Source organism: Amia ocellicauda, chromosome 5 (assembly GCF_036373705.1).
Source record: "Amia ocellicauda isolate fAmiCal2 chromosome 5, fAmiCal2.hap1, whole genome shotgun sequence".
Taxonomy (NCBI): domain Eukaryota; kingdom Metazoa; phylum Chordata; class Actinopteri; order Amiiformes; family Amiidae; genus Amia; species Amia ocellicauda.
Window position 1 is genome coordinate 1,586,430 of NC_089854.1, and position 143,799 is coordinate 1,730,228.

At 40.9% G+C, this 143,799-nt stretch overlaps 8 protein-coding genes and 2 long non-coding RNA genes across 15 annotated transcripts; 7 read left to right on the forward strand and 3 right to left on the reverse strand.

The window, feature by feature from the left end:
- Nucleotides 1-1,833: 1,833 nt before the first annotated feature.
- LOC136749149 (pepsin A) lies at nt 1,834-5,349 on the forward strand. Its single transcript, XM_066703138.1, has 9 exons — nt 1,834-1,968; nt 2,434-2,587; nt 2,694-2,811; nt 3,062-3,180; nt 3,374-3,573; nt 3,719-3,838; nt 4,035-4,179; nt 4,492-4,590; nt 4,916-5,349. The coding sequence occupies exons 1-9, from the start codon at nt 1,838-1,840 to the stop codon at nt 5,048-5,050; spliced, it is 1,221 nt and encodes a 406-aa protein (XP_066559235.1). The 5' UTR covers nt 1,834-1,837; the 3' UTR covers nt 5,051-5,349.
- A 6,336-nt stretch (nt 5,350-11,685) lies between these two features.
- Nucleotides 11,686-15,740, forward strand: LOC136749150 (pepsin A-like). Its single transcript, XM_066703139.1, has 9 exons — nt 11,686-11,796; nt 12,416-12,569; nt 12,900-13,017; nt 13,277-13,395; nt 13,627-13,823; nt 14,152-14,268; nt 14,389-14,512; nt 14,796-14,894; nt 15,294-15,740. The coding sequence occupies exons 1-9, from the start codon at nt 11,741-11,743 to the stop codon at nt 15,426-15,428; spliced, it is 1,119 nt and encodes a 372-aa protein (XP_066559236.1). The 5' UTR covers nt 11,686-11,740; the 3' UTR covers nt 15,429-15,740.
- An 8,108-nt stretch (nt 15,741-23,848) lies between these two features.
- On the reverse strand, nt 23,849-25,596 carry LOC136750521 (uncharacterized). Its single transcript, XR_010816876.1, has 3 exons — nt 25,023-25,596; nt 24,591-24,668; nt 23,849-24,194 (listed from the first exon to the last, which is right to left on the reverse strand). It is a non-coding gene; the product is annotated as an uncharacterized LOC136750521 (long non-coding RNA).
- Nucleotides 25,597-27,559: 1,963 nt separating this feature from the next.
- Nucleotides 27,560-36,940, forward strand: LOC136749153 (pepsin A-like). Of its 3 annotated transcripts, none has more exons than XM_066703145.1 (10): nt 27,560-27,821; nt 31,328-31,491; nt 31,953-32,106; nt 32,213-32,330; nt 32,581-32,699; nt 32,837-33,036; nt 33,590-33,709; nt 33,906-34,041; nt 34,354-34,452; nt 34,777-36,940. In XM_066703145.1, exons 2-10 carry the CDS (start codon nt 31,361-31,363, stop codon nt 34,909-34,911), a joined length of 1,212 nt encoding a protein of 403 aa, XP_066559242.1. In that variant the 5' UTR covers nt 27,560-27,821; nt 31,328-31,360; the 3' UTR covers nt 34,912-36,940. The 3 variants fall into 3 exon arrangements, with proteins under 3 accessions (XP_066559242.1, XP_066559241.1, XP_066559243.1); XM_066703144.1 differs by having other exon boundaries at nt 27,561-27,756; XM_066703146.1 differs by lacking the exon at nt 34,354-34,452 and having other exon boundaries at nt 27,561-27,756.
- A 1,989-nt stretch (nt 36,941-38,929) lies between these two features.
- LOC136750496 (pepsin A-like) lies at nt 38,930-40,704 on the forward strand. The gene is made up of 5 exons (XM_066705653.1): nt 38,930-39,000; nt 39,166-39,323; nt 39,584-39,702; nt 39,934-40,130; nt 40,605-40,704. Exons 1-5 carry the CDS (start codon nt 38,930-38,932, stop codon nt 40,702-40,704), a joined length of 645 nt encoding a protein of 214 aa, XP_066561750.1.
- An 8,221-nt stretch (nt 40,705-48,925) lies between these two features.
- Nucleotides 48,926-56,679, forward strand: LOC136749151 (pepsin A-like). 4 transcript variants are annotated; one of them, XM_066703141.1, is made up of 10 exons: nt 48,926-49,183; nt 52,814-52,977; nt 53,451-53,604; nt 53,711-53,828; nt 54,079-54,197; nt 54,335-54,534; nt 55,079-55,198; nt 55,395-55,530; nt 55,843-55,941; nt 56,266-56,679. In XM_066703141.1, the coding sequence occupies exons 2-10, from the start codon at nt 52,847-52,849 to the stop codon at nt 56,398-56,400; spliced, it is 1,212 nt and encodes a 403-aa protein (XP_066559238.1). In that variant the 5' UTR covers nt 48,926-49,183; nt 52,814-52,846; the 3' UTR covers nt 56,401-56,679. The 4 variants fall into 4 exon arrangements, with proteins under 4 accessions (XP_066559238.1, XP_066559239.1, XP_066559240.1 ...); XM_066703140.1 differs by having other exon boundaries at nt 48,927-49,118; XM_066703142.1 differs by lacking the exon at nt 55,843-55,941 and having other exon boundaries at nt 48,926-49,118.
- Nucleotides 56,680-59,217: 2,538 nt separating this feature from the next.
- On the forward strand, nt 59,218-63,300 carry LOC136749154 (pepsin A-like). Its single transcript, XM_066703148.1, has 9 exons — nt 59,218-59,325; nt 59,945-60,098; nt 60,429-60,546; nt 60,808-60,926; nt 61,158-61,354; nt 61,702-61,818; nt 61,939-62,062; nt 62,346-62,444; nt 62,844-63,300. Exons 1-9 carry the CDS (start codon nt 59,270-59,272, stop codon nt 62,976-62,978), a joined length of 1,119 nt encoding a protein of 372 aa, XP_066559245.1. The 5' UTR covers nt 59,218-59,269; the 3' UTR covers nt 62,979-63,300.
- Nucleotides 63,301-79,341: 16,041 nt separating this feature from the next.
- LOC136750497 (uncharacterized) lies at nt 79,342-91,256 on the forward strand. The gene is made up of 18 exons (XM_066705654.1): nt 79,342-79,442; nt 80,098-80,251; nt 80,382-80,499; nt 80,897-81,015; nt 81,293-81,489; nt 81,786-81,902; nt 82,214-82,337; nt 82,457-82,555; nt 83,222-83,344; nt 86,547-86,623; nt 87,092-87,242; nt 87,682-87,799; nt 88,673-88,791; nt 89,076-89,275; nt 89,571-89,687; nt 89,816-89,942; nt 90,268-90,360; nt 90,925-91,256. Exons 1-18 carry the CDS (start codon nt 79,387-79,389, stop codon nt 91,066-91,068), a joined length of 2,253 nt encoding a protein of 750 aa, XP_066561751.1. The 5' UTR covers nt 79,342-79,386; the 3' UTR covers nt 91,069-91,256.
- A 6,578-nt stretch (nt 91,257-97,834) lies between these two features.
- Nucleotides 97,835-101,672, reverse strand: LOC136749155 (uncharacterized). The gene is made up of 6 exons (XM_066703149.1): nt 101,519-101,672; nt 101,112-101,423; nt 99,779-99,902; nt 99,396-99,523; nt 98,632-98,678; nt 97,835-98,304 (listed from the first exon to the last, which is right to left on the reverse strand). The coding sequence occupies exons 1-6, from the start codon at nt 101,553-101,555 to the stop codon at nt 98,110-98,112; spliced, it is 843 nt and encodes a 280-aa protein (XP_066559246.1). The 5' UTR covers nt 101,556-101,672; the 3' UTR covers nt 97,835-98,109.
- Nucleotides 101,673-112,085: 10,413 nt separating this feature from the next.
- Nucleotides 112,086-123,720, reverse strand: LOC136749156 (uncharacterized). The gene is made up of 3 exons (XR_010816715.1): nt 123,632-123,720; nt 112,885-113,016; nt 112,086-112,222 (listed from the first exon to the last, which is right to left on the reverse strand). It is a non-coding gene; the product is annotated as an uncharacterized LOC136749156 (long non-coding RNA).
- Nucleotides 123,721-143,799: the final 20,079 nt, after the last annotated feature.

The following is a 143,799-nucleotide window of genomic DNA, read 5'->3' on the forward strand; positions in this document are numbered from 1 at the left end:
AGGTGTCATATAATTACAATTAATTAAAAAATAATGTATTATGTACTAGGTGGAGTGAGAACTGATCTTATTTTATAACCCCCAACACACAACAATACCTATGAAGTTACATATTTAGTTAATTCAAGAAAACTGGACTTAATATCTGGGTTTAATGGGGGGGGGAATGAGTGGAGCAGCTCCATGACCTCAGCTCCGGCTCCAGCAATGCCAGCTCCAGCTCCGGCTCCAGAGCACAACTAACAAAAACTGTCTAGCACCGCTCCGGCTCCGGGTCCTGGAGCTGGCTTCGGGCTCTGGAGCCGGTGCATGGCCAACCCTAGTTTGGGTCCACTTGTCCCCTTAGAGGGAAGGGTCACTGCAAATCATGACAAAGTTATTCTGAGTGATCGCCTTTATCCTATGGTAAAATATTTCTATCAGGGCGTGAGGGGTCACTGATATCAACCCAATTGAACACCTATGGGTGATTTTGGACCGATGTGTTATACAGCGCACTCCACCACCATCATCAAAACCCCAAATGAGGGAATATATTTTGGAAGAATGGTGTTCATCCCTCCAGTAGAGTCCAGAGACTCGGAGAATCTGTGCCAAGAGCATTGAAGTTGTTCTGGCGGATAGTGGTGCCAACACCTCACTGAGAAACGTTATGTTGGTTTTTCCTTTAATTTGTCACCTGTCTGTATATATATATATGCATTGCCTAACAGCTCCCGGGACCCGAACCCGGCCTATGTGGAGTTTGCATGTTCTCCCCCTGTCTGTGTGTGCTTCAGACTCCTCCCACATTCCAAATACATGATGCTTAGGGTGGTTACTCTGAATTGCCCTGTTGCCAGCATGGCAATTTATCAGCAGTGTTCCTAGAAATCCCAGTGGCAAAGTCTCTGGCTCTGTTTTGTAACTAGATGTTGAGGTGCAGAAGCTGCCAGGCTGTCACTGAAGGGCAAATGAACAGCGCACATGCTGTGGGGAAAGGGCTGATTCCAAAGCCCAAGCCCGAGCTTGTGTGAATGCTGCAACAGCGTGGAAAATTCTTTAAGGAGATCAGTCATCTAGTCTGCGAAGGGTATTTCCAGTAAAGAATACATCAATAAATAAATACATAAATAAATAAAACTTCAGAACATCTAATCTCTTTCTACACTGACTGCAGCTCATTTAACATTCATTTGACTTTGACAACTGCCACACGACGCTGAAGATTGAACGCTCACACGTGGTACTGGACTGTAGTTGTGACCCCTATCATCTGACTTCTGAAATTCACTTCGTCCTTGAGATTGTTACCCTTATAATTCGATACTTCAGACAGACAAACAGAAGGACAGCAGCCCAGACAACACCCATCTTGTACATACATATTGTAAATGCCAATAGCACATGGCATTCGTTTAGAAAAAAGATGTATCAGTGACTGTTCTGTAGAAAAATACAGAAATCTTCAATTTCTTGTTTTGCATGCAGACAAATAGAGGTAGTTTATTTCTAGAATCCAGTTCCAGATTGATGGATAACTTAGTTTGGGGTTCGCCATGCAGCCACTGCCTGAAGGTTTTGCACTGTGTATGTTTTCAAAAGCAGGTTAATAATTACCTGACTGAAGATTGAACACTCTGTGTGTCAAGCTTCTCTGCACTTATTTTTCCTCTATGTTTGACTGCGTGCCACAGGGATACCCTCTGACAGGAGATTTCCATATCAAAGCTTGTTGGCACTGTTGTATCGAGTTGGCATTTGCAAAAACAAGCGAATACTTTCAGGTGTCGCAAGATTTATCTTAATCCCTTCTGTGTTTCAGTTGACGTCTCTTTATCGGAGTGATAGAGGTTAGATGGAGCGATGGATTTCCCTCCATGTGCTATATAAAGCACAGCCCTGGACTGGCACATCACACGGGACGGACAAGATGAAGTGCGCTGTGGTTCTCTTGGCATTGGTCGCTCTTTCCGAGTGCCTGCATAAGTAAGTACTGGACCATACAGACACAGAGCGTATTCTTGCTTAAGCAGGACAAGTGGGGAAATGGATGCACTTTAGAAACAAAACAAATTATGTTGGGACCTCTGTCGGGTATTTATTTTATGCCATTTAAAAAAAAAAACGAATCACGGTCAGATTAAGTTGTGCCTTGGATAGGTAGTAAACTGTTTTTTATCTTGTTTGATTTTCTTAGTGTCTTCCTTGCCAATGCAGAAATAACAGGAATCTGCCTGATGAAGATTGGCACCAGTCTACAGTTTAGAGTATAGAATAAGTAACTTCTGTAAGAGGTCAAACAGATGGCTTTGTAGGTCATTGACATGTTGACTTATGATGAGTTTTAAAAAAGGCATCTGGAAATTCGTTGGTAGCCAGTGCAGGGACCTGAGTACTGAGGTAATGTGCACAGATAAAAATGCTCATCCCCACCTCCCTCTTCTCTCACAGGATTCCCCTAATGAAGGGGAAATCTGTTAGGGAGATTCTGCAGGAGAAGGGAATGCTGGAGGAATTCCTGAAGAACAACCCCTACAACCCCAGTGGCAAGTTTAATCCCAACTTCGCCACCCAGACCAACGAGCCCCTCGTCAACTACATGGATGTAAGATCCTCTCTCATTGGCTTTGAGCGCTGAAAGGCTGCAGGAAGCCTAAACCTTATGCCATCTTATTCACATAACATTTCTTAAACTTCTCTTCATCACACAGGTGTCCTACTATGGAATCATCTCCATCGGAACCCCCCCGCAGTCGTTCAAGGTGGTCTTTGACACAGGGTCTGCCAACCTGTGGGTGCCCTCCGTCTACTGCAAGAGCTATGCCTGCTGTAAGTTATTCATCATATGTTTTTACTGCCATCTTCTTTCACCATAAGCATCCTCAGAAGTATATTTTATTATCTCTATCGATATTTATTTAACAGTATTATTATGGAGTAAAGTTCATGAACTAAATTGTAAAGATGATATGGGATACCAACTGAGGAGAGAAGTAACAGGTTTCTCCAGATTTGATCATTATTAGAATCCAGAGTTCTGATCACAGACTGATGTGAAGGTTTTGGTGTTTCTTTCCAGCCAATCACAATAAATTCAACCCCAGTCTGTCTTCCACCTTTCGCTCCACCTCTCGCACCGTGTCCATCCAGTATGGCACTGGCAGCATGACTGGCATTCTGGGATATGACACTGTCACTGTGAGTGAAAAGGCTCTGGTTCAATATATAAAGTTAGAAAAGAAAAAAAACATTCCAAGCAAAATATTGCATACATATTTCAATTAATAAAAGCAATACATTTATTCATGTTCTAACAAAAAAGAAAATTATCTTCTCTGTTTTTTTGTTTGAAAGATTCTATGTGAGATGCAATGGTGTCTTTCCTCCCAAGGTGGCAGGTATCATTGACACCAATCAGATCTTCGGTCTGAGCGAGACAGAGCCCGGTCTCTTCCTGTACTACTCTGAGTCTGATGGGATCCTGGGCCTCTCCTACCCCAGCATCTCTGCATCCGGTGCCACCCCTGTCTTTGACAACATGATGGCCGAAGACCTGGTGTCTCAGGATGTCTTCTCCTTCTACCTCAGCCGGTACATCAGCCGGAGACATCTTACATCTCATGCTCTGTACAGCTCTCCCTTCACACAAGAACATCTGAGGCAATATGTGTGTGAAATCCAACTGTGGCATATTTTAAATCCAGCTGTGACTTGTTTTCTGTTCTTCATCCTCCAGCCCAAGTAGCCACACTGGCAGTGTCTTGACCTTCGGTGGGTTTGATTCATCTTACTTCACTGGCGAGATCTACTGGGTACCAGTCACATCGCAGACCTACTGGGAAGTCACCATGTGGTCGTAAGTTAGCATTTTAAAAGTTCCCTTCTCTTCATACCTTCCGTTTGCTTGGAATAAGCTGCTGCTATTCACATCATGGTTCAGAACAAACGAAAGAAGTATGCATTCACGTCCCCAGAGTTGGTCTTAGTGAGGCAGGCCGCTTGTGTTCGCACTGTAATTACTAAGCACTGAATTATTCTCGCTTACACGACAGGGTCTCCATTAATGGCCAAGTGGTGGCGTGTGCAAGCGGTTGCCGGGCAATTGTGGACACTGGCACTTCCCTGGTTGTTGGACCCAGCACCGAAATCACACACATTAACAATCTGCTGGGAGGCACTCAGGGCAACTACGGACAGGTGATAAAAAACTCTCCTACACATATTTTTTTTTTTGTGGCCAAAACTATTTTGATTGAAATAGAGTCCACAAATGTAAGGTAAATGCACCATTTGATATTATACATGAGTAAACCCATTATCAGTGGATTGAATATTACAATACAGGAAGTGTACATTTAATTCCCTCCTATATGTTTTTAATGGCTTGTACTGACTATGATCATTATTTATCTTAGAAAAGTGGCTGTTCAGACAATGATGGGTGAGATTAAATATGAAATGTCTGCGTGATCCACAATCTCTTCAATGTTTTGTGTCCGATTGTTTCAGATTGATGTGAACTGCAATAGTCTTGGGAGCATGCCTGATGTTACCTTCACACTCAATGGATACAACTTTGCTCTCCCTCCATCTGCCTATGTATTCCAGGTATGGAAACATTTAAAAATCTGACTTACAAAACACCAATTTTGCAACTGATTTAAATAAAGTAACCTCCATGCTTCACCAAATGCATGAATATGGCAATACCCATCGGCCGATTAATTCATATGCAACTGAGTCCAACTAAGAGGGAAGAGACTCATTCATAGTCATTGGACAGGGTTGCACATAAATTATTTTGTATTTGATTTTATGCTGAAATTATGCTTATATTCTTAATCAGCAGTTGGGGGTGGGTGGAAGGGTGGTGGTGGACTGATGAAGCTGGCTGGACACCCTCTCAATCCTGTGTGCTTTGTTTCCTCTACAGAGGAGCTCTGGCTGCAACACTGGCTTCGGTATGGGCAACGACCAGCTGTGGATCCTGGGTGATGTCTTCCTCAGGGAGTGGTACTCCATCTACGACAGGACAAACAACAGAGTGGGTCTGGCCAAGGCTATTTAAAGTGCCCTTCTTCTGGGGTCAGAGATCAGCTGTCCCAGAATCCCAATCACTTTCTCATCCTTCATGAAAACACTTGGGTTCCCACATAATTCCCCTGTAAATAAATTTGTGCTGTGCGGAGAAATTTATCTGTATGTATCAGAACCAGAGCAAGAGAGAGAGAGAGAGAGAGAGAGGCAGGCAGTGAGGGTGTGTTGTGGTTCCAAACTAGTGCTGTGAAAACCCTGCTGGCCAAAAAGTATTCATTTTGGATCCCTTTTGCATAGACTGTTTGAAATAAACTGTTAAGCATTCAAAAATGTGTTTGTGTTTCTCTGACTCTTATGGATGTGATTTTGATTCCAACTCAAAATGAAAAAAATTAAATAAAATTCAAGCCTACCAGTTGGAAAAACTGAAATTAATAATACAAATATTTTTGTAATATAATCATAATATTTCAGCCATAGGTGCCACAATTTGCATCCATTAGATACAAAACAAATCATTTTCTTTATTTTGTACATTTTGCCAATAGGAATTGCATTTTCAAAGACTTCTCCCACTTTATGGTGGACTTTATTCAAATGATAATGCAATTGTGAAAAGAGAAAAATGGCTCCCCTTGTTGAAAATACATGTCTTAGCTCTTACTCCATTTTACGGGAAAACATGTAAATGCAAATGTCAAACGCTATTGCAAATACATGATCATGCTCTACCGACCTCTTACCTTCGACCTCTGAACTTTTACACACAAACCCACATGCTCACACAGGTCTGTGTTCGCTGCTCTCTGTTCTGTTCAAGTGCAAACCCGGAAATCATGCAGCTCGTGGAATTATGATTGTTTTGAATGTTATGCATTTAATGAAAAAAACATTAAAAATGAATACATATGATGACACTATTGACTGTAAACATTTACAGGGAAGTACACTATATAGAGATACAAGTGTAGGTCCTGTAGGCTAATTTCCAAAGTGATTTGTCACAAAAGCTGACATTATTGTCTTCTGTATTAGTATATATACACTCACCTAAAGGATTATTAGGAACACCATACTAATACTGTGTTTGACGCCCTTTCGCCTTCAGAACTGCCTTAATTCTACGTGGCATTGATTCAACAAGGTGCTGAAAGCATTCTTTAGAAATGTTGGCCCATATTGATAGGATAGCATCTTGCAGTTGATGGAGATTTGTGGGATGCACATCTAGGGCACGAAGCTCCCGTTCCACCACATCCCAAAGATGCTCTATTGGGTTGAGATCTGGTGACTGTGGGGGCCAGTTTAGTACAGTGAACTCATTGTCATGTTCAAGAAACCAATTTGAAATGATTCGACCTTTGTGACATGGTGCATTATCCTGCTGGAAGTAGCCATCAGAGGATGGGTACATGGTGGTCATAAAGGGATGGACATGGTCAGAAACAATGCTCAGGTAGGCCTTGGCATTTAAACGATGCCCAATTGGCACTAAGGGGCCTAAAGTGTGCCAAGAAAACATCCCCCACACCATTACACCACCACCACCAGCCTGCACAGTGGTAACAAGGCATGATGGATCCATGTTCTCATTCTGTTTACGCCAAATTCTGACTCTACCATCTGAATGTCTCAACAGAAATCGAGACTCATCAGACCAGGCAACATTTTTCCAGTCTTCAACTGTCCAATTTTGGTGAGCTTGTGCAAATTGTAGCCTCTTTTTCCTATTTGTAGTGGAGATGAGTGGTACCCGGTGGGGTCTTCTGCTGTTGTAGCCCATCCGCCTCAAGGTTGTACGTGTTGTGGCTTCACAAATGCTTTGCTGCATACCTCGGTTGTAACAAGTGGTTATTTTCAGTCAAAGTTGCTCTTCTATCAGCTTGAATCAGTCGGCCCATTGTCCTCTGACCTCTAGCATCAACAAGGGATTTTCGCCCACAGGACTGCCGCATACTGGATGTTGTAAGATATTATTTGTTAGAATATATTTTTCTATGGGAAATTCTATACCATCTGGTTTGGTAGAGGAAACAGACCTCCTCCCTTTTATCTAAGTTCCCTGGTAGCCCCTGGTAGCCCTGGTAACCCTATCTTTATGACCAGAGACCAAAAAGGGACCTGTCCTCTGATTGGCTCCTAGCCAAATTCGAAATGACCCCCACTTCTAAATTACTTTAGCATAAGGCACCCAAGTCATGGTGGTGGCAAAATGCTATTGGTTGGAAGGAAACCTTATAAAAGGGAAAACAAAGAGAATTTGAGTTCTCTTAACTTCTTCATCCTGCAACGAGACACAAGACAGAGCTGGAGAGGAGAGACAGAGAGAGACACACTGCTTCCTGCCTGACCAGACTGGCCTATAAGCTGTACTGTGAGGAGAAAGAAGAAAATGGGTATTATCTGTTTCTTACTGTAATCCAGCAGAAGCTTAATATTACTTATTTTCAGTAATATAATTGAATGATATTAGTTTCCTATTTTTGTCAAAATAAATGATTATTGCACATCTGTGACTTGACCGCATCTTCCCTCTAAAAAGAATCTTAAAAGAGAAACCAATTGACCTATGAGTTTTCAGTTCAACTATTTATTTAGATTGACTGGAAAACCAAGCATTTCCAAATTCTCTTACAATGTTTTTCCCTTTTCACACCATTCTTTGTAAACCCTAGAAATGGTTGTGCGTGAAAATCCCAGTAACTGAGCAGATTGTGAAATACTCAGACCGGCCCGTCTGGCACCAACAACCATGCCACGCTCAAAATTGCTTAAATCACCTTTCTTTCCCATTCAGACATTCAGTTTGGAGCTCAGGAGATTGTCTTGACCAGGACCACACCCCTAAATGCATTGAAGCAACTGCCATGTGATTGGTTGGTTAGATAATTGCATTAATGAGACATTGAACAGGTGTTCCTAATAATCCTTTAGGTGAGTGTATATATATATATATATATATATATATATATATATATATATATATATATACAGAACACAATAATGTCAGCTTTTGTGACAAATCACTTTTGACATTCACCTCATATACACTTCCGAGTTCTGTCACCAGATGTCTCCCTTGCCCTTCAGAAGCCATGTCCAGATCTCCGCTCCTTATCATTCACTGTCTTAATTGATTAATAATCTCCACTTGTTCCTTATTGCCCTAGTTTACCCACCACAGTATATATAGTCCTTCGTTCCATTCCCTCCTTGTGAAGTATTGTCTGCCATTTAGCTGCATTACCAAGTCTTAGTCTTTGATGTATCCTGCCTACTCTTGTTTTGACCTAAGCCTGCCTCTTGTTACCTAGAATCTCCTTTCAAGGATCCTGTGTCTGCACCTGAATCCCCGTCCCAGCTGTAATCCTCAGTAAACCACAGATACACAGAGAGCTTAACTCTCATTAATTGCACCTGTATTTACTGAGTTTTAATGAGGATATAAAGTGAAGTTTCTTAGCAAATTGCCATGCATATGGTGTGCCATTCAGTCATCACCCCTGATTCCCCTGTTTACACTTCCCACCTCTCTCCTGTTTCCTGCACTAATCAATCCTTGTATATATACTCCTTTGTTCTGTTCACAGGATGCGAAGTCTTGTTTGACCTCACCGCAGCATTACTGAGCAGACTTTCCTACTGTACTCTATTTTCCTGTGTTTCAACCTTCTCTTTGTCCTACATCTCCAGATCTTCCTAGTTTGACTGTTTTGCCTGATTGATAGACCTTCCTTCTTTGACCCCGACTACACATTTTGCCTAGCCCTCTTTGCTCTGCCCGCTAAACTCCTGTTCCACAGTCTATTTCCAGACTTTCACTCTGCGACCGCAATTGGATCCTACCCCCATCTGCCATCTCCCATCTCCCGGTACCTGTCCTGATACAGCAAATAGAGCATTCCCTTACTATTCTTGATTTTGGTCATTCAATTCAAGTGACAACAGCAAGGACATCCTCTGTTTACTATAAATAAAACCATCAACCAACTCTATGAATACTTACAGAAACGAAATGAAGAGAGAGGCTTGTGTTGTTGGGGCGAGTTGGAGGAGGGAGGGGGTGAAACCGATCTTGCTGGCCGTGAGTCTTTCCCTCAGTAGAAAATGAGTAGAAAATGAGAATGATATAATGTTGTTGGTTTTTCTTTGTTAAAGTGTTTTTTTTTTGGATGTGGAATAGTTAGTAAGGTAGTAAATTAAACGTCTTCGCTGTATCAAATTTTCATAAATCGATTGTTCGGATAAGGAAAGTTTACCCCCATTCATATTTTGTTGTGTCCGTACCTTCATGCATTTAAATTAGGATTTTTTCCACTTATCTACACACCATACTCCACACTGTTAAGGGAAAAACATATTTTGAAAACATAAATATTAAAAGAACAAAACTGAAATAGCATAATTTTATAAGTTTCCACACCCCTGAGTTAATACTTGGTGGAAGGCCATTTAGCAGCAATTACAGCTGTAATGTTGGGATAGGTCTCTACCAACTTTGTATAGATAGATTTGGTAATATTTGACAATCCTTTAACAGTTGCAGCTTTCTTGCAGAGGATAGCAAGTTTTCCTAAAGGACTTTTCTATATTGTGCTCCATTCATTTCCACATCTATGCTGACAAGCGGCCCAGTCTGTCCTGATGAAAAACATTCCCATAACATGTTACTTCCACCACCATGCTTTGCGACGTTTGTTACACAATTTCACATAAACCAATTTAATGAACCTTTTTTATTTATTTTCAAGACTCTAATGATCAAACTAATATGTTAATATGTTCAGGAGGTTGAATGTCATCAAAACCTGCAAATAAAATATATACATTGAAATGTACTGATTGCATAAGTATTCAGCCCCCTAAGACTTGGACTTGGAAGAAGCACATTTGGCAGCGATTTCTGCTGTGAGTCTTTTTGGACAGGTTTCTACTAGCTTTGCACAGTGGATGGTGCATTTCCTGCCCATTCTTCCTCACAAAATATCTCCAGTTCTGACAAGTTTTGTTGGCGATCCATGGTGGACTACTTATACATTTTCTATTGGATTCCACTTTAGACTTTGAATGGGCCACTCAAGCATATTCATTTTCTTCATTTTAATCCACTCCAGTGTGCCTTTTGCTTTGGCCTTGCACTAATTGTTATTGCCCTGCTGGAATGTGAATTTCGAAGTATTGATTGATTGATTGATTGATTGAGTTTCCTCTAGGATTCACCTTTTTTTCAACAATCTATTTCCCCTCAGTCCTGACAAGCTTGTTAGTCCCTGCTGATGAGAAGCATAACCTGATGCTGCCACCACCATGCCGTTGGGATGATGTTGAATGGGTGACGTGCCGGGTTGGGCTTGTGCCAGATGCAATGCTTTGAATTTAGACCAAGAGTTAACATTTCTTACCATAAAACCTTCCACCATATGTCTGTAGCGTAATTTATATATATTTTTTGTCAGCCCCATATGTAATGTAAGATGGGTCTTTTTCAGTAATGGCCGCTTTCTTGGCACACAAGCCAGCTTCTTGTAGGGACTGGGATATTGTTCATGTATGATCACTGAGTCCCATCTCAGACAGAACTTTGACAAAGAGAGCTGATTTTTTAGTAATTTTTCTGTTTTTGTCAGGTAAGCCCCAGGAGGGCTCTGTTTCTGGCGCACCTGATTGGAAATATGATTGACTGAACGACTGGTTCATGTTATCATATTAAATCTACATTACCTGCCATTACATATGTTTGACAAAGATAACCCAATAACCCGGAATACTGAACTGATCTTGATTTGAAAGTCATTACCTGAAATAAAGATTAATGTTGGATAGCTATTATATGTTTCACTATCAGTGGTTTAATTGAAGAGAAAAAACAAAACTGAATGTATGAATGTGTAATGGAAAAATGAAAAATAAGCCTTTCTTTTACACATTTTCTCTATTCTTTTAGAACAGTTCCACTTTTCAAACAGTACATTTAGTTCTTTATATGAAATTGTACATTTAGATTTATAATCTGTTCAATAATCAGGTCAATTTGTTGTTCATTTTTGGAAAACATTTAAAATAGCCAGTAAAACATTATACAGTGTATATGAAATTCACAAACTGTGAAACTGAGTTTATTTGAAATAATTTTGTGTTAGGGCATCTGCTATTTTATAATAATAATAATAATAATAATAATAATAATAATAATAATAACAATAATAATAATAATAATAATAATAATAATGTCACAGTAATCACAGTGTTCTTGTGTAAAATATTATAAAAAAAACATTTACAAAAGGAATATTGCAGGATATCAGCTGCTGTTAGTAGCTGAATTGAATGTCTTGTTAATGGATGTAAAATACTACTTTAGTCATTTAGACATGTTTAGTAAAAATCGCAGCACTTTAGCGCTCAGACCCTTCCCTTATCGTGCTCATCTTAATGTCTTTGGGGACGTTACTAAATGTTACGTAGCACTGGGGCTCAGGTGAGAAGCACTGTTTGTCCGCAACATTATTTTTGTGCGCTTTTCACATTGACGGCCTGTGGAAGGGCACCCATCTCAATCTGTTGCTTATCGCCTTCTTGTCTGAAGGCTTGTTGGGTTTTCTTATCACCATGATAAAGGACTGAGGAGCCCCATTGTGGTCCACCTGTATAAAGGGGCCCTCCTCCCCACAGCCAGGTATTCTCATCTTCCGTCCAGACGACTGTGAGCAACAGAGCAGCGATGAAGTGGGTTATTGTCCTGTGTGCCATGGTGGCTCTCTCCGAGTGCCTTCACAAGTAAGTTCTTGAGTTGTATACATTTGTATTTTTTTAAGATTACTTTCAACTGTGCATTATGCATCAGATCATTGTGCTTTATAACTCTTCAGGTGCAACATTTTAATTCTCTGAGTCTTGTGCAGTGAGGACTGGTGTTGGCAAATCTTTATAAAAACATGCCTCTTCGGTTCTTGATTTGCAGTGTGGGGGATTTTATGTTTAAAGGATTGAACAATGCCACAGGCAAGCACACATTCCACCGGCAAATTGTCAACCCAGTTGGCTGCCATCATGAACTTCACCAAAGTAGAGGCACTTTAGCTTAATTTCATCTTCTCCAGAGTAACTAATGTCTAGGAGCTTATGTTAAGTAGGTTAGATGGTTGTGCTCATGTATAACTAATAAAATCTCACCTTGTGTGAATGGAACTGTGTAAATGAGGCAGCTTCTTGCCAGCATGGGGCCATAAATGAATGGTTCACCTGGCTGATCTCTGCTTCCAACCCTACCTGTCCCCCCCTGCCTGTGACAGGCCGTGCACAGGGTAGCCCTTCTGTGTACACGTTGTCTGGGCTCAAAGACTCGGAACAGAGATTCTCGTTGCTGTGTCTAATTGTTGAGTTCTCTGGCTCTTAGGATTCCCCTGATAAGGGGCAAGACTGCCAGGGAGAATCTAGAGGAGCAGGGCCTGTGGGAGGAGTACAGTAAGAAATACCCCTACAACCCCACCATCAAGTTTGATCCCATGATTGCCGCTGTGACCAATGAGCCCATGACCAATGATGCTGACGTAAGAAAGACTTTCCCCCCTTGGCGATTTTCTTACAATGCATTGAAAGTATCCATTGACAATTCAGAATCAATTTGTGAATCTAAAACTGTTTCTTGTGATAAAGTGTTTTCAATATATATAGTGTTGTAATTTGCCTTAAACATATATATTTTAAGAAGTAATGGTGATTCTATTTGACAAGCAAATGTCTAATGGCTGTTTGGCCATTTTGTTTGTATCTGTACGTAATCAAAGGACCATGAAGTGGAATTTGGTACAAATTGGTAGAGTTGACCACATTGATACAGACTACTCACACATTTCCCCGGATGGTACTTCTCAACACAGCTGGCATACTTTGGAGTCATCTCCATCGGAACCCCCCCACAGTCCTTCAAGGTCGTCTTCGACACTGGCTCCTCCAACCTGTGGGTGCCCTCCGTCTACTGTAACAGTGCTGCCTGCGGTGAGTGCACATTCCCCCAGCACTTGCATGGACTGGAGGATATCTCCCATTGGTGTCTTTTGGCTGTGTGAAAAGCAGAGGCATTTATCGATGCCAAAAGACACTTCTGTGACTGAAGAATGCAGAGTTCTTTTTAGTATTTTTTTAATGATTTATCACTGCAGGTTTCTATTTCTCAGTGCAGCAGAAAGCTCATTGAGTCCAGCCCAGCGGGTCAGCTGTCACTGAGTCTTTGACAGTTAAATACTTTTGTTTCTAGGCAACCACCAGAGATTCAACCCTAGCCAGTCCTCCACCTACCGTTCCACTTCCCAGACCCTCTCCATCCAGTACGGCACTGGCAGCATGACTGGCATTCTGGCATACGACACCGTCACTGTGAGTCAGTGTGTGAACTGATGTTTTTCCTCACAGCACTCAGTGAGTTCAATGGCAATTTCAAGACTTTATAAACAGTTGGCACAATGACACAGAGGGGGCGTGATTATGTGTGAGACAAAGGTTTCTGTGTTGTTGACCCTACTGTACCTACAGACACCGCTCTTCTATCTCCTTTGTCATAAAGACCTAACTTTGGTGGCTATTGACTCAAACTCTTTCCTCCACAAGGTTGCTGGCATCGTGGACACCAACCAGATTTTTGGTCTGAGTGAGAGTGAGGCCAATTTCATGTATTACATGGAGGCTGACGGCATCCTGGGTCTGGCCTTCCCCTCCATCGCTTCCTCTGGGGCTACTCCTGTCTTCGACAACATGATGAACCAGGGCCTGGTCTCCCAGGACCTCTTCTCCATCTACCTGAGCGGGTCAGTTAAAATCCTACCACAAGGCACACTGGTGATTGCCGAAGGTCTCCCGATCAGCTTGCTCCAGTAGAAAAGAGTTATTGTCAAAGGGACATTTCAGTGCTTATTTTGCAATGTTGTAATGTCATTCACATGCAGAAGGTACCAAAGCCAGACTGGGTCCTATAATGTGCCAGTACTTGAATCAGTTCCAGTGATGCAAGAGGAACCACCAACCAGGACAGCTGTTGTCATCCAATAATCTAGAATAAGGGAGTAGAATCTGTAAATCTTGTGGAGTTAGAATACAGATCGCTGAGGATTTGATTCTCTCTCTCTCTCTCTCTAGTAATGGCCAGGCCGGCAGCGTCCTGACCCTCGGCGGTATCGACCCCTCTTACTACAGCGGCCAGATCAACTGGATCCCCCTGTCCTCCGAGACCTACTGGCAGATTTCCATGGACAAGTAAGTGCAGCCCCTGCCTGGGTGGAACACTCTGAGAACTCTCAGATTGAAGCTGCCTACAGGGTTTGATGCAATTCCTCAACTCTGTGTCTCTCTGTGTCTGTTTGCTCTGTTTCCCAGGGTCACCATCAATGGGAACCTTGTGGCCTGCTCTGGCGGCTGCCAGGCTATCGTGGACAGCGGTACCTCTCTGGTTGTTGGGCCAAATAGTGACATCAGCAACATCAATGCTTGGGTGGGAGGAGTGAGTACACAAGTTCATTCACCATAAAAACACACACAGGACATTTAAAGACATTCAAATGTAGCTGGTATTGTTACCTGGAGATGTAAGTCCACCCAAGTTTATCCGCCCTAAAAACAAACAAAAACAACACGATATTTGTATTCCTTAAGATGGGGTCTGCATTTCAAAACTTTCCAGTTAACAATGCGGTAACAGGTTCAGTTGCAGTTATGCTCAGCATTTCAAAGCTGATCTCAGTGCTGATGCTCATTTCAATGCTGCTGTGTCTTTCTTCTCCCAGGCCCAGGTGAACTGCAACAATATTGGAAACATGCCCAGTGTGGTTTTCACCATCAACGGGATTGACTTCCCCCTGCCCTCCTCTGCCTACGTATTCCAGGTGAGTGGTTCATGGGGTCTGAACATAATATCAAGTTATAAAATGGGGCCTTGTTTGTTCCAAAAGTTTGTTAAAGCAGAACAATCCAGGCACAGGACACAGAGTTTGTGCTTGTGCACATAAACGTGTTGATTCCTCCAAAAAGACAAATTAAACAAACAAAAACAAAGCAAAAGATGCCACCTTACGCATGTCTCCAGTGCTTGATTAAGGAGGCAGATTAAAGGTTAACAGCCAAAGTGGTTTATGTTAGAAAGACCAGGAGCAGGGGCAACATTTAGGGGGAGGTATGAAGGATGGGCACCAAATAACGTAGAAATATATTTACATCAATGTGACTGGGAAGCTGTTCCCTTTCAACAGTGTTTCACAAAGTTTTCTTCCTTTCTGGCCCTTCAGAGAAGCAGCGGCTGCTCCACTGGCTTCGGCAATGGCGGCAGTCAGCTCTGGATCCTGGGAGATGTCTTCATCAGGGAGTACTACTCCGTCTTTGACAGGAGCAACAACATGGTGGGACTGGCCCAGGCCGTCTGAGCCGGCCCTCTCTCTCTCTCTGAATTCCACCGGCGCAGCACGGCTGCTTCACAGCACCCCCACCAACGACCACCAGGTCTCTGGGCTTGTTCTCTCTTTTGAGGACATGTTGGTACTGTGGTGGACTGTGTTGAGGAGCATCCTGCCATAATGGGATACAGAAGAAGAGAAAACAGCAACAACCTGTCATTGTTAATGTGTATATGATGTAAAAAACTAAAAAAAGTAAAAGAAAATGTACTAAAAATATATATCATGTGTGTGATCATGTGACTGCAAATAATAAACTTATTCAAGAGCATAACAAAGCAAGTTTGTCTTTTTCATTGCCCCTTGTGTGTGACCTGTATTCATTTCTATGCATGAGGCAGAATCCAGTTCTGTCTTCTGCTGTGATGAAAACACCCAAGACACTCACGAGCCATTTCCAAAATAAATGTAATCTTTTCAAACTTTCTCCTTCATTAACTAGTGAACTATTGTGTTTATAGTTTTTATTAGTGATGGCATGAATAGGGCTTTGGGGGATTGAAACAACTGAAACGATTCAAAACGTTCAAAACATCACACCACAGTGACATCTGGTGGCCAGATGGTGCACAATAAAACTCCACGTGAAAATGTCTACCCTGATCAGAGTGCTATTGTCACGGTTCCCACGTACTCACCCTCTCTCACCGCTAGAGGCCACCATCACCCTGTCTTTCCCTGTCACTTCTGCCAGCTCCTGTCAATCACTCCATTAACATTCTTCTCACCGTTGTGCACGCTTGTTACATACCTCTGTTTCCATTGGCCCTGCACCTGCCTTCCCAGTTCTTAATCCCCTTCTTAAACCCCTCACTGCCCTCAATTGGGGCAAAGTCTTGTCAGCTCTGCCTGTTCCTCTGAGCCCTGTTCCTCTGAGCCCTGTTCCTCTGAGCCCTGTTCCTCTGAGCCCTGTTCCTCTGAGCCCTGTTCCTCTGAGCCCTGTTCCTCTGAGCCCTGTTCCTCTGAGCCCTGTTCCTCTGAGCCCTGTTCCTCTGAGCCCGACCACGTCTCTGTCTAGCCTCCATTGCCCTGATCTGCCAGTACCCGACCCACGCCTGTCCGACCATCCTGCGATCCAGCACTGCATTTGGGTCCCCTGTTCCCATGCCCCCGAGGGTAATCGTGACAGCTGTCTTTCTGGGACCTCATAATTCATGAACCACTCTCTCAGTAAAATGTTTGCTCTTGTGTCAGCTTTCTGATCTATGGTGTGATATGCGTGTGTGAATTCAGTGAACACATCTCTGACCTGTTATTTTCAAGACCATCTGACGCTGGCTCTGACATTAAGTAGATGTTCTCTGCATCTTGAAGTCCCTTCTCTTTTCTACTCGCTAGCTTAAAACAGGGTCGAGAAACGTATTATTGCGGTGTCTGGTTTCCCCATTATTTATGATACAGAGATATAATAAGTTGATGGATGGAAGAATGTTTCAGAGATCGTTGGAATCACGGGTGAGTGATACATGCAGAACTTAAAATGAAGTAAATTGCTATTTGACAAATCATTGACTTGGCATCGTGTTGATATGTAATACATTTTTAGTAGTGGAGTCAAATAATAAATACACAATAATTATTACACAAATAATACATATGTATTAATAATTGCAGAGACTGATGTTTCCCCTATATTTTCAGGTAGTAGTGGAAACTATAACCATGAACAGTACATCCCTACTTGAAATTAATGAGTGAAGCTGCTAAACCATTTTATTATGTGATAGCATTTTAGTTTCCAAGAGATTTCTCCGTAAATGCAGAACAGCAGCTAACACCTGTTCGCAGTCCATTGTGGAATAGGTAACACTTGTTTGACAAGATCCCACTATTAATAGACAAACAATTCCCTCCTAAATGTTTATTTTTTGTGGGAATGTACCCCATTTGAGCGTTTAGGTTTACCACCATTCTTAACACAGTTTTCTACATCTTCAGACATGCCTACCCAAAACATCTCTGTCTGAGCAGGTTGACAATACACTGAATTCCTTGATCACTTGAATTTTCTAAAATCTCTTCAGGTAGGATCATTGCTCTGGAACCAACAGCTCTGGTATAGCCGGGAAGAGTATGTGTGTTCCCTTTTATTTACTTTTATCAAAATCAGAAATGGACAGCTGAGCAACCCATCTCCGTTCTATTGCACCTAGTTTAGCTGTCTTTAAGTGACAGAAGGGATTTTGTCAATTAGGACTACTACAGTTCTACTACGGCCCATTTTAGAGTGAGTAACTCTAGCTTCATGCTACTGTAGTTGCCGTTTTACAAGTCTCCTACTAGCGTAAGCTATTACTCTCTTATTGTCACCCTGCTGTTGATACAAATCTGCACCTAACCCAGTCTGGATGGCACTATAAATGGGCGAGTGAAGTCTGTAAAACCCAATATAGGAGCAGAGGTGAGTTTTTCCTTCAGATGCTCAAAAGCGTCTTGACACTCACTAGTACACTAAACATTTGATTCATTATGGCAGGCTGCTTCTTACTTAAACAATGGTTCAACATGTCATGTAGTGGTCCAGCTATTTTATAAAAGCCCTCAAAGAACTTTCTGAAATAGCTACAGAAACCTAGGAATGACCTAAGTTCTTTGACACTGCCTGGAACCTTCCACTCTCTGACAGCAGAAACCTTGCTAGGGGGAGAGGTAGCTGGGGACAGGTGTGAGATAATTCATTAAGACATAATGGGCAATAATTCAGTAATGGGTCGAAAGCAAAGATCCTGAGAAGGATTGGAGATAGAACCTGGTGTACAGGCGACCTCTGTTGGTGAATAGAGGAACAGTCACAGTGTCAGTCTGACACACTTATAGTAGACTGCATTACATTACAGACCCTATGAAGGAGAAGCGTTTCCGGTCTCCGTGCCATTATCTATCCTTTCAAATTCAAATGCAAATTCAAAACAAGCTTTATTGGCATGAGATGTTTACACACAGGTATTGCCAAAGAAATTGGGTACATTGAAATTAAATACAATCCTCTCGTATTCAGAATGCGATATGCATTTATAATGGCAGCTGCACAAGTGGAAGGCGATCACAGACTTTTTAAAGTTTAAATAAATGATTAAATATGTACTGGGGAATGTGCACTTTAGCGGGTGTGTTGTATTGGGGATTTATAAATGTATGTCCACAAAATAAGCTCTGTACTAGTAACTGTACACATTGAATGTACACATATTCAGAGACTTTATTGAAGCTGAAAATGATGGTGTTAGGGAATGTGTATTAAGACTATCTACCTGATATTTGATTTTTCATTTTAAAGTATTCACCTGTGTGAATAAAATTATAAATGTTTTGTGATGGTATACTTACTGAACCGGGAGGCGGTTTCTCAGGAGCAGGTCTTTGTTTTAACTAAGTGACCTGTCACTACTGTATTCTGTTTAACAATGTAAGGGAATACAATGTAAGTTAATAAAATACTGCCTGCCATGTTCATGGGGTTCTTGCTATTTAAACTTATTTATATACAGTGAATGTTTTTATACTATCAATATTGTATTTATTTTGGACATTGAAAATATGTATATTGATAGAAGCCTTGTTTTGATTAATGGTTCAGTCAGGAGGAGGTTCTATTGAGGATAGGCTATATAAGACCTCAGTAGGAAACCTCTGGGAGAGAGAGAGATTGTGAGAGATTCCTCCTGCATGTTTTTTGCACAGTTATACCTTGTTTTGAAGGGTTGTTCTTTGTTTTTTGTTTTTGTTGTTGAAATAAAATGTATATACATTTGCTAAAAAACTGTTGTGTGTCTGCCTGCCTGACTACAGCAATGAAGATCACCCCCACAGACCCCCCATTGGCATCCGTAAGTATTCATATAGACCAAAGGGTGTAGTAAACGCTATCTTTGGTTTGTCTGTCTCATAAGAACATAAGAACATAAGAAAGTTTACAAACAAGAGGAGGCCATTCAACCCATCGTGCTCGTTTGGTGTCCATTAATATGTGATAAGTGATGCAAGGATCCTATCCAGTCTATTTTTAAATGTTCCCAAACTTTCAGCTTCTACCACATCGCTGGGGAGTTTGTTCAGATTGTGACGCCTCTCTGTGTGAAGAAGTGTCTCCTGTTTTCTGTCTTGAATGCCATGAAGCCCAATTTCCATTTGTGTCCCCGGGTGCGTGTGTCCCTGCTGATCTGGAAAAGCTCCTCTGGTTTGATGTGGTCGATGCCTTTCATGATTTTGAAGACTTGAATCAAGTCCCCACATAGTCTCCTCTGTTCCAGGGTGAAAAGGTTCAGGTCCTCAGTCTCTCAGTAGGACGTTCCCTTCAGACCTGGAATAAGTCTGGTTGCTCTCCTCTGAACTGCCTCTAGAGCAGCGATATCTTTCTTGAAGTGTGGAGCCCAGAACTGTCCACAGTATCCAGATGAGCTCTAACTAGTGCATTGTACAGTCTGAACATCACTGCCCTTGTTCTCAATTCTACACTTTTGACAATATACCCTAGCATTGTGTTTGCCTTTTTTATTGCTTCCCCACACTGTTTGGATGGAGAAAGTGAGGAGTCCACATAGACTCCTAGGTCTTTCTCATGCGTTACTTCATCTAGATCTGTACCTCCCATAGTGTAATTATAGTGGACAACTGAATATTATCTAATTCCCTCTGAATAGCCTGTGCTGCCGAGATTGTATCTGCTGAGCCACCAATATTAGTATCATCTGCAAATTTGACAAGTTTGCTAACTATCCCAGGGTTAAGATCAGTCCGCCCAGCTGGTGGTGGCAAGGGCAGAGTGCCACCCTGCTAACGTCTCCTACAGGTTAGAGGGAGGGGTTGATGGCACTACTGCTCCTCGAGGCCCTGCACCACAAACTGACACTGTTTGACCAACAGCATTTTATTTTTCTGGCCTCATAAACATTCAAACATGATCTGAAGTGGTTGTGAACAAATGCCATGCAATTAAAATACCTTTGAGATTTATTTTATATGTATATAATGCACACACACACTTTTAAATGGATAGAACAAAAGCTGTGCCGCATGTGACTGAATGCATGGCTTCCTATATGGACTCTGGTTGACTGACCGTTTTAAAAGGAAAAGAAATGGGTGGAAGAAAAGAAAGGAGAATCGAATCTTCTTGTTTTGTGTCTGGAGGCTTTCATTCTTTCCCACAACTATTGAACGTGTCCCTCGGCAGAGCAGGCTAGAGGCCAGGCAGGGGCTCAGCGGAGACGGCCCTGTGCGTGTGCATGTGTGTGTGTGTGTGCGTGTGTGATTGTATGCGTGGGTGTGATTGTATGCGTTCGTGTGTGTGTGTGTGTGTGTGTGATTGTGTGCGTGTGTGTGTGCGTGTGTGATTGTATGCGTGTGTGTGTGTGATTGTGTGCGTGTGTGTGTGCGTGTGTGATTGTATGCGTGTGTGTGTGTGATTGTGTGCGTGTGTGGGTGTGTTAAGATCATATATTGACTCGGTTCCACTGGCTTAAGCGTCCGTGTCGTGCCAGACGCGTCTGAGGTCCCAGAGCTTTTTTTGCAAAACCAGCCGCTGAGATCCGTCACCCTGATGAGCAGCAGCGACTGCGGGTTTGGTTTGTGTTTCGTTTTAAACAGAGACAGAGATCAACAGTACGAGCGACACAGCCTGACGTGGACAGGACTTTGTGTCTGTTTTATTCTTTGTGCTTTACATGATTGTAAACAGCGTAATAAATACACGTTTCTGTTCAGACATATTAGGAAGAGCTGAACGTGTAGAGACAACATTATATTCAGACAAGCATGTTCACATAAGAATACGTTTCCATGTGCAACAATAATACTAAATAGCAAATATGTATTGCTATTATTATCGTTATCATTTGTGCTAGTATATACACTCACCTAAAGGATTATTAGGAACACCATACTAATACTGTGTTTGACCCCCTTTCGCCTTCAGAACTGCCTTAATTCTACGTGGCATTGATTCAACAAGGTGCTGAAAGCATTCTTTAGAAATGTTGGCCCATATTGATAGGATAGCATCTTGCAGTTGATGGAGATTTGTGGGATGCACATCCAGGGCACGAAGCTCCCGTTCCACCACATCCCAAAGATGCTCTATTGGGTTGAGATCTGGTGACTGTGGGGGCCAGTTTAGTACAGTGAACTCATTGTCATGTTCAAGAAACCAATTTGAAATGATTCGACCTTTGTGACATGGTGCATTATCCTGCTGGAAGTAGCCATCAGAGGATGGGTACATGGTGGTCATAAAGGGATGGACATGGTCAGAAACAACGATGCCCAATTGGCACTAAGGGGCCTAAAGTGTGCCAAGAAAACATCCCCCACACCATTACACCACCACCACCAGCCTGCACAGTGGTAACAAGGCATGATGGATCCATGTTCTCATTCTGTTTACGCCAAATTCTGACTCTACCATCTGAATGTCTCAACAGAAATCGAGACTCATCAGACCAGGCAACATTTTTCCAGTCTTCAACTGTCCAATTTTGGTGAGCTTGTGCAAATTGTAGCCTCTTTTTCCTATTCGTAGTGGAGATGAGTGGTACCCGGTGGGGTCTTCTGCTGTTGTAGCCCATCCGCCTCAAGGTTGTACGTGTTGTGGCTTCACAAATGCTTTGCTGCATACCTCAGTTGTAACGAGTGGTTATTTCAGTCAAAGTTGCTCTTCTATCAGCTTGAATCAGTCGGCCCATTCTCCTCTGACCTCTAGCATCAACAAAGCATTTTCGCCCACAGGACTGCCGCATACTGGATGTTTTTCCATTTTCACACCATTCTTTGTAAACCCTAGAAATGGTTGTGCGTGAAAATCCCAGTAACTGAGCAGATTGTGAAATACTCAGACCGGCCCGTCTGGCACCAACAACCATGCCACGCTCAAAATTGCTTAAATCACCTTTCTTTCCCATTCAGACATTCAGTTTGGAGTTCAGGAGATTGTCTTGACCAGGACCACACCCCTAAATGCATTGAAGCAACTGCCATGTGATTGGTTGGTTAGATAATTGCATTAATGAGAAATTGAACAGGTGTTCCTAATAATCTTTTAGGTGAGTGTATGTATTTTAAACGGCACAGCGTGACTCCCTTAATTTATTACTCTTACTACAGATTTGTAACTGCAAACAATACTATTTGCCGTATTATTTATAATTTACTTTGCAGACGTCCTTAACCAGGGCAAGTTACAGTTGAAACAAAATACACACGTTTCACCATTAATCATCCAGATACAATATATCAGTTATAATTGAAGTAAAGTGCGCGTCTCAGTCAGGGCATTTATGGGCGCATTTATTAAACCAGTCCTTATGTTTTAGAGGAAACCCAGATCTGCTGTATTAATGTATTCATTAATTTATCTTGTAAATGGACACGTTAACTGAATCGTGTTCCTTCACACTGACTGTGTCTGGATTGTCCTGCACACATTCACACACACAGCTGTCATACAATATTAATACATTATTATCCTTCAGTTTATTTTAACTAGTCAGCACTGCACCGGTCCTGTGAATCACAGTGTTTAATGCACTGATATTAACTGTAAGCAGTCATTGTTTCTGTACGTGGATTTCACTCCACGCTGCTAATAAAACTGTCATTTCTTCGTGATCGCATTTGAGATTATATCTTCGGACACAATGCATCTGATCTCTTCCCTGTGTCTCAAGTCAAACACACCTCCAATTCTGAAAGCGAATCATGTCCTCAGTGGGGACGGACGCTTAGCCAGTGGAAACGGGGCATAAGACTCTTGCAAATGCCAAATGGAATATGGTGGTGCGCTGGTTAGCAATTTAAATTGCTTAAAGGGAATCTTACACAGCACCCTCCAGGCAGGAAATTCATCAACAGGGACACTAAGGTGAGCCCTCCACTTAGTGTCCACCAGGTCTTTCAGCTTATTAAAATGTCTGGTTTTCACACAGATCTCATACAATGCCTTTTACTCAATTGTGTGGAAGGCCACCTCAGTGACCTTCCTAAGTGACAGCAGCTTTCCAGCTGGCTCCTCTTCCAACTCATCCACTATTACTGAAGGGGAGACCAGCACAGGAACAGGGGTTACTGCTCTGGAGCCACGCGCTCCGCCAGAAACCTGCTCAGAAACTGGGAGAGTGCCGGACAGAGGGATGCCTGGAGATCTATCAGCACCTTCTCCAGGAAACGCTCTGATCCAATATTCAGTGTAGGAATTTAAACCCTGCTAGCTTTCCAACTAAAAAGATTAAAATTAATTAAATGCCCCAGTTATTATTATTATTATTATTATTATTATTATTATTATTTAAATTTCTTGGCAGATGCCCTTATCCAGGGCGACTTACAACATACAGTAAGTGCAATACAAAGTGCAAGAATACAGGTAAGTACAAGGCATCAAACATTACAAATTCAAATTTACATTAAACAGAGCAATTCAAAGTTTAATACATTTACAACTTCCAATTTCACAGGTAAGTACAGTAAGTGAGGTCATACATCTTGGAAAGTAAAAGCTAAGTGCTGTCAAGATGTAGGGTCACAGTCAAGGGCTACGGGAAAGGGAGCAACGGGGAAATCAATAACGCAAGAAACATAATAAAATGTGCTATCTAATGGGGATTAAAAGGACTAATATTATAAGTACTGTCTGAAAAGATGTGTCTTGAGTAAGCGCTGGAAGGAGGTCAAGGACTCTGCTGTTTTGACTTCAGTGGGAAGGTCATTCCACCACTTAGGGGCCAGGTATGAGAAGGAGCGGCTCTGGAGGAGGGAGAGTGGAGAGGAGGCAGAGTTAGTCTTCTGGCACTGGAGGAGCGCAGTGGTCTGGAGGGGATGTATGGGGAGCTCCATGACAGAATGGGGATGGGGTTCCCCGTGGTTTCTCTCTATTAAAATCCATAGTACAATTAAAATCTCCCCCCACCACGAGGAAATTGTCAGTACTGCAACCCATGAGTACCTGACTGAGTGTTTTAAAAAATAAAATCCTCTCCTCCCCAACATTTGGTGCATAAATATTAATAACATCAATAAAAATACCAGCGTGATTTATTTGTACTTATAAAAGTCGACCTTGAGTAATCTCCCCAATAGATAAAATCTCCGCCCCAAATCCTGGAGAAAATAAAACAGCAACCCCAGAATTAAAATTATTACCGTGACTTAAACTGCAGTTTTCTTTTCACTCCACTCAGACTGCCAGTGAGACTGATTACTGCTGTCTGAGTGTGTCTCCTGCAAGAAAATCACGTTTGAATGCTTACTGTTTAAAAAATCTAATAATTGTGCTCTTTTATTACAATCCCTGCACCCGTTGACGTTAAAAGAACCTAAAATAATTTTCTCCATTGATAAAAATAGATTATTCAAAAATAACAAACACGTTAAAAAACTAAAGTTCTTTATAAAAATAGCCATTACATTTTTTAGATGCGGCTAACATTTTCCAAACTGAGCTGACATTTTTTAAGTCTGAACCTTTTTTCTGTTCAAACTCAATTATAGTCGATTTCCTTAAAATGAAATCTGCAGAACACAAAAACGGTTTCTGGTCTGGGAAGAAGGATTTAATGTCTACCCGCCTCTTACCTTTTGTTTTTTCAAGAAAGTCGCTGATCTCTGTTAGTGAATACAGTTTCTCCTTTGTCTGGCCATGATGTCAGAGAGCTGGGAGGTGTCGGAGAGCCCATTCTCCCATCCATCCTCTTCCGATCCTGCCGATCCTGCCAATCCGCCCTCCTCCGCGCCTGGAGAATCTCCATCAGCCGCTGGCAGCTCTGCTACCGACCCAGCAGGCTGAGGAGTCTCATCACTGGGGGGGGATCTCAACAGGGCCTGCCTGACCCCCGAGGCTACCACCCCCAACATCGCTCCCTTCCTGCACCGAGTCCTCAGACAAGAGATCCGCGGGTTGAGGCCCACCTGTCTCTTGCCCTTCAGACCCGGTGCTCGACTCTACCACAGCGGAAGGTTTAGACCCTACACCGCTGTCGTGAGAGACCATGATGGGCCCCCACACAGACTCGGGTCGGCAGCAGCAGAAGTTATATTTTTCAGTTTTCTTTTCTTAATGACTGCAGTGTACACCCCCTCCTTGGGTGAGTTGGCCAGCGCTGCAGCTGTCATCATTATGACTACTTGTCCCTGCTCCAGTTTGTAGCTTGGGGCAGGTCTGTTTAAAGTGCCCCTGTTCTCCGCGAGAAAAACATTTAAAAACCTCTGTGCTAGCAAAAACAATATAATCCCTGGCCTCTATATTAAAACGCCAAGCTACATTTAAACTTTTTTCCGGGTTTTCAATTAGTACACAAACTTGTCTCCTAAAAGACATAATGTGTTTAATTTCTGGATCTTTACATCCAAGGGGAATCACTGTAATCGGCGACATTATTTTACCGTATCTGGAAAGTTCTCTTTCAATTATTGAATTAATAATAAACGGGGGAATATTTGACAATATTACCTTGGTAAGAGGTGTAGATAACGGTGTTACAGTTACCAAAGAATCATTCAACATAAATCCCTCTTCCACAATTGCGTTGACCAGATTTTCTTGGTTAAGGAAAACGACTATAGCTTTGTTCATCCGTGAGGCGGTTTTGATTTTTTCAAACCCAGCCACCCGCCCCACGGCAAGCAGCACATCATCAACAGAATCATTAATTTCGGAAAAATTTAAAACCGTGGCGCCTAGTAAGCCCCCCCAACCCACAAGTGGGAGCCCATCTTCAGGCACACACTGGCTAAAATGTTAAAAAAGAATAGAAAAAAATACTTTTTAAAAACGTTAAAAAGATATATAATAAATAAATAAATGGCGATTAAATGCACCACTACCGCTCTCACACAGCTCACAAACCCTGCCGCAGCAGAGCCCTCCCACAATCCTCAGAGAGAGAGAGAGCAATACAGGACAGGGAAGAGCAAGACGGAGAAGAACTTGTCTTTAATAAAAACATTCAGCAGATTTGCTTGATTAAGCGTTAAGAAATGTATTTACTAAGTCAAGCAATCCTCCACCTCCACCGTCTCATTCCCCAGCTCAGAGATGCACACCTTCCTGCCCAACTTCCCCCTAAGGCTCCATCAATGGCCTGTTATGATCAAAGATATCCTGGGGCTTAACTGGAAGTGACACGTGTGGAAAGGTGCAGGGCCCATTATCCCCATTGTCTGAATGGTCAGCAAAGAATAAGTTCCTGTTGAGCAAGAGGAATGTCCAGGTTAGTGTCATTTGCATTTAGAAACGCTCTCTCACACCTGGCTGGTGTGATCAGAGTTGAGGGAAGGGAACTCTGGTGCGATCAGAGTTTTCGAGGCCCGGAAATTCCAACGTGTCTGCATACCACAGAGTGAGAAAGGCACAGAAAAAGAGAGAGAGAGAAAGGGAGAAGGAAGGCAGGAAGAGACCTGGGAAAGAAATAGAGGACAGGGAGAAAGAAATAGAAGAATAAGAGTGTGTATGTGCATGAGTAGGGAGGATATTTACAAATATGCAGAAAGACACTATCCCATTTGAGAACCTAAATAGTGCTGTCTCCCTCCATCTTGATCCTACTGTTCAAAAATGATTACAGGGAACAGAGAGAGATAGAGAGAGAGAGAGAGAGAGAGAGAGAGAGAGAGAGAAAACACTGAACGCCAAAGTTCAGAAGAAAGCACCATAAAACAGAATGAAATAAGTATGAAAGTGGAAACACAGCGCTGTGGGGCAGGCGAAAAAAGTAACTTCCTAAACTTTGCATCAGTGTAAAAACATACAAGACAATTATTTTGCCAAGGGAGGGGAGTGCGTTAGGAACAATTCATCCATGTGACTGTGTACTTGAATATATATAAATAAGAAAAAAATAAAGAAAAGCAATTTTTTTGTCCATTAAAATAACATCAGACTGATCAGAAATACAGTGTAGACATTGTTAATGTTGTAAATGACTACAAAAGGGGAGAGTGGAAGGAAATTCCTCTCCTCTCAGTGTGATTTAAGCGTTTGCTCCCTAATCCAGGTATTGACCTATGAACTGTTACCTATAATGATATATCTTCTGCTTTGCTAACTTTTAAGATAACATGGTAATGACTTGTTAATTATAACCAGATCTTTGACTTGTGTGTGTATAAAAGCCTTTGACTTTTAGCATGGAGTCAGAGCAACTCTGGAATCTCCTTGATTCACTGGTCCTCTCCACGCTGCGTGTAATAAAGGCATTGCAACGAATGCTCCAACCTCATTGAAGGCTGACTTTCTTCCACATTACCTGGCATCACTGGACAAGATCGCGAACCCTGACGGAGAGGACTGCAGCGCCAGCAAAATAATAAGGTGAGGGAGCCTTTTAAATTCCCTGCTGCGGCGCTTGTCTACTCACCTGGCCCTCTGACGATCAGGTGATATTTTAAATAAATGTTGTTGCTTGCCTTATATAAAGTACTTGAGGCAGGAATTGTTTTCCTGTTTTGTTTCCCCAAGCATGACTGTTATGCTGAAACATGAATATTATGGTAAAATAAAGTAATTAAGTTATATACAAGTTATATAAATGCAAACATATTGAAAAAATGTTCGTTATTATTCCTATATAGGATTTATTATTATTTTTGTATATTTTATTATTTTCCTTCCCCCTGTCGTTTCTCTGTTGTTATTATATATAATTTTATATATTTATTATAATTTTTTATGAGGGCTTGCATGCCTCGGTTGTTGTGTACAAAATGATACATAGATAATGGGTGGGAACAGCTCCAGTAAAACGGGTACACAGGTAAGGTAGATGTATGATAATTATGGAGATGAAGCGGTGGTGGATGTACACAAGTGGCTTAGTGGACAGCAGGTGACAGAAAGTTAAGGTTTCCAGAAGTCAGAACTTTTGATTCAGACAGACTGAAGCACCTAAAAAAAGTATTGCAAAATAGGGATACAAAGCCAGGAAAAGTCAATTGGAAAGTGTATATGATGTGGAATGATGAATGTAAATTAAGAAACGAGAAACCAAAACTAGCTATCTTAAAACATTCAGAAAAAAAGCGGAATGCCCCAAAAGATAATTAAATAAATAAATAACAGTCTTCAGTATTAGTGAAAGCCCTCAAGATAGTGAAGGAAAATGAATAAATAAGTAATGATAAATAAGGGTAGTTTGAGACACTGCATGTCAATGAAACCTACCAACCAAAACTGGTATCTGAATTTACTTTGGATATAAATTAGTATGTGTCTCTTTGTATGTTTGTAAGTTTACAGTTTGTGCAAAGTAAATGTCTGTATTTTGTGTGTATTTTTCATTTATTGCATAGTCCAGAATACAACTAAGAGAGTTATAAATAACAAATAGTTACAGAATGATAGCTAAAAATGCTACAGTTCACTATGTTGTAATAACAGACTTACAAGAAAGTAAGCATTTAACTGTATACAGAATGCTATTAAAATACATAAATAAAGCTATTTAAATAGGTCTGACAAATAGAGAAATTAAAGTAACGTTGGAAATTGAATTAGAGCAAAATAGAGAAATAGGAATCCGAGGAAACCACAATCGTTCAGTGAAGGTTTCCTAAATATGGATAAATAGATAACCAGGTGCTCCAGGAAATTAAAAATGTGGTCATTTAGTAGCTATAAGTTCCACAATGAAGAGTTATGAAATCCCCAGAAATAACACACAATCCCTAAATACACTGTGTAGGTAAGAAATGAACTATTGATCAGTTCAGTCTGGCTTTGGGAACAGTTCTTCTGAACCTGTACCGGTGTAGATTGGTCTTCAATAGGAGGAAGCTGACACAATAAAGACAAATGAGCCGCACAGGCGGACAGTCTTAGTGCCCACGCAGGCTAATTATTGAAATCATTGACTGAATACATTTCTTGAAAATTTGTTTTCCTGAAGTACCTGGAAATCATTATTGAGATCAATGAAAAGGCTTATTTTCCCATGATTAAATAAATTAATTCATTAGCTAAAATAGTGGAGTGACATATGCATACATATAAATAATACATATTGATAAAAACCTGAATATATTTCACCTGCCAGACAAGCGGCCTGAGAGGACAGAGAAAGAGAAGGAAGAGACTGTGACTATGTGTAAGGGTTCAAAACTACAAATAGAAGAAGAGTGTCATAAATGGTAATATACACTGGTTGCATTAATAATGTTATTAACATTGATGTTGATATAGATGAATAAGGCACATACTAAATGAAAACTGCATAAAAAAAACTATTCCAAATTATTTTGAGAATTGTTCCTAATGATATTGTGAAAATAATTGCAAATGTATGGTTATGTGAGCTTGTTTACAACAAACTTAAATACAAATAATTGATTAATACCTGCCATCATTAACCTAATAATTATTAACTATATTGGCTAAGGAACTGTTATAATGACTCCTATAATATTAAAAAGATCTCAGATATTTGTAAATTAGATGTGAAAAAGGACAGAGATGAGCACTTTGCTTTGAAAGTTTGACAAGCTCCACACAAAAACTGAGTATTTACATTGATTAAGTAAAATTGATTGAGTAAGCGCAGGAAATATGATGCTGCTGACGACAACTGAGTACTATATCGAAATCATTTGTGCTCGTGATGAATCATACCAGGTGGCACAGTGGCACAGTGGTTAGTGCTGCTGCCTCAGAGCTCTAGGGTCCTGGGGGTGCCTGTGTACGTGTGGGTTTTTTCCGGGCACTCTGGTTTCCTCCCAAAGGACATGCAGGTTAGGTTAATTGGTCTATCTACATTGCCCAGTGATGCACTGGTGTCCTGTGCTGGGTGTATTCCTGCCTTGTGCCCTATCCATGCTGGGATTGGAGACCTTGCACACTGTGCAGATGTCAGTGACTGTATGATTCATCACATATAGTAAAATACCATCTTCTGTACTTGTTTTTCAACCAATCTGCCTAACAAGTTTAACAGACTCATGGGCCAATTATTCTTACCTCAATACTGTTCCTCTCAACCAATCATAATGGAACACCTCTGTACCATGAGCTCCATACGGGATGAGGCCTTACCTCAATAGTTAAGGTTTGCAGATCCAGAGTCTAATGGAGACTCTGTACATATGAATGATTGTCCTTCACAGGACACAAATGGGGAGAGTGGAAGGAAATTCCTCTCTCAGAAGACCAGAAGGTAGTTTGACCTGTTTATGATGTGAATCTTGGAGACGATGCCAAACAGTGTGATTTAAGTGTTTGCTCCCTAATCCAGGTATTGACCTATGAACTGTTACCTATAATGATATATCTTCTGCTTTGCTAGCTTTTAAGATAACATAGTAATGACTTGTTAATTATAACCAGATCTTTGACTTGTGTGTGTATAAAAGCCTTTGACTTTTAGCATGGAGTCAGAGCAACTCTGGAATCTCCTTGATTCACTGGTCCTCTCCACGCTGCGTGGAGCCCAGACAACACCCATCTTGAACATACAAATTGTAAATGCCAATAGCACATGGCATTCGTTTAGAAAGAAAATGTATCAGTGACTGTACTGTAGAAAAATACAGAAATCATCAATTTCTTGTTTTGCATGCAGACAAATAGAGGTAGTTTATTTCTAGAATCCAGTTCCAGATTGATGGATAACTTAGTTTGGGGTTCGCCATGCAGCCACTGCCTGAAGTTTTGCGCTGTGTATTATTTCTAAAGCAGCTTCATAATTATCTGATTGAAGATTGAGCACCATGTGTGTCAAGTTTCTCGGCACTTATTTTTCCTCTATGTTTGTCTGCGTGCCACAGGGATACCCTCTGACAGGAGATTTCCATATCAAAGCTTGAAGGCACTGTTGTATCGAGATGGCATTTGCAAAAACAAGCGAGTACTTTCAGGTGTCGCAAGATTTATCTAAATACCTTCTGTATTTCAGTTGATGTCTCTTTATCGGAGTGATAGAGGATAGATGGAGCGATGGATTTCCCTCCATGTGCTATATAAAGCACAGTCCTGGACTGGCACATCACACGGGACGGACAAGATGAAATGCGCTGTGGTTGTCTTGGCATTGGTCGCTCTTTCCGAGTGCCTGCATAAGTAAGTACTGGACCATACAGACACAGAGCGTATTCTTGCTTAAGCAGGACAAGTGGGGAAATGGATGCACTTTAGAAACAAAACAAAACATGTTCGGACCTCTGTCAGGTATTTATTTTATACCATTAAAAAAAAACGAATCAGGGTCAGATTAAGTTGTGCCTTGGATATGTAGTAAACTGTTTTTTATCTTGTTTGATTTTCTTAGTGTCTTCCTTGCCATGCAGAAATAACAGGAATCTGCCTGATGAAGATTGGCACCAGTCTACAGTTTAGAGTATAGAATAATTAACTTCTGTAAGAGGTCAAACAGATGGCTTTGTAGGTCATTGACATGTTGACTTATGATGAGTTTTAAAAAAGGCATCTGGAAATTCGTTGGTAGCCAGTGCAGGGACCTGAGTACTGAGGTAATGTGCACAGATAAAAATGTTAATCCCCACCTCCCTCTTCTCTCGCAGGATTCCCCTGATGAAGGGGAAATCTGTTAGGGAGATTCTGCAGGAGAAGGGAATGCTGGAGGAATTCCTGATGAACAACCCCTACAACCCCAGTGGCAAGTTTAATCCCAACTTCGCCACCCAGACCAACGAGCCCCTCATCAACTACATGGATGTAAGATCCTCTCTCATTGGCTTTGAGCGCTGAAAGGCTGCAGGAAGCCTAAACCTTATGCCATCTTATTCACATAACATTTCTTAAACTTCTCTTCATCACACAGGTGTCCTACTATGGAATCATCTCCATCGGAACCCCCCCGCAGTCGTTCAAGGTGGTCTTTGACACAGGGTCTGCCAACCTGTGGGTGCCCTCCGTCTACTGCAAGAGCTATGCCTGCTGTAAGTTATTCATCATATGTTTTTACTGCCATCTTCTTTCACCATAAGCATCCTCAGAAGTATATTTTATTACCTCTATCAATATTTATTTAACAGTATTATTATGGAGTAAAGTTCATGAACTAAATTGTAAAGATGATATGGGATACCAACTGAGGAGAGAAGTAACAGGTTTCTCCAGATTTGATCATTATTAGAATCCAGAGTTCTGATCACAGACTGATGTGAAGGTTTTGGTGTTTCTTTCCAGCCAATCACAATAAATTCACACCCAGTCTGTCTTCCACCTTTCGCTCCACCTCTCGCACCGTGTCCATCCAGTATGGCAGTGGAAGCATGACTGGCATTCTGGGATACGACAACGTCACTGTGAGTGAAAAGGCTCTGGTTCAATATATAAAGTTAGAAAAGAAAAATAAACTTTCCAAATGAACAAGGAATGCATCTTCTCTGGATTTTTGTTTGAAAGCTTCTATGTGAGATGCAATGGTGTTTTTCCTCCCAAGGTGGCAGGTAACATTGGCACCAATCAGATCTTTGGTCTGAGCAAGACAGAGCCCGGTCTCTTCCTGTACTACTCTAAGTTCGATGGGATCCTGGGCCTGTCCTATCCCAGCATCTCTGCATCCGGTGCCACCCCTGTCTTTGACAACATGATGGCCCAAGACCTGGTGTCTCAGGACGTCTTCTCCTTCTACCTCAGCCGGTACATCAGCCGAAGTCATCTTACATCGACCACATCAAACCAGACGAGCTTTTCCAGATCAGCAGGGACACACACACCAGGGGACACAAATGGAAATTTGGCTTCAAGGCATTCAAGACAGAAAACAGGAGACACTTCTTTACACAGAGAGTAGTCACAATCTAAACAAACTCTCCAGCATTGTGGTAGAAGCTGAAAGTTTTGGAACATTTAAAAATAAATTGGATAGGATCCTTGGATCACTTAGAAATTAATGGACACCAAACGAGCATGATGGGTCAAATGGCCTCCTCTCGTTTGTAAACTTTCTTATGTTCTTATGTTCTTACATCTCTTGCTCTGCACAGCTCTTACTGGGTGGTTCCATTTTTCTCCCTTTCGGTGAAATTTAAATGCAGTTGCACACCTATCAAGGAAAAGGCACAGAGCTGGTGGAAAATGATTCCCTTCATTCTGAAGCACACAAGAACATCTGAGGCAATATGTCTGTGAAATCCAACTGTGGCATATTTTAAATACAACTGTGACCTGTTTTCTGTTCTTCATCCTTCAGCTCAAATAGCCACACTGGTAGTGTCTTGACCTTCGGTGGGTTTGATTCATCTTACTTCACTGGCGAGATCTACTGGGTACCAATTGCATCACAGACCTACTGGGAAGTCACCATGTGGTCGTAAGTTAGCATTTTAAAATTTCTCTTCTCTTCATACCTTCCGTTTGGTTGGAATAAGCTGCTGCTATTCACATCATGGTTCAGAACAAACGAAAGAAGTATGCATTCACGTCCCCAGTGTTGGTCTTAGTGAGGCAGGCCACTTGTGTTCGCACTGTAATTACTAAGCACGGAATTATTCTCGCTTACACGACAGGGTCTCCATCAATGGCCAGGTGGTGGCGTGTGCAAGCGGTTGCCGGGCAATTGTGGATACTGGCACTTCCCTGGTTGTTGGACCCAGCACCGAAATCACACACATTCACAATCTGCTGGGAGGCACTCAGGGCAAGGTGATAAAAAGCTCTCCAGAACATATTATGTTTTTAGCGGCCAACACTTTTTGGATTGAAATAGAGTCCACAAATGTAAGGTAAATGCACCATTTGATGTTATACATGAGTAAACCCATTATCAGTGGATTGAATATTACAATACAGGATGTGTACATTTAATTCCCTCCTATATGTTTTTCATGGCTTGTACTGACTATGATCATTATTTATCTTAGAAAAGTGGCTGTTCAGACAATGATGGGTGAGATTAAATATGAAATGTCTGCGTGATCCACAATCTCTTCAATGTTTTGTGTCCGATTGATTCAGAGTAATGTGAACTGCAATAGTCTTGGGAGCATGCCTGATGTTACCTTCACACTCAATGGATACAACTTTGCTCTCCCTCCATCTGCCTATGTATTCCAGGTACAGAAACATTTAAAAATCTGACTTACAAAACACCAATTTTGCAACTGATTTAAATAAAGTAACCTCCATGCTTCACCAAATGCATGAATATGGCAATACCCATCGGCCGATTAATTCATATGCAACAGAGTCCAATTAAGAGAGAAGAGACTCATTCATAGTCATTGGACAGGGTTGCACAGAAATGATTTTTTATTTGATTTGATGCTGAAATTATGCTTATATTCTTAATCAGCATTGGGGGTGGGTGGAAGGGTGATGGTGGACTGATGAAGCTGGCTGGACACCCTCTCAATCCTGTGTGCTTTGTTTCCTCTACAGAGGAGCTCTGGCTGCAACATTGGCTTCGGTATGGGCAACGACCAGCTGTGGATCCTGGGTGATGTCTTCCTCAGGGAGTGGTACTCCATCTACGACAGGACAAACAACAGAGTGGGTCTGGCCAAGGCTATTTAAAGTGCCCTTCTTCTGGGGTCAGAGAACAGCTGTTCCAGAATCACTTTCAATCACTTTCTCATCCTTCATGAAAACACTTGGATTCCCACAAAATTCCCCTGTAAATAATAATTTTCTTTGTACATTTTGCCAATAGCAATTGCATTTTCAAAGACTTCTCCCACTTTATGGTGGACTTTATTCAAATGATAATGCAATTGTCTCTTTGAAAATATGTCTTAGCTCTTACGCCATTTACGGGACGACATGTAAATGCAAATGTCAAACGCTATTGCAAATACATGATTATGCTCTACTGACCTCTAACCTTTGACCTCTGAACTTTTGTGCACCAACCCACACGCTCACACAGGACTTGAAGCGCTGCCATTGGTCAGCGGTCTCTGTTCCCTGCTCTCTGTTCTGTTCAAGTGCAATCCCGGAAATCAGGTGGCTTGTGGAATTATGATTATTTTGAATGTGATGCATTTAATGAAAAAAAATATAAAAAATTAATACATATGATGACACTATTGACTGTAAACACTTTACAGGGAAGTACACTGGAGATGCACTGTATAGAGCTACAAGTGTAGGTCCTGTAGGCTAATTGTATTTCCCGAACAAGACGTACTTGTTAATACAGAACGCAATAATGTCAGCTTTTGTGACAAATCACTTTTGACATTCATCTCATGAACACTTCCGAGTTCTGTCACCAGATGTCTCCCTTGCCCTTCAGAAGCCATGTCCAGATCTCCGCTCCTTATCATTCATTGATTAATTATCTCCACTTGTTCCTTAGCCCTTTATAGCCCTTTGTTGCATTCCCTCCTTGTGATGTATTGTCTGCCATTTAGCTGCATTACCAAGCCTTAGTCATTGTTGTATCTTGTCTACTCTTGTTTTGACCTAAGCCTGCCTCTTGTTACCTAGAGTCTCCTTTCAAGGATCCTGTGTCTGCACCTGAATCCCCATCCCAGCTGTAATCCCCAGTACACCACAGATACACAGAGAGCTTAACTCTCATTAATTGCACCTGTATTTACTAAGTTTTAATGAGAATATAAAGAGAAGTTTCTTAGCAAATTGCACATGGTGTGCCATTCAGTCATCACCCCTGATTCCCCTGTTTACCCTTCCCACCTCTCTCCTGTTTCCTGTACTCATCAATCCTTGTATATATACTCCTTTGTTCTGTTCACAGGATGCAAAGTCTTGTTTGACCTCACCGCAGCATTACTGAGCAGACTTTCCTACTGTACTCTGTTTTCCTGTGTTTCAACCTTCTCTTTGTCCTACATCTCCAGATCTTCCTAGTTTGCCTGGTTTGCCCGATCGATAGACCTTCCTTCTTTGACCCCGACTATACCTTTTGCCTAGTCCTCTTTGTTCTGCCTGCTAAACTCCTGTTCCACAGTCTGTTTCCAGACTTTCACTCTGCGACTGCAATTGGATTGAATTCTGACCAAGAGAGCTGAGTTTTAAGTAATTTTTCTGTTTTTATCAGGTAAGCCCCAGGAGGGCTCTGTTTCTGGTGCACCTGATTGGAAATATGACTGACTGAATGACTGGTTCATGTTATCATCTTAAATCTAGATTCCCTGCCATTACATATGTTTGACAAAGATAACCCAATAACCCGGAATACTGAACTGATCTTGATTTGAAAGTCATTACCTGAAATAAAGATTAATGTTGGGTAGCTATTATATGTTTCACTATCAGTGCACTGAAGTGATTGAAATGAACATGATTGAAAACTGAAGTGATTTAAGTTTGATAAAATAAATGGGTTGTAATCACTCAAAAAATTAAAAAAGTTAATTCGCCTCAAATTTTCTTTGATGTGTACTGATTTGCCACTTTAAGTTTACAGTGCTCAATCACTTCAATTAATTTTTCTGTCTGACATCACGCACGTGCGTATGTGCTCCATCTCCACCAAGCCCGCGAATTCTGCCATTTTTGCTCTGCTTGCCTCAGAAAAGTATGCAGAGAAAGGTTTGCAGGTACAAATTAGTTACAGAGCATCCGGAAAGTATTCACAGCGCTTCACTTTTTTCACATTTTGTTATATTACAGCCTTATTCCAAAATTGATTAAATTCATTATTTTCCTCAAAATTCCATAAACAATACCCCATAATGACAACGTGAAAGAAGTTTGTTTGAAATCTTTGCAAATGTATTAAAAGTAAAACACAAAAAAAGCACATGTACATAAGTATTCACAGCCTTTGCCATGACACTCAAAATTGAGCTCAGGTGCATCCTGTTTCCACTGATCATCTTTGAGATGTTTCTACAAATTGATTGGAGTCCACCTGTGGTAAATTCAGTTTATTGGACATGATTTGGAAAGGCACACACCTGTCTATATAAGGTCCCACAGTTAACAGTGCATGTCAGAGCACAAACCAAGCCATGAAGTCCAAGGCATTGTCTGTAGACCGCCAAGACAGGACTGTATCGAGGCGCAGATCTGGGGAAGGGTACAGAAACATTTCTGCAGCATTGAAGGTCCCAATGAGCACAGTGGCCTACATCATCAGTAAATGGAAGAAGTTTGGAACCACCAGGACTCTTCCATGAGCTGGCCGCCTGGCCAAACTGAGCGATCGGGGGAGAAGGGCCTTAGTCAGGGAGGTGACCAAGAACCCGATGGTCACTCTGACAAAGCTCAAGCGTGTCTCTGTGGAGAGAGGAGAACCTTTCAGAAGAACAACCATCTCTGCAGCACTCCACCAATCAGGCCTGTATGGTAGAGTGGCCAGACGGAAGCAACTCCTCAGTAAAAGGCACATGACAGCCCGCCTGGAGTTTACCAAAAGGCACCTGAAGACTCTCAAACCAGGAGAAACTGCCCAAAAATAGGTGCGCCAAGCTTGTAGCATCATACTCCAAAAGACTTGAGGCTGTAATTGGTGCCAAAGGTGCTTCAACAAAGTATTGAGCAAACGCTGTGAATACTGATGTACATGTGCTTTTCTTGTTTTTTAAAATTTTTAATAAATTTGCAAAGATTTCAAACAGACTTCTTTCACGTTGTCATTATGGGGTATTGTTTGTAGAATAATTAATTTAATCCATTTTGGAATAAGGCTGTAACATAACAAAATGTGGAAAAAGTGAAGCGCTGTGAATACTTTCCGGATGCACTGTATATTTACAAGTTGTTGCAAAAAAGTCGGCATATCTCTCTGAAATTCGCCGTGGGATTGCTCCGTGAAAGAAATTTGAGGTGGAACGCACTGTGGCATGCTGATATTTTCTGAACCTTATCGGCTAACGTTGACTGCACTGATCGCCGTTATATGGATTTTTTCTTTAGGCTCGCTAATCTGGTGACTTCTGTTTATTTTGCAAAATATTTTACTATTGTTATGTAATTTTCTGCATCAAATATATTTAGTGTTTTAGCAGTTAATGTATGTCATGCATTTGAAAATTGAATGTGATTTGTGCCAATTTGGTCTGCTCTCTAAATGAATAGTTGTATTTAGCCTAGATTTGTTTGAGCTCAAAGTTAGTCTCGTTGCGTCAGTTGTGCATAGACCTACATTCTAAAAGTTTTCTGGTAGCTTAACTAGAAATTGTATTACCTCAAAATAGCGGGTTTGACTCACTAAATTGGCATGATGCACGTTTGGGAATGAGGGGATAGTTTGCATAGCGGTTTGACAATTTCATGCAATAACTTTGTTCCATGTGTTAATGTTAATGTTTTATGATTACTTAATAAAAGAGTAACTTAAATTGTGTTGACCTGTTTATTATTTCAAAATGTGTATAGCAATTTTGAGTTGGTTACTTAATGCATTAGTGGCAACTTATCAACCCAGTTGGCTGCCATCATGAACTTCACCAAACTAGAGGCACTTTTGCTTAATTTCATCATCTCCAGAGTAACTAATGTCTAGGGGTTTATGTTAAGTAGGTTAGATGGTTGTGCTCATGTATAACTAATAAAATCTAAACTTGTGTGAATGGAACTGTGTAAATGAGGCAGCTTCTTGCCAGCATGGGGCCATAAATGAATGGTTCACCTGGCTGATCTCTGCTTCCAACCCTACCTGTCCCCCCCTGCCTGTGACAGGCCGTGCACAGGGTAGCCCTTCTGTGTACACGTTGTCTGGGCTCAAAGACTCGGAACAGAGATTCTCGTTGCTGTGTCTAATTGTTGAGTTCTCTGGCTCTTAGGATTCCCCTGATAATCAAAGGACCATGAAGTGGAATTTGGTATAAATTGGTAGAGTTGACCACATTGATACAGACTACTCACACATTTCCCCGGATGGTACTTCTCAACACAGCTGGCATACTTTGGAGTCATCTCCATCGGAACCCCCCCACAGTCCTTCAAGGTCTTCTTCGACACTGGCTCCTCCAACCTGTGGGTGCCCTCCGTCTACTGTAACAGTGCTGCCTGCGGTGAGTGCACATTCCCCCCAGCACTTGCATGGACTGGAGGATATCTCCCATTGGTGTCTTTTGGCTGTGTGAAAAGCAGAGGCATTTATCGATGCCAAAAGACACTTCTGTGACTGAAGAATGCAGAGTTCTTTTTAGTATTTTTTTAATGATCTTTCACTGCAGGTTTCTATTTCTCAGTGCAGCAGAAAGCTCATTGAGTCCAGCGCAGCGGGTCAGCTGTCACTGAGTCTTTGACAGTTAAATACTTTTGTTTCTAGGCAACCACCAGAGATTCAACCCTAGCCAGTCCTCCACCTACCGTTCCACTTCCCAGACCCTCTCCATCCAGTACGGCACTGGCAGCATGACTGGCATTCTGGCATACGACACCGTCACTGTGAGTCAGTGTGTGAACTGATGTTTTTCCTCACAGCACTCAGTGATTCCAATGGCAATTTCAAGACTTTATAAACAGTTGGCACAATGACACAGAGGGGGCGTGATCATGTGTGAGACAAAAGTTTCTGTGTTGTTGACCCTACTGTACCTACAGATACTGCTCTTCTATCTCCTTCTTCATAAAGACCTAACTTTGGTGGCTATTGACTCAAACTCTTTCCTCCACAAGGTTGCCGGCATTGTGGACACCAACCAGATTTTCTGTCTGAGTGAGAGTGAGGCTAGTTTCATGTACTACATGGAGGCTGATGGCATCCTGGGTCTGGCCTTCCCCTCCATCGCTTCCTCTGGGGCTACCCCCGTCTTCGACAACATGATGAACCAGGGCCTGGTCTCTCAAGACCTCTTCTCCATCTACCTGAGCGGGTCAGTTAAAATCCTACCACAAGGCACACTGCTGATTGCCGAAGGTCTCCCGATCAGCTTGCTGATGTGGACTCTACTCCAGTAGAAAATAGTTATTCTCAAAGGGACATTAGACTTCAGCTGTACACGGGCAGTGTGTGTACTTTGTGATGTGCAGTTACAGTACACCAGTAACCATGCTGGCCTTGAAATGTGAAGATGGTTTGGATAGCTGGACTACTCTACAAGGTAAATGGAGACAGTGTTTATTTTGCAATGCTGTAATGTCATTCACGTGCAGAAGGTACCAAAGCCAGACCGGGTCCTATAATGTGCCAGTACTTGAATCAGTTCCAGTGACGCAAAAGGAACCACCAACCAGGACAGCTGTTGTCATCCAATAATCTAGAATAAGGGAGTAGAATCTGTAAATCTTGTGGAGTTAGAATACAGATCGCTGAGGATTTGATTCTCTCTCTCTCTCTCTCTCTCTAGTAATGGCCAGGCCGGCAGCGTCCTGACCCTCGGCGATATCGACCCCTCTTACTACAGCGGCCAGATCAACTGGATCCCCCTGTTCTCCGAGTCCTACTGACAGATTTCCATGGACAAGTAAGTGCAGCCCCTGCCTGGGTGGAACACTCTTAGCGCTTTTCCACCGACAAAGAGCCGGTGCTGGAGCCGGAGCCGCTGCTCGGCCTGGGATCCAGCTGATGTTTTTGTAAACCGGCCCGCTTTTCCACCAGTTTTGGAACCGAACGCTGACGTCACTGGATGTGGGCATTCCCAAACGCGGAGTAGAAGAGAAACACAGCAATAATAATCAGCACCGAGGCGACTGTGGCTATAAACCCTATTTAACATCACAATCAAACTCATTCAGCGTCTACACAGCACAGATACACTGTAAAAAACAACACAACAAAATGCGAGATCACACATGTAGCAGAAACGAAAATACAACTATACGAATATGCTAAGATAACTCAGCCTTTTATTTGTATTTATTTGTATTGATGCATTAAGGGATTTACAACGATTTGCTATTTCAGACACTTTTACTGTACTGAAAAAAATACAAGTTAGAGTTAACATGCATTCGTCACCGCGCACACAGTTCACATTTTCATTCATTTTGTGGCGTATTTTTAATTTTATTCTTATTTAAAAAACAATGACTATAGGCTAGCCTATTGATTATGGATGCGGCTGTATTGGGGTATTTGTGGCACAGTCGTGGCAGATCAATAAACTGTCGGATGATCTCAGGTGATGTTAATGGTTTGATGGGAAATTGTGCTTATTGATGTCTGTGATGATGGTCCCAAATCAGTGTTGCATTGTCCCTGTTGTCAGACATGCAGCGATGCGCTTATGTGTTGAAAGTCGCCCTGGATAAGAGCGTCTGCTAACAGATACACAATAATAATAATAATAATAATAATAATAATAATAATAATAATAATAATAATAATAATAATAATAATAATAAAAATAATCATGTGAGCACAAAGCGCATCACTGTAACAGATCTTACTGTGTATTTGATCTTCTCTTACTGTACAATATGTATGGTTTGTGTAATTTGCCCTGTGCTAAGAAAATTAATTTATTCATAAATTATTAATCATGCGCAAACCAACCCGGGACACATGACTCGTAGCGGCGCTGGATTCGGCGTCACACCGGACCAGATAATGACCAGTTCATTAACAAACAACATTTCTGTTCAATCTGTATCGCATTAACTCTCATCATCATAATATCATTGTAATACGTATTTCCTGTCACGGAAGCTGCGCTCAGTCGTCTCTCATTGCTGCCATTTGACAACAGCTAACTAGTTATTGACCTGGTGAGACATATTGTTACTGTAGTGTCTCTCTGACAGACCACTGTTCGCTGCTGATTTCGCTCATTTTTAATCAAAACTCTCCTCATTGCTCGCGTCTCTGCTGGCATTTTAAACATGGCGGCTGTGCTCTGGAAAATCACTTTTTGTGTTAAAGCACAGAACAAATAAACAATTGGAGATAAAAAATAAATAATCGAATTGTTCTGTTTAACAAAATTGAACCCCTTAAGCTGACAAACCCGTCCGGTACACTTAAAAGGGCACCAAATCTGTGAGCTTCTCTTTAATCGCATGTGTACTCTTCACTGTTGTGTTGTTTGCCAAGTGTTTGGTATTGCATGAAAGCTGGGACTCTAAACTTTCTGACAATGTGAAGCATTCTCTGATGTGAAAACTTTGGCACTACATCTACCAGATGCACCTGACTGATTGAGCTTCCCTGTTTGGCTGGGTTCCTGCATTTAAATAGGAAGCCAACAGTCATTTTTGTTTGGGAAGGCAGTGGGAAAGCCTGGGTGGAGTGAGGAGAGAAAGACAGAAATTGACTGATAACAAACTTTGGACTTGAACTTTGGGTTGGATTCTTGGATTATGTATATTGGCTCGTTTGCTGTTTTGTTGTTTCTTTAATTAGGTACATGTTTGGAGGTTAAACAATGAACTAATTAACTATTGTGTTTATAGTTTTTATTAGTGATGGCATGAATTGGGCTTTTGAGGGATTGAAACAACTGAAACAATTCAAAACGTTCAAAACATCACAACACAGTGACATCTGGTGGCCAGATGGTGCACCGCAAAACCACATGTGAAAATTTCTACCCTGATCAGAGTGCTATCTTTCTGGGACCTCATACTTCATGAACCACTCTCTCAGTAAAACCTTTGCTCTTGTGTCAGCTTTCTGATCTATGGTGTGATATGCCTGTGTGAATTTAGTGAACACATCTCTGACCTGTCATTTTCACAAACATCCAAGGCCGGCCCTGACCAATTTGGTGCCCTAGGCAAGATTTTAACTGGTGCCCCTAGCATCGCAGCCAATTCCACCACCGATCATTGTGAGACTCACACAGAAACTGCATAGCTTCATGTCTTTGAGATTTTCTTTATTTTAGAAACAAAAAGTAGGCTACTGATGCTAATTTATCATGTTTCGCGTTCAGTGTCACTACTCGCCCATAAGCGTTGACAGATTTCGTTGACAGTATACAGCCCAATCACAACATAAATCCCGCCAACTCCACTAAAAACCCACCCACAATCAAGTATTGATAGAAAACAATATCTATATAGCACAATGAAAACAGTACAACAAACGACTAAAGATAACATGGAAAATATTGCAACTCACAGACCATGGCACATTAAAATATATTTATTAAATTAATACCAGTTAACTAATTTGCAATGTAATTGAACTTGTCTGTTTATTTGGGTTAATGCACTAATTGCCTTTAGGCTAGCCTGTCAATCTCTTTATGGAGGAGAAATAGTAAACGCAATTCAGTTATGGTATAAAATGTAAATAATAACTAATACAATGTAGATAATAAAAACATCCTTACCTTTATGATGAATCAACAGTCACGGAGTATAGTTATTTAATGTACTATAATAATATACACACACCTAAAGGATTATTAGGAACACCTGTTCAATTTCTCATTAATGCAATTATCTAACCAACCAATCACATGGCAGTTGCTTCAATGCATTTAGGGGTGTGGTCCTGGTCAAGACAATCTCCTGAACTCCAAACTGAATGTCTGAATGGGAAAGAAAGGTGATTTAAGCAATTTTGAGCGTGGCATGGTTGTTGGTGCCAGACGGGCCGGTCTGAGTATTTCACAATCTGCTCAGTTACTGGGATTTTCACGCACAACCATTTCTAGGGTTTACAAAGAATGGTGTGAAAAGGGAAAAACATCCAGTATGCGGCAGTCCTGTGGGCGAAAATGCCTTGTTGATGCTAGAGGTCAGAGGAGAATGGGCCGACTGATTCAAGCTGATAGAAGAGCAACTTTGACTGAAATAACCACTCGTTACAACCGAGGTATGCAGCAAAGCATTTGTGAAGCCACAACACGTACAACCTTGAGGCGGATGGGCTACAACAGCAGAAGACCCCACCGGGTACCACTCATCTCCACTACAAATAGGAAAAAGAGGCTACAATTTGCACAAGCTCACCAAAATTGGACAGTTGAAGACTGGAAAAATGTTGCCTGGTCTGATGAGTCTCGATTTCTGTTGAGACATTCAGATGGTAGAGTCAGAATTTGGCGTAAACAGAATGAGAACATGGATCCATCATGCCTTGTTACCACTGTGCAGGCTGGTGGTGGTGGTGTAATGGTGTGGGGGATGTTTTCTTGGCACACTTTAGGCCCCTTAGTGCCAATTGGGCATCGTTTAAATGCCACGGCCTACCTGAGCATTGTTTCTGACCATGTCCATCCCTTTATGACCACCATGTACCCATCCTCTGATGGCTACTTCCAGCAGGATAATGCACCATGTCACAAAGGTCGAATCATTTCAAATTGGTTTCTTGAACATGACAATGAGTTCACTGTACTAAACTGGCCCCCACAGTCACCAGATCTCAACCCAATAGAGCATCTTTGGGATGTGGTGGAATGGGAGCTTCGTGACCTGGATGTGCATCCCACAAATATCCATCAACTGCAAGATGCTATCCTATCAATATGGGCCAACATTTCTAAAGAATGCTTTCAGCACCTTGTTGAATCAATGCCACGTAGAATTAAGGCAGTTCTGAAGGCGAAAGGGGTTCAAACACAGTATTAGTATGATGTTCCTAATAATCCTTTAGGTGAGTGTAGTTCATATCATAAATAATATTGTATTATACCCACTGCACTAATCTGTATTTGCACTGGAACACCATGTAATTGCTCTGGTAAAACAAGTGTAACCATGTCATGCCAAGAAAGCTCTTTTCAAATTTAGAATTTGAATTTGATGAGTGGAACTATGAAATATAATTCCCAAACCAGCTTGCAATACAGGATACAGTTATACAAATATGTTCTTAAAATTCGTTCCTTGGGTATCTGGTGGGGTTTCTTACTGTGAAATTAATATTAAATTATTATTATTAATATTATTATTACATCCCTTTTTCACACCCAGCAGTTGTGTGTGGATTGTAAGTGTTATAACAACATAAATGGTGTGGTTTGTTTATTCTTAAATATGTTATGAAGTCTGAAGCTGACTTTCAACCACCCATCCCTCACAATCAGGTAAGTCTAACTATGGGGGGGTGGGGGGGGGATGAGCCAGGCTGGGGTGACGCTGTGGGAAACACAGAAAATATGGCCTAATAAGCTATGTAGTTATGCTGTTGTGGGGACTTTCGCATTTTTGTAATATTTGCAAATTAATAGTATTAAAATATTATTAGTAAAAAATAGTAAAAGTAAAAACAAAACAAAAAAAACTTCACTAATTCGGGCCCCTATGGATGGACAGCGCATTTGACTATTCCTCCTATGCCACGGCCACCCTGCGACCGTCTGACACTGGCTCTAACTACCGTTACCGCCTCAAGCGGCCTGGTGGCTAACCCTACATGCACACTGCCCGCTCGCTAACGCTACAAAGCGGCATGCTCCCATTCATTTCCAATGAGAGCCAGCCAATCCCTGCGACAGTGGGCGGAGCTACGCTCTGAGATAAAATCTCCAAATGGTCAACTTTATTTCTAAATTCCAGCGAGCGGGCAGTGATGGAGTTCGGCAACTACCAAAGGCAGGATAGATGTTCTCTGCATCTTGAAGTCCCTTCTCTTTTCTACTCGCTATCTTAAAACATGGACGAGAAACGTATTATTGCGGTGTCCGGTTTCCCCATTATTTATGATACAGAGATATCATTCTAAAAGTTGATGCATTTAAGAATGTTTCAGAGATCGTTGGGATCATGGGTGAGTGATACATGCAGAACGTAAAACGAAGTAAATTGCTATTTGAACATTGACAAATCATTGACTTGGCATCGTGTTGATATGTAATACATTTTTAGTAGTGGAGTCAAATAATAAATACACAATAATTATTACACAAATAATACATATTTATTAATAATTGCAGAGACTGATGTTTCCCCTATATTTTCAGGTAGTAGTGGAAACTATAACCATGAACAGTACATCCCTACTTGAAATTAATGAGTGGAGCTGCTAAACCATTTTATTATGTGATAGCATTTTAGTTTCCAAGAGATTTCTCCGTAAATGCAGAACAGCAGCTAACACCTGTTTGCAGTCCATTGTAGAATAGGTAACACTTGTTTGACAAGATCCCACTATTAATAGACAAACAATTCTCTCCTAAATGTTTATTTTTTGGGGGAATGTACCCCATTTGAGCGTTTAGGTTTGCTACCATTTTAGTGTTGACATAAAATGAAACGCTCAACTTCCTGGTTGTCGCTGGCATAAATTAGGAAGACACGCCCTGCCCCGAGTGGACAGTGTGACGCAAGGGAGGGCTCAGTGACAGTTCGCCAGAAATTGAGTGATTTGTGAGTTGAGTGAGCGGGCAGTGTGCACGTACCATTAGAATGCTTTAACAGGAGCATGGATCTTGGGCATTTTGGTAAGTATGCATCTCAGGCACTTCTTAACACAGTTTTCTACAGCTTTAGAAATGCCTACCCAAAACCCGAGCAGGTTGACAATACACTGAATTCCTTTGATCCCTTGACCTCTCATGCATGCAGGTACAAGCAACTGCCAGCTCTGACCATGATGCAGATCATCTACAACACAGTAAAGTAACCCTTCTCTCTGTTGTACGTAGCCCCACTGTTTCAGAAGGTGCTTGACTGGTTTAGACAAAGCTAGTCTTTCTCTGTGACTTGGCTTATCTCTGTTCCAAATTTTCTAAAATCTCTTCAGGTAGGATCCTTGCTCTGAAACCAACTGCTCTGGTATAGCCAGGAAGAGTATGTGTGTTCCCTTTTTTTTACTTTTATCAAAATCAGAAATGGACAGCTGAGCAACCCATCTCCATTCTATTGCACCTAGTTTAGCTGTCTGGGGCCGTCTAACACTGTATCAAAGGATATCCGTGAAGCAAGGTAGGTGAACGAGCAAGAGGTCAAGCAAACAATACTAGAGAAGATTATCCAAAAGGCTAGGTCGAGGTAGGGAAAGCAGTGGTCAATAACTAGGAATCTAAACTGGAAACAAAAGGCTCAGAGATGTTCCAATGAAGGCAAGACAAAACTTCACAAAGAATGTTACAAACAGAGGTGTCTAAATACTAAAGGAAGGGGAGAGGTAATTGGACAGGTGTGAGATAATAATATAATAACATAATGGGCAATAATTCAGTAATGAGTCGAAAGCAAAGATCCTGAGAAGGATTGGAGATAGAACCTGGTGTACAGGCGACCTCTGTTGGTGAATAGAGGAACAGTCACAGTGTCAGTCTGACACACTTATAGTAGACTGCATTACATTACAGACCCTATGAAGGAGAAGCGTTTCCGGTCTCCGTGCCATTATCTATCCTTTCAAATTCAAATGCAAATTCAAAACAAGCTTTATTGGCATGAGATGTTTACACACAGGTATTGCCAAAGAAATTGGGTACATTGAAATTAAATACAATCCTCTCGTATTCAGAATGCGATATGCATTTATAATGGCAGCTGCACAAGTGGAAGGCGATCACAGACTTTTTAAAGTTTAAATAAATGATTAAATATGTACTGGGGAATGTGCACTTTAGCGGGTGTGTTGTATTGGGGATTTATAAATGTATGTCCACAAAATAAGCTCTGTACTAGTAACTGTACACATTGAATGTACACATATTCAGAGACTTTATTGAAGCTGAAAATGATGGTGTTGGGGAATGTGTATTAAGACTATCTACCTCATATTTGATATTTCATTTTAAAGTATTCACCTGTGTGAATAAAATTATAAATGTTTTGTGATGGTATACTTACTGAACCGGGAGGCGGTTTCTCAGGAGCAGGTCTTTGTTTTAACTAAGTGACCTGTCACTACTGTATTCTGTTTAACAATGTAAGGGAATACAATGTAAGTTAATAAAAGACTGCCTGCCATGTTCATGGGGTTCTCGCTATTTAAACTTATTTATATACAGTGAATGTTTTTATACTATCAATATTGTATTTATTTTGGACATTGAAAATATGTATATTGATAGAAGCCTTGTTTTGATTAATGGTTCAGTCAGGAGGAGTGAGAGAGGCACAGAAAAAGAGGGAGAGAGAAGGGGAGAAGGAAGGCAGGGGGAGACCTGGCAATGAAATAGAGGGCAGGGAGAAAGAGATAGAAGAATAAAGGTAAAAAAAACAAATTGTCCATATACTGGAGACCAGTATCAGATATCAGCTACTGTATGATGCATTACATATAGTAAAATACCTTCTTCTGTACTTGGTTTTCAACCAATCTGCCTAACAAGTTTAACAGACTCATGGGCCAATTATTCTTACCTCAATACTGTTCCTCTCAACCAATCATAATGGAACATCTCTATACCATGAGCTCCATATGGGATGAGGCCATACCTCAATAGTTAAGGTTTGCAGCTCCAGGGTCTAATGGAGACTCTGTACATATGAATGATTGTCCTTCACAGGACACAATGGGGGAGAGTGGAAGGAAATTCCTCTCTCACAAGGCTTACTACGTGTACTACGTGTAAGAAAGATAAGGTCAACCAAGGGTCAGGCCAGAAGGTAGTTTGACCTGTTTATATTTATGATGTGCATCTTGGAGATGATGTCAAACAGTGTGATTTAAGCGTTTGCTCCCTAATCCAGGTATTGACCTATGAACTGTTACCTATAATGATATATCTTCTGCTTTGCTAACTTTTAAGATAACATGGTAATGACTTGTTAATTATAACCAGATCTTTGACTTGTGTGTGTATAAAAGCCTTTGACTTTTAGCATGGAGTCAGAGCAACTCTGGAATCTCCTTGATTCACTGGTCCTCTCCACGCTGCGTGTAATAAAGGCATTGCAACGAATGCTCCAACCTCATTGAAGGCTGACTTTCTTCCACATTACCTGGCATCACTGGACAAGATCGCGAACCCTGACGGAGAGGACTGCAGCGCCAGCAAAATAATAAGGTGAGGGAGCCTTTTAAATTCCCTGCTGCGGCGCTTGTCTACTCACCTGGCCCTCTGACGATCAGGTGATATTTTAAATAAATGTTGTTGCTTGCCTTATATAAAGTACTTGAGGCAGGAATTGTTTTCCTGTTTTGTTTCCCCAAGCATGACTGTTATGCTGAAACATGAATAGTATGGTAAAATAAAGTAATTAAGTTATATACAAGTTATATAAATGCAAACATATTGAAAAAATGTTCGTTATTATTCCTATATAGGATTTATTATTATTTTTGTATATTTTATTATTTTCCTTCCCCCTGTCGTTTCTCTGTTGTTATTATATATAATTTTATATATTTATTATAATTTTTTATGAGGGCTTGCATGCCTCGGTTGTTGTGTACAAAATGATACATAGATAATGGGTGGGAACAGCTCCAGTAAAACGGGTACACAGGTAAGGTAGATGTATGATAATTATGGAGATGAAGCGGTGGTGGATGTACACAAGTGGCTTAGTGGACAGCAGGTGACAGAAAGTTAAGGTTTCCAGAAGTCAGAACTTTTGATTCAGACAGACTGAAGCACCTAAAAAAAGTATTGCAAAATAGGGATACAAAGCCAGGAAAAGTCAATTGGAAAGTGTATATGATGTGGAATGATGAATGTAAATTAAGAAACGAGAAACCAAAACTAGCTATCTTAAAACATTCAGAAAAAAAGCGGAATGCCCCAAAAGATAATTAAATAAATAAATAACAGTCTTCAGTATTAGTGAAAGCCCTCAAGATAGTGAAGGAAAATGAATAAATAAGTAATGATAAATAAGGGTAGTTTGAGACACTGCATGTCAATGAAACCTACCAACCAAAACTGGTATCTGAATTTACTTTGGATATAAATTAGTATGTGTCTCTTTGTATGTTTGTAAGTTTACAGTTTGTGCAAAGTAAATGTCTGTATTTTGTGTGTATTTTTCATTTATTGCATAGTCCAGAATACAACTAAGAGAGTTATAAATAACAAATAGTTACAGAATTATAGCTAAAAATGCTACAGTTCACTATGTTGTAATAACAGACTTACAAGAAAGTAAGCATTTAACTGTATACAGAATGCTATTAAAATACATAAATAAAGCTATTTAAATAGGTCTGACAAATAGAGAAATTAAAGTAACGTTGGAAATTGAATTAGAGCAAAATAGAGAAATAGGAATCCGAGGAAACCACAATCGTTCAGTGAAGGTTTCCTAAATATGGATAAATAGATAACCAGGTGCTCCAGGAAATTAAAAATGTGGTCATTTAGTAGCTATAAGTTCCACAATGAAGAGTTTTGAAATCCCCAGAAATAACACACAATCCCTAAATACACTGTGTAGGTAAGAAATGAACTATTGATCAGTTCAGTCTGGCTTTGGGAACAGTTCTTCTGAACCTGTACCGGTGTAGATTGGTCTTCAATAGGAGGAAGCTGACACAATAAAGACAAATGAGCCGCACAGGCGGACAGTCTTAGTGCCCACGCAGGCTAATTATTGAAATCATTGACTGAATACATTTCTTGAAAATTTGTTTTCCTGAAGTACCTGGAAATCATTATTGAGATCAATGAAAAGGCTTATTTTCCCATGATTAAATTAATTAATTAATTAGCTAAAATAGTGGAGTGACATATGTATCAATATAAATAATACATACTGAGTACTATACCGAAATAATTTGTGCTCGTGATAAATCATGCCAGGTGGCACAGTGGCGCAGTGGTTAGTGATGCTGCCTCAGAGCTCTAGGGTCCTGGGTGTGAGTCCCAGCTGGGGGTGCCTGTGTAGAGTTTGCACATTGTTCCCGTGTATGTGTGGGTTTTCTCTGGGCACTCTGGTTTCCTCCCACCATCAAAATGCATGCATGTTAAGTGGTCTATCTACATTGCCCAGTGATGGACTGGTGTCCTGCCCTGTACCCTATCCCTGCTGGGATTGGCTCTGGTTTCTCTGCAACCCTTGCCAGGATAAGTGGTTTTGAAGATGGATGGATAAATCATACTTAAGAATATTACAAAAAATGTCAGGAGACCTTGCACACTGTGCAGATATCAGCTACTGTATGATTCATTACATATAGTAAAATACCTTTTTCTGTACTTTGTTTTCAACCAGTGTGCCTAACAAGTTTAATAGATTCATAGGCCAATTATTCTTACCTCAATACTGTTCCTCTCAACCAATCATAATGGAACACCTCTGTACATATGAATGATTGTCCTTTGCAATACAAAATGGTGGAGTGTGGAAGTGAATTCCTCTGTCTCTGTGTATACATAAGAAAGATAAGGTCAAGCCAAGGGTCAGGCCAGAAGGTAGTGTGGCCTGTTTATATTTATGATGTGTGAAGAGTTGCAGAAAATAGCAAGAGACTCGGTGTGTGGTAGAAGGTTGATTCTTTATTCCGGCAGCTGCAGGGGAGCTCCTCCAACAATTCTAAGTTACATTTGGTATTTTATGGGTTGTGTTCAAGGCAGAGAAGACAGTTCTTTCCTTGATTGGTGTAAACAAGCTTACTAAGCAAATTGTAACTAATTAACAAGAGACATTTAAATTACTTACTACATAGACTTTATGAATGAATAACCTCTTGGTCAAGGATGCCAACACAGCAAGTTTTGTTAAACAACAAGATGTAGTGAAACAACAGAATACAGAGCCTTAGAGATAAGATATCTATATTTGAAATGAGAGAAAGAATCTATACTGTTTGAGGGAGGCTGTGTCAGCTTTTAACCAGGTCCAAAGAGTAACAGAGAAACAAAGTCAGCTTTAAAACGCTAGGAATGTGAAATGTATCTAGAAATATTAAATTTAGTTATAGAAATATAATATTTACATCTTCAATGTGCATCTTGGAGATGATGCCAAACAGTGTGATTTAAGCGTTTGCTCCCTAATCCAGGTATTGACCTATGAACTGTTACCTATAATTATATATCTTCTGCTTGGCTAGCTTTTAAGATAACATAGTAATGACTTGTTATTATAACCAGATCTTTGACTTGTGTGTGTATAAAAGCCTTTGACTTTTAGCATGGAGTCAGAGCAACTCTGGAATCTCCTTGATTCACTGGTCCTCTCCAAGGCTGACTTTCTTCCACACCCCTATGATCTGACTTCTGAAATGCACTTTGTCCTTGAGATTGTTACCCTTATAATTCGATACTTCAGACAGACAAACAGAAGGACAGTAGCCCAGACAACACCCATCTTGTACATACATATTGTAAATGCCAATAGCACATGGCATTCGTTTAGAAAAAAGATGTATCAATGACTGTTCTGTAGAAAAATACAGAAATCATCAATTTCTTGTTTTGCATGCAGACAAATAGAGGTAGTTTATTTCTAGAATCCAGTTCCAGATTGATGGATAACTTAGTTTGGGGTTCGCCATGCAGCCACTGCCTGAAGGTTTTGCACTGTGTATTTTTTCTAAAGCAGCTTCATAATTATCTGATTGAAGATTGAGCACCGTGTGTGTCAAGCTTCTCTGCACTTATTTTTCCTCTATGTTTGTCTGCGTGCTACAGGGATACCCTCTGACAGGAGATTTCCATATCAAAGCTTGAAGGCACTGTTGTATCGAGTTGGCATTTGCAAAAACAAGCAAATACTTTCAGGTGTCGCAAGATTTATCTTAATCCCTTCTGTGTTTCAGTTGACGTCTCTTTATCGGAGTGATAGAGGATAGATGGAGCGATGGATTTCCCTCCATGTGCTATATAAAGCACAGTCCTGGACTGGCACATCACACGGGACGGACAAGATGAAATGCGCTGTGGTTGTCTTGGCATTGGTCGCTCTTTCCGAGTGCCTGCATAAGTAAGTACTGGACCATACAGACACAGAGCGTATTCTTGCTTAAGCAGGACAAGTGGGGAACTGGATGCACTTTAGAAACAAAACAAAACATGTTCGGACCTCTGTCAGGTATTTATTTTATACCATAAAAAAAGGATTTAAAAAAGGTAAATCAGGGTCAGATTAAGTTGTGCCTTGGATAAGTAGAAAACAGTTTTTTATCTTGTTTGATTTTCTTAGTGTCTTCCTTGCCAAAGCAGAAATAACAGGAATCTGCCTGATGAAGATTGGCACCAGTCTACAGTTTAGAGTATAGAATAAATAACTTATGTAAGAGGTCAAACAGATGGCTTTGTAGGTCATTGACATGTTGACTTATGATGAGTTTTAAAAAAGGCATCTGGAAATTCGTTGGTAGCCAGTGCAGGGACCTGAGTACTGAGGTAATGTGCACAGATAAAAATGTTAATCCCCACCTCCCTCTTCTCTCGCAGGATTCCCCTGATGAAGGGGAAATCTGTTAGGGAGATTCTGCAGGAGAAGGGAATGCTGGAGGAATTCCTGAAGAACAACCCCTACAACCCCAGTGGCAAGTTTAATCCCAACTTCGCCACCCAGACCAACGAGCCCCTCGTCAACTACATGGATGTAAGATCCTCTCTCATTGGCTTTGAGCGCTGAAAGGCTGCAGGAAGCCTAAACCTTATGCCATCTTATTCACATAACATTTCTTAAACTTCTCTTCATCACACAGGTGTCCTACTATGGAATCATCTCCATCGGAACCCCCCCGCAGTCGTTCACGGTGGTCTTTGACACAGGGTCCGCCAACCTGTGGGTGCCCTCCGTCTACTGCAAGAGCTATGCCTGCTGTAAGTTATTCATCATATGTTTTTACTGCCATCTTCTTTCACCATAAGCATCCTCAGAAGTATATTTTATTATCTCTATCGATATTTATTTAACAGTATTATTATGGAGTAAATTTCATGAACTAAATTGTAAAGATGATATGGGATACCAACTGAGGAGAGAAGTAACAGGTTTCTCCAGATTTGATCATTATTAGAATCCAGAGTTCTGATCACAGACTGATGTGAAGGTTTTGGTGTTTCTTTCCAGCCAATCACAATAAATTCACCCCCAGTCTGTCTTCCACCTTTCGCTCCACCTCTCGCACCGTGTCCATCCAGTATGGCAGTGGCAGCATGACTGGCATTCTGGGATACGACAACGTCACTGTGAGTGAAAAGGCTCTGGTTCAATATATAAAGTTAGAAAAGAAAAAGAAACTTTCCAAATGAACAAGGAATGCATCTTCTCTGGATTTTTGTTTGAAAGCTTCTATGTGAGATGCAATGGTGTTTTTCCTCCCAAGGTGGCAGGTAACATTGGCACCAATCAGATCTTTGGTCTGAGCAAGACAGAGCCCGGTCTCTTCCTGTACTACTCTAAGTTCGATGGGATCCTGGGCCTGTCCTATCCCAGCATCTCTGCATCCGGTGCCACCCCTGTCTTTGACAACATGATGGCCCAAGACCTGGTGTCTCAGGACGTCTTCTCCTTCTACCTCAGCCGGTACATCAGCCGAAGTCATCTTACATCGACCACATCAAACCAGACGAGCTTTTCCAGATCAGCAGGGACACACACACCAGGGGACACAAATGGAAATTGGGCTTCAAGGCATTCAAAACGGAAAACAGGAGACGTTTCTTTACACAGAGAGTAGTCACAATCTGAACAAACTCTCCAGCATTGTGGTAGAAGCTGAAAGTTTTGGAACATTTAAAAATAGACTGGATAGGATCCTTGGATCACTTAGAAATTAATGGACACCAAACGAGCACGATGGGTCAAATGGCCTCCTCTCGTTTGTAAACTTTCTTATGTTCTTATGTTCTTACATCTCTTGCTCTGCACAGCTCTTACTGGGTGGTTCCATTTTTCTCCCTTTCGGTGAAATTTAAATGCAGTTGCACACCTATCAAGGAAAAGGCACAGAGCTGGTGGAAAATGATTCCCTTCATTCTGAAGCACACAAGAACATCTGAGGCAATATGTCTGTGAAATCCAACTGTGGCATATTTTAAATACAGCTGTGACCTGTTTCATCCTTCAGCTCAAATAGCCACACTGGTAGTGTCTTGACCTTCGGTGGGTTTGATTCATCTTACTTCAATGGCGAGATCTACTGGGTACCAGTTGCATCACAGACCTACTGGGAAGTCACCATGTGGTCGTAAGTTAGCATTTTAAAATTTCTCTTCTCTTCATACCTTCCGTTTGCTTGGAATAAGCTGCTGCTATTCACATCATGGTTCAGAACAAACGAAAGAAGTATGCATTCACGTCCCCAGTGTTGGTCTTAGTGAGGCAGGCCGCTTGTGTTCGCACTGTAATTACTAAGCACTGAATTATTCTCGCTTACACGACAGGGTCTCCATTAATGGCCAGGTGGTAGCGTGTGCAAGCGGTTGCCGGGCAATTGTGGACACTGGCACTTCCCTGGTTGTTGGACCCAGCACCGAAATCACACACATTCACAATCTGCTGGGAGGCACTCAGGGCAAGGTGATAAAAAGCTCTCCAGAACATATTATGTTTTTAGTGGCCAACACTTTTTGGATTGAAATAGAGTCCACAAATGTAAGGTAAATACACCATTTGATATTATACATGAAAAAACCCATTATCAGTGGATTGAATATTACAATACAGGATGTGTACATTTAATTCCCTCCTATATGTTTTTCATGGCTTGTACTGACTATGATCATTATTTATCTTAGAAAAGTGGCTGTTCAGACAATGATGGGTGAGATTAAATATGAAATGTCTGCGTGATCCACAATCTCTTCAATGTTTTGTGTCCGATTGATTCAGAGTAATGTGAACTGCAATAGTCTTGGGAGCATGCCTGATGTTACCTTCACACTCAATGGATACAAATTTGCTCTCCCTCCATCTGCCTATGTATTCCAGGTATGGAAACATTTAAAAATCTGACTTACAAAACACCAATTTTGCAACTGATTTAAATAAAGTAACCTCCATGCTTCACCAAATGCACGAATATGGCAATACCCATCGGCCAATTAATTCAAATGCAACTGAGTCCAACTAAGAGGGAGAGGCTTATTCATAGTCATTGGACAGGGTTGCACAGAAATTATTTTGTATTTGATATTATGCTGAAATTATGCTTATATTCTTAATCAGCAGTTGGGGGTGGGTGGAAGGGTGGTGGTGGACTGATGAAGCTGGCTGGACACCCTCTCAATCCTGTGTGCTTTGTTTCCTCTACAGAGGAGCTCTGGCTGCAACACTGGCTTCGGTATGGGCAACGACCAGCTGTGGATCCTGGGTGATGTCTTCCTCAGGGAGTGGTACTCCATCTACGACAGGACAAACAACAGAGTGGGTCTGGCCAAGGCTATTTAAAGTGCCCTTCTTCTGGGGTCAGAGAACAGCTGTCCCAGAATCCCAATCATTTTCTCATCCTTCATGAAAACACTTGGGTTCCCATAAAAATCCCCTGTAAAATAAATGTGCGCTGTGTGCAGAAATGTATCTGTATGTATCAGAACCAGAGCCAGAGAGAGAGAGAGAGGCAGTGAGGGTGTGTTGTGGTTCCAAACTAGTGCTGTGAAAACCCTGCTGGCCATTAAGTATTCATTTTGGATCCCTTTTGCATGAAATAAACTATTAAGCATTCAAAAATGTGTTTGTGTTTCTCTGACTCTTATGGATGTGATTTTGATTCCAACTCAAAATGAAAAAAATAAAATAAAATTTGGAAAAACTGAAATTAATAATACAAATATTTTTGTAAAATATCATAATATTTCAGCCATAGGTGCCACAATTTGCATCCATTACATACAAAACAAATCATTTTCATTGTACACTTTGCCAATAGGAATTGCATGTCTTAGCTCTTACGCCATTTACGGGAACAAATGTAAATGCAAATGTCAAACGCTATTGCAAATACATGATCATGCTCTACCGACCTCTAACCTTCAACCTCTGAACTTTTATGCACCAACCCACATGCTCACACAGCGCTGCCATTGGTCGGGTGTTCGCTGCTCTCTGTTATGTTCAAGTGCAATCCAGGAAATCAGGCGGCTAGTGGAATTATGATTATTTTGAATGTGATGCATTTAATGAAAAAAATATAAAAAAATGAATACATATGATGACACTATTGACTGTAAACATTTACAGGGAAGTACACTGGAGATGCATTGCATAGAGCTACAAGTGTAGGTCCTGTAGGCTAATTTCATATCCCAAACAAGACCTACTTGTTAATACAGAATGCAATAATGTCAGCTTTTGTGACAAATCACTTTTGACATTCATCTCATGAACACTTCCGAGTTCTGTCACCAGATGTCTCCCTTGCCCTTCAGAAGCCATGTCCAGATCTCCTCTCCTTATCATTCACTGTCTTAATTGATTAATTATCTCCACTTGTTCCTTATTGCCCTAGTTTACCCACCACAGTATATATAGCCCTTCGTTCCATTCCCTCCTTGTGAAGTATTGTCTGCCATTTAGCTGCATTACCAAGCTTTAGTCATTGATGTATCCTGCCTACTCTTGTTTTGACCTAAGCCTGCCTCTTGTTACCTAGAGTCTCCTCTCAAGGATCCTGTGTCTGCACCTGAATCCCCGTCCCAGCTGTAATCCCCAGTACACCACAGATACACAGAGAGCTTAACTCTCATTAATTGCACCTGTATTTACTGAGTTTTAATAAGGATATAAAGTGAAGTTTCTTAGCAAATTGCCATGCATATGGTGTGCCATTCAATCATCACCCCTGATTCACCTGTTTACCCTTCCCACCTCTCTCCTGTTTCCTGCACTCATCAATCCTTATATATACTCCTTTGTTCTGTTCACAGGATGCGAAGTCTTGTTTGACCTCACCGCAGCACTTCTGAGCAGTCTTTCCTACTGTACTCCGTTTTCCTGTGTTTCAACCTTCTCTTTGTCCTACATCTCCAGATCTTCCTAGTTTGCCTGGTTTGCCCGATCGATAGACCTTCCTTCTTTGACCCCGACTATACCTTTTGCCTAGCCCTCTTTGTTCTGCCTGCTAAACTCCTGTTCCACAGTCTGTTTCCAGACTTTCACTCTGCGACTGCAATTGGATTGGATTCTGACCAAGAGAGCTGAGTTTTTAGTAATTTTTCTGTTTTTGTCAGGTAAGCCCCAGGAGGGCTCTGTTTCTGGCGCACCTGATTGGAAATATGATTGACTGAACGACTGGTTCATGTTATCATCTTAAATCTACATTCCCTGCCATTACATATGTTTGACAAAGATAACCCAATAATCCGGAATACTGAACTGATCTTGATTTGAAAGTCATTACCTGAAATAAAGATTAATGTTGGGTAGCTATTATATGTTTCACTATCAGTGGTTTAATTGAAGAGAAAAAACAAAACTGAATGTATGAATGTGTAATGGAAAAATGAAAAATAAGCCTTTATTTTACACATTTTTCTATATTCTTTTAGAACAGTTCCACTTTTCAAACAGTACATTTAGTTCTTCATATGAAATTGCATATTTAGATTGATTAATCTGCTAGGTCAATTTGTTGTTCATTTTTGGAAAACATGTAAAACATTTTTCATTCAAAATAGCCAGTAAAACATTATATAGTGTATATGAAATTCACAAACTGTGAAACATAGTTTATTTGAAATAATTTTGTGTTAGGGCATCTGCAATTTTATAATAATAATAATAATAATAATAATAATAATAATAATAATAATAATAATAATAATAATAATGTCATAGTAATCACAGTGTTCTTGTGTGAAATATTATAAAAAAACATTTACAAAAGGAATATTACAGGATATCAGCTACTGTTAGTAGCTGAATTGAATGTCTTGTTAATGGATGTAAAATACTACTTTAGTCATTTAGACATGTTTAGTAAAAATCGCAGCACTTTAGCGCTCAGACCCTTCCCTTATCGTGCTCATCTTAATGTCTTTGGGGACGTTACTAAATGTTACGTAGCACTGGGGCTCAGGTGAGAAGCACTGTTTGTCCGCAACATTATTTTTGTGCGCTTTTCACATTGACGGCCTGTGGAAGGGCACCCATCTCAATCTGTTGCTTATCGCCTTCTTGTCTGAAGGCTTGTTGGGTTTTCTTATCACCATGATAAAGGACTGAGGAGCCCCATTGTGGTCCACCTGTATAAAGGGGCCCTCCTCCCCACAGCCAGGTATTCTCATCTTCCGTCCAGACGACTGTGAGCAACAGAGCAGCGATGAAGTGGGTTATTGTCCTGTGTGCCATGGTGGCTCTCTCCGAGTGCCTTCACAAGTAAGTTCTTGAGTTGTATACATTTGTATTTTTTTAAGATTACTTTCAACTGTGCATTATGCATCAGACCATTGGGCTTTATAACTCTTCAGGTGCAACATTTTAATTCTCTGAGTCTTGTGCAGTGAGGACTGGTGTTGGCAAATCTTTATAAAAACATGCCTCTTCGGTTCTTGATTTGCAGTGTGGGGGATTTTATGTTTAAAGGATTGAACAATGCCACAGGCAAGCACACATTCCACCGGCAAATTGTCAACCCAGTTGGCTGCCATCATGAACTTCACCAAAGTAGAGGCACTTTAGCTTAATTTCATCTTCTCCAGAGTAACTAATGTCTAGGAGCTTATGTTAAGTAGGTTAGATGGTTGTGCTCATGTATAAATAATAAAATCTCACCTTGTGTGAATGGAACTGTGTAAATGAGGCAGCTTCTTGCCAGCATGGGGCCATAAATGAATGGTTCACCTGGCTGATCTCTGCTTCCAACCCTACCTGTCCCCCCCTGCCTGTGACAGGCCGTGCACAGGGTAGCCCTTCTGTGTACACGTTGTCTGGGCTCAAAGACTCGGAACAGAGATTCTCGTTGCTGTGTCTAATTGTTGAGTTCTCTGGCTCTTAGGATTCCTCTGATAAGGGGCAAGACTGCCAGGGAGAATCTGGAGGAGCAGGGCCTGTGGGAGGAGTACAGTAAGAAATACCCCTACAACCCCACCATCAAGTTCGATCCCATGATTGCCGCTGTGACCAATGAGCCCATGACCAATGATGCTGACGTAAGAAAGACTTTCCCCCCTTGGCGATTTTCTTACAATGCATTGAAAGTATCCATTGACAATTCAGAATCAATTTGTGAATCTAAAACTGTTTCTTGTGATAAAGTGTTTTCAATATATATAGTGTTGTAATTTGCCTTAAACATATATATTTTAAGAAGTAATGGTGATTCTATTTGACAAGCAAATGTCTAATGGCTGTTTGGCCATTTTGTTTGTATCTGTACGTAATCAAAGGACCATGAAGTGAAATTTGGTACAAATTGGTAGAGTTGACCACACTGATACAGACTAATCACACATTTCCCCGGATGGTTCTTCTCAACACAGCTGGCATACTTTGGAGTCATCTCCATCGGAACCCCCCCACAGTCCTTCAAGGTCGTCTTCGACACTGGCTCCTCCAACCTGTGGGTGCCCTCCATCTACTGTAACAGTGCTGCCTGTGGTGAGTGCACATTCCCCCCAGCACTTGCATGGACTGGAGGATATCTCCCATTGGTGTCTTTTGGCTGTGTGAAAAGCAGAGGCATTTATCGATGCCAAAAGACACTTCTGTGACTGAAGAATGCAGAGTTCTTTTTTAGTATTTTTTTAATGATTTTTCACTGCAGGTTTCTATTTCTCAGTGCAGCAGAAAGCTCATTGAGTCCAGCCCAGCGGGTCAGCTGTCACTGAGTCTTTGACAGTTAAATACTTTTGTTTCTAGGCAACCACCAGAGATTCAACCCTAGCCAGTCCTCCACCTACCGTTCCACTTCCCAGACCCTCTCCATCCAGTACGGCACTGGCAGCATGACTGGCATTCTGGCATACGACACCGTCACTGTGAGTCAGTGTGTGAACTGATGTTTTTCCTCACAGCACTCAGTGATTTCAATGGCAATTTCAAGACTTTATAAACAGTTGGCACAATGACACAGAGGGGGCGTGATCATGTGTGAGACAAAGGTTTCTGTGTTGTTGACCCTACTGTACCTACAGACACTGCTCTTCTATCTCCTTTGTTATAAAGACCTAACTTTGGTGGCTATTGACTCAAACTCTTTCCTCCACAAGGTTGCTGGCATCGTGGACACCAACCAGATTTTTGGTCTGAGTGAGAGTGAGGCCAATTTCATGTATTACATGGAGGCTGACGGCATCCTGGGTCTGGCCTTCCCCTCCATCGCTTCCTCTGGGGCTACCCCTGTCTTCGACAACATGATGAACCAGGGCCTGGTCTCCCAGGACCTCTTCTCCATCTACCTGAGCGGGTCAGTTAAAATCCTACCATAGGGCACACTGGTGATTGCCGAAGGTCTCCCGATCAGCTTGCTGATGTGGACTCCAGTAGAAACAGTTATTGTCAAAGGGACATTTCAGTGCTTATTTTGCAATACTGTAATGTCATTCACGTGCAGAAGGTACCAAAGCCAGACCGGGTCCTATAATGTGCCAGTACTTGAATCAGTTCCAGTGATGCAAGAGGAACTACCAACCAGGACAGCTGTTGTCATCCAATAATCTAGAATAAGGGAGTAGAATCTGTAAATCTTGTGGAGTTAGAATACAGATTGCTGAGGATTTGATTCTCTCTCTCTCTCTCTCTCTCTCTCTCTAGTAATGGCCAGGCCGGCAGCGTCCTGACCCTCGGCGGTATCGACCCCTCTTACTACAGCGGCCAGATCAACTGGATCCCCCTGTCCTCCGAGACCTACTGGCAGATTTCCATGGACAAGTAAGTGCAGCCCCTGCCTGGGTGGAACACTCTGAGAACTCTCAGATTGAAGCTGCCTACAGGGTTTGATGCAATTCCTCAACTCTGTGTCTCTCTGTGTCTGTTTGCTCTGTTTCCCAGGGTCACCATCAATGGGAACCTTGTGGCCTGCTCTGGCGGCTGCCAGGCTATCGTGGACAGCGGTACCTCTCTGGTTGTTGGGCCAAATAGTGACATCAGCAACATCAACGCTTGGGTGGGAGGAGTGAGTACACAAGTTCATTCACCATAAAAACACACACAGGACATTTAAAGACATTCAAATGTAGCTGGTATTGTTACCTGGAGGTGTAAGTCCACCCGAGTTTATCCGCCCTAAAAACAAACAAAAACAACACGATATTTGTATTCCTTAAGATGGGGTCTGCATTTCAAAACTTTCCAGTTAACAATGCGGTAACAGGTTCAGTTGCAGTTATGCTCAGCATTTCAAAGCTGATCTCAGTGCTGATGCTCATTTCAATGCTGCTGTGTCTTTCTTCTCCCAGGCCCAGGTGAACTGCAACAATATTGGAAACATGCCCAGTGTGGTTTTCACCATCAACGGGATTGACTTCCCCCTGCCCTCCTCTGCCTACGTATTCCAGGTGAGTGGTTCATGGGGTCTGAACATAATATCAAGTTATAAAATGGGGCCTTGTTTGTTCCAAAAGTTTGTTAAAGCAGCACAATCCAGGCACAGGACACAGAGTTTGTGCTTGTGCACATAAACGTGTTGATTCCTCCAAAAAGACAAATTAAACAAACAAAAACAAAGCAAAAGATGCCACCTTACGCATGTCTCCAGTGCTGGATTAAGGAGGCAGATTAAAGGTTAACAGCCAAAGTGGTTTATGTTAGAAAGACCAGGAGCAGGGGCAACATTTAGGGGGAGGTATGAAGGATGGGCACCAAATAACAAAGAAATACATTTACATCAATGTGACTGAGAAGCTGTTCCCTTTCAACAGTGTTTCACAAAGTTTTCTTCCTTTCTGGCCCTTCAGAGAAGCAGCGGCTGCTCCACTGGCTTCGGCAATGGCGGCAGTCAGCTCTGGATCCTGGGAGATGTCTTCATCAGGGAGTACTACTCCGTCTTTGACAGGAGCAACAACATGGTGGGACTGGCCCAGGCCGTCTGAGCCGGCCCTCTCTCTCTCTCTGAATTCCCCCGGCGCAGCACGGCCGCTTCACAGCACCCCCACCAACGACCACCAGGTCTCTGGGCTTGTTCTCTCCTTTGAGGACATGTTGGCGCCGTGGTGGACTGTGTTGAGGAGCATCCTGCCATAATGGGATACAGAAGAAGAGAAAACAGCAACAACCTGTCACTGTGTTTATATGTATATGATGTAAAAAAAGAAAAAAAAGAAAAATGTACTAAAAATATAAATCATATATGTGATCATGTGACTGCAAATAATAAACTTATTCAAGAGCATAATAAAGCAAGTTTTTAATTGCCCCTTGTGTCTGACCTGTTTTCATTTCTATGCATGAGGCAGAATCCACTTCTGTCTTCCGCTGTGATGAAAATACCCAAGACACTCACGACCCATTTCCAAAATAAATGTAATCTTTTCAAACCTTCTCCTTCAGCACACACTTTAAGAATGAACCACATAGAATAGCAACCAATCCCAAGCACAACAGTATGCACCAATGATATACACCAGCACTGCAAGACACAGCGAGTCAAGACACATCTCACATATTAGGATATGAAACCAGTAGGAAATCTAGTCCAAAAACCACCAGGATAAAATCTGGAAATGTGTGATTCTGTCAAAAGATACAAGGAGTCCAGGACAAATAGGCCAGTGATAGGAAGTTGCAATAATCATCATAATAATTATAATAATAATGTACAATCTGAATATACTTTGTCTGCATGATATATTTTGGAATAAGCATTATTTGTATGGCTGTATGCAGGTGAATATCAGTGATAGTTTATATTCCAAGTAGTCATAGCATAATTTAGGTTAGGAGTCATTTAGGTAAGGAATATTAATCTGCAAGTATCCTGTTGTTCATGATAGTATGTTAGTTATTATATCTATATGTATTATTGCATTTGAAATTATAGTGGAAATAGCCCACAAGACTAATTAAGCAGTTTTTACATCATAATGCCTTTAATATGGAAATACAAGCTCAATAAAGAAAAGGCAGATAAAACGTCTTACAAAATACTGTAGCACAGTGCTGGGGAGGGCACGGAAAAGCCATCCTGGCCGGCACTACATCTACCAGAAGCCCCGGGAGATTACTCGCATGACTTTTTTGGTTGGGAAGGCAGTAGGAAAACCTTTGTGGAGTAAGGAGAGAAAGACCGAAATTGACTGGTAACAAACTTTGGACTTGAACTTTGGGTTGGATTCTTTGATTACGTATATTGGCTTGCTTGCTGCTTTGTTGTGTTTCTTAAATTAGGTACATGTTTGGAGAGGGACCAATTTTAAGTGTGTAGGTAGGTTAAAAAAATTGCTAATTAAATATTTTGTTTATAGTTTTTATTAGTGATGACATGAATGGGGCTTATGAGGGATTGAAACAACTAAAACATTTAATTTGAAAATTCATCACATCACATCACAGTACACATCTGCTGGCCAGATGGTCAACACAACATGTGAAAATATCTACCCTGATCAGAGAGAAAGGTTATAAACACATTGACTACAATACCGGTTAGTAAGACGAAGATGAGTCTCTCATTAGTATTGTTAGTCGGACATTAAATAACTACGCAGGTTAGTATTTATGTCAGGTAACTTCTCGTTATATATATATCAGTTTCATTTACGTTTAGGTGCCGAGAAAGATCCTATCATTACTTGTTACCACAATTTCCCTTAACTGATTATTATTCAATGATTAAGGATAGGCAGGGCCACCAATAATCTAATGTCTATTAACTTGTGTCAATTTCAGACTAAACAGTTAAACAGGAATAAGAAGCTATTTCTCGGCGTTGACAGATTTTATTTCTAAAATTATCAACAAAACAGTTTAATGCAACACATTTATATTTAAGAAAACTAAATGATATTACACATTCTAGAGTTATGAATCACAGATTAACATTTCTAATTGATTTCTCAAATGTCATGAATCATGAACTCCAAACTGTTAAACTTATCTGAACTTCGTCGCAGAGAGGCCTCTCTGGCTTCGGGCTCAGATCACAGCACACGGCACGAGGTCCGTGTGGTTTGGAACAAAGGCAGTCCGGTTCGGCTTTGTCCAAGAACTTCCACTCAGTCGATGCACCTGGAAGTTGGGGTTTCGCGAATGTAGAGTCTTTTCCAAACAGATTTTCAACTGGTTTGAAGGCTCCAAGGTTGTGCACAAAATCTTCTTTGCAAGCAGGGTTTCCACCGTAGTTACTTGAAGTCAAAGTCTTTGAGGAAAGCAGGGCCCTGTTTGGTTCCAAGGGTCAAGTATCTTAAGACTCAAATAGCTATTTAAATGACTGACACTTTTGTATTCAGTCGACTTAGTCAATTGTCCAGCTGTAAAACTCCACTGATCAGGTGGGCACAGGCGGGCAGCGCAGTCTGTAAAGTTCTTTATTTGATAAAGTCCTTTAAAAGAATTCTTCGTACGACTCAATCTCCTTCTCCCAGTTTAACTCTTCTGTTGCTGGCAAAGACTTAGTTGGTTTCTGGTTCCGGTTCGGGCAACAGAGCTACAGGTTGAGCTATGGCAGCGAGTTACTGGTTCAGGTGAGAGAGAGAGAGAAGGAGAGGCCGTGCGCTGTCCTTTATATGCCTGTCAGATCAATAGGTGATTGGTTCTTGAGTTTTTGAGATTGGATTTCGGTTTCAGCCCCCAGTGTCCTATTGGAGGGGGGCTTGATTTATGACTGATGTCAATCCATGCCATCTTTTGGAAATGCCGGTTGGCCCGGGTTCGTAGCTCTGTCGGGATTTCGGCTCTCGTCCATTTCAAAGAGTTTTTATTACCTACAGGCCCCTTTCTCCAGACATCTCACAGCAGGATTCCAAACTATTTGGCCTATTCTCGGTGCCATTCTCCCATGACTGTCACTTTGATGTAAACCAGTCCCACGCTTTAAGGAAATCTGATAACTTTGGTGGGGAGAGGTCTTCTTTAGATTAGTGCTTCAGCTCAGAGCTAAAATGCTCTTATCAAAATACACCCAACATAATGCTACACTACCCAAAAACATCTCTGTCTGAGCAAGTTGAAGGTACGCTCTATTCTTGATGCCCCATACTATCCTGTACGTGCCCCAACACTTGATCTCTCATGCATGCAGGTACAAGCAACTGCCAGCTCTGACCATGATGCAGATCGTCTACAACACGGTAAAGTAACCCTTCTCTCTGTTGTACGTAGCCCCACTGTTTCAGAAGGCGCTTGACTGGTTTAGACAAAGCTAGTCTTTCTCTGTGACTCTCTCTGTTCCAAATTTTCTAAAATCTCTTCAGGTAGGATCATTGCTCTGGAACCAACTGCTCTGGTATAGCCAGGAAGAGTATGTGTGTTCCCCTTTTTTACTTTTATCAAAGTCAGAAACGGACAGCTGAGCAACCCACCTCTGTTCTATTGCACCTAGTTTAGTTGTCTTTAAGTGACAGAAGGGATTGTTGGTCTGGGGCACACACTGTGATGTCTTTTACTTAGCCAGATGCAATGTATTTTTAAATTGTAACTATAGTAATGGCAGCAGCTCTCGATGCGACAGATGCCATAGAAACTCTTCACAAGAAGGAATATGGGTGTTTACCTTGGGAAGATGATTCAATTTCAGCAGTTATTAATGTACGGTCGGAAAGTCCTACAAAGGATCAATTGCCAGAACTATTAAAATGTTTTAAACAGAGGCTTGTTTTTATGTGATCAATATTTTAATTATATTTGTTAACCCTCATTATCGCTAACTACTGTATATGTAACTACTAGCATAACGGTAATCTAAGTATAGCTGCATTCCCTGCTAACACACAATGTTGTGGCAATGTTGTGTGTTAGCTGGGTTACCGACTGCAGAAATAAATCACCACCTTGAAAACTTAGTGATTAATACAACTGATCCTTAATTACAAGAGTCAGGACAAGGTATTTTTTAAAGGAATCCCATACAAAATAAAACATTTTGGCTCTGTATGCCACCACAATAGATTTGAAAGGAAACAATCAAGATGTGCTTTAAGTGTAGACTTGCATCTTTAATTTGAGGGTAGTTACATCCAAATTGGGTGAAGCAATGTCCAATGCGTTTTGGCTGAATCAGAGCAGATAATATAGCCTTAAACACTTCAGAATTCATCCTGCTGCTTTTGTCAGCAGTCACATCATCACTAAATGTGCAGCCATACATGACCATGCCATAACACTACCTCCACCATGCTTCACAGATGAGGTGGTATGCTTTGGATCATGAGCAGTTCCTTCCCTTCTCCATACTCTTCTCTTCCCATCATTCTGGTACAAGTTGATCTTTGTCTCATCTGTCCATAGTATGTTGTTCCAGAACTGTACAGGGTTCTTTAGATGTTTTTTGACAAACTCTAATCTGGTCTTCCTGTTTCCTGTTTACATCTTGTGGTAAACCCTCTGTGAAGTCTTCTCTTTATTGTTGACTTTGAAACAGATATATATGCCTCCCTCCTGGAGGCTGTTCTTGATCTGGCCAACTTGTGAAGGGGTTTTTTCTTCACCAGGGAAATAATTATTCTTTTGTTGTTGTTTTCTGTGGTTGTCCGGGCCTTTTGGTGTTCCTGAGCTCACAGTGTGATCTGATGATAAGAATGTACCAAATAGTTGATTTGGCTACACCTAATGTTTTTGCTCTCTCTCTGATTGGTTTGTTTTGATTTCTAAGGCAAGGATATAGTGTGCTGGAGACAGTCTCTTATAATGGACTCTGCAGGTTGTCTTGCAGCAGGAACCACCGGAACAGGAACCACTAGCAGGAAAAGGTCAACTCTTCCTCAGAGGTACAGCTGTTGTCACTCGATGCCACCAATCGCCTGCACCCAGGCATTGGTCACTGGAACTGTCTCACACTGACAAACAGCTGCTCACTTTAATCACCTCTCATCAACAGGATGACCACAGGACTGGATTCACTGCTCACGTATCTTCACCACTTCCATATTATCTAATCTATAACTTACATAGCCAATTGGAAACTTTTCAGCCCTACCCCACGTACCAAAAGTGTGTAGCCTGTGGAATAATGCACCACACAAGAAACACAAACTTCTTTGGGGTTCTTTATTTTTTTTAGATGTTGCTTTGAAAGGATGTGCAACTGGCCTTTCTCAACTGTCATAAAATGGATGCACCATACAGCATACAAATACAGAATACAAAATAGTACAAAATAGTAATACCAAATAATATGGAATAATATGAGATATTACATAATGTTACCAAATAATACAAGATAAAAGGAACAATGAGATAATACCAAATAATATGAGATAATACAGCAGTGGGCTTACAGCTTGCTAACCAGGAGGAGACATCAACGAGTTGCTTCCACTCAAGGCATCTTTTTTTTTCAATCAAAGCAAATGTGAAATGGCCTATTAGTAATTAACTTCCTGTTAAACTAGCTTCATATATCTAGGAGAAACATGTGCATCATTGCGCAAAGAACAGAATGCCTGTGGCTTTGTTGTTTTTTAAATATTCAACAAAAACAATGATCTGATGCCATTATATTGTGTTGGGTCTGTTACATTTAATCTGATGTTGTTTCATTTGAAATGTATACATTTGACACAGATTGGGGATCAGAGATAGGATTTTGTACCATTAATTTTGGTTAATTTTGGGTCAAAATGTTCTGATCCCAGATCATCCGTTTGCACTTAATTTCTTCTATGCCGAAACATGGCAAATCACTTGAAATGTTTCAAAACGGTATGACGTACTGAAGCCTCAGTCAGCCTATTCACGTGACTTCAGACTTCAGACTTCAGAGCAATGTGTTGAAACGCTATGCTTCAAATGATTCGAAATAGAATCAGTATTTTGTGTCTGACATCACTAGTTTGTATGTCCTTTTGTTATGAGCACCTCCATTCACCATATCCCTGCCTGTGTGTTGCTGCTTCCTAGACCCCGCCTATACATCGAACTCCAGCATCGTGTCCAACCCCACTCGATGCCACAATATCCAAAAGATGTCATACGTGAACAAAAATGGATCTAGGACACTGTCTGTAACAGGGCACTGGAGGACATGGTCTATAACGGGGGGGTGGAAGACATGTTACTGTAACGGGGGGGTGGAGGACACAGTCTGTAATCAGGGGGGGTGGGGGACATGGTCTGTATCGGGTAATGGGGGACACATTACTGTAACGGGGGGGCCGGAGGATACATGTTACCATAATGGGGGTGCTGGGGGACATGGTCTGTAATGGGGGGGTGGGGGACATCTTACTGTAATGGGTTCTGGTTTAGTCAACAGGTGTGTTTGTGTCCAATGCCATGCTGGCACAGGAACACCCTGATCAAAGACTACACCACTCTGACTTTCACCCTGAGTCAGAACTCCAATCTACACCCTCCCCCGCACAGGATGTTTGGATCTCGGCACACCAGCAGGACACCAGGTATAAATGCAACAAGGTTTTATTACAAACAATAAAAGACATTTATGGGCAACACATTCTTATGAAAGCGAATGCAATAATGAATAAATAACTACACTAAAACCTATTTAAAAATAACTTTATTAAGACTATCTAGAAAAACTAATATCCCCAACTAAAACTATAAGTATTTTCCTTATAGCGTCCAGAAGGAGCATCACTGGAAAGTCTGCAAAACAGACACACATCACAAATAAATCACATTCAGCTCTAAAAGATCACTGGCAGGAGGTTTGATCAGTTTGGTCCCGTCTCTAATCTATCATGATCACAAATAACGCTACAAGTCACTCTTGCTTCCCTTGGTTGGTGCTGCTATACCTCTACTTCTCCTCATGGAAAGTGCTGTGTTTGACTAGTTCAATTCTTCCTCCTTACTCAAGTGCTGTGTGTGGCGGGGGGCTGGAGCTCTCCGCCTACGTCTGCCAGCTGGTACACTCTCTCTCGGTCTGTCTGCCGGCTGGTGAGCTCTCCTGCTCTCCTCTCCTGCCCAGGGAGAGCCACCTGCCACCTGCCACCTGCAACCTGCCACCTGTCGCTGTCCCTGTCCCTGTCCCTGTATCTGTCACTCCAATCTTGTCTCCCTTTCAGCTGGGGGACCCTGTTTTTATCTCCCCATGTGGGTCGGTGCGCAGCTGAAGAGAGTCAGTCATAAGTGTGCAGGTGGTCCAAAGGGCTGACAGGATTAGCTCGTTGTGAGTGAACAAAACTTGTGAAAGTCATAAAGTAATAAAATAAAGCAATTAAGTAATTAGTGAAGAACTCAATAGTAAAATGTGATTAAGGTATTTAAACAAGTTACATAAAGTGCAAAAAGAAATACATTTAGAATAAATCAGTGAATAAATTAGAAACAAATCAAAAACAAGATAAGTATAATAAATGAGCTGTCACCGTATGTGACATTTATTCAGCACGTTTACACTGTGGATAACAACCAAATGAATAAAGCATCAAGGAGAAGAACTAGGAGGAGTTCTAAAGACATACAAAACAAACTAACAGAAGAAAGCAAATGAACAAACAGGCATGGGGGATGTCCCTCTGATGCTCCAAGGCAGACACTGATAGCTGTGCCTTGATAGGGCAGACCTGTCACACAGTCGTCATCCTAAGAGTGAGAGCTTGGTGTCTTGCGCCTATATCTTTACATCTAGATGCAGGTTCTGGTGAATGTGTGTCTCAGATTCTAGAAATTTTCCTCTAGTCCACTGGCTCAACGGTATAAAAGTAATATGAGTAGGTCCTTTAGCAGAAGCATCATCGGCCAATGCTTCATTTCCAATAGGATGCCAGTTTTCTATCTCACCTGAAAGATGGGACATAAGGAGGTGTGGTTACAACACAGCCAACCAATGGCAGAGCGAGGACCTGAACAGGGTCCCTCAAGGACAACAACGTAACTTCCACATCTGTCCTCCGCAGACATTCCTGCACTGCACAATGACCATACACCCACACAGTGCTCCGATGTTCAAAGAAGTAAAGAGCCGCAGAGATTGATAACAGTTCATTAAGCTGCTGGCAAACAGAGCCCTGGAGATAAAGTGAGCTGGTGTTTCCCCCATTAAAAACACTGATCTACAGCAGAACAAACATTGAGTCCTACAGAAGCTCGGATAACATATAAATGGGACCTAATAATAATATTATTTTTCTGGTAGTGGAGAGGCCCAAGGTGGCAGCTCCAAGGAAGTTTGCAATGGCATGGTGTTGATGAGAGGGCCCTTGTGCTGCCACAGTGACACCTGCTGTGTCTCTGAAACCCAGTGGCATATGTTTCTTTATTTATTGACAGTGAAGGAATAGTACAAAACTTAATTACTGTGTGTGTTTACATACATTTATAAAAAATCAACCAGTCTAACACCCCTTTCCACAGTAATGGATGTGTGTATTACACTGTGGATCAAAGATTATTGAAGTGAGATCAAATGCTCTCTATGTTTATGTTATTTGTTGTAATTATTTAACATCCGATTTTCCTTGATTTCTTGAGTACTGATAAAAAGGCATACTTTTCTGTAAGATTGTAACATGGCTGAAATTACAACATGCTAGGAGGAGAATCAATCTGTAGTGTGTACCTGTGAATACCGTGCTCTTAAAAATCGATCATGAATATCTAAGTAAAATCGTTTTTACCGACTTACGGGCATCCTAATTCTAATAATAAGAACATAAGAACATAAGAACATAAGAAAGTTTACAAATTTCATTTGCCAGGTTTCAGCCCATAACTGAATATTATCTAAGTCCCTCTGAATAGCCTGTGCTGCTGAGATTGTATCTGCTGAGCCACCTATTTTAGTATCATCGGCAAATTTGACAAGTTTGCTAACTATCCCAGAGTCCAGTTCATTGATATATATTAGAAAAATCAAAGGCCCTAGTACTGATCCCTGTGGAACTCCACTAACAACCTCACTCCAGTTAGAAGCGACTCCTCTAATCGACACCCTCTGTTTCCTAGACATCAACCAGTTCATAATCCATCTACTTACATTACCCTGAATGCCTACAGCTTCCAATTTGAGGATCAGTCTTTGGTGTGGAACCTTATCAAAAGCTTTTTGGAAATCTAAGTATATCATATCATATGCTTTCACATGATCTACAGCTGCAGTTGCATGTTCAAAAAATTCTAATACATTCGTAAGACATGATCTGCCTCGTCTAAACCCATGTTGACTATCTCCAAGAATATGTTTTTCATTAAGATGCTCCTCTATTTTCTGTCTAATCATTCCAACATTCCAACATTTCACAGGTGATGCAGGTGAGACTGATTGGTCTGTAATTTCCTGGCTCAGTTTTGTCCCCTTTCTTGTGGATTGGTGTGACATTTGCTGTCTTCCAGTCAGTTGGCACATCCTTTGTTCTAAGTGTCGTTTGGAATAAATAAATAATAAATAATAAATAATTTCCCTCATTTCTTTAAGTACTGTTGGAAATATCCCATCTGGCCCAGGTGATTTGTTTGTTTTTAATTCTGCTAGTCCCTTTAGTACCTCCTCCTCATTTATCCTGATCTCTCTTACGGTTTGACTGGACTGATTGTCAACCTGTGGCATGTCATCTGTTTTTTCTTTTGTAAAAACCTCTGTGAAATACTCATTTAGAACATTTGCCACATCTTGTTAGTTTTCCAAGATACCTGTATTTTTGCCCTTTATGTGTTTCACCTCCTCCTTTATTGACCGCTTGCTGTTGTAATATTGAAAAAAGCTCTTTGCATTGGTTTTAGCTCCAAGAGCTATGTTTCTTTCTATTTCCCTCTTTGCTTTCTTGATCCCTTTCTTAAGATCTCCTTGCAGCTCAACATATTCTATGTATTTTGTTTCGTCACCATCCCTTTTGTATGCACTATACAACATTTTCTTTCTCTTGATATTTTTTTGCATACCTCTATTAAACCATTTTGGACAGTGTTTTTTGGTCCTCAATTTGCTAAGTTTTGGTACAAATTGCTCCTGAGCCTCAAGTAGTATATTCTTAAAATATACCCATCCATTTTCAACTGACTCTGTATCCAATGTGCGCCAGTCTACCTCTTCTAAGTGCCATCTCATACCTTCAAGGTTTGTTTTTCTAAAATTGTAGACCATTGTTTTAGACTTGGACCTTGGAATGCCTCAAAGCTAACCGTATTGTGATCACAATTTGCCATTGGTTCTCTAACTACTGACTCTATCTTGGTCATTTGAAAAGATCAAGTCAATACATGCGCTCTCTCTGGTTGGTTCCCTGACAAATTGAGTTAGAAAGCAGTCTTTTACCATCTCAATCATTTCTATTTCTGCTTCTGTAGTCCCCACTGGGCTTTCCCAGTCTAAGTTTGGGAAATTGAAATCCCCCATTATAACAGCCACATCCTGCTACATGCAGTCCTGATTACACTGTACAATGCAGCATCTTTCTGAATATCTGAGTTTGGTGGCCTGTAACACACTCCTACCGCTAATCCTCCAGATCTCTTGTTCAAAAGTTTCACCCACAAAGATTCTGTTCCGTTACTGGGATCTAATTTGAGTTCTTCTGCCTCAATGTCATTTTTCACATATAATGCTACCCCACCCCCTCTTCGATTTTGCCTGTCTCTCCTAAACTGTGTGTATCCTTCCAACTTGTATTCATCCCCATCTTTTTCTGTAAGCCATGTTTCTGTCACTCCTACAACATCATAGTCACACGCCAGCACTGTGGCTTCCAAGTCTAACATCTTGTTCCTTATACTCCTGGCATTGAGGTACAAACATTTCAGGACTTTCCTACTAGCAGTTTCCCTTGGTTTTCTTTCCTTAGTGGAACATCTCCCATTGTCAGAGCTCCCTGCCCCCCTGGTTCCTAGTTTAAGGATAATAAGGATAATAATCATTGCAAAACATCCTTTAAACATGGCGCATACCGGTGAAAATGCACAAGGACAGCTATGAGGATGATGTTGATTGTTTCATTTTGTTTTGTTTGACTTCTGTGTTGCCTAGGAGTTACAGTGTGTGCGGAGGTATCTGTGTATCTCTCATTCGCTCCTGTAATAAGGTGCTCCGTGAATCCCCCAAAAAACAAAATAACACTAAACTTCAGTATTGAAATACATACAAAATAAACACAAATTGATTATGCATACATTACTACAGCCTTTGCAGAACAAGTGCAACTGAGAGAGAGAGCCCTTCACAGTTCAACATTTGCACACAGCAAGACAAAAGCAAAATAAAATAATGATCTCCTGTAATACAATTATTGATTAGTATCAACAAAGTAAAAACTACCTTCTCGGTTTTGATGGTGTGCTCTGCTATTGCATATAAACCCCGTGCTTTTTTCAGTAAACCACACAGATGAAAACTTGTTACACGTATTTATTTAGATCTAGCAACTAGATTTATTTAGTTCTGTTGGGGATTAAAGAGGGGGTGGGGTTATTTGCATGATTCGTGTGTGTATTTGGATGAACAAAAATGCAAATTCTGTATTCTTGTATTAAAAGTAATAAAATATATAATTGCAATTATTTTGTTTCATATAAAACTCTGATTTTAAAGTGGAGTGCTAGATAGCTGTATGGTGTAATTGTGTCTCCTATTTTTTACTTAGTCAGCATGGACCAAAATTTGCTGTTGTCCAGTGCAGTGAGGGAGATGAAGGGAGGTACAGTGAGGTCAAAACAGATGCCATACGGCAATGCAATGACCGCAAACTGGGTGACCAGGGTAATCCTCTGCGTGATTATCCTGCCATCATTAGGCGCATTACACTGCCATATCTGATCCGGATCAAATGCATCGGTAGCATTTGATCCTGGCAGTGTAAACGCTCGACCCGCTCAAGTTCCGGCATGCACTGCGACGGCATATGTTTTAGAGATGTGGTAGACGAACAGTGGAGTAGATAAGTGATCCCCTTCCCTACTTCCCGTATTATATATAAAATATTGTTAAAATGAACATAAAATGGCTTGTTACTTTATGTTAGCATAAAATGTATAATTTAATTTTAATTTAAAATGTTTCAGCTGCTAAAAATAACTTGTGTTAGCAAAACATATTAGTATATTTATATAAAATGCTTAATGGTTAAGAAAAATACACAAGTGTATTGGTTTTACATGTTAGAATAATTCGCAACATATATAAAGGACATGTTATAAAGGACTAATTTAATAAATGTGTAGCGTAAGGTACACTTGTAAATTTCAATTAAAGAAGTGAATTTATAGTATCACCTTATCACGAATCCTGGAATCTTGTAGAACTCAATTTCTGTAATAATTGGACGCAGACACTCAGAGTGCACTGCCAGTACTCGGGTGCTTGTGTCTTTACCATCAGAAGTGCTATTGTACTTGCTTTCCCAAGCTTTTTGTGCCATTTTACGAATTTCGGCCATGTTCATATGCATAGCGTCTGCATGTAATATGATCATTTCCTTAATCGCTGGAAACAAATTAGCAACAAACAAACCCTTAAAGCTCACTTCTTCCTCGGCCCCGGGTCGATCTTGACCCGCAAAATAGGTTTTCCTAAGTTTCTCATAATAATCGCGGGGGGACTCGTATTTACCCTGTTAGATCTGGTGTGCGGCAGTCACTGCTGCCACCGGGTCAATGAACCTGGAATAGTCCCTAATTAATGCTCTGCACAATCGCGGAAAACTATCGCAGACCATGGACCCTTGCCTCTCCATCCAAGAATGGACTTGGCGAGAGGTGGTTTTGCGGATTAGGAGAACCTTTTCCTTCTCCGTAGCATCAGGATAGAAACGCAAAGCATACTTAATGTCCTTAATATACGCTTCCACATTTCCTTCCTTGTCTGCTGGGTTAAAAACCTCACAATCTTTAGCCAGCTCTCTCAGCTGTCACATGTCAACCTTTCGGCCCGGACTCTCGGGGGAGGAATTTCGCCGGTGCGACGGGCTTCTTGCCCTGGGTGGGGACTGACTACGGGCAGGGGACAGATCACGGCGAGGCAACCCAGGGCTTAGATATGGAGACGGTGTACGACTCCGTATCCTGGCCTGTTCTGGCTGTTCCCTTTTTCTGTCTGGCGTCGGCTTTGCAGCCCACCGAGATGCAGTTTTTAGGGCCTCTATTTGTTGCCTGAGATACACATTTTCAACGTCACGTGATCTGAGTTCTCCCCTAAGCTGCTGATTTACTCTCTTTGTTTCTTCACTGTCCCTTTTAAAATGTCTGACCTCGCCTTCGAGTATCTCCATTTTTAAAGTACCCTTATATTTCTCCATGACGGTTTTGTGAAGACGCGCTTCCAAAACATCACGGTCCTTGACAGCTATCCTCTCATTTTCTGCTGCTTTATCTCTGTCATTTTGCAGATCTTTTACTTGACTCAGAATTGTTTCAAATTCTTCTTGGCATTCTCTTAATTCATTTCTTAATTGCCCCCTTTGTTCAATTAAATCCTCTCTTTCAGCATCCAACATAATTACTTGATTTCCACAAGCCTCTAGTCTTCCTTCGAGTTCTAAATCCATTCCATGCAGTTCGGCTCTTTCGTCTCAATCCCTGATACTTTCACAATCAATGCTTCACATGGGGACATTTGGGTCGTCATTATTTTTGGTTATTCAGTAACAACCCAACCAAACAGTAAGAGATTAATCACTTAATGACTCTAATGCCAAAACTTAGAATATCAACAATTTACCACAAGTAACTAAACAGACTTAACCTTTTGTGACTTTGGAAACCATACACATACCACGTGGGCAATTCTAGAGCGTCCTCTAGAGTACAAATAGTGTATCGCGCCTACAAAAGTTTTCTTGTTTCAAAACTTTGGAATCTGGATTTCTGGACCAAGCTATCCAATAACTATTACAGAAACTAGTTCTTTTCAGTCTAAGATTCCTCACACGGGGCACCAATTATGTAGCGTAAGGTACACTTATAAATTTCAATTAAAGAAGTGAATTTATAGTATCACCTTATCACGAATCCTGGAATCTTGTAGAACTCAATTTCTGTAATAATTGGACGCAGACACCAATTCCAAAGATATAAATTGTCAAATTTATTCAAAACAAAGACTAAATGTAGCACTACACTAATTATACAAAAGGGAAAAACTAATTAAAATTCAACAAATTCAACAAATCAAAGACAAATCACTTCCGTGACCAAATCAAAGACCATGGGATCGCATATGATAACACAAATCGTTAAACAAAAAAGGTTATAAACACATTGACTACAATAACGGTTAGTAAGACAAAGGTGAGTCTCTCGTTAGTATTATTAGTCAGACATTAAATAACTACGCAGGTTAGTGTTTATGTCAGGTAACTTCTCGTTATATATATGTATCAGTTTCATTCATGTTTAGGTGCCGAGAAAGATCCTATCATTACTTGTTACCACAATTTCCCTTAACTGATTATTATTCAATGATTAAGGATAGGCAGGGCCACCAATAATCTAATGTCTATTAACTTGTGTCAATTTCAGACTAAACAGTTAAACAGGAATGAGAAGCTATTTCTCGGCGTTGACAGATTTTATTTCTAAAATTATCAACAAAACAGTTTAATGCAACACACATTTATATTTAAGAAAACTAAATGATATTACACATTCTAGAGTTATGAATCACAGATTAACATTTCTAATTGATTTCTCAAATGTCATGAATCATGAACTCCAAACTGTTAAACTTATCTGAACTTCGTCGCAGAGAGGCCTCTCTGGCTTCGAGCTCAGATAACAGCACACGGCACGAGGTCCGTGTGGTTTGGAACAAAGGCAGTCCGGTTCGGCTTTGTCCAAGAACTTCCACTCAGTCGATGCACCTGGAAGTTGGGGTTTCGCGAAAGTAGAGTCGTTTCCAAACAGATTTTCAACTGGTTTGAAGGCTCCAAGGTTGTGCACAAAATCTTCTTTGCAAGCAGGGTTTCCACCGTAGTTACTTGAAGTCAAAGTCTTTGAGGAAAGCAGGGCCCTGTTTGGTTCCAAGGGTCAAGTATCTTAAGACTCAAATAGCTATTTAAATGACTGACACTTTCGTATTCAGTCGACTTAGTCAATTGTCCAGCTGTAAAACTCCACTGATCAGGTGGGCACAGGCGGGCAGCGCAGTCTGTAAAGTTCTTTATTTAATAAAGTCCTTTAAAAGAATTCTTCGTACGGCTCAATCTCCTTCTCCCAGTTTAAGTCTGCTGTTGCCGGCAAAGACTTGGTTGGTTTCTGGTTCCGGTTCTGGCAACAGAGCTACAGGTTGAGCTGTGGCAGCGAGTTACTGGTTCAGGTGAGAGAGAGAGAGAGAGAAAGACTGTCCGCTGTTCCTTATAGTCTTTCAGATCAATAGGTGATTGGTTCCTGAGTTCTTGAGATTGGATTTCGGTTTCAGCCCCCAGTGTCCTATTGGAGGGGGGCTTGATTTATGACTGATGTCAATCCATGCCATCTTTTGGAAATGCCGGTTGGCCTGGGTTCGTAGCTCTATGTCGGGATTTCGGCTCTCGTCCACTTCAAAGAGTTTTTATCACCTACAGGCCCCTTTCTCCAGACATTTCACAGCAGGACTCTAAACCATTCGGCCCATTCTCGGTGCCATCCTCTCCAAAACTGTCACTTTGATGCAAACCAGTTCCAAGCTGATGAGCTAAGGAAATCTCATAACTTTGGCGGGGGAGAGGTCTTCTTTAGATCAGTGCTTCAGCTCAGAGCCCAAATGCTCTTATCCAAATACACCCAACATAACGCTACAAATGCATATAATGAAGTTTGGAAATGCATGCTAGTGTGTATGTGAGGACCTTTGTGGTGGCTGAAAGTTGATCCTGATCAGTAAACTCAACACCACTCATCATGACAACATCACAACAGTTGGCCAGATCAAGAACACCCTCCAGGAGGTAGGCGTATCTGTGTCAAAGTCAACAATCAAGGGAAGACTTCACCAGAGTAAATACAGAGGGTTTACCACAAGATGTAAACCATTGGTAAACCCCAAAAACAGGAAGACCAGATTAGAGTTTGACAAAAATCTTGATCATTTCCTTTCAAATCCATTGTGGTGGTGTACAGAGCCAAAATGATGACAATTGTGTCACTGTCCAAATATTTATGGACCTAACTGTATATATTTGGAACAATAGCACTAAGAGGCTTCAACAGTCCTAACTGGATCTGAAAAACTTACATAACCTAAGCTTCAGGGTCCCCTGGGCTTGTCAGTGACCTCTATACACTTTCACATTGAGACTATTGGGAAGGACACACATTGTTATTATTCCATTACTTATCATGTTGAAGTGGGTTTTCTTATCACTGTGATAAAGGACTGAGGGGCCCCATTGTGGTCCACCTGTATAAAGGGGCCCTCCTCCCCATAGCCAGACACTCTCATCTTCCGTCCAGACGATTGTGAAGAGCAGCGCAGCAATGAAGTGGGCAATTGTCCTGTGTGCCGTGGTGGCTCTCTCTGAGTGCCTTCACAAGTAAGTTTTTTCTGTTTCAGTTTGTGCTTTTTTATTTCATTAATAGCAAAAATGTAGCCGCAACTGAGTACAGTTCTGTAGTTTTCTATTAGCGGGTGGGTCAAAGTTTTGATTTAATCTGGCCCTTAGTCCTGTGCAGTGGAAGCTCTCCATTCCATGTTTATGATGCAAGTGTGTGATCTGCTCCTTGAAATAATATATGATGTTTATATGACTATGATCAATTAAGGAGTGTGGAGTAAAGATTTAGCAACTATAGCAGGTTAAATTGTTATTAAAAGGTAGTATGCAGTGGATAGAAGCAACGTTTAGGGGTTAGTATACATCTGTAGCTTTGAGCTAAAGCATGGCCACAGTTCATGTGCACAGAGAAGCACCTGCAAACACCTGTAGAGCTGCTGGACTCGTCATCTTGACATTCAGAGTCACAACACTGTTGTGTGGTGTAAATTGGAGGTTGCTGTGCGCTTCCAAAAGAAAAATAATTGACCATGCTTATGAACTCCTAGCTTTGTGCCAGATTGCTACAGTTGCTATTGTTGACTGGCAACTGGACATAATGTACCCCAATGGGTCTCAAGGTCCAGCAGTAAGGTATTGTGAAGGTAGACATTTAGAGCAATTGGCAGACCAACTTGTGTCTCTCTGGTCCCAGGATCCCCCTGATTAAGGGGAAATCTGCAAAGGAGACTCTTCAAGAGCAAGGCCTGTGGGAGGAGTTTAGCAAGAGGTTCCCCTACAACCCAGCAATGAAGTTTAACCCCGAGTATGCCTCTGTTGCCTATGAGCCCATGACCAACGATGCCGGCGTAAGAAAAACTCTCTCTTTCTCTCCTGATTGAGCTATAATTTCCATTAACGATGTTTGTGTTAATTAACAACGATACCAATTATGCATTTTTCTCCCCTTCTCCTCCAAAAACTCCCTGCCCTCCACAGCTGTCATACTATGGCATCATCTCCATTGGAACCCCCCCCCAGTCCTTCAAGGTCCTGTTCGACACTGGCTCCTCCAACCTGTGGGTGCCCTCTGTCTACTGCAACAGTGCTGCCTGCGGTGAGTGCACATTCCCCCTAGCACATGAGCTGACTGGAGGATATCTCCCAGTGGTGTGTGTTTGTCTTTTCTGTGCATTGCCTGCTGTTTGATTCTGAACATTTCAGACCAATTTTCTTGTGTAGCAGTCCTGCCCTGACACTGGAATTCAAAGGGTTAGTTCTGTATGCCAACATTGACCATTAGAAAAGAAGATGGTGGGGGCAACATCTTGGATTTTCTGATGCTTCTTGATGGTTCTTATTTATTTTTGGTCCCAGAAAGGGAACAGACACATTTTGCAACAAGTAATATAATTCAGATGAAAGCAAAGTACTGCTAATCAGAGGCATGGCAGAGGAAGCAATAATTCAGTATAGTGTTTATTAGATAACTGTTATGTGAATTCTGTTTTCAGGTAACCACAACACATTTAACCCTAGCCAGTCCTCCACCTACCAATCCACTTCCCAGACCCTCTCCATCCAGTACGGCACTGGCAGCATGACTGGCATTCTGGGATATGACACCGTCACCGTGAGTACTAAACGTTTTTATTGAAGAGAAAATTCACAGGGATATTTTGCATTACAGTATGTACACTGAGAGATCACATAGGTCCGACTCTTCCAGCCTTCATCCCTTGTCAGTATAGTCTCTTATACGAGCGAAAGTGGCCACATATCTCTCTTTTGAATACATCAGTCTATATGTATTGAATCTTTAAGGGGAAGAGAGTTCAACTGGCAGCTCAATCAACTGTCCTCACAGAAGAAAATATCCTTCAATATTCTCCTATACTTTCTTCTGCAAGATCGGCAACATTGTTGACACGAACCAGATCTTCGGCCTAAGCGAGACCGAGGCCTCCTTCCAGTACTACATGCCTTTTGATGGGATCCTGGGTCTGGCTTTCCCCTCCATCTCTTCCTCTGGAGCCACCCCCGTCTTCGACAATTTGATGAACCAGGGCCTTGTCTCCCAGGACCTCTTCTCCATCTACCTGAGCGGGTGAGAAACACTATTTGAGCACACAGCACTGAAGCAGTTCCCTTGTTTAGCTCAGACATGACTTATACAGGAAGTAACAAACAAGAGGCATGGCAGACATGAATCCATGTAGATATAGATCCTGGTTTGGCAGGGCATTGTTGGTAGAACAGCAGGGTTCAGGACTTTTGGGACTGTTCTAGTGGGACAGTTAGAATTCCCAGTAATAAACGCATTCGCCATGGTGATAGCTTACCAGGCATCCTGCATCATACCACACCTCAGAATAAATGATTTGTCTCTCTTTCTATATACAGTGCAGGCGAGACTGGGAGTGTCTTGATACTTGGTGGAATTGATTCTTCTTACTACACTGGCCAGCTTGCCTGGATCCCTCTGTCATCTGAGAGCTACTGGCAGATTAGCATGACTGAGTAAGTATGTTTAATTTCCCCATGAGCGTGGGGGGACTGCAATGCAGACTCTCTCCAATCATGGCTGATCCCTCTGAGACCAGACGTGTACAACTCTCTGGTTAAGGAATGGTCAGAAGGTGTAGCTTCACTCCAGAGGGGTGGATGCGATCTCTAGCCCACCGGGTGCTTTGGCAACATATTTCTTATTTCATGAACAGGATTTTTTGGAAGGAGCTCATCAAACATGAAAGCAAGGTTGCACAGTTTAGCTCACCCTGTCTGGTGCAGCTCTGACTCCGTGTCTCTCTGTGTCCTTATCTGTTTCCCAGGGTCACCATCAACGGGAACGTTGTGGCCTGCTCTGGCGGCTGCCAGGCTATCGTGGACAGCGGTACCTCTCAGGTTGTTGGGCCATCTAGCGACATCAGCAACATCAACGCTTGGGTGGGAGGAGTGAGTACACAAGTTAATTTACCTTAAAAACACACACAGGACATTTAAAGATATTCCATAGTGTAGCTGGTATTATTACATTTCGTCTAACATTTCGGGTTTTGTCTAAATTGTCCCAGGCAACTGTGAATTGCAATAACATTGGAAACATGCCTGATGTAACCTTCACCATCAACGGATATAACTTCAACCTGCCTGCGTCTGCCTATGTCTCTCAGGTGAGTGTCTCTATGCTTTAAACCATACAACAGTTTATTAAAAAAACAAGGCATCTTTGATATAACCAGTCATCAGAGAGGATGATGATTCCTCCTTGCTCCCTTTCCCGTAGCCCTTGTCTGTGACCCTACATCTTGACAGCACTTAGCTTTCACCGTCCAGGATGTAGGAAGTCACTTACTGTACTTGTGTAAATTGTAAATTGGAATTAGTAAAATGTATTTTGAATTGCTGTTTTAGTTAAATTGAATTTGTAATGATTGATGCCTTTTTGTGTGTATTTTTGCACTTTGTTTGTACTTATGTTGTAAGTCGCCCTGGATAAGGGCGTCTGCCAAAAGAATTAAAATAAATAAATAAATAAATAAATAAATAAATAAATAATAATAATAAAAAAATAATAATAATAAAAAAATAATAATAATAATAATAATGATTTCTCATTGCCTCCCATGAATTCCTGCTTACCTCTGTGGCATATCCTCCCCCCAAACAATGAGAGAGAAACCTTGGAATAAAGTAAAATAAATCTGAAGGCATTAACTCCAGTAATTTACAAGATGAAATTTGTGTTTTTAAACAACTGGATATGTTATAAGGGCCACACAGGTTCCCACATCCTGCAGAATTTCCCTGACTCATTTTTTGTTCTTATCCCCTTCCAGTCCAGCAATGGCTGCTCCACGGGCTTCGGAAGTGGTGACAACCTTTGGATCCTGGGAGACGTCTTCATCAGGGAATACTTTGCCGTCTTTGACAGAGCCAACAACATGGTGGGTCTGGCCCAGGCTGCCTAACTACTGTAGGAGCAGAGATCCGGCCTGGACATGTTCCAACACCAAATCACAGTCCTGTTTCTCTTCTTGCCCCAACTCACCTTTATGCCATTGATCCCCATGGTAGATGCTTTAATTGTTCTTGAATTTCATTAAATTAATTTCTGAATTATTTGAATATGTTTCCTCGTATTTTTTAAGTCTCTGTTGTTTTGTTCTACTTTCCGGGAGTGGGGAATTGATTTATTACAAGGGGAAAGCCCTCCAATACAGAATTAGAGGAGCACCCAAATCCACACATAGAGTAGCAGACTTCTGACGACTGATGACACTTTTATCCTGCAGGCAAGATATTCTTACAAAGTTTATTCAACATCCACATGTTATAATTAGGTCCATACAGATCTACACCCTATTCATAAACACAACCCCAACCTTGACAGAAGCCTCGCTAAACATTTAGCTAAAAAACTGAAAATAATGCCCTCTAAACACCTTAAATGTATCCATGAGACCATGCATACCTTCATATGAATCCCTAATTGAAATGTAGCTTTGTCAAATTGCAAGACTTCAGATTTTCATTTTTTATCATAATAATTTTCTTTCACAACCAAATCTTAGACATCAATCCACATAGTAGCTGGAAGTGTTTTAAAGCATGTGACCTAATTCAGGGTTACAGAGTTGGATGTGGACCTGATCTGGGATATAACAGGGGTACCTATTTCTTGTTGGGAAACCTTGTGCTGAAACCCTTGACTTGTCCAGCTATCGCAAATGCCTGTTCAATAAATTCTGACTTCAGTCCAAGCGTGAAATGTCCCTCCGCTCAGTTCCCTGGGCCCCAGCCAGCTAGCAAACACAGTGTTCAACAGGAAGGTGGCCTGAACCCTCCCCTCAAGGTCTTCCAACATTTGAGCACCTGAACACAGATAGGTTTGTTTGCTTAAAAAGATATACCAGACTTATCTCAATTACCCTTTCATTTGGTCTTGTTATGAGACCTTAATTAAAGGAATCTATTGCGTGTATTAGTTTTTATATTATATTTTTATTTGGGATTTTAGTTTTTTCTAACAGTGTCCTCTGTAACATGCACCGTGAGTAATCAATGGTACAAGCACCTCGATACCCTTTCAAAATGCAAACATGTCCTGGCAAACCAAGCTTTTTTTTTATCACAGCACTCTCCACAGTAATTCCAGCTTTATTTTTATTTTCTGTAATTGATGACCTTAAAAACGATCCTGTGTTACATTTGGATTGTGTACCGGGATATTGTTGTGTTTGCCTTATGATTCTGAGTTGTAGCCCATATGGAAAACTCATATACAATTCATACAATTGTGTAGGCCATGTATGGAAAATATATGCTGTGATTGTAACATATAAAACTTGATGATTGTCACATACAAGATTAAATGCAACATATATAGTAGACATGCTGCATTTTATATGTTTACTTGTATATGTTGACAGTTTGTAGCAAGGTCAATACATGTCTTACTATGGCTTGTATTTATTCCTTATATAAAAATATTGAATGAGAAGCTGAAGCATTTGAAAGACCACAAGCTGTATGGAAAACAAAAACTAACAAACTTTTTAAATATTGAAATCAAACATGGGCAGTAGTGACTGGTGTCCCAGCCAGAGAGTCATTTTGCTTTGCGCCCTGCGTCCAAGGTTGAGCTCCAGCTCACTGTGATACTCCACTCCACTGGTTTTGGATGATGGATGGATCAAATGTGCAGCAACTAGACAATGTTTATGTTGAATACTGCATATTAATATTTGATGAAGCACCATATATGTCCCGCCTCCTAAGGGCAAATAACCAATCAGAAGCATCATATACATTCTGACCCCTGGATCAATTCTGTCCTAACAGAGTTGTTTTCCAAAACTTCGCTTCACTGATTGGGTCATTTACCTCTGCTAAGCAGAGTGACAGTCCAGAGAGCCTTTGACAGGTTAGATCGACTGTAGATCTTCATTGAGAAACCGAAAAAAAGAAAAGAAAAATATACATATATAAAATATATATTTACATTTTGCTTAGAATAAATTCTGGCATTAACAACCTACGTATTGCATTGCCATTGTGTTTTCATGGTTCCAATGTATTTTTGTCAACATTAATTTAATCAACACGTACAGTACAGGATGTATTGCATTACATAACATATGTTCAGGTATCTGTGTTGTTTGGACTACAAAAAAAGAAAAGAAAAAAACATTCAGGTAGAGAGATGGGGAAAATAAATAATAATATTGTAGTGATTATAGTTATATGGTTTATATGAGTTTGCTTGGATGAAACACAACTTATACTTCTTTAGGTAAATTAAAATGTGATAAGAGTACATAGATTAGCATTTGCTATTTGCACATGTGTACAAATATAAACCATACATGCATTTTTATATGTTTACTTTATACGAAAGTGGCCATAATCAGTAAATAAAAAGTACATTTCATGGAGTGGAACTCATATGGAAAATTACATATTTTACCATTATAGCTATATAGTTTATATGAGTTTGATTAGATTAAACACATAAGGAAAAGTATACTTTAAACATAAATTAAACTGAGAAATTTCACGAGTACATAGATTAGCATATGTTATTTATACAAGTATAATTATATGTACCAGACATGCATTTATACATGCATTTACTTTATATGAAAATGGCCATGATCAGTAAATAAAACATAAATAATACATGTAAATTTCATGGTGTAGAACTCATATGAAAAATACAATACAAATTATATTATTTTATTTCCGTATTTTTTTCCATATGGAAGCTTCCATCACGCACACCACTCCATGTATGTCTAGTTTAACACACTAATAAAAATATGATTTAGTTTTGGTCAATAACGATTGCAGATGTCAATCCAAAAAGCTTTGGAACAAAATTGTGATGACTGTTGAAATGTTATCACTTGTTGAGTATCAAGGAACAAAACAGGATAAGCAATCCAGAAAACAATCCTATCAGAGTGACATTGAACAACAGTGGAAAATTATTTTAAACATGGACAGCCAATAAATAATTTTGCACCACCTAATTCGATGTGCTTATCAGGATTTTGCACTTGGAAAAAACCCAGAGTCCATTGTGACTATAAAAGGAAACCAGTCTCTAGGATCTTTTTCAGGCTCACAGGAGACTACTGCCACTTTTCTTTCTTTCTCTGAATCCACAGCTCGTCAGTTGACAGAATGAAGTGGCTCGTGCTGCTTGCCCTCATTGGGCTGTCTGAGTGTCTCTTTAAGTAAGTTGTCTTCATCTCTCTTGTTGTGTAGACCAGATTAGTGACAAGCCGTCCTCATGCTGGAGGCTTTAACTCAGAGAGAAAATACTGTTATATCTGAATCACAGTTTGAGAAGAGGAGCTAAGCTTAATGAATGGCAGGTCGATGACTTGCACCAGAAATATACTAGGTACTGGAGTAAAAGAAGAAAGACTTGTGAAGGATTAATCAAGTGAGCATGTATAACCAAGACAGTGATCCTACAGTCAGCTGCACTGAGATCCACTGGGAGGGCATACAATTGTACAGAAGAAATGTTGTACAGTGCCCAGTAAGAGTCCTATAGAGCGATAAGAGGGCCTAGGTTAATGTTTCAATGTCTCAATGGGAAAAGATTCTTTCAGTGGGACGCTGTTTTTATAATACTGTGGTGGGGTTTCGTGGGCCTGTTGTGAAACAGTTGTGAGTTGTGGTGTTGGGTTTTTCAGGGTCAGCCTACAGAAGGACAAGTCTGTGAGGGATATCCTGGAGGAGAAAGGTCTGCTGGAAGACTTCCTGAGGAGGAACCCTTATAACCCCTACACCAAATTCCAAGGCTTTGCTCAGACCGGCAATGAGCCCATGATCAACTATCTAGATGTGAGTAGCACATTACCTACATTTGAGTCTAATTTTGGTTTTTTTCAAAAGCTTCATGCCACCTGCTCATATTATTTTTCTTGAAGGAAGTGTGGGGGGGTGGGTTCTGATAGAAAGTATGTCTAATGTTATCCTGTTAATGAGCAATCAGTGAAACACCCAAGAGCGGGAATACTGTCACCAGTTTCCAATATGTGCTTTCTTTTCATAGACATATAATCAACTGCCTTCTTGTCAGTTAGAACTATAACTATGTTTTTTGGCTTGTTTGTTCTGTGGTTATGTTTGTGTAGGAGGGTCTGATGATGAGTCTTGCATATATATTAAATATAGAGAAAGATATCCGGCTCTGTAACAGTGTGTATTGAATATTTTGGCATCAGCTCCTGATATTGTTTTAAACAATGTATCATTACCTGTCCTCTACTAAATCACATAGATGTCCTACTTTGGCACCATCTCCATCGGAACCCCCCCTCAGACCTTCAAGGTGATCTTTGATACTGGATCTGCCAACCTGTGGGTGCCGTCGGTCTACTGCAACAGCTACGCCTGCTGTAAGTCAAACTACGTACACATGCCTACTGTGTTTAGAGCTCCGACTGGCTTGCTTAGATCACTAGTATCGCTTCATAATGAACAGTTTAGAAGACAATGGTCCAATAAAATAAAATAAATATTAAAAATAAATTTATAAAAATAATTTGCTCGCTGACCCATGCAAATTAGACAATAGGTTATTCAGGTCTTTTCCAGTGAGTTAGGGAGTGTTGATTCAAAGAGCACAGATCCAGTTTCACTGGATTAAGACCAGTTTAATTCAAATCCGGGGTCTGTATAGCAAAAGGTGTAGACCCCAGTCTCTCTGCCTGATACATTCACACACTTATCTTAAGAACATAAGAAGAACATAAGAAAGTTTACAAACGAGAGGAGGCCATTCGGCCCATCATGCTCGTTTGGTGTCCATTAATATCTAAGTGATCCAAGGATCCTATCCAGTCTAAATTTAAATGTTCCCAAACTTTCAGCTTCTACCACATCGCTGGGGAGTTTGTTCCAGATTGTGGTTACTCTCTGTGTAAAGAAGTGTCTCCTGTTTTCCGTTTTGAATGCCTTGAAGCCCAATTTCCATTTGTGTCCCCGGGTGCGTGTGTCCCTGCTGATCTGGAAAAGCTCCTCTGGTTTGATGTGGTCGATGCCTTTCATGATTTTGAAGACTTGAATCAAGTCCCCATGTAGTCTTCTCTGTTCCAGGGTGAAAAGGACTTTCCCTTCAGACCTGGAATAAGTTCCATCAGTGCTCGTTACTCAGTGAAGCAGCTGCACAGATCGAACACTGTCACATTAAACTAATGATCAGATTTCTGTCATAGAAAGCTTGATATTATTTCCAGGTGTTTTGGTAACATTTGTTTCTTCTTCCCCAGCCAACCACAAGAAGTACAACCCGTCCCTTTCTTCCACCTACCGCCCCACCAATCGCTACATGTCCATCCAGTATGGAACAGGCAGCATGACTGGCTTCCTGGCCTATGAGACAGTGAACGTGAGTGTCTTTCCCTCTCAAATCCCCCTTTTGTAACTGCTGAGTTTTTTCACAAATCCCCTCCCTTCTCCTCCCACCCATGTTTACACTGTAATAATAGTCTGAACTCCAACCACAGCCAGCTCCACAATTTGAGGTACACCCAGTCTGTTTTAGTTAAGCCCAGTTGTAATGCAAACCATAACCCCAATGGAAGCCTACATTAGCTGGCCCAATCGTTACTCTGTGAGATCTCAACAGCTTCTGTTCTCAAATTCATTCCCAACTCCCTTGTCTTCTCCCAGGTTGCCGGCATTGAGGACCCCAACCAGCTCTTTGCCCTGAGCACTACGGAGCCGGGCAGCTTCCTGTACTATGCCAAGTTCGATGGGATCCTGGGTCTGGCCTTCCCCTCCATCGCCTCCGGTGGAGCCACCCCAGTCTTCGACAACATGATGAAGCAGGATCTGGTCTCTCAGGACCTCTTCTCCTTCTACCTGACCCCGTAAGGCCTTGGCTGCTGTGTGTAGAAACACACACAATACACACACACACAAAGACAAACAGTTCAGAAACTCACAACAGCAAAATTGGAGTAATGTCTGTAGTTTCACCTCTGTTTGCACCACACAGCTCAAAGGAATAACTCTTGACTAATGTGGCAAACTGGTTACAAACTACTGGTGTCTGCAAATTACAGATACTACTTAAGCAAAATATCTGCAAAAGCCAGAGGGTTTTCATGTGGGGACATTACTGTAACCCAAGTTGTTGATGTTTTTCATCCACTCTGTTTCCAGACACGGTCAGCCTGGCAGCACACTGACCTTCGGCGGTATTGACACGTCATACTTCACTGGCCAGATCAACTGGGTTCCCCTGACCTCCGAGAGCTACTGGCAGATCAAGGTGGACAAGTAAGTCAGTGGATGTCCCTTTTCCAGTGCTGCACCCATAGACAGGCACACGGTCAACACAGCCAGGTGTACATTGGGGAGGAGGCAGTTGAAGAGCTGTGAAAATGTGTGTGTGTTTGTTCTTTCAGCATGAGGATGAATGGTCAGGTGGTTGCCTGTGCTCAGGGATGCCCAGCCATCGTTGACACTGGCACCTCACTCATTGCTGGACCTTCTGGCGATATCTCGAGCATCCAGAAAACACTGAACTACTATGTAAGCTTTACTGGGCCTTCCCCAATACCATTAATAATAATAATAATAATAATAATAATAATAATAATAATAATAATAATAATAATAATAATCTAGTTATACATTTTTTCCTTCTTAATATAAATTGTAGAATTTCTGAGGATATGAATACATAAATCAATTAATCAATCAATCACTCAAACAAATGTCAGGAGGAATGGTGTATACATTTAACCCTTAGCCATGCCTGTGCTCAGAGCTGCTATAATTATGTAATTGATTTTGAGTAGCTCTGTTAACCTCCGCCAGGCTGCAGTCATGCCACTGTAACTCCGTCTCTTCACAGATGAACTGCCAGGACGTGGCCAGCATGCCCGACTTCGTTATCAGCATCAACGGAGTGGACTACACCCTGCCAGCCTCGGCCTACCTCATCATAGTGAGTGTGCCCCCAGTCTGCGCAACGGACACTTCTCACGCTTAGTGTATTGGATGATTATGTTTATTATGAAACAATATGTCATTGAGCCAGACTTGATCAGAACTTCTAAATAAATGTATATGTACAGAGATAGGATAAATATACTGTATTCTATAGGTAACAACATTGTTTCCTTTTTTATTTATTTATCTTCACTTAATCTCTGTAGCTTTTTAAACATTACCAACCTCTAGTGGATTTTGTACTTTAAACTGCTGCTTGTGTTTTGTTTTATAACCTTTTGTGGAAGAAAGTTTATGTTTTTTTTGTGTGTTTTGACTCCTGAGCTTTTAATGCTCCACGACAGCAAAAGACTGAGTGCCAAAGTGCGACAATGCAAAGGAGCAGGAGATGGGTTTGCTAACATCGATCTCTTCATTGGAAAGTTCAAATTGTCAGGGACTTGACGGCGTCTGTGGGAGATGTTTGCCGCCACAGTTCACACAACACAGGCATCTGACAGCAGCTCTCTATTTCTCTCTCTTTCTCTCTCTCTCTGTCTCTCTGCTCTACCACTCACAGCGTGGGCAGCAGTGCTCGAGTGGCTTCCAGCCCATGTTTATACCCATGGGCGATCTCTGGATTCTGGGAGACGTCTTCATCCGGCAGTACTACTCCATCTTCGACAGAGCCAACAACATGGTGGGACTGGCCAAGGCAATCTAGACTGGTGCCGCAACAGCCTGTGTGTTCTCCAACCCCAGTCTCACCTCCCTGCCTCCCATTTCCTCCCTTTCTCTCTCTCTTTATCTCTTTCTCTCTCTCCTTGTCCCCCTCCCTCTGTCAGCAGTGACCTTGTTTCATCGGATCAACATCGGAAACTGTCTCTAGCATTAGAAGGAATAGTTAACACTGAACCAATTGTTCCTCGGTTTCTTTTGGGGAAACGCTTAATATGTCAAATTTAAATAATAAATAGCACACAAAAAGGACTGTCTTTGTATAATTTAAATTCTCCCATGTCTCCCTAGGACTTATTGAACTAGAAATCATAGGGATGAGGTGTCGGACAATGAAGCAGTGTTCGTTACTGGGTTACAATCCTGCACAGTTAAGTTTCTGCCTCTTTTAAGGGTTTTAGTGCTTTAGACCTGGAAAAGGATTACATTGGTCATTTTAAATTAAGTATAATTACAATTAATTGTTTATAAGCTCCAAACAGTGATATTTCCTTAGCAATTGAGGTAATTATCATGCACTTACACTGTTCTGTCTGCATGAGTCTTTGTAGCCTAAAGTATCACTCTGCTGTGTTGGTTTCATGTCAACACTACCAGACATCCCAGTGTTCTTGCCAAAAGGATTTGCAGGATTTGCAATGACAACAGGATTAGAAGACAGGGGCTTATATAGAGATGCACTGCCCAGCTGCCATGTAGCTTTAAAACTTGCATTTAGTTGCTGTGCTCAGTCTTGCCATGGTGTATGACTTTTGACAGTCAACTGTCTTCAGCAACTTCACCTTGTTAGCTGAGTTTGGCTGTTCCTCACCCAGTTTTATTCCTCCTACACAGCTGTTTCTGTTCCAGTTAATAATTGTGTTTCAACCTACATATTGAATTGATGATCATTAGCACCTGTTTGGTATAATTGTTTAATCACACACCTGACTATACGCCTACACAATCCCTGACTGTGTGCAAGTTTACCTAGAAGAATTGATGCTGTTTTGAAGGCAAAGGGTGGTCACACCAAATATGGATTTGATGTAGATTTTTCTTCTGTTCACTCACTTTTCATTTAGTGAATTGATAAATATAATCTATTAACATGTCTATTTTTGAAAGCATTCTTACTTTACAGCATTTACACCTGCCTAAAACTTTTGCACAGTACTGTATAAACAGCAGTCCAAACAAATATTCACCAGCTGATGCATTTTAAAGAATCTGTATTTGTTTTGCTTGTTTCTGAGTGGTAATATGAGTACTTTAACAATGGGCTTCAAAGAGAGAAAGCATGCTGTGTCTGTGGAATGAGTGCCTCTCCTTTTTATTCACAGATGGCCAAAAAACTATTTGATTTACCTGTTTGCCCCTGTTCCCTCTCAGTGGGCTTAGGTGTCACACAAGGTTTTTTAAAATAAGTTATAATTTACAAAAATGTCAATTAATTTGTTTGAAAAAAAAGGCAAAAAATGAATTTCTATGTGAAAATGTTTTTTGGAATACATTTCTGGGGATTCTATACCATTTATGTCTGCTTATTTAAAACTATTCCCTTTGTTTCTTGATAACTGAAACAGCATTTCCTAGACAAAGGAAGGTCCCTCGACCCACATCCTGGAGATCAGATGATTCCTTAGACACTCATAGTTCCTTCAGACTGAGTGAAGTGCAATCAGTAAACACACACGCAACTACTGAATTACATTACTGAAAAAGGAACCTTTCTCTTAATTCTCAAATTATTAATGTAGCGTAAGGTACACTTATAAATTTCAATTAAAGAAGTGAATTTATAGTATCACCTTATCATGAATCCTGGAATCTTGTAGAACTCAATTTCTGTAATAATTGGACGCAGACACCAATTCCAAAGATATAAATTGTAACATTTATTCAAAACAAAGACTAAATGTAGCACTACACTAATTATACAAAAGGGAAAAACTAATTAAAATTCAACTCTAGATCAACAAATCAAAGACAAATCACTTACGTGACCAAATCAAAAACCATGGGATCGCATATGATAACACAAATCATTAAACAAAAAAAGGTTATAAACACATTGACTACAATACCGGTTAGTAAGACGAAGATGAGTCTCTCATTAGTATTGTTAGTCAGACATTAAATAACTACGCAGGTTAGTATTTATGTCAGGTAACTTCTCGTTATATATATATCAGTCTCATTTACGTTTAGGTGCCGAGAAAGATCCTATCATTACTTGTTACCACAATTTCCCTTAACTGATTATTATTCAATGATTAAGGATAGGCAGTTTAATGCAACACACATTTATATTTAAGAAAACTAAATGATATTACACATTCTAGAGTTATGAATCACAGATTAACATTTCTAATTGATTTCTCAAATGTCATGAATCATGAACTCCAAACTGTTAAACTTATCTGAACTTCATCGCAGAGAGGCCTCTCTGTCTTCGGGCTCAGATAACAGCACACGGCACGAGGTCCGTGTGGTTTGGAACAAAGGCAGTCCGGTTCGTCTTTGTCCAAGAACTTCCAGTCAGTCGATGCACCTGGAAGTTGGGGTTTCTCGAAAGTAGAGTCGTTTCCAAACAGATTTTCCACTGGTTTGAAGGCTCCAAGGTTGTGCACAAAATCTTCTCTCACCGTACTTATTTGAAGACAAAGTCTTTGAGGAAAGCAAGGCCCTGTTCGTTCCAAGGGTCAAGTTTCTTAAGACTCAAATAGCTATTTAAATGACTGACATTTTCGTATACATTCGACTTAGTCAATTGTCCAGCTGTAAAACTCCACTGATCAGGTGGGCACAGGCGGGCAGCGCAGTCTGTAAAGTTCTTTATTTTATAAAGTCCTTTAAAATAATTATTCGTACGGCTCAATCTCCTTCTCCCAGTTTAAGTCTTCTGTTGCCGGCAAAGACTTGGTTGGTTTCTGGTTCCGGTTCTGGCAACAGAGCTACAGGTTGAGCTGTGGCAGCGAGTTCTGGTTCAGGTGAGAGAGAGAGAGAGAGAGAGAGCCTGTCCGCTGTTCCTTATAGTCTGTCAGATCAATAGGTGATTGGTCCCTGAGTTCTTGAGATTGGATTTCGGTTTCAGCCCCCAGTGTCCTATTGGAGGGGGGCTTGATTTATGACTGATGTCAATCCATGCCATCTTTTGGAAATGCCGGTTGGCCCGGGTTCGTAGCTCTATGTCGGGATTTCAGCTCTCGTCCACTTCAAAGAGTTTTTATCACCTACAGGCCCCTTTCTCCAGACATCTCACAGCAGAATTCCAAACTATTTGGCCTCTTCTCGGTGCCATCCTCCCCAAAACTGTCACTTTGATGCAAACAATGTGGGGAAGCAATAAATAAGGCAAACACAATGTTAGGGTATATTGTCAAAAGTGTAGAATTGAGAACAAGGGCAGTGATGTTCAGACTGTACAATGCACTAGTTAGAGCTCATCTGGATACTGTGGACAGTTCTGGGCTCCACACTTCAAGAAAGATATCGCTGCTCTAGACGCAGTTCAGAGGAGAGCAACCAGACTTATTCCAGGTCTGAAGGGAAAGTCCTACTGAGAGACTGAGGAACTGAACCTTTTCATCCTGGAACAGAGGAGACTACATGGGGACTTGATCCAAGTCTTCAAAATCATGAAAGGCATCGACCACATCAAACCAGACGAGCTTTTCCAGATCAGCAGGGACACACGCACCCGGGGACACAAATGGAAATTGGGCTTCAAGGCATTCAAAACGGAAAACAGGAGACACTTCTTTACACAGAGAGGCGTCACAATCTGAACAAACTCCCCAGCGATGTGGCTGAAGAGACAATTTGGGAACATTCAAAAACAGACTGGATAGGATCCTTGGATCACTTAGATATTAATGGACACCAAACGAGTACGATGGGACGAATGGCCTCCTCTCGTTTGTAAACTTTCTTATGTTCTTATTGTGTTTTCTGTTGTTGTCAGTGTGATGATCAATGGGACAGCAGTGATGGCAGAGAGGCCATTAGCAGCATTCACACCCTCATGCGCTTCTCCTGCTCAAACATGAGGCCCAGGCACAGTACAGATCACGCTCAGGAGTGATGTAGGAAGCCAGACCCTTTCCGTGACCCACGTTTCAAAACCTGAGCACAGCGTTCAGCTTCGCAGTTTTGTGGAACTCGCTCTGATTGCTCTTGCTCTTGCACAACCTATATCTGTAAGCATTGTGACATTCAGAAAACTGCAACTGTATCTCACATATGTGTCACCTGTTAACCCCGGGAGTGGGTGCAGTCGTTGGGTTTGCTTGTTTGTTTGTTTAGTTGGTTTGGTCTTTGGTGAGATGCCTGGGTGATCACATTATATGGAGTGCCAGTGGCAGACCAATGTAGAATAAATATCCACTGCTCTCTGAGGTGTAAGACAAAAGAGCGGGCAGTGTGACCTGCCCTCGTCCTGACCCCTCTCCCCTGCTGAACATTACGTCATCAGTTTCAGAAACCCTGACTGGATGCCTGACCTTGTGTTCATCGTCAGTGGAGTGGACTTCCTGTTTCCACCCGCTGCCTGCTGTGAGCTCAGATTCCTGCCAATCTCTTCAGCGATCTGACTACCAGCATCTGGGTTAGGGGCAGCCTGGGGTCCTAACCCAGACACTGTACAGGGGCCTCTGGGGAGGACTGGAGAGCAGAATGCAGTTAACTTGCAAACACACGTCTCAGCCCTCTTCATCACCCCTGATTTTGCAGTTAAAGTATTCATGATGATTTTTTATGGCAGTAATATAGATTTTTCCTCATTCTATTCCCATTCTGATGGCTGCTATTGCTGTTTTTTTGTCATAATAATTAGTTAACTGATGAACTCTGGTGGGTTCCTGGTGCCGTGCCCCTCCCAGTCCTTCCCGTGCTGCTAGAGCTTGGTGAACATACGTTCCCATTGTTGCCTTCCAGGGAGTCTGCCTTCACAGTGCACAGGTCTGGGAGCAGCTTTGCACATGTGAGCCCAAAGCCCATGGCCCCATGGCCCTGCAGCTCAGCTGTTCCTCCCGGTACCTGCAGCCTGTGCCAGCAGTGCAATCTTACAATGTGTCTATTATTATTATTATTATTATTATTATTATTATTATTATTATTATTATCAAATGTATAATAATTTAAAAAATGAAGAAAGCAACAGCAATAATAATTATGAATAATACTGTTTAAATTTAACTTGATTGCATATTTGTGTGTCTCGTTATGGTGATTTGAATTTCTGACTCAAGAGGATGTGGTTGCTTTTGAAGAATGAAAACAAAATTACTCTGCTTCATTTTATACTTTGAAGGGGTGTGTTGACGATGCAGATTGGGTTTACATACCCTTTTGGTTAATAGGGAGTGACGCTCTGCCCAATGTACCATTTAAAATAAAAACAGTAACTAACAGTAACTCGCGAGAGACTGGGTCATTGGTTTGGAGCTGCTGGAGTGAGTGGGTCTGTGGAGGAGCTGCTGTTAACTGTGCCACTGCCGGTCGACCCAAGTGCTGCAGTCGGACTAAGCCCAGTGGTGCTACTTACGGCTGAATTAGAGATTGTGTTGGAGAGGGCTGCACTGTGGAACAGAACTATGATGACTATGAACTGTGATTGACAACCCTGTTTTTCTGCAGAGCTGTTCTCAAAATCATTTACATGTCCTATTTTTTAGCTTTCCTTGTTTAGACTCCATTAACTCTTAACTTTTAAAATTGTCAAGGCATAATTTTATCTGTTCGATCTCATTAAGAAGCAAACACTTTAGTTATATTGGTAAACCCTCATTACTGGTAACTACAGGTAATATAGTAATTCTGCTAGAGACATTTATCTGGATCACAACCTAAACAAAAGGCACTGAGTGTGCTTGCGTCAGAGTTGTGTTCCCAGAGACATCCAGATGCCTGTGAATTTGAAGCCAACGCATATTTGACAAATGACAGGCAGATGTTTCTTGGGTTTACCCACTGCAGAAATACATTGCAATTAATACAGCCACTACCTGATCCACTGACAACGGTGTCAGGACAAGTTTTTTTTGTAAAGGAATCCCATACAAAATAAAGGTTGCTGCACATGATGTTATAGATGTGATTAATTTATTTAGCAGACACGTATGGCTAATTGTAATTGATTAAGCTGATGTGGAGGTTATCCAGGACACAATGATAAAGTCATACACATTTCATACGAAAAAGAAAGGAAAGTAGATGAAACGGAGCAGATATCTGGAAATTAACTTATGAGATGTAATTTGTTTTATAAATATTTTTTATGTCCCGGTTTCTACTTTTGAAAATCTTGTCAGCCTATGAAGTGGAAATCTTGCAGACATTTTTTAGAAACTTTAAGTTACAAAAATATGGAATAATGTATACAAATAACAATCAGCCTACACCAACAAAATAGTTTTTAATTGGGTGCATAAAGATTACATTAACTATTAAATGTCGACTGTAAAATACAATGCAGATTTTGCAGTCAACATCAAGTTTTGTACATCCATATCCATGATATTGTTTGTGTTGGATATTTTTTAGAATATTCCATCATTTAAATTTTTACCTTCTAAAGAAATGTTAGCAAGGTTTCCACGTGAGAAACTAAGTGAAATTCCCAATACATATTCCCGAAGACTTCAGTTTGGGTGCCCTGCTCATGTGTACTGTTATACTGCGGTACAGCAAGCTGACACACCCCTTCACACTTTCTGTTCGGCGGTCTTTAAACAAGCTGCCTGGATACAACATTGGAATAAACTCAAATCTGGATCCCCAGAGGAGTAAAACATGGTTTAATTGTATTACTTTTGACAAAATCATAATACAGCATTACCCAACTTTGACACAGTACAGTTTATTTACTTTTAAAGTTACAGTAAGACCACCAGGACAGCCTGTTTCACTGAGCTGTACAGTATCGGTGGTGGTTTCTGATTTTCACTGAAATGCTACAGTGAGGGCTGTGGATAACCTTGGAATGTCTCTCAATCCTGGACCTGACCGACACCCTCAGACACACAACCTGTCTTCACCCGGCTTGCTATTTGTTCCTGATGGCCACGGTGGAGTATTCCACTGTGTCGGCAGATTGTGGGTTGCTGGCGTTTCTGGGTGGGCTCTCTGGGGGGCTCCATGTTCTTAGGTTGGCGTAGATTTCCAGGGGTTCATTCGATGGGTTTGGATTGAACACCACAGTGCTGTAGGTGATGTTGTGTAACTCTGTACAAGAGGAGTCCTGCAATGTAACCGGCCCAACACAGGCTCAGCGCAAACCAGATACAGCAAACGCACAGTTCAACAGCTTCAATCACATTTGATAGGACAGTGTAGACGAGTGTTGCTCACATACACTACACTCCAGCAGGGAACTCGAGACAGTGCTGTGTTTGTTTGCTTCTTAAAACATTAAAATAAATTAAACCTTGCTGAAAATGGTTAATCCTAAACCATGGCACTTCTTTGGTGACTTTTCTGAGTGTGTAAGAGGAAGTGCCCTGGAGGGGTTATTATTAAAGTTATAAGCTCATGGGTATGAAAAGTCAAGTAGCCCTGATGCACTTACCGGGGATAAGCTTGCAGACGGCTCGCACTCTGCTGTTCCACATTTATCTGTGAATATAGATTAGAAGAGGCACTGTTTCTGTGGCGGAAACCATGAGTGACTAAACATGGTGATTTTGCTTTTCCCCTGGTTAAATATAACCCAGTGAAATGCTTCGCTTGGTCACTGTTAAAACCACTGTGATTTCTTGCATTGTTGATGTTGTACAGCGATCAGGGTAGTGGTGGGAAAAAGGCAGATGGCAGCAGCAGGTACTGTGTTGAAGACGCATGTTGGTTCATTTCAGAAAAGGAAATTACACAATGGGTTACTATGAGTGTAACATTGCATGACTTTATCAGCAGACTGTATTTCTTCATAGTCCGTCTGTCCCCCGCCCCCATCCAGTATCATGTTGCTTTAGATTAAAATTTTGGATAAATTAGTTGTTATTTTTTTCATGTTTGACTTTAAAGTAACAAGCAAACAACTGCAGGGATGGCCTTCTTTAGTAATTAAAACATCTCTGAAAATCCTTTTTTGATTAAAATGATTATTAATAATACAATTATGATGTACGGTGGCTCTGAAGTGCAAAACACAGGACCACCATAATTATGACTAAAAAATATATAGTTTTAGTCCTAACTGGAGTAATATTAACTAAGAACAAGTATGAATCATGGTGCATGATTCTGTTTAGAGGCAGTGAAAGGGGTCTTTCAATACAAAGCTAGAATGTGACAGTAGTAGAGTACAGATGCCATTAAAAGTGCAAGACCTACTTCTCTCCACCTTCCTTCTCCTGCACACTGCAACGACCATGAAAACTGCAATGAGAGTCAGGGCCAGCACTGTCAGGGCGGCTCCCAGCGGAATGATCCACCTGTGCTCTGTGTCATCGTTCGTGCTCCTACAACAGAAGTTATTTCAGAGCACAGTGCGGCAGAATTGGAGCCATGGGTTCACGGCCTGAATAAATGCATTTATATTCAAACCCCATGGGTGTCTTGTTTCAATGAATACACTGACAGTACTTGCTGGATTTTTATTTATGCACCTGTTTGTTTAAATGCAACATGGGGGTATAACCTCAGAGCTGCTTAGTCTACAGCTAGAAACAATGAGAGTTTGACCTGGCTAGTACAAACTGAGATACATTAGCTACCTTCCACTGCCATTGCTGTCGTGCTGTCGAGCAGCTGTGGATGTGCTAGTTGCAGGAGCGGTGGCTTTGAATGTTGTGGTGGTGCTGCTCCATTCAGGAGGATGGAGTGGTAGATTATCAGGCACTGAAAACGGAGCACACAGTCATAATGACAAATACAAGGTTGGTTATTAAGGTATTAAATTAAGGTTTGTTTTCTTCCAAGTAAGCAAATGTTATAACTGAACTTCGTAAAAGAGATCTTCCGTCTTCTTAAAATCTGTGTCCATAGGAAAGCACAAATGGGCCTCAGTATCCCACACACCAGCTAAAAGACCCTCCTTTTCAGCCCCCACATTTACGCCACACACGTGGGTTTGGATAGGAGGGTCCTTTTAACTAGTCCTCCAAGGCCATATAATTGCCACTGGACAATTCACCTTAGTGGGCAGGTGAGCCTGTTTCCCCAACTCGGATGGAGGAAGTGATTGAAAAGTGTCTGCAGTGCTGGACTGGAGTCCATAGCCGGCTCCTAAATAACCCTGTCTATGACTAATGACCCTGTGTGTTTGTTTCTGAACCAGTTTCCTCTTTCCACATAAAAATACTATCCGCAGACTCCCTAGGGAAACCTGGCTGATACTGAACAACTGTTGTTAAAGTGGTGATCAGTGTCCACAGTGGGAATAGTGCAGGGGTACTGGCACCTGCCTGTGTGGTAAAATCACACCTCCTTGACGTGCTGCTGTTTGACTCATTGTCTGCTGTTCTAGTGCTTTTCAAGAGCCATTGGCTATCGGTCATGTTTCACGGCTGCATAACTAAATTTTTTTATCACCATCTTGCCCTGACATTTAAGGAAGTGTTTCTTCCTGTTTGTTTATGCAATAATAATAATAAACTAGCTCAAGAGGCCGACAGTGAAAATCTGGGTCGGGGTTCTGCTCGGTTACAGTGTTATGGGCTGGACTGTACAGTTTGGGAACTGCCCTTGTGTGTGTGCCTGCTGCTGCTGATTATACTAATGAACTGTGAGGGTTTGATTGGCATTGTTATAACAAGATAACTGATTAATTACCAAAAAACTGTCACACATCTTACAGTCAGACAATCTCTAAACTCAGTGTGAAGCAGTGAATCTGGGTTTTAAAAATTTTAACCTGGTGTAAAGTGAACAGTTTTATGTAATAATAATTCACAGCACTGGTAATGTGTTTGATCTAGTAAAAATAACTTGTTTATAACTTCTGTAACAAACTCCACAGAGTCCAGTATGTAGCATTTAATGGAGGTTTTCTTTGACCCATACTAGTTTTGCTCTTATATTATAGTATAATATGAGAGTTTACTTTACCTGAAACTCGAAGATAAAAATCATGAACAATGATTGTATTGTCTATACCACATCTGTAAACTCCACTGTCCTGCTCCTCAATATGTATTATTTTCAATTCCATTCCTCCATTGTATGCATGTAGATTTGCTCTTCTGTAATAATTTTCAGATATGAATCCTTTTGTGTTTATCAACTTATAGCACAGTCCTTGCAATATTTTACAGCAGTATTTTGGGTTTTCATTATAGTAACGGTCATGTATGAATGCAATTCTGAAAGTTTCTCCCACAGTCAGTTGAAATAGTGACTGTCCTTCAGTGAGAAATGAATCTGTGAAAGAAAGAAACGTATTTTCAGTTGACATCTTTCTTTTTTCCCTGCCTTTTTAAATCATAGCATATTTAAACTTGCACTTCTTACCGTACCTAAACTCAACACGAGAAGCAGAACCACAGCCTCCATCGTCTGTCTCACTGAGTCCCTTGGCGGACGTTGCCACACTGTCCTGCACTGCAGTCACTTGTCCCTCTGGGCTGTGAAACCGTGTCTCCACACTCAAACAGGAAGTGCTGTGAGGATGACTGCAGCATGAGGAAAGAGTGTGAGGAGGAAGAGAAACCCGATTAATACACATCGGATAGGAACAGTGATGATAAAACTGCAGTGTGGATGGTTCTCGGTAAAGAGTTACCAACCTAGAAGATGCTGTTGGGCTGCTCTTACTTGATTGGTTGCTAGTGTCTTATTAATCCAATAATAATGGATAATAATGTGGCTGGGCTGCCTGTTCCATGCTGCCACAACCCGCTGTGTAATTAAGTGCCTGCTGTTCTCCTTCTAAAATGCTCCTCCCTTTAATTCCCACTTATGTCCTTCTGGATCCTAAAGCAGTCCTCTGGGTCAGCTGGTTCCCTTCAGGGCTTCTGAACTCGAGTCGGCTCACCTGGTAACCTTGGTAATCATCTGCTCAATTCCAGAGGTTCTGTTCTTCTAACTGATCTGTGTAGCTGAGGACAGCTTGCTTTTCTATAGACCCTCTAAGGCAGAGGTGGGAAAACTATGACTCAGCCCGCCACAGATTTTAATCCGGCCCATGGGCATTTATCCAAATAATAAAATCACCCGCATACTATGAGTTTGTATTGCAAGAGTAGTCAACTACCCTGAAATATACACAAAGTCAAGAAAGAGAAAAGTTGACAGTGAATGTTGTGTTTTTAAAAGGAAGTGGACTCCTAAGTACTTTTTCACCTCTGTTGAATAGAAGGTGATATGTTTAATATGCCAAGAGAAAATTGCTGTTTTCAAGAAATACAACACCACCAGGCACTTCTCAAGCAAGCAGGCTAACTATGCTACAAATCTGTCTGCACAGGAGAGGGAAAAGAAAGCATTCACTTTAGCTGCATATTTACAAGTCCAACCAAACTTTTTAACGCGACAATCCACCCTTCAAGAAAACTAAACAAAGGCTATCTACATGCTCTCACAAAATCGCCAAGCATAGCAAGCCATTTTCAGAGGGGGAGTTTTTGAAGGACTGCATGGTTTAGACTGCTAGCTTGGTTTGCCCAGCGAGTAAAATCTATTTTGAAAACATTAGCTTCTCACGTAGAACAGTCACTCAGCGAGTAGAATCAATTGGGATGGACTTTAAATCCTAGTTGAACACAAAAATGTTGGATTTCAGTTGTTTTTCTATTGCACTGATATGAAGGACACTGCGCAACTTCTTATCTTTGTCAGGGGAATAATCGACACCTTTGAAATAACAGAGGAGTTCCTTGCCATGGACAACAACAGGAGAGGATCTGTTCAGTAGCGTTTCTGCTTGTCTCCAGAGATTTAATTTATCATGGCTTAAACTGGTAAATGTCACCACCGATGGCTCTCCAAATCTTACCAGGAAAAATGTGGGGCTTTTGAATAGAATTAGGATAACTGATGATTCTGCAGATATTTATACAGATAGTGCTTATGTTGTTACTGCATGTACCTTGCTACCTCTCTATGCCAAAAATAATTTCCGATCATCAGATGATCGTCCCTTGAAACATTCTACCTTACTCCTCCTCAGTACTCAACTCCTCCCCTGTATCCACAGAAAGAGCTACAGCTCCTGCGTCAGGAAGTGCAACAACTGCGCACTGATCTCATAGGGAAAGCAGCCCATGCACAGCACGCATAGGGGTGCATGGCCTCCCTGAAGGTAGAAACGAAGCTCTACCGGGACAGATGGAACAGGCCGATCTTAAGAGCAGCTGTTGACGGAGGCCCACAGCAATGCATTCTCTTAGACACTGGTGCTTCTGTATCTGTCCTACATGCTCAATCTCCACACACACACACATTATCTACAGGTATTACAGCTAATGTATCTGGGTTTAAGGGAGACATGACTACTGCTATGAAGGGTATAAAATGTAATTTGAAAATAGGTGATTATCAGACAACTTGGTCTCCTATATTAATGCCTTTACCTGAGGGTCAGTCAGTTGTTGGTTCGGATGTCTTGAGAAGAGAAGGTGTAATACTTGATTATGCTAATAATCAGATTTGGTTTAACAGAGGCAGAAATGTTGTGTACACTGTTAGTGATTCACATGCAGTATGTACTATTAAGTCACCAGGTGAATTACCGCTTCCATTCAATGAAAATTATGATAGCAAAATAATAATAGCAAATAATAGCAAAATACTCTGATGTGTTTGCCAGGCATAAGCATGATTGTGGTAATGTGGGTCAGGAGGAAGACATCAATGGTCCTCCTCACAAATTTCAAAAACAACATGGGATCCCCACTGAAAGTCACGAATCTGTTGCAACTGTTATTAGTTCTCTGTTACAGCAAGGAGTCATAAGACATTGTACTTCTACAACAAACTCTCCAATTTGGCCTGTGCGGAAGCCAGACGGATCCTGGAGACTGACTGTGGACTACAGGCGACTCAACGCTGTGACACCTACTTGTGCACCGATTGGAAGAGACACTGCCACTCTACTGTCCCGTGTCCCAACTGACAGTAAGGTCTTCACAGTGCTGGACATTTCCAATGGTTTCTGGAGCGTTCCATTTGCTCAAAATTGCCAATACAAATTTGCTTTCACTTTTGACAATCAGCAATACACATGGACTCACTTACCGCAAGGTTTGCATAATTCTCCAACCATTTTTCACAAGCGGATGGCTGAGGCTATAAAAGGTTTTTCCAGACCTGAGTGCCTTGTCCAATACGTCGATGATCTACTGCTTGCTACAGAAGAAGAACATCTTCAGCTCTTTGATGAACTCTTAAATCTCCTTTCACAAGCAGGTTTGAAAATCAACCCAAAGAAAGTGCAATTGTTTCGACACTCTGTTTCATATCTAGGGGTTACTCTCACTCCAGAGGGGAAATCACCTGACAATGCCAAGGTTCAGCTAATCACAAAGTTGCCTTTGCCTGTCACTAAAACTGCATTGAGTTCTTTCCTAGGTTTGATGGGATACCAACAAGACTTTATTCCAGAGTTTGCTACTTTTGCAAAGCCACTATATGAACTTTTGAGAAAAGAGGTGCCTGAAGATTTCTACAGTACTGAAACTTGGACAGAGAACCACACTAAAGCCGTTGAACAGTTAAAACAAGCATTGGTGCAAGCTACTGTGCTGCTAACTCCAAACCCTACACTACCTTTTCACCTAGAGGTGGGCTCCTCCAAAGAAGCACTGACTGCCGTGCTTTGTCAAGAACGCCACGGTGTGCTGAAACCAGTAGCCTTCGCTTCATGGTGTCTTCAGGGTGTTGAGAGACAGTATGATACGTGCACTAGACACTTGTTAGCGACTTTTTGGGCAGTGAAACATTTCACTTATATTACCGGACTGAACAAAGTGGTGCTACACACACCGCATACTCCACTGAATTTGTTATTGAAGCCCACAGATACTTTAGTTTCATCACAGAGACTTTCGCATTGGACTTTTTTAATGTTGCAACGTGACTTAGACCTTGATTGTAAACAAACCACATTGATTCCACAAATGTTGCTTATGCAGGGTAAACCACATGAGTGTCCATTGCCTGACACTGATATTTTGCCTAATCCTTTTGTTTTTGAGCCACGTTCACAGGTTCCGAATGTGTAAATTGATGGATCAGCATACATTTGTAAGAATTCTGGTAGATTGCTAGCAGGTTTTGCAGTATTGTTCCCTGAGTACACTGTTAAATTTTCTTGTCCAGGACAATTGTCACAATATTCTGAATTGGCAGCTTTGCTAGAAACCCTTAGGATAACTGATGATTCTGCAGATATTTAAACAGATAGTGCTTATGTTGTTACTGCATGTACCTTGCTACCTCTCTATGCCAAAAATAATTTCCGATCATCAGATGATCGTCCCTTGAAACATGCTACCTTACTACAGCATATTTGGTCTTCTATTCAGTCAAGACCAGGTGAAATTGCTGTTTTGAAAGTTAAGGCCCATGTGAGAAAGGATCGTAGAGGTGAACATCATATCAGAAATGATGAAGCTGATCGACGTGCTAAATTTGCTGCTAGACACTGTGGTCCGTGGCATTTGTCAGACCCATTGCCTACCAATGAAAATGTCTCTGCCTTGGTGAACTCACAGTCTCTTTTTGAGATTCAAAAATTAGATTCAGACATCCAGACTAATATTCACTGGCATTTGCAGGAGAAACCGCTTCCACAACCTACGTTTTGGTCTCACAAAACTACTCTGGTGGGTACGGGTGATTCTGACAAAGTCCTCATGGTAAACATCCCACAATCTGAATACCCTGTAGTCTGTGTTCCCTCACAATTAGCTCCAGATATTTTTGACCTATTTCACAACTCACCAGTAGGAGGTCACTTTTCTGTAGAAAAGACACTAGAGAAGATTACACAGTACTACTGGTGGCCGACTATGAAAGCTGACATGACCACTGCATGTAACCACTGCCTTGTCTGCTTACAGGTGAATCCTGCACCTTTCACACACAAATCCAAACTCAGACTATCAACTCCGCCGGAAGGTCCCTGGACTCATATTCAAATTGATTTCATTGGTCCTTTAGCCAAAACATCACAGGGTTACCAGTATATTTTGGTTATCCTTGACAAATTCACAAAGTGGATTGAGGCTTTTCCTTGCAGGCGTGCCACTGCTGCCACTGTAGCGAAAACTCTCATACAAAATGTGTTCACTAGGTGGGGACTACCGAAGGTGATTGATAGTGATCGAGGAACACATTTCACAAGCAGTGTAGTGAAAGTTATGTGTCAAGCATTAGGCATCACCCAGAAATTACATATTCCATTCCACCCTCAATCATCAGGAGTAGTCGAGCGTGGAAACCGCACTCTAAAAACACTTTTGAAAAAAATGTGTCAAGACAATCCAAAAAGGTGGGCTGAGGCATTACCTCTGTGCCTAATGGCAATGCGGTCAACACCACACTCCACTACCAGAATTACACCACATCAAGCGATGACTGGACGTCTTATGCATGTCCCAGGACATTGTTTGCTTCCTTTAGAGAACAACCTGTTCTTTTGCAAGCTGCTAATGTGACTTGGTTACGAAATTGCCTAGCGTCTGTAGATCAAATGCAACGCTTTGTAGCTAAACAATTAGGCCACAAACAGAGACAAATTAAGAAATATTTTGACACCAAAGTTCATGAAGAAGAACTACAGATTGGTGACAGATGTATGGTTCGAAATTACAAACACAAACGCCATACCTTAGAAGCCGATTGGTATGGACCATTCCTTATTGTGGACAAATTAAGTCCAGCAGTGTACAAAGTCAAAATTCAGGAAAAAGGCAAAGATACTCTTAAATGGTTTCACATCAATCAGATAAAAACTGTTAAGTGATCACTGCTACCCTTGATCTTTCAGGTGTTCCTGAGAGAAAGTGGAGACCATGATGCTATTCCTCGTTGGTTTTCTGGGGGTTTTCATTGATGCTGCAATAGTTTACAAACAACCATGAGACTCCATAACCATTATGGGAATTGCAAGCCTAAAATTTGTTCTGAATATTGATAATCTGACTTAGATGTAGAAATTCCTGTAATAGTATCCATGTGTGTTGTCCTCATTTAAACTCTATAATATGTGTTACTGGATCTGTAGTTAATAGACACTTGGTTTGTGATGTATATGATGCACAAACTTGTCAATCCCTGCCACTTGAATTTCTATAACTGTTGAAAACTGTTAGTGTTACCAATTGAAACCACATATAGACACTAAGACTATAGGTTTTGTTTTTATTTTGTATACAGCTGAAAATGTGATGAAGTTCCTGCATAATATGTATGATTTAGGTATTATTGCACATGGAAAAGTATTAACTCTACGACAATTACCTCCATTTGTAGGTCAAATGAGAACCTCATGGAATGTTGTTGATCATACTGAATGTTGAATCACCTATCGCTCTACTATGTTGTGTACATGTTACATTACTGGAGACTCATTACAGTATAGGTTTAATAACATAACCAAGTTATCAACCTTACATGCTGTACCTGTGGATAAAATAGGATATTTGCAAGCACGACTAGTAGGCAATCACACGTAGTGCATTACAACAAACTATTATTTGTACAATAATTTGGAATGTCAAATAACATGCAATTAAGATTGGTGATCTGACCTTGCCTTATATTCCGCAAGACTTAAATTTTGCACCCACGTTGCCAGCTATGTTTGCAGAGATCCTGAAACCTGTTGATGCAAAGGTTTTATAGAATATGGAGCCTTTGTTGTAACTTTCTAGTATAAAAATCACAAAACAGTTCAACAGGGGGTACAACATTTGATTTCTGATGAAAATATGGAGATCACTTACAAGCATTCTTGGTGGGATTTTGCTTTTATAGGTGCTACTTTCTTATCTGTGTTAACTGTTACTATGTGTATGTTTTATTACCTATGTCCTCTAATATGTATTTATTATAGTGATGTTATCACCATTCGGCGTGAGACATTAGTTTCACGTAATAAGCATGGTAAATCCAATCTACCTCACAACTACATATAACAGGTTCATTGACTAAATGTTTATTTGTATTTTGTAATTCCTGTTTTAATTTGTTTTGTTTTGTTTTGTTTTGTTCTGCATTCTTTTTATATTATTGTTTACTGAAATATCAAACATCTGTTGAATGTTTTTCCCTCCCAAGGTGGGGACTGTAAGATATTATTTGTTAGAATGTATTTTTCTATGGGAAATTCTATACCATCTGGTTTGGTAGAGGAAACAGACCTCCTCCCTTTCACCTGGTAGCCCTGGTAGCCCTATCTTTATGACCAGAGCTGGAGAGGAGAGACAGTGAGAGACACACTGCTTCCTGCCTGACCAGACTGGCCTATAAGCTGTACTGTGAGGAGAAAGAAGAAAATGGGTATTATCTGTTTCTTACTGTAATCCAGCAGAAGCTTAATATTACTTATTTTCAGTAATATAATTGAATGATATTAGTTTCCTATTTTTGTCAAAATAAATGATTATTGCACATCTGTGACTTGACCGCATCTTCTTAAAAGAGAAACCAATTGACCTATGAGTTTTCAGTTCAACTATTTATTTAGATTGACTGAAAAACCAAGCATTTCCAAATTCTCTTACACCCCTATGCTGCAGATCTCAACAACAACAATGGTACCTGACTTTCATAAACTTGCATAGCAGGCTAATCAGCTTCACTGTTCACACAGACATGCTTACAAGGCAAGGGTAGTCAGGTTGTCAGGGCTTCTCAAGGCTTGTTGTACAACTGTGCTGTATAGATGCACTACTGATGTTAGTATGTGCCTGATGCAGAAAATCCACTAGTGGTGATATGGAAGTGTTTCATAAAGCCTGTAAATGGTAATCTATTGAATGTGCTTTTAAATGTGCTATTGTTCAAACTGCTTGGCATTATTGAAAAAGCTATTGAATTCATTAAAAACAATGCTCAAACTTGGAAAAAAATAAAAATGTGATTGTCAGACTGGGGTTTTTGAATGACATAAGTCAGTCACAGGTAATAAAGGAAGGTGATTGTAAATTTGAACTTAGATGCACTTATGAATACATTATGGTAAAATATATTGTTACTGATATAGTGTTATTTGACAAATGTATGTGGCCCACCAACTGTTCTTCAAGACCCATTGTGGCCCCTTAATCAAAATGTTTGCCTACCGCTGTTCTAAGGGGAATGTCCTTTTTGTGATCTAAATGCTATTCTCATTGTGGACGTGTCAATGTGTGGTTTAATTTAAACAATTTCCTGTGATTCAGGGTCTACACTTTTCCTGTGTAACCAAGTGTTTAGGTGGCCTTTTATAGTTCAGACCATCAGATACTTGGATCACTCTGCTATTAATGGACACCAAACGAGTAGAATGGCCTCTTCTCATTTGTCTAACTCATGATGCCTAAAGACATGATACATGTTTGGAAAGCCTTTCAATGGCACGCCCTAAAGATTTTGATTGTAATAGTGAGGTTTTTCTGAGAGTCTGTGGGAGTTACTGATAGGGCCAGTTTGTCCACAAGGGGGTGCTGAGGCGCCACGCCACCATAGCAGAACACGAGAAACAAATAAAAACCATTAAAGTGTCTGTGAAGATTTAAGTGCTTAATTCTGACATTTATTCATGTTCTTAGTTGTTATTATCCACAGCAAATGTGCATTTTATTGAAGAAAAAAAGTATTTCTGCCAAATCGCTGGTTATGCTTATTTTATACCTCTTGCTTCCGGGAGGTTGTGCCCCGCTTATGATCGCTTATGAGCAATTTACGAGTTCAGCTGGAATTGTACCCTAGGTTTGAGCTGCTCCTATTAATCCCATTTGGGGCCGCGGATTTAACGCCCCATGACAGTTACCACCTGGACACTCTAGATGGCGGTGTACAAAATATTGCTATGTTTATATCAATCTTCGTCTCAGTATCCACTGGAGGACATGGAGGGCGAAAGAGAGAGAAAAACATGTTAAAAGACGAATACACTCGCTAACGAACCCCTGCTTTGGCAATGACCTCTGATGTGAATTTAACGCCGATTGTGTGAGAACCCAAAATGCAAAAACGAACTTCTGTCTTATGGACTGTGACTATTCTTCTGAATTTGCAATGTGTACCTGTTTGCCGTTTTGTCTTTTGTCAAAATTCAAAATTCTAAAATCACTTAAAAAAAATTAAAATCTTAACGTGATTAACTTAAACAAAATACATAAACTCAAATAAACATGTGCGTAAATCAATGAAACAATAAACTTGTGATAAAATGCAAACTGCAAACCAACAAAAAAGGTCAATACATTGAAATTAACTGAAAATGCATCAGACAAATCAAAAAACAAATAATAAAACAATAATAGTCCTGATCAGCTTGGACCAGGAGAAGACCTTCGACAGAGTGGGCCACGAATACCTGCAGCTTGTGATGGAGAGGATGGGCCTCGCTCTTGGCTTGAGGAGGTGGGTGAAGATTATTTACAGCAGCCTAAGCAGCAGGGTCCTTGCGAATCACCAACTGACTGAACCATTTCTAGTCAGGTCGGGGGTTCGACAGGGTTGTCCCGTCGGCCCCACTGTACATCCTCTGTTTGGAGCCGTTCATGCAGGCGATCCGCCAGGACGCCCAAGTGACAGGTTTCCATCTCCCGGGCGCCGGCGGAGAGCAACTGAAAGACTTGGCCTAGATGGACGATGTGGCTGTGGTCTGCACAGATGCGTCGTCCGTGCCCAGGGTGGAGGAACTGCTGGACGGCTTCTTCAGAGCGACAGGGGCTGATGTGAATAATGCCAAGAGCGAGGTCTACCTCTCCCAGGCACGGCCTGTTGGCCGGGGCCCGCCGACCATGTTCCCTGTGAAGCCGGCCATCAAGGTTCTGGGGGTCATTATCAACGGGACCAACACAGGCACCCAGACCTGGGAGGAAGCTTTATCCAAAGTTCAAAGGAATATCCATGGCTGGAGCACAAGGCCCTTGACAATGACTGGTAAGGTGCTGATTGTAAAGGCCATCCTCTTCCCTATCCTTCTCTACGTCGGCATGATATTTCCCCCAGACAGGCACACAGCAAAATTGATCACAAGAATTATATTTCGGTTTTGTATGGGGGAGTAAAATTGAGAGGCTGAAAAGAGTGCAGATGGTGAAGGGCGCCCTGGATGGAGGTAGGGGGGTCCCTGACGTTGTGCGGCTCATTAAGGCGCAGGGGCTTGCATATGTGTTTAAGAACATCCAGGCTGCTGGCAAAGTAAAAGCGGTTCACTTTCTTGCCAGCAGCCTGGATGTTCTTAACCACATATGCCACTCTGCGCCATGGACAACACCAGGCCACACTCGTGGGATCCCCCGCTGTTCTACAGGGTGCTCCGACAATGTGACCTTTGTGAACTGAATATACAATAATATTGCACTGTGCCAATATCAATATACTCTAAATAAGTGTTTTCAGTAGTTTAACAAATTAAGTGTAATCAGCATTAGGTAAAGAAAATAAGATTGTATTTTTTTTTTTTTATCTTCTCTATGACATTGTAATTAAAATATATACTTATTTTGTGTAAATGCAACACATAATACAATCCTTTCAAAATAAATTAATCACATATTCCTCCATTTCAATAATTCCTATTACAGTACACTGATGTACTTAATGTTTATCCAATATCTATAGACTCTGATTTTGTGTAAAAACACACTGGGAATTACCATATTTCTTGGTAACACACCCTGTCATGCATCATTGTTTCAATATCTAAACTGTACAACATGGGTTGTCAAACACATCACCAAGAGTTGAAATGTTTTGTTTGTTATCCAATTCACAATCAAATCTCTTTTTTCTGCTAAGGAGAGTTTGCATTAAATAGGATATGTACAATGCATGACAAGTTATGTATTTTAAGGTCAGATTCAGTACGTATTCTTATAATGGAAGAAATTGTTTACAAATACAGGACAGCAAAAACATAACTGAAAATGTATCTAAAAATATTTATTTATATCAAATCTTTGCTCTTCGATATTTTCCAGCTGTGTCTCATGAGGCATTGAGGAGAATTATGAGCTCTGATTTCCCTTGAACGTTTCTTATCTGCCCTTCAGGATGTCCTGTAAAATAAGATGGGACAAGTAATTTCACTGGACTGGCCTGCAGCAGTCATCCAATAGATGGCCAACACATGAGGAAATACTTTGTCAACAGCTGTATTTTCAAGATGTCCTTTTTCCCCAACATTTGTGATAATACACATTACTGTAGGTATGTTTATTTATATAAATATATACTTCTGAGCATGTGTGTGTATGGACACCCAGGTGTGGAGATGCAGAGAGTAGTTAAACAAGCAAATGGTTGAAGGGCCAGAGACAGGGACAATGGAGAAGAGGCAAGAATAGTAATCAAAGAGGCAAGCAGATGGTCAGGCATTCAGGAAAACAATCCACAGAGGACCTTCCAGGAATTAAGGGTAGATGCAAGCAGGCACTAGTCAAAGATCACAAGAAAAGGCAACACATGGGGTTAGGGCTAGGGCTCAGAAATGGAATAATATTGACTTAATCAAGGGTAAGTGCAACTAAGGGGTATATATATGCAGAGGAAGAGGGAAGCAGGGAACAGTGGCTGGGAGTGCTGGACCAATGGGAGAAGAGGGTTGAATGAACAATCGCACATGGTGCTGGGGAATGTTTGAGGCAGAGTTAGAACCTGGGAGATGATGACTTCTGGAGGCGAACTTGGAAAGTGTAGGGGGAAGTTCACAACACCATACCTTTATAACTGCCCAAAGACTCGCCATCGTGGTTAGTGTGAATGAACCCAGCAAGTCACGGTAAGAGGACAGGACAGCAGAATACAAAACAGGACCCAGCGCAGAATTAACCAGAGAAACCATATATTATCCCTGAAATAAAAGATGTGATGTTTTAAAATGGCTCCTACTGTATCAGAATATTTCTCATGAGATTTTGTACACATGCCACATTCATATTTTTCATATGAATCATTAGTTTAATGTTTAATTAGTTATAAATTTGAAACATTTAATAATTAATAGGACAGTATTTTTGGGGATTGGGTAAAACCTGGAACACCGGAACAGTGGAAAGATTTACAAAGACATCCAAAACTGAAAAAAACTTATTCTGTGCTTTCAGAAACTAAGTTTTTATTGAAAATATTCTATTACATAGTGTAAATAATATTACATACTTAACTTTAATACTAATAACAGAAACAACAACAACAACAACAACAACAACAATAATAATAATAATTATAAAGAATATACATTTTTTACAATTTGTTAAACTGAATAGTAATAGTGGCATTTAGGTACAATACTGCTACAATAGTGTTATGCTGGGGCAGTGTTTGTGGAACTGGGAATAGACCCCCAAACTGGTGACCCCCATGCCACAATGGCCCTGTTTCAGAAAGCAGGTTTAACAAACTGTACTCTGGGTTGACTAACTCTGAGCTGTCAAACTCAGAGTTTTTGGTTTCAGAACAGATGATAACAATTAGTTCAATCAGCTCTGAGTTGATTTAACCCTGAGTAAAGCGTGTGCAGGAGGAGAGTAAAAGCCTCATCAATGGAATGCAGAGAACACGATTCACCATGGCAACAGGAGAAAAAAGGGCTCGAACCTCCTACTTCTCCCCAGTGGAGACAGAAATATTAATGACTGCGTATGCAGAATATAAGTATATATACATGTATATAGCAATACAGTAGCAGCAACAAAAGAACATGAGCTGGTGTGGCAGCACTGTGGAGTAGTGGTTTGGGTTCTGGGTTCTGGACTCATAACTGGAAGGTTGTGGGTTCAAATCCTGTTCAAATGAGACAGTGCTGTTGTACCCTTGAGCAGGTACTTCACTAAGATTGCTCCAGTAAAATGCCTAGCAGTATAAATGGGTACAAATGTAAGTTGCCCTGGATAAGAGCATCAGCTAAATGACAAATAATGTAATGCAGCAGAAAATTACTGACTGAGTCAATGTGTGAGTATTAATTGAAAAAAGTGTTCCACTTATTCAACACATTTATATATATATATATATAAAAGTTTAAAAATAACTGGCACTACAATAGTTTTAATCAATCTTAAATGCGGGGTGCCTTATCACAGGGATTTTATATCGAACAATTATCCGGTCAAGGAAGGATGGACAGCAGCTCAAAAATTATTTATTAGAGAAAAAGTGAACATCATAATGATCTGAGTAAGATAAGTCGAAACGTGTAAGCATTATGATAATACGAGGATACAGTTTAAAGTTCCAGTTGCAATAGGAGGAAACAAAATATTGATTATAGTAGGATATAGCTATATATATACTCACCACGGGCAAATCTGGCGCTCAGTGTACACTCAAGTTGCGAGTCATGCACAGACCCAGGCCACTTTGCTTCCACGTTGCTGATGATGTGGCTGTATCACATATGATCTTAAGTGCAGAGCAGTAATTAGCTGCAGTAACTGTATCTGGAATGCTGAAGGCTACTATTAGGCTTACCTGCACATGAATGCTGTGGAAAGACTTCCTATTCACATACACTCACCTAAAGGATTATTAGGAACACCATACTAATACTGTGTTTGACCCCCTTTCGCCTTCAGAACTGCCTTAATTCTACGTGGCATTGATTCAACAAGGTGCTGTAAGCATTCTTTAGAAATGTTGGCCCATATTGATAGGATAGCATCTTGCAGTTGATGGAGATTTGTGGGGTGCACATCCAGGGCACGAAGCTCCCGTTCCACCACATCCCAAAGATGCTCTATTGGGTTGAGATCTGGTGACTGCGGGGGCCAGTTTAGTACAGTGAACTCATTGTCATGTTCAAGAAACCAATTTGAAATGATTCGACCTTTGTGACATGGTGCATTATCCTGCTGGAAGTAGCCATCAGAGGATGGGTACATGGTGGTCATAAAGGGATGGACATGGTCAGAAACAATGCTCAGGTAGGCCGTGGCATTTAAACGATGCCCAATTGGCACTCAGGGGCCTACAGTGTGCCAAGAAAACATCCCCCACACCATTACACCACCACCACCAGCCTGCACAGTGGTAACAAGGCATGATGGATCCATGTTCTCATTCTGTTTACGCCAAATTCTTACTCTACCATCTGAATGTCTCAACAGAAATCGAGACTCATCAGACCAGGCAACATTTTTCCAGTCTTCAACTGTCCAATTTTGGTGAGCTTGTGCAAATTGTAGCCTCTTTTTCCTATTTGTAGTGGAGATGAGTGGTACCCGGTGGGGTCTTCTGCTGTTGTAGCCCATCCGCCTCAAGGTTGTACGTGTTGTGGCTTCACAAATGCTTTGCTGCATACCTCGGCTGTAATGAGTGGTTATTTCAGTCAGAGTTGCTCTTCTATCAGCTTGAATCAGTCGGCCCATTCTCCTCTGACCTCTAGCATCAACAAGGCATTTTCGCCCACAGGACTGCCGCATACTGGATGTTTTTCCCTTTTCACACCATTCTTTGTAAACCCTAGAAATGGTTGTGCGTGAAAATCCCAGTAACTGAGCAGATTGTGAAATACTCAGACCGGCCCGTCTGGCACCAACAACCATGCCACACTCAAAATTGCTTAAATCACCTTTCTTTCCCATTCAGACATTCAGTTTGGAGTTCAGGAGATTGTCTTGAGCAGGACCACACCCCTAAATGCATTGAAGCAACTGCCATGTGATTGGTTGGTTAGATAATTGCATTAATGAGAAATTGAACAGGTGTTCCTAATAATCCTTTAGGTGAGTGTAATCTCCTTCATTTACTGAAGGAGCTGTAATAGGAATATGAGTGCCATCTATACAGCCAATCACACCTGGAAACCCTAAACTATATCAAATGAACTGATTAGTGCTTCAAGTCTAAAGCTTCATACTTAATAAATTATTTTTTGCTTCGACTGATACCTGCAATTCTGTGGAGTTCTTCTTTGATGAGTCTTGTGGGTCTGTGACTTGGGAACACCACAAAAGTGCACAGTACATGTTTCAGTGCCAGAGTCACATTTCTGACAGGCCGACAGACGGCTGCCTTGGAAATATGCTCAGCGTCACTGATGTTATATAGAAAACTCACGCTGACAAAAAAAGTGCAACACAAAGAATCTGTCCTGAACTGAGAGCATGTCCACGATGTGTCATATGAACAGGGGCGTCACAAGGGGGTAGGCATCCTAGGCAATTGCCTGGGGCCCCGTGGCATCACCGTCAGGAATTATTTTACCTGGGGCCCCCACATACCCTTGAATCGCCTCTGCATATGAACGATCCGAGCGTTCCAAGCCTGGCTTTCTCTCATTTAAAATAATGGCCCCAAAATCATTTCTGGCCCAATTGATAGTAGAAAGGGTCCCCTTTACACCTACAGTAGTGTTATGCTGGGGCAGTGTTTGTGGAACTGAGAATAGACACCCAAACAGGTGTCCTCCATGCCTAAACAGAAGTATTTACAAGTGAAAACAGAAGTATTTACAAGTTGCCACAGAGAGAGACAGGAGAGTACAGTTGAGAGGTAGCCATCTTGTTGTTTGACTAGTTTCAGACCAGTCTTAGCATTGCTCATTTTGTTTTAAGTTTGCCTTAAATTGATGTTAGCATTGTCTGTAGTTTGCCTAAATTGAAGTCAATTCAGTTCAGTTCAAATTGAGTTGGTTGAGGTTGAGTTGAGATTTTGTCTAGGACTAGCAGGAATTCTGTTGCAGGAGGAGCCAGGTGGGGCCAGTTAGGTGTGAATTGGGGGCAGGTAGACAAAAGCTACTTGTTGAGAAAGAGCTGCGCTGTTTCTCGCTGACAAAAGTTAGGACGTTGACTAGCAGCAGGAACCAAGAGATGTGTAAAGAAACAAAAAACAAGTAACATTTAGAAGCATGTGGCCACTACAGTGTCAGGTTTGCAGAATGATTGCCTTCCTGGATGAACTCATCCAAGAAGGCTTCATTTGTGAACGTTGTCGGCAGGTTGAAATCCTAGAGATCAAGGTTCGTGATCTTGAGGCTCAGCTTGGCGATCTGCGCTGTATTAGGGATATAGAAGAATTGGTCAATCAGCCCATGAGAGAGATGGTGTGCAGCCAAAACCTAAGAGAGTTGAGACCTTAGAGCAGCACACTGTAGAGAACTGCTGGGTTACAGTAGGTCGTAACCACAGAAAAGGGCGTGCACAACCTCTAGAGACACCCCAAGAGCTAGAATTGCCCAACAGGTTCCAACTGCTGGACACCGAGTTGGACAGTGACAGCTCAGAGGGTGATGGGAGGGCAGTTGAGCACCAGAGCACCATGGTGCCCACTCCCCCAGAGAAGAAGGATGTAGTTATAGTAGGAGACTCAATTCTTAGAGGTGTATATCACACAGTGTGTTCTAGTGACAAGGAGACCCGCATGGGATCTTGCCTGCCTGGTGTTCAGGTGCAGATCTCCCTAAACTAGTAGATGGGCTACTGGCCAAAGCCGGGGGGAATCCACTGGTCATGGTCCACATTGGAACCAATGACATAGGAAAAGGTAGGACAGAGGTTCTGCAAGACAAATTTAAAGAGTTAGGAACAAAAGAGCAGAACCCCCACTGTAGTTTTCTATTAAATACTTCCGGTACCACGTGCCAGGTCAGGGAGACAGGCAGAGATTAGAAAGTTTAACGTGTGGTTGAAAGCTTGGTGTAGGGAAGAGGGGTTTAGGTTTATGGAGCATTGGTCTTTCTTCTTGGATAGATGGGACCTGTACAAACGGGACGGTCTACATCTAAACAGAAGGGGGGCTAATGCATTGGGAGAGCATATGTGCAGAGTAATTGAGAATCATTTAAACTAGGGACCAGGGGGGCAGGGAGCTCTGACAATGGGAGATGTTCCACTAAGGAAAGAAAACCAAGGGAAACTGCCAATAGGAAAGTCCTGAAATGTTTGTACCTCAATGCCAGGAGTATAAGGAACAAGATGTTAGACCTGGAAGCCACAGTGCAGGCGTGTGACTATGATGTTGTAGGAGTGACAGAAACATGGCTTACAGAAAATGATGGGGATGAATACAAGTTGGAAGGATACACACAGTTTAGGAGAGACAGGCAAAATCGAAGAGGGGGTGGGCTAGCATTATATGTGAAAAGTGACATTGAGGCAGAAGAACTTGTATTAGATCCCAGTAACGGAACAGAATCTTTGTGGGTGAAACTTTTGAACAAGAGATCTGGAGGATTAGCGGTAGGAGTGTTACAGGCCACCAAACTCACATATTCAGAAAGATGCTGCATTGTACAGTGTAATCAGGACTGCATGTAGCTTGGATGTGGCTGTTATAATGGGGGATTTCAATTTCCCAAACTTAGACTGGGAAAGCCCAGTGGGGACTACAGAAGCAGAAAAAGAAATGATTGAGATGGTAAAAGACTGCTTTCTAACTCAATTTGTCAGGGAACCAACCAGAGAGAGCGCATGTATTGACTTGATCTTTTCAAATGACCAAGATAGAGTCAGGGGGACAGTAGTTCCAATGGCAAACTGTGATCACAATACGGTTAGCTTTGAGATATTCTTTCAAAAAACAAGGACCAAGTCTAAAACAATGGTCTACAATTTTAGAAAAGCAAACCTTGAAGGTATGAGACGGCACTTAGAAGAGGTAGACTGGAGCACACTGGATACAGATTCAGTTGAAAATGGATGGGTATATTTTAAGAATATACTACTTGAGGCTCAGGAGCAATTTGTACCAAAACTTAGCAAATTGAGGACCAAAAACACTGGCCAAAATGGTTTAATAGAGGAATGCAAAAATATATCAAGAGAAAGAAAATGTTGTATAGCGCATAGAAAAGGGATGGTGACGAAACACAATACGTAGAATATGTTGAACTGCAAAGAGATCTTAAGAAAGGGATCAGGAAAGCAAAGAGGGAAATAGAAAGAAACATAGCTCTTGGAGCTAAAACCAATGCAAAGAGCTTTTTTCAATATTACAACAGCAAGCGGTCAATAAAGGAAGAAGTGAAACAGATAAAGGGCAAAAATTGAGGTATCTTGGAAAACTAACAAGATGTGGCAAATGTTCTAAATGAGTATTTCACAGAGGTTTTTTACAAAAGAAAAGACAAATGACATGCCACAGGTTGACAATCAGTCCAGTCAAACCATAAGAGAGATCAGGATAAATGAGGAGGAGGTACTAAAGGGACTAGCAGAATTTAAAACAAACAAATCACCTGGGCCAGATGGGATATTTCCAACAGTACTTAAAGAAATGAGGGAAATTATTTATAGGCCGCTAACTCAATTATTTCAAATGACACTTTGAACAGGGGATGTGCCAACTGACTGGAAGACAGCAAATGTCATACCAATCCACAAGAAAGGGGACAAAACTGAGCCAGGAAATTACAGACCAATCAGTCTCACCTGCATCACCTGTAAAATGTTGGAAAAAATGATTAGACAGAAAATAGAGGAGCATCTTAATGAAAAACATATTCTTGGAGATAGTCAGCATGGGTTTAGATGAGGCAGATCATGTCTTACTAATTTATTAGAATTGTTTGAACACGCAACTGCAGCTGTAGATCAGGTGAAAGCATATGATATGATATACTTAGATTTCCAAAAAGGTTCCTCACCAAAGACTGATCTTCGAATTGGAAGCTGTAGGCATTCAGGGTAATGTAAGTAGATGATTATGAACTGGTTGATGTCTAGGAAACAGAGGGTGTCGATTAGAGGAGTCGCTTCTAACTGGAGTGAGGTTGTTAGTGGAGTTCCACAGGGATCGGTACTAGGGCCTTTGCTTTTTCTAATCTATATTAATGATCTGGACTCTGGGATAGTTAGCAAACTTGTCAAATTTGCCGATGATACTAAAATAGGTGGCTCAGCAGATACAATCTTGGCAGCACAGGCTATTCAGAGGGACTTAGATAATATTCAGTTGTGGGCCGACACCTGGCAGATGAAATTCAAAATGCAAGGTATTACATGCAGGTAACAGAAATGTCCACTATAATTACACTATGGGAGGTACAAATCTAGATGAAGTAACGCATGAGAAAGACCTAGGAGTCTATGTGGACTCCTCACTTTCTCCATCCAAACAATGTGGGGAAGCAATAAAAAAGGCAAACACAATGCTAGGGTATATTGTCAAAAGTGTAGAATTGAGAACAAGGGCAGTGATGTTCAGACTGTGCAATGCACTAGTTAGAGCTCATCTGGATACTGTGGACAGTTCTGGGCTCCACACTTCAAGAAAGATATTGCTGCTCTAGAGGCAGTTCAGAGGAGAGCAACCAGACTTATTCCAGGTCTGAAGGGAAAGTCCTACTGAGAGACTGAGGAACTGAACCTTTTCACCCTGGAACAGAGGAGACTACGTGGGGACTTGATCCAAGTCTTCAAAATCATGAAAGGCATCGACCACATCAAACCAGAGGAGCTTTTCCAGATCAGCAGGGACACACGCACCCGGGGACACAAATGGAAATTGGGCTTCAAGGCATTCAAAACGGAAAACAGGAGACACTTCTTCACACAGAGAAGCGTCACAATCTGGAATAAACTACCCAGCGATGTGGTAGAAGCTGAAAGTCTTGGAATATTTAAAAATAGACTGGATAGGATCCTTGGATCACTTAGATATTAATGAACACCAAACGAGCACGATGGATCGTTTGTAAACTTTCTTATGTTCTTATGTTCTAAATTGGAATGTGAGCTGGCTTTTTATTAATTAAAATAACGTCCCCAGAACCAATTTATGTCCTTTGGATAGTAGAAAGGATCCCCTTAAACAACACTATTGTAGCACTATTGTACCTCAATGCCAGTATTACTTTTACACATTCTGTTCAGTTTAACAAATTGTAGAAAATGTGTATTCATTATTATTATTATTAGGGGGCCAAGCAACGAAGTTGCTAGACAACCTTTTGTAATTATTCGGATTATTATTAGTGCTGGAAGCCTATTGTTTCTGTTAGGATTTTTATTATTATTTTTATTTTTTTTCGTTCCGCCAAAACATCTAATGCCCCTAAAACACTCATACATGCATGAAAACTCACGAAACGCACAAGTGTTAAAGAAACCACTTATACCTACAAATGCAGCGACAACTGCACATGCTGGTGTCATGGTGTTGCTAAATATTGTGATAGGAATCTAAATTGTGAAATGCAACAGAAATCTTCTTCTCCAAAACCTAATGACACATACATATGCCACTTCACACACATGCATACCTTATGCCCCACTATTACGCTTGTTCATCAGAAGTTCCCCGGGCGCACGCTTTGTCCACCATGTAGCATTCTCTGATTCCAGCTTTGGTGCCTTCTAATCCATGCCACTTATACCCACTGTGACACAGATTGGCATGCATGACACTAGTACAGAGTCCTACCAAGGGTGTTAAAGGCTAGTTGTCCCAGTGAAAAACATGGGTGCTGTGGGCCAATGAAAAAAAATGTATGTTTCGCTTCAGACAAGTATCACATTACCTCTACACTGGAATGCAGTATGCACATGAAACTCAGCACCTATGTCTATGTCTGTGCATTGAACATAAAACCTGATAATTAGGTTTGTGAGGTACACGGTTAAGCCGCAATGTTGGATTTAACGTGCGAAAATGAAAACAGCTACTACTCCGGAACTCTAAAGCTCAGTCCATGTATTACATAGACATTGCTATCTATCACGTCTGCAAGAGGCAAGTGACTGTGTGCAACAACATGGCAGCCACAAGAAAATGACTGTGCACGAATGCAAAATACATGTATTTATAAAAGCATGAAATTGACCCCAGTAAAACCTATCAGCAAATTTCAAAAACTCACCAAATTGTGTTACAATATGTCACTTATGACAGCAAATATATTCAGAACTATAGCTTAATGAACTTAAATTGTCAGTGATTAAACTAGCAGAAAGATCTGTCAAAGTTGATGAAGCCAAGTTTGATAGGACACGAAATCTGGCTGCTGTACCCAACCAGAATGACAGCTTCACGTCAGACACATCATGACATTCCTTATGTAGACCTCTGCCTCCATCATGTGGCCAAACTTTGGGAATTGCATTCTGCATTTTGATGACACAATGAAAACTTAACATAAATGCTAAAATTACGTGATAAATACAATGGTAACTTACATAATTAATGCATGCAATCAAGAAATTAATATTATACTTCACTGACATTGAAATACACACTTCAAGTGACAAAAGATTGAAACCTCAAATCTATACAAATCTATACTACATCGGATTAGAATTGAAAATTACACATTTAATAACACATGCATTTAAACTACAAATGCCTGCTCAAATCTGAAACCTACTGATACAACATGGAAGCCTTAAAAGTTGCATGCAACTTCTAGTTATTATTATTATTATTATTATTATTATTATTCCGCCATATATTTCAAATGGCCATAAAATGTAAACTACTAGACAGAATCTCACCAAATTTGGTATGCTGGTAGATGCCTATATGACGTTGTCCTTCCACAAATTTGGAGGTCATATGCCTTATCGATTTGCTGCCAATTTCTGGCACATGGTTTGGTAGCCATATTGGATTGGTCAATAATATTCAATTATCTTCTTCTCTGAAACCGTTAGGCAGACTGAAGTGAAATTTTGCACACATAACCTTGGCTTGGTCAGATTTGTTTGCTGATTCATCAAATAACCTGTCTGCTATGATCAAATCATTTCATAATGTTTTGTCCATAAATTTCAAACGTTCATGAAATTAAAACAATATAATAGAAACTCACCAAAATTGGCGTGTTGGTAGATACCTATAGCAGGTTGTCCCACACAAAATGTGGAGGTCGTACGGCATATGGTGTGGTGCCAATATTAGATTAAGTGACAATTATAAGACCATATTCAAACCTCTTCTCCTTCCAAACTGCTAATGGGACAGATATGAAACTTGGTGCATGACTTAGTGTTATGACCTATATTCAGATTTGTAAATGTAAATTCTTAAAAAAGGATAATAAAACTAAATTTGTCTGTACTTTCAAAAACTTAACCTAACACACTTAGATAGCACATCTATCAATCACAGACAATGTCACCACTTGTAGGGACCACATACTCTGAAACTCAACCATCATGCCAAGCTTTCAGCAGGATTAATCCACAAGAACTCAAACACATGCAGGTCTTGACATATACAAGATACAAGAACATCTCTTAGTCTTGCATTTCATGCCTTTACCCACTGCACCACTGGGGAGTTTGCTATTAAGGTTTGGATTTATAATGGAGAACATTTAGATACATGTTATACATTCATGTGGACCTGAAAAAAAGAGGGAGCTGTACTACCAATACAAATTTAACTAATAGTAATTGTGATGGAGTGTGTTGTAGTTAAACTGTTTTTTAAAAGTTATTAATGGTGGTAATTTATTGTATTTAAAAAAAGGGAAAAAAATGTTTTAAAAAGAAGAGCATGGTTGGTATTAACAACTCTTATGAACTTACCTGCAGTGAAGGGAAAGGGGGAGTTGGGCTGGAGTTGCTGGGGTTGGTGTGTTGGTGGCCATGTTGTTGAAGGGTAAAAGTGGTTACAGAGGCCATGCTGGAGAAGTGCAATATATGCTGGGCCATTACCCTATTTATTGTAGTAAGGTAGCCACTCTTAATTCTCTGGCCATAAGGGAAGGGTTCAAGGGGTTATAGGAAAGGGGTGTTTACAATAATGTTTTGTTTTACTTTTCTTTGAAGGGATAGGTTTTCTATCATTATTCTGTCCAGCTATTTGTTTTTTTGTTTTTCCATTACAAAAAAAGAACTGTCTATCTGGTCCTACGTGTTCCCTGCTTGATGACACCTGACCCTGGGTCCGTAACAGTAATCTTTACAAATATTTAAATAATTAACAATTTTATATTGTCTATGTATTCATTGTAAGAAGACTTTAGTTAATGTAGTATATTGCAGAGTACAAGAAATATATCACACTCATATTATACATATTCATATTACAAACTATTCCACCACAATATTACACATATTATATCACATATTATATCACACTCATATTACAAACGATGAAGTTATGAGCTAAGTACTCTCACAGGCATAGGATAGTTTTCTGATATATTGCTTTAGTTAGGTTTGGCTCAGACAGTAAGGTCAGTGCACTACGGCACAGAAAACCTGGTTTCGAGTTCTGCCATGGCCAGAACTAGAAAGTATGTTAAACATGATATATTCCTACACATGTGTTTGGCTGCTTATAGCTTTATTAGTTTCAATATTCATGTACTAGCATTATCATATTATCAATTCTGGGCCATTTGGCATTGTGGTTAGATCACTACACTGTGGTGTGTGAGACCTGGGTTCAAATCTCATCATGACTGAAACTCTAAAGTCTATTAAATATGCCATACCTTTCCACATATGCTTGGCCCCCTACATTGCTGCTTGCAGCTGTATTTGTTATTGTTGTTGTTATTAGTATTAAAGTTAAGTATTTCATATAATTTACACTATGTAATACAATATTTTCAATAAAAACTCAAGTTTCTGAAAGCCCAGAATAAGTATTTCTCTGTTTTGTACATCTTTGTAAATCTTTCCATTGTTCAGGCATTCCGGCATTCTGGCGTTCCGGTGTTCTGGGTTTTACCCAGTACCGTATTTTTGTTTATACCTAATCATATTTAAAGCCATTGCACCTGTGTGCTGTTTTCCTTGGTTACCTTCCATCCTTCTCTCTGGGGTCTTGTGTCCCAGTGGTTGGGGGTGGTGGTTGTGTCAGTGCTGGTGCTTGTGGTATTTTGTAGCTGGGTGGTGGTCATGTCTGTGCAGGAACTGGTGCTGGTGGTAAATTGTAGCTGGGTGGTGGTCGTGTCTGTGCTGGTGCTGGTGATGGTGGGAACTGCAGATACAGTGTAAAGTCATCGGTACATTGAAACTCAGTGTGTCTTTGATTTCCCAGTTGAATAAATCATATTTTTGTGAACAGTTTAATGTAATAATAATTCACAGTACTAGTAATTTGGCTGATTAAGTAAAAATGAACTTTGTTTATAACTTGTGTAACAAAATTCACAATGTACAGTATGTAGCATTTAATTGAGGTTTTCTATTCCTCATACTGTTTTGCTATTCGTGTTGCACCTCTGAATATTTGCTACTAGTATTTTATAAGAGTTTACTTTACCTGAAACCTGAAGATCAAAATCATGCTAAATGTTTATATTTGTAGTTGTAGGATGTACTACAGCCGTAGCCACACCCCCAGTGAATGACCTCACATGTTATGTTCACTCTAACAAGAATCAAAAAGTTAGTTCATGTTCCTGAGAGCTCAAGTGAGTACAAACTCCTTCTTTCTCCCAAACAAAACAACACAACATGGTGTCAGAAATGGTTAGAACGCGTCTTCATTGAAGAACAAGGCAACTGGAGTTTCAGCAGATCTTTTGGACAGAAAAAGTACAGTAAGACTGATTTAAAGCTAAAATAAAGCAGTTAAAAGTTTAAGCTCATGTGCTAGACACATTTCTAAGGTGCCGCAGAGCTGCTACAGAGGTGGTGCCCCACGTTGCTAGGCAACCAAAGGAGACTGCCAGCTGCACCTGCAGATGGAAACACTGTATAAAAGCAGGGAAACCGTTCAAGGAAAAGAGTTCAACTGACAAGACAAGCAGGAGGCTGCAAGCAAAAAAAAGACAGAGAAAATGGGTGAAAATGAGTCTCCTACATCTCTGACTACATATCAGATAACACAAGACCAGAAGAATGGCTTTGAAGAATGTTAAATGGCTTTGAACGCCTACAGCTGGATAGTGCACTTACGCTAGAAAAAGCCATAACAATGGCCAGGCAAAGCGAAAATGTTCACAAACAGCAGGCAGAGCTCAGACAAGGGGAGAGTGATACCTTGAAGCTTCATACTGTGCAGTAAGAAAAATCATATGGATCACTCACACCTACAATTCAAAGAATCTATGTACACTGCACTTGCAAAGAAACAGCACATCCTGTTAAGGAAAACGGACAAAGTGCTGATGGGACCTGGAAGAAATGCCTTAAATGTGCGAGGAATCTTCTCCGCTCCTATAACAAAAAAATGGGAAAACATTGAACAAGGATATCTACATTGTGCAAAACCTCTTCACACCCATACTGGGCAGACTTGCAATTGAAAACCTCAACCTGATTGCTCGACTAGATACTCTGATGCAATGCCATTGGCTAGAAAAATTGAAAGATCTTTTCACCGGTTTGGGAGAACTTGAAGATGCATACCACATTGAGTTAAAACCAGGAGCAAAACCATACTCACTAACTATCCCAAGATTAATTCCTGTTCCTTTAATGGAACAAGTCAAACAAGAGATCTCTAGAATGGAGAAGCTGATGGTCATCACAAAGGTGTATGGACCAACAGACTGGTGTGCTGGAATAGTTACTTTTCCTAAATCGGACAACACAGTGTGAATTTGTGTGGACCTCACCAAATTAAATGAATCAGTCAGTCGGGAGAAATTCATCCTGCCTTCTGTAGACCACACACTAGGCATGCTAGGCGGTGCTGCATTCTTCTCAAAACTTGATGCAAATTCTGGATTCTGGCAGATTTGTCTCTCAAAAGAATTTCAAAAGCTGACCGCGTTCATCACTCCATTTGGCCGTTACTGTTTCAAGAGATTGCCTTTTGCAAATTCCTCTGCCCCAGAACATTTTCAAAAGAGAATGTGTCAAATTTTGGAAGGCTTGGAAGGTATCATTTGCCACATGGACGACATCCTTATCTTTGGAAGCACCAGCGAGGAGCATGACCGACGAGTAGAAGCTGCCTTGACAAAACTGCAGAATGCTGGAATCACGCTAAATCAGAAAAAGTATGAGTTTGGCAAGACTGAAATTAGATTCCTGGGCCACAAGTTACCCTCAGGAGGAATACAGCCAGACCCAGACAAGTTGTCAGCCATTCAGAACATGCATAAACCTACAAATGTTTCAGAAGCTTCCTTGGAATGGTTAATCAACTGGGGAAATTAATTCCTGACATGGCAGAGAAAACCAAACCCATGCGCGAGCTTCTCTCTCAAAGAAATCTGTGGTCTTGGGATGCAGTACAGCAAAATGCATTCTCATTACTAAAAGCTGAGCTTGTGTCGACACCCATTTTAGCATTTTTTTATCCTAACAAGGATATCAAGGTTGCAGCTGTTGCCTCATCCTTCAGCCTAGGGGGCGTTCTCCTGCAAAACAACAATGCACAGTGGAAACCGGTAGCGTATGCCTCAAGAGCACTGACGCCCACAGAACAACGCTATGCTCAAATAGAGAAGGAAACCCTAGCACTTGTTTGGGCATGTGAACGATTTAGTTGTTACCTCATAGGAGCACATTTCCTGCTTGAGACAGATCACAAGCCACTGGTGAGTTTGCTGAGTACCAAAAACCTGGAGTCTCAGAGTTTCCTCATTATCCATGGCAAAAAGTTGCCACAGATCTTTTTGAACTGAAAGGACATAAATACCTCCTTACAGTTGATTACTACTCCTGTTACGTGAGATTGACAAGCTGTCATCTACATCTTCAGCAGCCATTGTGGAACATCTCAAGGCACTGTTTGCACGACATGGAATTGCAGAGACAGGTTGTGTCAGACAATGGAACCCAGTTCTGCTGTTCTACCTTCAGTTCCTTCACAAAAGCGTACGGATTTCAACACCTTACCAGTAGACCATGACACCCACAGGCAAACAGAGGCGGAAAGGGCGGTCCAGACAATCAAACAGCTGCTCTTGAAAACAGATGATCCCTATCAAGCTTTGATAGCTTACCGTTAAATTCCACTAGCAAATGCATACAGCCCAGGGGAACTTTTGATGGGCCGAAAGCTGAGAACGACTCTTCCAATTTTGCCAACACTCCTTCACCCCAACATTCCTAACAGGGAAAAGCTTGAGCAGTTGAACATTGCAGCCGAGAGAAGAGTAAACAAGCACATGACCATAGACACCGAGCCCGATCCCTGTCACCAGTCACCACCGGAGGAAATGTCTGGATTTCTGACCAAAGAATGCCTGCTAAAGTCATCAGACAACACGCATGATAGTATGTGATGAGGACCCCACAAGGTGAGATACACCGAAACAAGTGACAGATTGTGCTTCTCACTAATCCTACAGAAGAGGAGAGTGATGTGGAAGTGCCTTACTTACCTGATGGAGAGCCAACAACCCTGGCACAACAAAATGCACCTGCTGATCCTCAGCCACATATGCCAATTCAACCTCATGTTGAGAGGCGAGGAACTTTTACAAAATCTGGACAATTATCAGTTCCTCCCAAAAGACTGAATCTGTAGTTCGCTATAGTTAAAAATATGGCAAGTGAATTAAAAGGCAGAATAAACCTTTCACTTTCACCTTTCACAGCTCAGTCTACCCTGGCATCCATAGTCAGACATGTTAAAAAAAAAAAAAAAAGTGTTTGAGTTTAAAAAAAAATGTTTAAACAAAAATGTATTTCTTTTACCAGAAGGGGAGATGTAGTGGTAGGATGTACTACAGCCATAGCCACACCCCCAGCGAGTGACCTCACATGTTATGTTCACTCTAACAAGAATCAATAAAGTTAGCTCAAGTGAGTACAAACTCTTTCTTTCTCCCAAACAAAACAACACAACAATATTCTCAACATATAATTTATAACTTCCACTGTTCTGGACCTGAACCTCACTTATTATTATATCTGTTCCTCTACTATAGTATTATTGATGCTGCTTTGGTGCAGTAGTCAGCTATGACTCCTCTTGTGTATTAAATAAGAAAATAGCACTGTCCTTGTGACCATTTACAGCAATATTTTAGGTGGTATTTAACATACAGGAAAAGTGAGTGTATAGTAATATGTTTTAGTTGTATCTTAAATACATTGAAAGATGGATGCAGTCTAATGTGAGGTCATTCCACAATTTTGGAGCAATGGAACTTCATGAAGGAATGTAAGGGTGCAGCAATTCAGAAATGTAATGGGTGCTAATCCATGCACTGCTTTAAGAGTGAGAAGAAGAATCTTAAATTGGCAAAGAGGCCAACACAGGAGTAATATGATCATATTTCCTGGTTCCTGTTAAAACTCGAGCAGCAGAGTTTTGGACATATTGCAACCTATCCAAAGTCTGCTTAGTAACCCCACCAAATAGTGTATTGCAATAATCAAGTCGTGAAAATAAAAGCATGAACAAGCTTTTCAGCATTAGGGAAGGACAGGCAAGAACAAATGCGTGCAATGTTGCAAGGTAAAAAAAATTTACCTTTGCGATATTGTGTACATGTGCCTCAAACATAAGTGAGGGATCAAAAATAACTCCAAGGTTCCTTACTTGGTCACACATATCTGCTAGACAGGATGAAAGATCAGAAATGTATTGATTACAATCTGTATTATTATTATAAATCTGTATCGTGCATAAAAATGAAACCCAATGTTATGTCTACGAAGTATTTGACCAAGTGGTAACATATAGATACTAAATTAAATCGAGTACTGAACCTTGCGGAACACCAGAGGTGATTTATCTTTGTGATGAGGAGCACTTCCCAATTTGCACAGATAGGTGTCTGTCAAGATTTAGCCCAAGACAAGGCAGAACCTGAGATGCCAACGACCTGCTCAAGTCTCTTCAATATACTTGTGGCACCAGTTCCAGCAAATCCATTGATAGATTAGATTACTGAAGCAAAACATCTTGCTAATGTGTTTTGCTCTTTATGTTGAACACTTGGATATGTGGTGCCAGAATATTACAATATAAGAGTTTGCCTTACCTGACACTTGAAGAGTAAATGCAAGATAAATGTTTGTATTGTCTACACCACATCTGTAAACTCCACTGTCCTGCTCCTGAACATTACTTATCATCAATTGTACTCTTCCATTGTGATCGTATAGAAATGCTCTTCTGGAATATTCAGATATGAATCCTTTCGTGTTTATTAACTTATAACACCTTCCTTGCATCCATTTACAGCAGTATTTCAGATGGTTATTATAGTAAGGGTCATATTTCAGTGTTTTTCTGAAAGTTTTTCCCACAGTCAGTTGAGTTAATGACTGTCCTTCAACTAGAAATGATTCTGTGAATAAAAAAAAATATTTTAAATTGACATCATTCTTTTATTTTCAGATTTTTTAAATTATAGCATATTTAAACTTGCACTTCTTTCCATACCTAATCTCAGTACGAGAAGCAGAACCACGGCCTCCATCGTTTGTCTCACTGAGTCCCTGAGCGGATGTTGCCACACTGACCTTCTTTTTGAACACTTCTGCCACTGGGCTGTGAAGCTGTGTCTCTACACTCAAACAGGAAGTGCTGTGAGGATGACTGCAGCAAGAGCAAAGAATATGAGGAGGAAGAGAGACCAGATTAATTTGGTGAATTATACAGCAGGTTATACATTGATGATAAAACTGCAGTGTGGATATTTTTCATTAAACAGTTACTAACCTAGAAGATACTGTTGGGCTGCTCTTACTTGATTGGTTGCTAGTGGCTTATTAATCCAATAATAATGGATAATGTGGCTAGGCTGCCTGTTCCATGCTGCCACAACCCGCTGTGTAATTAAGTTCCTGCTGTTCTCCTTCTAAAATGCTTCTCCTCTTAATTTCCACTTGTGTCCTCAACTTCCTGTGTCCTTCTGGATCCTGGAGCAGTCATCTGGGTCAGCTGGTTCCCTTCAGGGCTTCTGAAAACTTGAGTCAGGTACCTTGGTAATCCTGGTAACCATCTGTTCAATTCCAGAGAGATTCAGTTCACTTCTAACTAATTTGTGCAGATGAGGACAGCTTGCTTTTCTATAGACCCTCTAAGGGCAATGTCCTGCTTGTGATCTAAACTCTACTCTACTCTAAATTGTGAACGTGTCAATGAGTGGTTTCATTTTAACCACTTCCTGTGATTCGGGGTTTACACTTTGCCTGTGCGACCCAGGTGGCCTTTTAAAGTTCAGACAACCTTTCTTTCTTCTAATTCTTGAGTCAAATGTAATAAGCTTTCCATGTTTTGGTTTATTGATTTGAGATCAGTTTTAACCTCTTAAGCCAGGTTGATATCTAGCTTGTGATGCCTCACAAAAGATACAACGCAGGTTTGGAAAGCCTATCAACAGCACACCCTCACAATTGTAATTGTGTGGTTTGTCTGAGAGTCTGTGGGAATTACTGACTGTAAAATATGCTCCACTTACCTTGCCCCGCCCCCCCACCACCACTAGCTTGTATTGTAAGTGAGACCATGTAAGGGACATGTAGGTTAGTTAGTATTAATACTATTAATTACATATCATCAATAGAAATCAATGGGCTATCCTGAATTGTTTTTCTTGTAACTTTTTAAATATGGATGTAACCATTGTTAATTTGTTGTGGAGTTCCTATTTTTAAACAAATATATCATACTTTGTGTTGTGTATTCAACAGAAGAAAAAGTAAAAGAAAACCGAGAACTTGCAAGAAATGAAAAGCAGCTTTATTCCAAAAACTAACAGCAGGGCCTAGCGTATACATATTACAGCTTATAAACAACAGGAGTACTAGCAATGTAAAAGCAAGTTGTACAATGAAACCTAGATAAAGTTTAATTTAACAGGAGAGCTGAGCCCCGCAGGGGAATAACAGCGGAGTTACAGATACAGTCTAAATGGGTGTGTTTTGAGTAATCACCATAAGGAGGTCAGGGACTCTGCTATCCTGATATCAATGGAGCGGTAGAGTCAGATGCACAGCTTGTGAACAGACAAGGCAGGCAACTGAAGAATTATGGATAGTGAATCTCCTAAAATGAACCATAAAATAATAAAAACAAAAACAATAAAAGCTAATAAGTCCCCACAAATGCCGCCCATTTCACGATCGCTAATGAACACAATAAACACTCATTTGCGCGTATAATTTCCCTCAGTCTCTCTTGATCGTGCGGTCAGATGATGCAGCGGCTCGGATCAGTGAAGCGCAGCGGCCTCCGCAACCACAGCTGGACCGACAGCAAACAGGACAGACCCGGGGCAGGACCTTCAGAAGAGCAGGGGCCGTTTCAGCAGCAGCTCCCGGTATACAAACCAAGTTCCTTTTAAAAAGGTAGCACACCTGGTGTAGGAGTCTCAATCAATCAGAGCCCAAGCCAATCTAGTAATTAGCTCTCACACAGTTAACTACATGTGAATATATAAAAGAAAAGTGCGCTGAAAGTAAAGAAATAACGTGATTAAATAATTAAGGTAAAAATATCAAATAGTGCACAAAAACAGTGTTACACTAGTATATATGTATTTTAAACGGCACAGCGTGACTCCCTTATTACTCTTACTACAGATTTGTAACTGCAAACAATACTATTTGCGTATTATTTATAAAGTACTTATCAGACGTCCTTAACCCGGGCAAGTTACAGCTGAAACAAAATACACACGTTTCACGATTATTCATCCGGATACAATATATCAGTTATAATTGAACTAAAGTGCGCGTCTCAGTCATGGCGCTTATGGACGCATTTATTAAACCAGTCCTTATGTTTTAGAGGAAACCCAGATCTGCTGTATTAATTTATTCATTAATTTATCTTGTAAATGGACACGTTAACTGAATCGTGTTCCTTCACACTGACTGTGTCTGGATTGTCCTGCACACATTCACACACACAGCTGTCATACAATATTAATACATTATTATCCTTCAGTTTATTTTAACTAGTCAGCACTGCACCGGTCCTGTGAATCACAGTGTTTAGTGCACTCGGATATTAACTGTAATCAGTCATTGCTTCTGTACGTGGATTTCACTGCACGCTGCTAATAAAACTAATTTCTTCGTGATCGCACAGGCACTTGAGATTATATCTCCGACACAATGTCTGCTCTCCTCCTGTGTCTCAGTCCAGCGCTCCTCTCTTCTGACAGGGACTCGTGTCCTTACGGACGCGTCCAGCAGCAGAGATTTAACCTCCATAAAACGCGGCGCGTCCGGACGCTCAGCCGGTGGAAACGCCCGGGGCCGGACGCCGGGGAATAATGACGTAGCAGAATCAGCCAAACAAATTAAAAACAGAAAGTGATTCAGCTGCCAATAGCAGCGCGGGAATGAGATCCAATCGTAATTCAGTTCCTGTTGGCCAATCAGAGTGAAGTGATGTTTGAGTCCTGGCAGGGACATCATGGTACCTTTCCCGGGCGGGCCGGGTGACGGCAGGGTGCGTGTGGTTAACGCAGGCTGCACTTCTTTCTTTTGGTAGGTGTTATTGCTTTTGTAGCTTCGTGGGCTCCGTGCGGGATTTAAGGACCGCAGTGAAGTAAAGGGAACGCAAGGTGGCGAGAGACGGACGGACCAGGCGTGACGTCACAAGCAGGAGAAGCACATCCTGTCGGGCTCGCCATTGACGGGTTTCTTTCTTCTCTGTGGCGTTACGGGCAGGAATTACTTGGACTGTGAAAAGCGGCTGGGCATCGTGCTTGAACTGTGGGCTTGCATATATTGGACTTACGGAATACTTCTATTACTTCTAGTTTCAATGGAATGGGGACTGTTCCTGACGATTTATCAATTACTTGGACGTTTACTGACTGTTGCCTATGTTCATTGTTGTCTTAAACATTGCTGTTATTTATCAAGCACCTGAACATTTGTTCTGATGATGGTCAATATATGGGCAGAGTCTAAAAGGCTTAACATAGCTTAATGTGATTTAAACATGACCATTACATTTCTAACTTTGTGTGTTTACATTTGGAAACTTCCTAATGCTACCAATAAACTATGGAGACATTTAAGTAACATTCAAAATACGATTAGTAGAAGGCTCCCCTATTGACTTCTCATACTGCCAGAGGGCCCGTATAACAGGCCGTGGGGGAGGGGGGCTGGCCACCATCTACCGCACAGACCTGCGCCTCTACTGAGCCATTAGACAGCTTCACATCTTTTGAAATTCACCAGGTAGAATTTAGGCTTCATCCACCTCTTCAGCTTATAGCTGTTTATAGGCCACTGGGCCCCTATTCCTTTTTTATGACCGAATTTAGCAATCTCTTATCTGACTTGGCCATACATTATGATAAACTCATTATTTTGGGGGACTTTAACATACATACTGACATTAAAGACGACCCCCTCACTGTTAGTTTCTTGTCCCTATTGGAGTCTGTAGGCTTCACTCAGCATGTGTCTGGACCCACACATCGTCACAATCACACACTAGATCTAGTTATTACCCGTGGGGTACAGATTCACAACCTAATAATATCACCCCAAAACCAGACCATTTCCGACCACTGCCTTATTACATTTGAGCTGCCTGGAGTAGAATTAGACACACAGGAGAGGAACATAGAAACTCGCTGCCTAAATCCCACTGCTATTCATAAATTCACTACCCTGTTGCCAAATGCTAGCTTTATCAAAACAGGATCTGCAGATGAATTATTAAATAATTTCAACAATAAACTAAGCACTGCTTTAGATACAGTAGCCCCATTAAGGACACGACAAATTTAACCAACAAAACACTCGCCATGGTTTGACGAACACACTCGCTCACTTAAAACAGAATGCCGTAGATGTGAGCGTAAATGGAGAGAAACAAAACTAGAGGTCTTCCACATGGCATGGAATGACAGTATAATAAGATACAAGCAGCCCTGTCCTCTGCTTGGTCTGCCAACTACTCCAATTTAATAGAGACGCATAAGAATAACCCATGTTTATTTTTTAATACAATAGCAACACTTACAGTGAGGGAAAAAAGTATTTGATCCCCTGCTGATTTTGTACGTTTGCCCACTGACAAAGAAATGATCAGTCTATAATTTTAATGGTAGGTGTATTTTAACAGTGAGAGACAGAATAACAACAAAAAAATCCAGAAAAACGCATTTCAAAAAAGTGATAAATTGATTTGCATGTTAAGGAGGGAAATAAGTATTTGATCCCCTATCAATCAGCAAGATTTCTGGCTCCCAGGTGTCTTTTATACAGGTAACGAGCTGAGATTAGGAGCACTCTCTTAATCTCAGCTCGTTACCTGTATAAAAGACACCTGTCCACAGAAGCAATCAATCAATCAGATTCCAAACTCTCCACCATGGCCAAGAACAAAGAGCTGTCCAAGGATGTCAGGGACAAGATTGTAGACCTACACAAGGCTTGAGTGGGCTACAAGACCATCGCCAAGCAGCTTGGTGAGAAGGGACAATATTTGGTGCGATTATTGGCAAATGGAAGAAACAAAATAACTGTCAGTCTCCCTCGGTCTGGGGCTCCATGCAAGATCTCACCTCGTGGAGTTTCAATGATCATGAGAACGGTGAGGAATCAGCCCAGAACTACACGGGAGGATCTTGTTAATGATCTCAAGGCAGCTGGGACCATAGTCACCAAGAAAACAATTGGTATCACACTACGCCGTGAAGGACTAAAATCCTGCAGCGCCCGCAAAGTCCCCCTGCTCAAGAAAGCACATGTACAGGCCCGTCTGAAGTTTGCCAACATCTGAATGATTCAGAGGAGAACTGGGTGAAAGTGTTGTGGTCAGATGAGACCAAAATCGAGCTCTTTGGCGTCAACTCAACTCGCCGTGTTTGGAGGAGGAGGAATGACCCCAAGAACACCATCCCCACCGTCAAACATGGAGGTGGAAACATTATGCTTTGGGGGTGTTTTTCTGCTAAGGGGACAGGACAACTGCACCGCATCAAAGGGACGATGGACGGGGCCATGTACCATCAAATCTTGGGTGAGAACCTCCTTCCCTCAACCAGGGCATTGAAAATGGGTCGTGGATGGGTATTCCAGCATGACAATGACCCAAAACACACAGCCAAGGCAACAAAGGAGTGGCTCAAGGAGAAGCACATTAAGGTCCTGGAGTGGCCTAGCCAGTCTCCAGACCTTAATCCCATAGAAAATCTGTGGAGGGAGCTGAAGGTTCGAGTAGCCAAACGTCAGCCTCGAAACCTTAATGACTTGGAGAGGATCTACAAAGAGGAGTGGGACAAAACCCCTCCTGAGATGTGTGCAAACCTGGTGGCCAACTACAAGAAACGTCTGACCTCTGTGATTGCCAACAAGGGTTTTGCCACCAAGTACTAAGTCGAAGGGGTCAAATACTTATTTCCCTCATTAACATGCAAATCAATGTATAACTTTTTTGAAATGTGTTTTTATGGATTTTTTTGTTGTTATTCTGTCTCTCACTGTTAAAATACACCTACCATTAAAATTATAGACTGATCATTTCTTTGTCAGTGGGCAAACGTACAAAATCAGCAGGGGATCAAATACTTTTTTCCCTCACTGTACCTCCTGGAGGTTGTTCTTGATCTGGCCAAGGGGTTTTTCTTCACCAGGGAAAGAACTGTTCTGTCATCCACCACAGTTGTTGTCCGTGGTCTTCCAGCCTTTTGGTGTTACTGAGCTCACCAGTGTGTTCTTTCTTTTTAAGAATGTACCAAATAGTTGATTAATGTTAATGTTTTTGCTCTCTCTCTGATTGGTTTGTTTTGATTTCTAAGGCAAAACCAAAAGCAAAACGCCCCAAGAACAAGCAGGAACTAAAGACAGCTGCAGTGCAGGCCTGGCAGAGCATCACCAGGGAAGAAACACAGCATCTGGTGATGTCTATGGGCTCCAGACTTCAGGCAGTCAAGGATTTGCAACCAAGTATTGAAACTCACAATTTAATTCATGATTATGTTAGTTTGTCCAATTACTTTTGAGCACCTAAAATTGCGGGGACCACACATGGCTGTAATTCCTACACCGTTCACACAATTTGGATTTAACTACCCTCAGAATTAAAGATGAAAGTCTACATTTAACTCACATCTTGATTGTTTCCTTTCAAATCCACTGTGGTGGCATACAGAGCCAAAATGATGACAGTTGTGTCATTCTCTAAATATTTATGGACCTAACTGTACGTGGGAAGCAAACATAATAGCCTAAACAAACAATAACTAAATCATCTAACTGAATTGTACTAGTAAATTACAAATAAAGCCTGAGCTATGTGTGATAATGCACCGCAATAAAGACTTAAAGAGGGAAAAGAAAAACCAGGTCCAGTATAAACAGCAGGGAAGGCAGGAAGTTCCATTTTCACTGCCCGGAAGTACAGGTGGCTAAAAGCCAGAAGTTCAGTTGCCCATTAGACTAGCAGGTGTCATTCAAACCATATGTACAGCAGATTTGTCCATAAAGAGGAGATGATTCACTGCTCCTGGCACGAAACCACAAGCACCATGGCACATTAAGTCTTTTCTCCCATTTAAGTAAACCCACCAATCATACACATATATACATTTTTTAAGTGCCTTATAGATATATATATATATTTTTTTTTTAAGCACCTTACATGTATTTAACAGTAACAGCGATTCAGGATCACCTGCTTTCCATTGATAACAGGTAATTCAAAGTATTAATAGTAACTGACCTACATTAGGAGATGCTAGAGAGGTGAAGGAGATGTTCACATAAAGTGAAGAAAATAAATAGTGATGAGAGTTGGAAGAAGCCTTTTTGTATCTTGTGATGAACAATAGGTTACAATCATTTCTATTTGAAGTGATCTCAATAAAATCCATTTGTACAGGTCTTCAGTTTGCCACATGCATAATAATACAGTCGTTGATTAAGTCTCCAAGAGATTGTAAATACAAAAGACTGGTTGGTTAGTTAAAGTGCCCTCTCACGCAGCAGTTGGCCAAGTATTCAGAAGATAATGGCTGCATACATTTCAAGAAACGATGAACCTTAATGCAGAGACAGGGTAACATGCTTTTTGTAGATTTCTGTAGCATTCAGCGTTTGATACAAAACTACAGATTAAAATGCTTTAACAAACTTAATTAAAGTAGCCGCCCAAAAGGAGCAAATACAAACAAATGATTGCTTTGTAGATATAACTGAAACAATGAATACTATAACAACATGAAACAATTAATAATATATAAATAATATACAGAAAAATAATACAATAATACTGATCTCAAATCCATATACCATTAAAGTAAAGCAAAACTTCTGACATTTGACACAAGAGTTTGAATAGAATAGTGCACACAGAAGAAAGAGAGGATATGTCTATTAAAGGTCACCAAAACACTTGGTTACACAGGCAAAGTGTAGACCGTGATTCACAGGAAGTTGTGAAAATGAAATGAGTCACTGACATGTCCACAATTGGAATTGAGTTTAGATCACAAACAGGACCCTTAGAGCAGTGTTTTTCAAAGTAAAGGTCGCGACCCAGTACAGGGTCGCGGAAGATAAGGCACTGGGTCGTTTGCAAATTAAAAATATAAAATGTTTTTCATTAGTTTTTAAATAACACTAAACACTCATTTTAAAGTTGGGACAGTTACTTGTATCAAGCAAGATGTACTTGTTTGAAGTTCCCTTACTTACAAGGCACTACATGTGATCAAAAAGTAGCAGTTTCAAATGTAACTAATCGCACCTAACATAAAACGTCGACTGTATTCTGAATCTGAATGGTCTATTTGTTGTTGCTTTCAAATGTTTAATATTGAACGTTTTGTTGTATGAAAAAGAAATTCTGAATGAAATCCATTTACATCTGATGCCAATGTAAGTACGCCCCCCGCATCAGTTAGTTCTACTGCCAAATTGGCCTTGTCTGAACCACCTAAATACAAAAATAAATCATGGACGCGGCAGTATATTGATTTTTTAAATTTGGTTTTATAAATTGTGGTATGGTAAATGAGGAACCTATGCCCCAGTGTGTTGTTTGCAGCAAGGTGCTTGCCAACGAAAGTTTGAGACCTTCAAAAGAGATATTTAGAAACAAAACACCGGGAACTCGTGGATAATCGAGGTTTTTCAACTAAAGCAACGTGAGTTAAAGTTATTGGCTGAAGTTCTAAATCGCTCAGCTACCTTGAATGACCAGGCACAAATGGCTTCTTATTTGGTTGCATACCAGGTGGCAAAAGAAAAAATGCCTCATATGGTGGCCGAAAAATGTATTCTTCCAGCATCTCTGGATATGGTCCGTAAAATTTTTGATGACAAGTCTGCTGACGAATTGAGAAGCATTCCTCTCAGTGACAACACAATGTCTCTGCGAATATGTGACATTGCAGAGCATTTGGAACCCCAGTTTATTACTCGGTTACAGTCAGATGGGGATTTTGCTATCCAACTTGACGAGAGCACTGATGTTTCAAATTGTGCAACGCTGTTGGTTTATGTGAGGTATGTGTGGCAAGATGACTTCATGAAAGATTTGCTGTGTTGTCTTACTTTACCAACAAATACAACAGGAGCACACATATTCGAAGCAATGGAATTTTTTGGAAAATACAAATTGAATTGGGCTAATTGCAAAGGAATAACAAGTGACAGTGCAGCAAATATCACAGGTAGAAATAGTGGAGTTGTGAAAAGAATATATGAGGCAGCTGGCAAATAATGTTGTCTGGAATCACGGTTTCATTCACCGTGAAGCTTTGGCATCCAAGGGTGTTTCCGCTGATCTTATGGCAGTACTGAAAGAAGTAGTCAAAATTGTCAATTTCATTAAAGGAAGCTCGCTGAACAACAGGATTTTGAAGCATTATGCTCAGAATTTGAAGCGGAGCACACTCATTTACTGTTTCATACCAACGTACGGTTGCTGTCAAGAGACAGATTGTTTACAAGGGTGTATGAACTCAGGAATGAGATTTACATTTTTCTGGTAGAGAAACCGTCTAACTTGGCAAATTTGTTTGACGATAACAGTTGGTTAATTAAGTTGTCATATCTCACTGACATTTTCTCAATTTTGAACGAACTTAATTTGAAGTTACAAGGAAGAGGCAGTGATTTATTCCGACAGTGGGAACACATCCAAGCATTGCAGAAGTCACTAGAACTGTGGCATGCACGACTGAAAAGTAACCGTCCCAGCTACTTCTTGTTACTACAGCTACTGCCTTAGAGGGTCTATAGAAAAGCAAGCTGTCCTCATCTGCACAGGTCAGTTAGAAGAACAGAGCCTCTGGAATTGAACAGATGGTTACCAGGATTACCAGGGGACACAGCTTGAGTTTTCAGAAGCCCTGAAGGGAACCAGCTGACCCAGAGAACTGCTTCAGGATCCAGAAGGACACAGGAAGTTGAGGACACAAGTGGAAATTAAGTAGAGGAGTATTTTAGAAGGAGAACAGCAGGCACTTCATACACAGCAGGTTGTGGCAGGGTGGAACAGGCAGCCCAGCCACATTATTGAAGGTGATCTTTGGATTAATAAGCCACCAGCTACCAATCAAATGAGATCAGACCATCAGCCTCTTCTAGGTTGGATTGTTTAATGAAAGCCATCCACACTGCAGTTTTATCATCACTGTTCCTATCCAATGTGTAAACTTCTGTGTAATTCACCAAATGAATCTGGTTTCTCTTCCTCCTCACACTCTTTCCTCTTGCTGCAGTTTTCCTCACAGCACTTCCTGTTTGGGTGTGGGGACACGGTTTCACAGCCCAGAGGGAGAAGTGACCTCAGCGCAGGCCAGTGTGGCAACATCCACTTAGGGACAAAGAGAGACAGACGATGGAGGCTGTGGTTCTGCTTCTCGTGCTGAGTTTAGGTACTTAAGAAGTGCAAGTTTGAATATTGTCTGATTTAAAAAAGCAGAAGGAAAAAAATGTATTTTAAGTTTATAATCTTTCTTTCTTTGACAGAATAATTTCTCAGTCAATGACATTGAAATACCACTCTTACTAACAACTACCTGAAACACTGCTGTGAATGATTGCATGGACAGTGCAATGAGTTTATCAACACAGATGGATTCATATCTGAAGAGCAGCTCTGTATGATTACAATGGAGCAACAGATGTAATTACAAGCAATGTTGAGGAGCAGGACAGTGGAGTTTACATCCGTGGTGTAGAGAATACAAACATTTATTGTGATTTTATTCTTTAAGTTTCAGGTAAGGCCAATTGTTATATTGTAATAATCTGGCACCATATATATTGGTGTGTAAGTCAAAGAGCAAAACACATTAGCACAGGGACCCCACAGATCCTTAAAAAGTCTTAAAACATCTTAACTTTTGATATTCAAGGTCTAAAAATGTCTTAAAATGTCTGGAATTGTAGGAGGGGAGGCATTCAATTTGATCTGGGACAGAATGAATGAGCATGTTTTGTTTTTTGTTCAGTTTTTAGGTTTTATTTTACCGGTATTTTATATCCTACAACAATGACCATTTCCGCAATGTCCAATATCAACAAGAACTCGACGCTGCGAGCAAGCAATGCAGGCTCAGCCATGGGTAAATGCAAGTTCAATGAGAGGTTGGAGGATGACAAATATCGTGGCTGGCTGAAACCATCCAATGATTCGTATGGGGCGCGATGTGAACTTTGTAGCAAAACATTCAAAACATTCAGACAATGGGTAAACGGGGAATAAAATTAACACCCGCCAAATGTGGGTAGATTTAGCCAGTGGTAAATCTGTCAATTTTACCAGCCACTTTGGCAGGTAGACAACAAGTGTACAGGAACTCAACTTTTAGTTTCTGATATTTGTCAATATGTTTCAAAATACTAATTAATTTGTTGATGTTGTAGTGTTGGTATGTTAGTTGATTTGGCAAACGGCAATGTTTTTTGAAAATATATGGCATCTGGACAGTATTCGGTCCAGGAGGATGTATTTCATGGAGAGCAATGAAGCAGCAGTAAGGTGATTAAGAATGTGGAAAAAGAATTACTTTTAATTACTTTTCATAGTCATAATTACTGATTTATTAATTACCTGGATCAAAGCGTTTCAGAATTATAATATGACATAAAATGAAAGAGGACCACAACAAACACATGAATACACACAGCCAGCTATTGCTATTTATTTTGTATTCGCTGTAACTCGAACGCACAGTTATGTTTCTGAGAGTTTCTGAGTGTGGTTTGGAGAGGAAAAGTCAATCTTTTAGTCAAGTATAAATTAGCTAGATAGATTGGTTTTATACATTTTGTATTTCGCTGTTGTGACCAGGGCCGCGTTAAGCCAATGGGCTACATGGGCTGAAGCCCAGGGCCCCGCCTCCTAGGGGGCCCCCACCGTTCCTGTAAAGTCAAACTGATAACGGTTGGCTAATAATTAAAAAAGCATGGACTAAACTAAACAATTTGCCTTTTTGTACAACATTTTGTGTCCTTTTGGCATGCCGTAGTTATTTGACACAATAAAAAAATCTTATGCTAGCTATACCCACTGGCGTTCAACTAAAATAAACTAAGCTGAGTAGCTAGCGGCAAACGTGTCACGGAAATACGAGAGTGGTGCGAAAAAAAGAAAAATCACTAAACTCAAACTAGCTACAGCCGAGGAGGTTATAAATAGTACACCAAAACTAACTACATTCTTTAAAAGTCAGTGTCAGAAGAATTAAAGTGAGGAAGGGCCACATGAGTCAGAGGAGGGAGCAGAGAACAACACCTTGGTCAGCGCTGAGTGCGCAGCCACAGCAAGGAGACACTGCACTGCCAACTACGGGAGAAACTTACGAAACAGATAATGCCATTGCTAGTTCTGATACGGCATGTTGGGGTCCGATAACTGAGGATAACTGGGTGAGCAAGGGCCCCCTTATTTGCCAGAATAAATACAGTGATTTTTCCGCCTAAGAGAGAATTTACAAAACTCAACGCAGATGCCTCTCAAAAACCTTATTCACACGAACCCTCAAAAACGGGGTGTGTGTGCCAGGAAAGTGGCTCCTTTACTGACCCTCCACCGGCAATGTGTATTGTTTCGTTTGTCGTCTATTTCAAGAGAGGACACGTTCATCAGCATGTATCGATTCAGGGTTCAGTGACTGGAAACATGTAGAGGAGCATGAGGCTGATAGCTCCCACTGAAATGCAATGCTAACATGGATTGCACATACTCAGATCAATGGTAGATGCTGTGCTTAAAACACAGTGTCAAGAGGAACAGGCATACTGGAGTGAGGTACTCAGGCGGGTTGTTTCTGTGATCAAGTTTCATATTTTGTACTTCAACGCTTTCAGTCCACTGGCGTTGCCCTCCAGGCTGTAGATCTAGACCTGGTTACAGCAGTGAACATAGTAAGCTCCCTCATTGATTTTGTTGAGGACCTGCGTATGCAGTGTGGCACATTTGAGGAAAACGAAAAGGACATGTCAGATAGCGTGTCACAAGAGTTCAAGAGCGAGAAGAGTCGACATATAAAGAGAAAACGTCAATCAGATGAGTCAGGAAGAGACACATTTCGCGTTGTTTTTTGCAGTGATTGACAAATTGAACACTGAATTAAAACACAGGCACGACGCATACAAAGAAACAGCTTTTTGACAAATCTAATGTCTCTGTCTAACGATGAAGTAGGCACAGTTGCCCGCAAATTACAAATGAGGTATCACACTGATTTACAGAAGTAAGTGGTTCCCAAACTTTCTGGGTGCAGCCCCCCAAAAAACATTTGCGTCACAGCTCGCGCCCCACCCCCAACTGTACGGTTGATTGTCTCTCTATGTAGCTGTAATGAAGATTGACGGGAGGGTGGGATTTATTATTTCTTGTCTGTGATCCGCTGACAATGACAGATCTGCGACTCCGCCAATGGGATCGG

Coding starts and splice junctions, on each gene's coding strand:
- LOC136750496 (XM_066705653.1), top strand. CDS start 38,930: ATGGTTCACCTGGCTGATCTCTGCTTCCAACCCTACCTGTCCCCCCCT. Junction 39,001..39,165: donor TGTGACAGGCCGTGCACAGG/GTAGCCCTTCTG, acceptor ACATTGATACAG/ACTACTCACACATTTCCCCG. Junction 39,324..39,583: donor CTGTAACAGTGCTGCCTGCG/GTGAGTGCACAT, acceptor TTTTGTTTCTAG/GCAACCACCAGAGATTCAAC.
- LOC136749149 (XM_066703138.1), top strand. CDS start 1,838: ATGGAGCGATGGATTTCCCTCCATGTGCTATATAAAGCACAGCCCTGG. Junction 2,588..2,693: donor CCCTCGTCAACTACATGGAT/GTAAGATCCTCT, acceptor TTCATCACACAG/GTGTCCTACTATGGAATCAT. Junction 3,181..3,373: donor TGGGATATGACACTGTCACT/GTGAGTGAAAAG, acceptor TTTCCTCCCAAG/GTGGCAGGTATCATTGACAC.
- LOC136749150 (XM_066703139.1), top strand. CDS start 11,741: ATGAAGTGGGTTATTGTCCTGTGTGCCATGGTGGCTCTCTCCGAGTGC. Junction 13,396..13,626: donor TGGCATACGACACCGTCACT/GTGAGTCAGTGT, acceptor TTCCTCCACAAG/GTTGCTGGCATCGTGGACAC. Junction 13,824..14,151: donor TTCTCCATCTACCTGAGCGG/GTCAGTTAAAAT, acceptor CTCTCTCTCTAG/TAATGGCCAGGCCGGCAGCG.
- LOC136749151 (XM_066703141.1), top strand. CDS start 52,847: ATGGAGCGATGGATTTCCCTCCATGTGCTATATAAAGCACAGTCCTGG. Junction 53,605..53,710: donor CCCTCGTCAACTACATGGAT/GTAAGATCCTCT, acceptor TTCATCACACAG/GTGTCCTACTATGGAATCAT. Junction 54,535..55,078: donor TTCTCCTTCTACCTCAGCCG/GTACATCAGCCG, acceptor TTCATCCTTCAG/CTCAAATAGCCACACTGGTA.
- LOC136750497 (XM_066705654.1), top strand. CDS start 79,387: ATGAAGTGGGCAATTGTCCTGTGTGCCGTGGTGGCTCTCTCTGAGTGC. Junction 81,903..82,213: donor TGGCAGATTAGCATGACTGA/GTAAGTATGTTT, acceptor TCTGTTTCCCAG/GGTCACCATCAACGGGAACG. Junction 83,345..86,546: donor ACATGGTGGGTCTGGCCCAG/GCTGCCTAACTA, acceptor TTCTTTCTCTGA/ATCCACAGCTCGTCAGTTGA.
- LOC136749154 (XM_066703148.1), top strand. CDS start 59,270: ATGAAGTGGGTTATTGTCCTGTGTGCCATGGTGGCTCTCTCCGAGTGC. Junction 61,355..61,701: donor TTCTCCATCTACCTGAGCGG/GTCAGTTAAAAT, acceptor CTCTCTCTCTAG/TAATGGCCAGGCCGGCAGCG. Junction 62,063..62,345: donor TCAACGCTTGGGTGGGAGGA/GTGAGTACACAA, acceptor TTCTTCTCCCAG/GCCCAGGTGAACTGCAACAA.
- LOC136749155 (XM_066703149.1), bottom strand. CDS start 101,555: ATGGAGGCTGTGGTTCTGCTTCTCGTGTTGAGTTTAG. Junction 99,903..101,111: donor TTTTTATCTTCGAGTTTCAG/GTAAAGTAAACT, acceptor CTCCGTTTTCAG/TGCCTGATAATCTACCACTC. Junction 98,679..99,395: donor GAGAAGGAAGGTGGAGAGAA/GTAGGTCTTGCA, acceptor CTATATTCACAG/ATAAATGTGGAACAGCAGAG.
- LOC136749153 (XM_066703145.1), top strand. CDS start 31,361: ATGGAGCGATGGATTTCCCTCCATGTGCTATATAAAGCACAGTCCTGG. Junction 31,492..31,952: donor CTTTCCGAGTGCCTGCATAA/GTAAGTACTGGA, acceptor CTTCTCTCGCAG/GATTCCCCTGATGAAGGGGA. Junction 33,037..33,589: donor TTCTCCTTCTACCTCAGCCG/GTACATCAGCCG, acceptor TTCATCCTTCAG/CTCAAATAGCCACACTGGTA.